The following is a 142,325-nucleotide window of genomic DNA, read 5'->3' as shown; positions in this document are numbered from 1 at the left end:
CCAGGGATGCCACACAGGGGGATCTTTTTCCTCCCTGCCCTGGTGCGGGTGTGTGTGTGTGTGTGTGTGTGTGTGTGTGTGTGTGTGTGCAGCTCAGAGGCACGGGTGGATATTTGGGGTCAGGAGCTTGAAGGCAAAAGTCACCCCCTGTAGCAGCTTCCAGGGAACAAGCGACTATCCTGACCCGACCCAGAAGGGCGGGGAAAGGACCAGCTCTCCGGCCGGGAGCACGGGGGGGAGGGGGGGGGGGGGAGCTCCCTGCTCTAGCTCTGGCTCAGCGGCTCCCTCAGGTGGGGTCCGCGGGCAGCGTGGCCAGCGGAGGTGCTGAGGTTCTTTCTGCGATGCGCATCCCGCTCTGTGTATCTCCGCACACCGGTCTCCAACGCCCCTTCCCTCCGTTGGGAGCAGATACACCTCTCAATGCCTTTCCCCTTGCCCTCAGAGACTCCAGGACCCTGTGTCCATTTTGCCTCCCTCCCTCCTGGAGCCCCCGCCCTGGGCTGCTGGGGTGTGAGGGGACAGTGGGCTCAGCCCGCACAGGCCAAGCCCTGTACCCACTTTCTCCTCCTGGTCCCCAGGGTGCTATGCCATCAGGAAATCATCAAAACGTCAATTAGCCCGGCCAGTGGGGCTCAGTGGTTGAGCATTGACTATGAACCAGGAGGTCACAGTTTGATTCCCAGTCAGGGCACATGCCCTGGTTTCAGGCTCCATCCCCAGTGGGGGGCGTGCAGGAGGCAGCTGATCAATGATTCTCTCTCCTCATTGATGTTTCTCTCTCTCTCTCTTCCTCTCTGAAACCAATAAAAATGTATTTTAAAACAACAGTTAAATGCATTTTGAACTCAGTCGGCCACGACTCCTGAATATATATTTCAATCCCCGCGGCCCCAGGGCCCCCTGGAGAAGGCTGGGGCTCCCTGCAATGAGCCCAGGCTGCATTTGGGGGGGCTCCCCTGGTGCCACCGCCTAAAGAGGTCCCTTTGGGCGCAGCGGGGTCTTTGGGGAAAGGGAGGGAGAGAGCCCCGCCCCCGCGCGGCTGCGGGATGTGGATCTTGGGGGCCAGAAGGAAAGGTCTGCGCTGCGGCAGTCCCGGCGCGAGGCGGTGGCCGCGCTGGAAACCAGGGCGCGGGCGGAGCCTCCAAAGCCGCCAGGGCGGTCACGCTCCGGTCCCGCCACACCCGGGTCCCCCCTGCAAGCCGCGCCCGCCAGCGCCCGCCTTCGCCCAAACGTGGCGGGGCCTTTTTTTTTTTTTTTACATTCCAAATAATTTTTTAAAATTAGGTCAAGATTACTCCAGGCAAACACGACGCGTCCAAAACTGAAGCTGGGGACGGTTCAATTCCAAAGCAAATGGCCGAGCAGAGGGTTTTGCAAAAACTTCCCCGAATTGCGCCAAGCGGTCCCACCCGGCCTCCTGGAACTGGATGCGAACGCCTCGCGGTCCTGCAGGGCATTTTTGCGAAGGGAGTGTGTGTGTGTGTGTGTGTGGGGGGGGGGGGCGGGGGGAGGGCACAGATCTCATCCGAGTTTCAAAGAGCGATCAGGAGCCCACCACCGCCGCGGGAAGGGTGAAAAGGTTACGAGTCGCCACGAAGGTAGGTTTTCAGGGGGAAAAAACAACCCCCCCCACACACACACCTCGGTCTGCCCACCTCTTATGTTCACCTCCCCTCCTCCCCTCCCGCCCCACCTCCTTTTCCCTTTTGCAACTTTTCTTTGACATTTCAAAGCCCCTCTCCTGGTTTCCATTTGAAGCTCCCGGATAAAATCGATCAATTTCAAAACGGGCAGGATTCCGGGTCTGGCATCCCTATCCTCCCCCTTGGACGAGGGCGGAGCCAGAGGCAGGAGGGCAGAAAAAACTTCGCTTCGGCACCTCATTTCCCCCGCTTCCCCCTTCCCTCGGCGTTCCCCCCCCCCCCCCCCAAAAAAAGGACGGGGATCAAAGAGAAAGGTTTAACGTTCTTGGCGCGCGCGCGCCCGAGCGCTCGGTCCCGGGGGCGCAGGGGCGGGGGCGCGCGGGCGGCCGGACCTGCCCGCCCACTCGCCGCAGGAAGCGCCCAAATGTTTTCTACCTGCTTCTGCGACCTCAGGTATTTGCAAAAGCCAGCCCGGCGGCTTGAAAGGGCTGCGAGGTGGCCAAGGCCATAAACGGGAAGGCAGAAGGCGACTCTTGGAGCCGAGAGCTAATTCCTGTTTTATTGATTAAGGAGAGGAGCCTAGATGCAGTTCAAAAACAAGACGGAAAGTTGGAAGGGCCCGCCGAGTCCTGTTTAACTCAAGCCTCTGTCTTCCAAGCAGCCTCTGTGCGGCTCACCCCGGCTCACCTCTGCGGGGAGGGGGGCGCAGGGCGGGGAGGAGGAAATTTATGGCTGGGCCCCCCCGCACAGGAAACGCAAGGGCTGAGGCCCAGGGTGGGAGCCCCACTGAGCCTCGCTCCATTACGTGTGGAGCTGCAGGTGAGGGGAGCCCTGGCCACCGACCCTGTCCTTATGTAACACGTTGGCATTGTGTTCCCCGTGGAATATTTTGTTTCTGCGTTCATTTTGATTCTTTAAATATGTTGCATTCACGTACTATTTACCTGGGTCACTGGGGGTTTGGCCCCCACCTTACCTGTAGCACCTGGAGCCTCACTGTGGCCTCGTCCTTGGTTGGAGAACATCAGGGGGTTGGGTCACCGCAGAGAGGCCTGGGCACTTAGAAACGGAAGGAAAGAAAGGGATGGGGGACGTTGGGAGGGTGCTGAGGTCGTCCCTGCCCTGGGCCATTGATCAAGTCAAGGCAAGCGAGAGCTCTCCTTCCCCTGCCCGGGGAGGGGGCACTGCTCCTGTGACACCGGGGGCTGGGATGGAGAGCAGGGAGCCTGACCATCTGACGGAGGGTCAGCAGCCTGGATTGTGTTCTTAGGCGCTCCAGTCAAGCTTACTGTGTGGTCCCGGGGAGGGCTGGGCTGCGCTGAGCCTGTGGCCTCCTTGGGGGGAAAAAAAATTTTTTTTTCATGGAAAAGACCAGCCAGATCCATCGAGAACATGTTAAATAAAACCGTTTCCCAAAATGCCTTTTTGGCTCATTAGTGTTTTTCTTCTTCTTCTCTCTCTTTTTTTAATCCCCAGAAAGCCTCTATTTTATGAAAAGGCTTATAATAATGGTGAAGATTTATGGCGCGTTCACCCCGGGTCAGACACTTTGCCAAGCGCTCTCAAAGCATTATCTCTTTTCATCCTCCCCACAAGTCCCGGAGAGAGGGGCCATCTTTTATCCCCATTCTACACATGAAGAAACCGAGGCACAGGAGGGAAGTCACTTGTTTAAGGTGACACAGCAGCCCAAAGGTGGGTTCCTCCAGGTGGGTTCCTCCAGGTGGGTTCCTCCAGGTGGGTTCCTCCAGGTGGGTTCCTCCAGGTGGGTTCCTCCAGGTGGGTTCCTCCAGGCGGGTTCCTCCAGGTGGGTTCCTCCAAAGATCCAGTTCTTAAGGGACCGCGTTTGTGTAATTGTGCTGCATTTACCCGGAAGGACATTGAAAAACAACAGGAGTGGGCAGGTTCAGAGAGGGGAGGCCACTTCCTTGAAGTCACACAGCCCTGGAAGGCTGTAGACGGAGCCTGCGGATCTGCATTTCTGGGCCATCTGCTTGCAGACTGGCCTTCCTTGCCCTGCCCATGTCCCCCAGCATGAACTAAACCGCCATCCAAAAACAGCTGTTTTGTAGCCAGTAACAACCGAGCCTGTACTCTGTGTGCTGGAGGTGTTTCAGTGAGCCACAGATCCTCAGGCGGAGAGCGCGGGCTCTGCAGCCAGGGATGGGGAGGGAGCAGACAGAAAACATAAGAGGAGAGCCGGGGAGCAGACCGTGTCCTGGTCCTGCCTAAAATTCCAGGAAAAGGGGACGCAGTGACGGGAGGAACCGTTAGAGCTAGAGCGGCGTGCGTACCAGAGAGAGAGACCTCGGCTAGTTGGTCCCCATCCGTGGCCATTCACGTCTCTAGGGGATTTGTTGTTGAAGGAGAAACAGCTGTGGACTCACACACGTCCCGCAGAAGCCGGGCCATCTGATGTTTGTGTGATGCCTTAACACTAGATTGCCCAAGGAAGTCATTTTGACTGCTTTTTAATTTCAATTAGAAAAACAATTATGCATATAAGGACACAATGTCTTAGAATTTTGTGACTTTTTGTACAACATATAAATGTGTTTATTAATAATTGTAGTTACCTCCCCCTCCTTCATTTCTGGTATATATATATATATATATATATATATATATATATATATATTATACCTATATTGCCCAAAAGCAGTCATTTTGACTGCTTGGGGAAATTTTAACTCTTATTATTGAATTGAGTCAATTTCTTATATGACCAGGTCGGCTCTGTATTGAAATAACAGTTTTCTTTTTTTTTTCGATTACCGTCACATGATAACATACAAGTACATGATAAATTGTCGATACTTGATAAGTTGCAGTTGCTCAATAAGCTAAACTAATACTTGTTATTCGAATCTTTATGCAGTGATACTCGTTCTAATAAGTTGTTTATTGTATTTCTTTTGCGCCCTAAATTCATGAGAGAAATGCCGAATAGAAGTGAGTTATTGGAAAAGCTAAGGAACATAAGTGAAGAGTGCGCCGATATCATTCTTTCACAATGCAGTCATTTTGACTGCTTTGGGGCAATATAGGTATATACTAAATTTCAGTCTTTCTAGTGTTAAATGTAGATGTAAACACAATGAGGCTTTTAGCTTTTCTAACAACCATTCAGGAAAGATTATTTTTGGAGGTCAGCGAAATTCGGGTTTCTAATTTTCGGTTCACAGAGCAAGGTGGGCCGCTGGGAATGAATGACCCGTGGAAAAACCTGAACTGTTTCTCCCTGCGGTGAAGGATGATAATAAATAACATTGATGCTCTTGAGTTAAATTAAATGCTTTAAGCACATTTGCTCCTTCCGTCTCCACTCCACACGTCGGTGCGACAGAGAGCTTAAGTCTTTCTTTTCACCTGTGGAGACACGGAAGCACAGCAAGGTTAAGTGGCCCCCCCAAGGTCACACAGCGAGCACCTGGAAAAGCCAGGATGCAAACCCGGTTTTGGTTGAACTCCAGACCCATTCTAGGCACCTCGTGGCCAGGGGCAGAGCTGATGGGACATTACTGGACGTTTCTCAAGGCTCGTTGGGGAGCCTCCGAGATGCAAAGCATCAAAGAAATGCCAGACGGAGGTTCAGGTGCAAGGCTCACAGATTCTTTCCCTCTCTTCTGCTGGCCAGGAGGAGCCTCCGAGAGCCGGAAGCTGCTGTCCAGGACAACCCGAGACCTGGCACATGGAAGCTTGAGGGGAGGGGGTGCTGAGAGATGGGGGGGATGCCTGGGAGGCACCATCCCCCAAGGCAGATGCCGGGTGGGGTTTCCCGTTGACTAGTAAGTGGCCGGAGAGACACTGCTACCCAACTTGTTTGAGCCAACAGAGCAGCCAAGACTTGCCGAGGACCCGTGAGCCATGCCCACCGCAGTGGCAAATAAACACTTGGCAAGCAATAGCACGTTTTCTACCCCCCAACAATCCCGGGGTGGGGGGGTGCGGGGGAAGGAATGACGGGGCAACCATGTACAGCCGTGCAGGTCACGCCCTGCGCTAAGGGACGCTTCCCAGCCTGGCCTTTGCTCACCGTGTGTGTGTTACGGCAGCATTCCAGCAGATGGCAGTAGAGTGTCTTGTTTTCCTGACAGCATATCAGGACACATTTCCAACATGGAAGTGAGGTGAGTTTTTCTAATTTTGCAGAGGCACAGTTTGGGCCAGCCGCCACCCTGGCCGTGACCAAGCCTCCCACTTGCAGCGGGGCAGGCTGAGGTTCAGAGAGGTGGATGGAGTCCCCGGTTAGAGAGGAAGTCAGCTTTCAGACCTGGTCTAACTGTAGCCTGGGCTTCCAGCTAGTCCCTGGCTTAGGGCGCTGAGAGATGTGTGGCCCAACAAGACCAGGACGAGGCACGAGAGAGGCCCCGTGTGAGGCTCTGTCGGTGCTCCTGGAGAGACACGGAGACCTCATCAAAGTGGAAACTCTGCTTCGGTCTCCACGCCTGACCACAGACACACAGCACCAGCTTCTGACAACGGATGCTCCCAGTCGGCACTGAGATGCCTGTTTGGGCTAAATTCGGGTTTGACTTCCCTCTTCTCCTGCTTCCAGCTGTTGGGACCTGGAGCAAGGGATCTACGCCTCAGAGCCTCAGCTGCCACATCTGTAAAATGGGACAACAGCAGTCCCTACTGCAGGAGAGGGGAGAGGACTAGAGCGACATGTTTGGCATAACGCCTGGCATGTGAACGTGGCCGGCGAGGTTGTGACGTGTGTCTGATTGGCACGCAGTCGAATCCACAGCTTTCATCTGTATTGTGGACGGACCTCAGCCCAGCCCAGCGGGCAGCTTGGGTATTTGGGGATGTTTTTACATGCTTTCTAGTCACCAGGGCTTCCTGGAAGGCTCTCTTATTTGGGGACACGCTGTCATCCTTTTTTTGCAGCATTATTTGTCTTCTGCCTGCAGCTGGAGATGGGGAGGTTGTGGGGAGTGGGGGATCGAAATGATTTGTGCAGCTGTGGCTGCCTTGGGTTCCCTTATGGAGAGAGAAAATGAGAGAGAGAGAAAGGGGGGAGGAGGGTGAGATGGTCAATCTAGAAACTTTCACGAAGTCCTGAATTTATTTTGCAAACGACGACTTTAATAATTCAAGCCCCGCAAACTCGGCCGAGAAAGTCCAAGTGCCACCTCATTCGGCACCTCGGTGACATTTGGGATTTAAAAGCCTGTCCTCTTACTTCGGCCAGATGATGTCACCAGAAGCCAGCGATGGAATTTCCACATCCCCCCCCCCCCCACAGCCCCCCGCCCCAACCACCACCAAAATAAAGTTATTAAGGACGCTGGGGAACTTACAATTTTTAACATTTATTATATAATTGTTATGATTATTACCACTCTAATTTATTTCCCTACTTAAAAATGTTCTGGCAACTGTAACTCATTTTAGGCCAATCCGTGCAAACCAGGAGACCTGGGGTTATTTAGAGAGAGAGGGAGAGCATTTAGCCAGGTGTGTGCGTCTCAGATTTCCTCAAAATTGCTGCAGGCCCCACTCAATATAGAAATAAGCAAAGAACAGTGTGTGCATTATATCAATATTATGATAATGTTCACCGAATGTGGATCATAAGTGATTAATTCGGTCGTTTTCCAAATTTATCCCCGGGGGTTCCGGTCCTAAGCAGCCAGTGAATGGCCGCATGCACGCACATAATCCCATCTTCCGAAGGCTCCATGGAAAAACACCGCGGCTGACGCAAAATGAGGGGCCAGAAAGGGGGTCCGTGCAGTGGGCAAAGCAGCTTATTCATTGTGGGCTGAGTCTTGTCTCTCACCTGCGAGAGGGAAGGGGGAGGAGAGGGAGGGACTCAGGAGGCAGAAAGCCAATGGAATTGGCCGGAGCCTATCACTGTGGAATATTTCGCCAGTATTTTAATATTAGACAGATGAAAAGCTCTTGTAATGAGAAGTTTGCCTCTGAGGTAAGTTAAACTGAGGATTTGGACAGTTAAAATACCAGTCGATTGGTAATAGTCGGGCAATCTGATGCTTTAGGTGTAGGAAGGGTGCCGCTTGGTGTAACGTTGATGATCGGAAGGAGAGTTTATTGAGCACTTACTATGTTCCGGGCATTATGGGAAGGCAGTGGTCTCAATACAGGAGGAGATCGTGCCCCTGAGGGGACGTTTGACAGTATCTGGAGACTTGACTGTTCCAACTGGCAGGACAGGGGCGTGCTGCTGACCTCCAGGAGAGAGAGCAGGGTGCTGCCTGGCACCCACAATGCCCAGGACCGCCCCACCTCTGGAGAATTATCTAGCCCCAATGTCAACAGTGTCCACGCAAGAGACCCTTTGCTCAAGGCTTCAAACGCATCGACGCGTTTAACATTTGCGACAGTTCTTCAGGTCAACTATTATTATTACTTTCTCCATCTCACAGACGAGAAAATGAAGTTGGAAGATGCTAAGAGGACCGTCCAAGGTCACCCGAGGACTTGGCGCCAGGATGCCAAGCCAGGTGTGCGGGATGTGGAGGGTCCTACCTCCAGCCCTATGACCAGCCGCCTCTCTGTGGACGTCCCACGAAGCCCGGCGTGTTGCTTACGCGCCCAGGACCTGCCGAGTGCACCTCCATCCATCACGGTCTATCTCGGGCCAGATCATGGCACCTCATTCACCCATGGGACTCGTATCAGTTCCATCATCAGCAGAAAACAGGGGTGTTTGAAAACACGAGGCACACAGCCTGTGCAGCAGCGCAGGGAGCCGTGCTGCGTATGGTGAGAAATGGGACGAACGGAAGGCGAAGTGCATCTGCCGCGGCTGCTCCTGACTTTGGGAGAAGAGAAGCCATGACGTCAGCGGGGCCACGGGCGGCGGAAACGCCGGGGAGCGAACCTGCCTCCCTGGTCTGAGGTGGGAAGTGAACGCTCACCCTCCGTTTTACACGCCGTCTGTTAAATTACTTTTACTGTACACTCATATAGCATTTTTATTATTTTTCCTTTTCCATAAATTAAAATGATTACAATAATAACATAAAATGCCTGTGTGGGTTCACCCTAAAAGCATCTATAACTCGTTTTTATGTAAAAGAGGGCAAACATTTTATGTCTATTTTTTGAGGGGTCTCTCATGGCTTTTTATAGGTTCGCAAAGAGGTGCAGGTGATCCCCCAAATAATCGCTGACATCGGCGTGTATGAAGCACTGACTTGTTCCCAAGAATCAGGCGAAGGCCTGTGCAGGTATCGCCTGTCTCAGTAGGCCTCTGAGGCCGAGACCACTCGCACCCCTTGGATGGAGGGGAGATGGCGGCGCAGAGAGGTTCAGCCACTTGTCTAAAGACCCACAGCAGCAGAGCCAGAATTTGAGCCCAGAGCCATCAGACTCAGAGCTTCAATCACTTACCTCCTAAAAAGAGGTAAGAGGCATGGGGTTCAGGCATTCCTTCCCAGTGTGACATTTGATTCTTCTCCCAGAGGGTTTTAGGAACATGCAGAATAGAATCCTGTGCACCCAACAGGGACCTGGGGCCTGCGAGCTAGGAAACATAGCCTGTGTGGCCGCTGGAAACGGGCAGAGAATCAATCCAGGGCATCCATGAGGTGCCCCCGGGGATGGGGATGAGGCAGGAGAAGGTAGCTTCCACCAGGTTAGAAGGGGGTGGACATCAGGATCCACAGAGTAAAGTGAGGGGTCAGGCACTGGGAATGGCTATGGGTATTTTATAAACTATTGTTTTGTAAAAAAATATATCTTGTTATTGATTTCAGAGGGGAAGGGAGAGGGAGAGAGAGATAGAAACATCAGTGATGAGAGGGAATCATTGCTGGGCTGCCTCCTGCACGCCCCCTTCTGGGGCTCGAGCCTGCAACCCGGGCATGTGCCCTGACCGAGAATCAAACCACGACCTTCTGGTTCATAGGTCGACACTCAACCACTGAGCCACACCAGCCGGGCGGCTATGGGTATTTTAAAGCTGCTCTAAGAACACGAGCAAAACTCGAGGCAGCCTGGGCGGGTGGACCTGCCCCTGGAGGCAGGGCCTGTAAATAGTGTGTTGGCCAGACTCCTAATTAACCACAGGCCACCGTGTCCCACGGGGACTGTCTTCCCTCGAGGCTCTGCGGAGGGTGGAAGCGGGTGTTACATACTTGGGTGCGGCGAGCGGGGACGGTGGTGAACCCTTCAGTGGGTTATTACCTGGGCAACAGTGACCGACCCTGGTTACCCCCGGACGGGGCAAGCCCAGCGCCCGGAGGAAGGCCACTGGGGTCCGACGTAGTGCCAGGCGGTGCCTTCGCTCCCACAGAACTTATGGGGGTGCCAACAAGCGCAGTCAGCAAGATAAACGGCTTTTTTAAAACATCAAAATGGATGCAAAATGATCTGTGATTTTAAATTTTACTTAAATTTTCAATACACACAAGATCTGGCAGGGCCGGGATTAAGGGGAGGCCAAGTAAGACCCCATTTTTATTTAAAATCGTTGCTGAAGAATTTTAAAAGAAATCCCATCCATCGCACGATGTCATCCTTACACATTTCTGTCGGCTTCTCCAAATAGCCTGGCCTCTTTTTGTGTTGTTCATCCTCACCCGAGGATATTTTTCCACTGATTTTGGAGAGAGTGGAAGGGAGGGAGGGGGAGAGACAGAGAGAGAAACATCGACGTGAGAGAGACACATGGATTGGTTGCCTCCCACATGCACCCCAACCAGGGCCAGGGATCAAGCCTGCCACCGAGGTACATGCCTTTGACCGGAATCAAACCCGGGACCCTTCGGTCCATGGGCCGACACTCTAGCCCAGTGGTTCTCAGCCTGTGGGTCGCGACCCTTTGGCGGTCGAGCGACCCTTTCACAGGGGTCGCCTAAGACCATCCTGCGTATCAGATATTTACATGACGATTCATAACAGTAGCAACATGACAGTTATGAAGTAGCAACGAAAATAATTTTACGGTTGGGTCACAACATGAGGAACTGTATTTAAAGGGCCAGAAGGTTGAGAACCACTGCTCTAGCCACTGAGCCAACAGTCCAGGGCTTATGTCTTTTTACCGTTTATTTTAATGACAGCTGACATAAATATTATATTCGTTTCAGGCGTACCACATGGTGATTCAACATTTATGTGCCGTAGGAAGTGATCCCCGTGACACGTCCAGTAGCCAGTTGTCACCGTAAAGTTATGATGGTGTTCTCGACTCCCTTCCCTCGGCTGCACATTAAGTCCGTGACTTATTTCATTCCTGGAAGTTTGTTCTTTTTAATCCAACGCCCCCGTTCCTGCCCACCCCATCAGTGTGTTCTCTGTACTTAGGAATTCGTTTCTGTTTCATGTTGCTGGCTCATTTGCTCTGTTTTACGTCCCGCATATAAGTGAGATCAGGCTGCCTGTGTCTCCCTCCGTCTGACTGACTTCACTTCGCATGATACTCTCTAGGCCAGCCGTGGGCAAACTACGGCCCGCGGGCCGGATCCGGCCCGTTTGAAATGAATAAAACTAAAAAAAAAAAAAAAGACCGTACCCTTTTATGTAATGATGTTTACTTTGAATTTATATTAGTTCACACAAACACTCCATCCATGCTTTTGTTCCGGCCCTCCGGTCCAGTTTAAGAACCCATTGTGGCCCTCGAGTCAAAACGTTTGCCCGCCCCTGCCCTAGACAAACCTTTTGAGCTCGGCGTGTCAGCATTTTGAAAAACCCTAACTGAACTCTGGTGCCGTGTCACGTATAGAAATTTTTTTGATCTTTGCCACCATAGTAAAACAAAGACTTATATTTTTGATATTTATTTTATATATTTAAATGCCATTTAACAAAGAAAACTCAACCAAAAAAATGAGTTCGCGTGTCACCTCTGACACGCGTGTCCTAGGTTCGCCATCACCGCTCTAGACCCTCCGTGCTGTCTCGCTTGGCAAGATTTCGTTCTTTCTTCATGGCCGTCTACTCACTAGTGTTTAATCTTAGGATCCAGCGGCTACTGGGCTCCTGCTTTCAAACGCGAAACACCTGAGACAGTTGTTCCCAAACGACGACTGCGCGTCTGATGCCCCCGGTCAGGCGACCAGAGACGGCGAGCTGTGCCCGGCGGTGCCCGCTGCTGTGTGCACGCCGCACCCCCCTGACCCCGGCAGCTCGGGCTCCTTCGGACAGAGAAGCCTGGGACCATCTGCAAGGCTCCCTCTCCGCCGGCTCCTCCGCCCGCAGCGCACGGGAGCGCCCGTGCATGGAGGGAAGTTAACTGGAACCGAGGGAGGGAGAGGAAGCGTTGGTTTGGTTTTAGACTTCAATTTCAAACCAGTTGGGAGCAGGTGGTGGGACAGGCCGACTTCAAAGGCGAGGCTGCCCTGGGCTGAGGGAGCGCCAGGTGTGCGGAAGGAAGGGAGGCATCTGGGGGCCTGATGTGCGGGGTGGCCCCGGCTCCTGGAAGCGTTGTGCTGCGGTGAGAACTTCTGGCTGGTGACCCCGAGCGCGGTTCCCAAAGCCACTGCCTTTGGCAGAGGAGTCGGAGGCCCCGGGGGCTGAAGAGCCGTCTGCATGGACGGAACCCGTGTGTCTACCGTGCGCCAGGCATTCGGCACAGGCCATCCTCGCACGTTCATTCATGGACTCCCCCTAGCGACCCCGTGAGCCAGGCAGAATTCTTCTCCCCATTTTACAGATGAGGCAGCTGAGGCTCAGAGGGAAGGTCACGCAGCCAGGAAGTAGCAGAGCCCCTGTTGAAACCCAGGGTGCCTTCCCCTCACCCCTCTATTGCCTGCCGGCCGAGCCCTAGGGGTGAATGGGGAAGCCGAAGCAGTGCTCACCAAGCAGGCGTCACTTCGTCCACAGGAAGCCCAAGGTCAGATGGGTTGCAGGGCTGTGGACCCAGCGGTCCAGGGGGCATCCAAGGCCCGGACTCCTTCCTCCTCTTCGCTCCGCTGTCCTCAGGGCGTGGAGCTCACCTTCAGCAACTGGGTCGCGTGTGCTCCCAAGCTGGCTGCATCCAGGAGATCTGACGTGTCCAGGAAAGAGCTGGAGGGAGCACTTTCTCTGCATCTTTCTCAGAAGCAAGGACTGTTTTCCCAGAGGCTCAGCGTCCATGGTCTCTGCCTGGGCTCGGCTGGGCAGTTCTCACTTAGGGTCTCTCACAAGGCTGCAGTCAGAGGGCAGCTGGGGCCACCGCCACTTGAGCCTCCACTGAGCTCAGCATCCAACAGGAGCTTCATCTGGGAGGACTGGATGGAGGGAGGGTGGCCAGGCGCCTCTCTCGCCCCAGGCAGCCTCGCCCCGTGGCCAGGAAGAGCTCTGGTTGGGAGCTGCAAGGCTTCCGAGGACGTAGCCTCAGAATCACACAGCATCCAGTAACCATTTCCTCAGAGTCCAAGGTCAGCCCCGGGGCCAGCCCATGTTCAAGGGGAGGAGACACCACAAGGGCAGCAGCACCGGGAGACGCATCACCACAGGCCCTTCCTCCCAGCACACTTGTCCGAGGGCATTGGGATTAGCGGGACTGGCCGTCCCTTTGGGAATGTACCACAATAAGGCCTCCACATCGTAGTTTTCTGAGAAGTCACCGGGGCAGGCTGACCCTTGCCTCCCCGACACAGCTGTGAGTTTATCGTGGTTGATTCTTACCCTGAGCCCTTCCCCCAACATCCAGGCACCTCCTTATCTCTCCAGAGACAGACCAGAGAATCAAGCGCTGAAGACGTGGCCTGTCTCTAAACCGTTGCCAATCCCCTGCTGTAAAATACATGAAGGCTAGCACAAGGCTCTCTTAGATGTTTTCAAAGTTCAAGTTGATTTCCCAGTGGCACAGACCAGCGTGCTGTCGGGGACTGTCCCGGCACCGGGTTCAGGTTCTGGACTCTGATGGAGCTCTCCTGCGTCCACAGTTACCTCTCCATGAGCTGAGGGGGAGGGACCAGAAGTTAAGGGACCTACCTGCCAGTGCGCCTCAGACAAATGGCTTAGCCTCCAAGAGTTCTGGACGCTTCACCCACCCGTGATCACGATCATACCGATAAAAACAGTTGTTGCGATGTTTGAATGAGGTTTTTTTTCTTTTGTTTTTCTTTTTAAATATATTTTTATTAATTTCAAAAAGGAAGGGAGAGGGAGAGAGAGATAGAAACATCAGTGATGAGAGAGAATCATCTATTAGCTGCCTCCTGCATGCCCCCCACTGGAGACTGAGCCTGCAACCCGGGCATGTGCCCTGACCAGGAATGGAGTCGTGACCTCCTGATTCATAGGTCAATGCTCAACCACTGAGCCATGCTGACCAGGCGGAACGAGATTTTTATACAGAACAAAATGCACAGTGATATATAAATGGGGCATCGTTGACCTCAACAGCCTCATCCATCAACTGATGAAATCAACAACAGTGACACACACATTCTTGGAACAATTTCTAAGACAGACCCCCGTCTGGCCATAAAACACACTTGACCACATATAAAAGCATAGAGACCATACAATATATACCCTTAGATCACGACGGAATTAAACTAGAAAGAAGGGTAGAAAATCCCAGAATATGTGGAGACGATACAACACTTTCTAAACACATGAATAAATTAATCCAGAAATAGATTAGTCACCGTTCTTACGAGAGAAGGGAAAGGTGGCATCATATGATGGACCAACGGTGAGGGTAGGATCAGAAGCCAGGACTTGGGCTCTGCCCTCTCCTGGCCGTGTGTGTTCTCGGAAATTCTCAGCTTCCTTATCTGAAAAGGTTAGGAGCGGGGCCTGCACGTCTGTCTCCCAGGATGGAGGGAGTTCAGTTGAGATAAGAGACGTGAATGTGATTTGAAGCCCATCAAATGCTCTGTTGATTGTTGTGAAAGAGGAGACAAAGGAGAGAAGAAAGAGGAAATAAAAGAGAGAAGCAGGTTTTTTTTAAAGGACGTGGTGCCAGTAGGTGCCTGGTTCCCCAGGAGCAGGTGCTGAGACAAGGCCGCTGTCCAGGAAAACAAGGGGAGAGGGGAAGTGGGGCAGGAGGGAGGGAGTCAGTGCAGGGTCCGTAGTCAAGCCAGCTACCCCGGGGGGCTTAGTTCACCGGGGAATTGTGGGAATCGGTGTAGACCAAACACCCCAAAGTAATCTATCCACGTCGCAAGAAAGCTGTAGCATTTACCCACCGCCTTCCATCGGCCATGGATCGAGGGCTGACCTGGGCAGAGGTGGGAATTCCAATTGCCCATGAGCAAGCTGGAGCAGGTGCTGCGGTGAAGAGTTTCAGGGCCTCCCATCGGGAGGTCCACCCTCTTGCTGAAAATGAGAATATGAACAGATATGGGCGGGCACAGCTGTAACAGATGACCTCAGCCAGCTCCCAGATTCAACCTGCTAACAAGACAGGATGCAGCCACGGTCGGTGGCGAGGGCTGCCTATGCTCAAGGCGTGTCTCTCGTTAATCCTCACGACCTTGGAGGTGGAGCCAGGTGATGCACAGAGAGTGCGGTGCTCTGGGTCTGACGTGGAGTCAGCGCTTTGATTGCAATTAGACATCGCCCTCGTCATTATCGTCACAGTAACGCCAAGGACTCTCACCAAGAAGGGAGACTCGGGATCACTTCCTGGGTGACTTTTTAAAAATATATATTTTTATTGATTTCAGAGAGGAAGGGAGGGAGAGAGAGAGAGACAGACACATCGATGATGAGAGAGAAACATTGATCGGCTGCCTCCTGCTCACCCGCTACTGCGGATGGAGCCTGCAACCCGGGCACGTGCCCTGACAGGGAATTGAACCATGAATTCCTGCATCATAGATCAAAGCTCAACCACTGAGCCATGCCCCTCGGGCCCCAGGTGACGTTTGAGGGGCCTCCTTCAACATCTGACTTTCTTCAACCTTGAAAGGGGATGCTGACTGCATCCCCCTCCCCATTTTCCAACGGGGCAATCACCCGGGGTCTCTTAGCAGGAAGGCCTGGGCAGCCGCAAGCCTTGAAAGTGCACCTCTCTCCATCCTGGGACAGAACCCTCTCCCTTCTCTCAAATCTTGGCTTTCATGCATCTGGCAGTCCTTATCCCACCCAATTACCCATAAATCTCTTTTTATTAGGCTTTTCCCACCACCCCAGTCACTTGACACATATTAAGGAATCCATGTTATGGAGGGTGAAGAAGGAAAGTCATTTTCTTCCTTCCTTTCTTATTGATCTACAAAAGAACTCTTTTTATGTGCGTTTCATAAATATCAGAAAATGTGGGCAAGCAGAAGAGGAAAAGTATAAAAATATTGACCGACCGAGGCACCCAGAGATAACCAGCTCCACGTATGTCTTGTTACACATTCTCCTATGCACAGACCCACAGCTGTCCTTGGACTAGTTATACTTTCATTCATTTTAATAGGAAAGCATTCAGGCGGTGCCCATTTCCAGAGCTGCACAAGCAGAAGGAGTGAAAAATCTGCCCCCCACCTTTGCACCCTCCGCTGTGCCCCAGCCCCGTCCAGCCACTGCCATGTCCTTGGGTCTCTTTCCTCTTTTGTCCACACGTGGCCTCATACTGACCCACCGTGACTGGTGTTAGCTTTTTCTTTAGCAATCAGTGTCTCTCAGAGCTGGTTCTCCTTCGGCTCCTTTTCAGGGCCGTACAGTATTCCCCTGTAGGGATGAAGTCATGGTTTCACTAACCAGACGCCCCCTGCTGGGCATTTAAGGCGTTTCCAATCTTAGGTTCTCCCAAACACTGTTGCAATGACCACCCTTGTCGGCGGACGCACCATTGCGCACATTGGCAAGTTCGTCCGGAGATGGAATTGCTGGGTCAGAGAGCGTGTGCACTTGTTATTTTGATAGGACCTTTGGTATTTTGAAGAAAATACAACCAAACTACTTTGTAGCCTGGTTGCATGTTTTAAAATGTTTCTTGAGGAGGAGAGAGCCAAGATGACGGCGAAGGTAAATGCCTGTCCTCGCCACCTCCCACAGCCACATCAAAATTACAACTAAAATGCAGAACCACCACAGCCAGAACCGCCGGAAGCTGGCTGAATGGAACTCCTGCAACTAGAGACGTAAAGAAAGAAGCACATCGAGACCCTAGGGGCAGCGGAGGCACCGACGGGCTGGTCCTGCACCCATGTGTGCTGTTTTTTCAATCAGGAGGGATCTCCACTGGGGAGGCCTCCCAGGAGAAGTAGGGGGTCCCAGCTGCACACCAGACCCCCTGCCCAGGTTCCAGAGAAGTTCCCGGTAACCTCGGGCTGTAAAAGCCAGCAAGGTGTGGCTGAGTGACACAGAAGCTGCTGGAAACCCAGGAGTTCCTCTTAAAGGACCAACCCGAGAACTTACACGATCCCACTTCCTCTGAGCTCCAGTGAGGGGCTGTGGCCTTGGGGGAGTCCAGGGACATACAGGGAGGAACTGGACTGTCTGACATCGGGGCAGGATCTCAGGGGCGGCTGTCTCCCAGACAGGGGTGCTCACAGGGGTCGTTGTTCCTCCCCCATCGCAGAGCTGACTGGCAGCCAAATCTGAGCCACACTGCTAGCTCCACCCTGGTGATTCCCTGAGATCCCGCCCCATCCAATTTGCAGTCCCACCCAACTTGTTTGCAGCAGATTTTGCATATGAATGGCCTGTCCCAGCTCAGGCGTCAGACTTTGCTGAAATCTTTAAATAAGCAGCAGCTGGAGCAGCGTGCCCCAACCATCAATAAGAGGCCCAAGACCCAGCACTAGCACCAGCCTGCCTTGTTCAGAGCTGGGCCTCACCTGGGCACCTCCAAGCCCATACAAATAGGAGGAATCTGCAGATCTCTCTGTAGCTCCTGCCTGGAGGCCTCAGGCAGTGGCTGACTTTGCACCTCCCTGGAGGCCCCAGAGTCAGTGCACCTGGTGGACAGCTTCAGACCCCAGCAGATTACTCTACACACCCACCAGCGACACACCCAAGGGGCAGACTCAGTGAGCACCAAGCCCCACTGAAGCAAGTCCTGCTCCATAGGGGCGTCTCCTGCACAGCAGCTCTCCCACTGTAGTCACAGCTGGTCCTCACAGTCAACTCCTCCCAGTGACACCAACAGCAATCAAGGCTCAACAACCAGACTATGCACACAGCCCACACAGGGGAACACCTAGAGCGCCCAGCTCAGGTGACTGGGAAGACTGAGCCACAATAAAGATTAAAAAAAAAAAAAAAGTCTTGCCAGGCCGGTTTGGCCCAGTGGTTGAGCATCAACCTATGAACCAGGAGGTCCCGGTTTGATTCCCGGTCAGGGCACATGCCCGGGTTGGGGGTTCGATCCCCAGTGCCCAGTGTGGGGTGTAAAGGAGGCAGCCAATCAATGATTCTCTCTCATCACTGATGTTTCTCTCTCTCTCCCTCCCTCTTCTTCTCTGAAACCAGTAAAAACATATTTTTAAAAATGTCCTTAGTGATGAGAAGGAGATAGAGTTTGCGTGTGAGAGAGATGCGGGAATTCTAGAATGTCGCATTTTGCTGATGCCTCCTCGCTCGTTTCACCTGTCCCCAGGCTGGGAATGGTTAGACTGTTTCTCCCTTTGCAGAATTAACCGCCACTGCAGAATTCAAACTGCTTGTGGCAAAGGAGAACGTATTTCCAACCATGAGATTCAATGAGGAATGTTAGGAAAATGAAAAAAGGCCGCTCGTGCATTAAGGAGACTGAAAAGGATGAATAAACCCAGGGAGTGCCTGGCCGGGCGGCTCCCGGGCTGGAGCAGCGCCCCGTACACCAGGAGGTTTGAGTCCCAGTCAGAGCACAGACCTAGGTGGAGGGTTGATCCCCCAGTCAGGTGTGTATGGGAGGCAGCCGGTCAATGTTTCTCCCCCTTTCTCTCTCTCTCTAAAAATCAGTAAACATATACTCGGATGAGGATTCATAAAGAAACCCCTAGGTATAAAGAGTCAGGTTTTCTTTTAAATCAATAAACTGAGATCCTTTTAAATTATGTTTTCTTCAATGAGAATTCAACGTCTGAGCAAATAAATTATTTATAAATGACATTCCTCTCTTTTAAAATAAACACCACTGCGCCAGAAATTCAGATAAATAAAATGACATCTATTTATCAAACGGACTCTTCGTGCCTAATAACCCGCAGCCTAGCTAACGGAATTGTTATCTAACAGCCGGGTCAAAAGTGCAAGAGTCCAGACTTATTAATTCTAAGCCTCGCCAGGCCATTGATTAGCTCCGTGGAGGGAAGCGTGGGAGGGAATGGCCGGTGGACCCCTCCGTCCCCTGGGTCTTCTCCCCTCCACGATGATACGGTTTGCCCTGGCCTCGGCTTGTGTGTTTAGCAATGTTTGCGTAGCACTCAGATAAAAGGCGCAGGGTGAGACTTAAGTGGTTGTTAAAATTGTCAGCCCCAAAGTCATCAGAATTCCAATTGATAACCCGCACTTACAGTGAGAGGAGAATTTGTTTGCTTAGGGGGGCTGGCTTTCCCTTTTTAATGACTGGGAAACCTCCCCACGTCTACGTTCATTCGGGGGCATTTTTATCCCCAGAACCTTACACTTTATTTATTTATTAATTATTATTATGATTCCTATAAACTCTGAGCTGAGCGCTCAAGAAGGCCTCAGAGTGAGCTTGATGGGAGCTCAGGAAGGACAGGGTCCAGGGACAGAGGGTCTCAGAGTGATGGGACCGCATGGGACTGTGTCCCCGGGGGAGGGGGCCGCCTTGCTCAGGCACATGATAAGTTGGGTGCCTCTGCGTTCAAGTCCTGGGTTTCTTCACAGTTGATCCATTTCTTTTCTTTTCTTTTTTTTAATTTCAGAGAGGACGGGAGAGGGAGAGAGATAGAAACATCCATGAGGAGAGAGAATCATTGATCGGCTGCCTCCTGCACGCCCCACACTGGGGATGGAGCCTGCAACCGGGCATGTGCCCTAATAGGGAATCGAACCATGACCCCCGGGTTCATAGGTCGATGCTCAACCACTGGGCCACGCCAGCTGGGCAGTTGCTCTTTTTCTTAATGGTTCCTTGCTGGAACCCTCTCAGGGGCCCATCTCCCCATTTAACAGGTAGATAAACTGAGGCAGAGATCACCCCACAGAAATGCAAGGCTAAGAACTAGAATGCCTGATTTTTGTTCTACAAGATCCCTGCTCCTCGGAAGCTGTGGAGCCCATTCCCATATTCTACTAGAGTCTAAATGCTGGCCTCCGGGTCACCAATATCTGCCATGTAAGGGGATGGTCAGAGAGTGCTGGCTGTCACTAAAAAAGCAGTTCTTAGGATTGAATCCCGCCATCACTGCTCTGTGACCATGGGAAGTCAATCTGCACAGGCCTCGGTTTTCTCGTCTATAAAATGGGGATAGAAATGGGACTTACCTTAAAAAGCTGTGAAAATGCAGTCAAACAATCCATGTAAAGTGAAGTTTCATGGATTAAACAAGAATTGTTACAAATCGAGGTGTTAGCACAGTGCCTGGCTCCCAAGATACCTCAACACCTGTTACTGTTGTTTTTGCTGCCACTGTCATTTCTGTTGCAAGGTCACGAGTCTGGGAGGTCGCGTTGCCTCACGATGTAACAGTTCCTCTGGGAGCCAGGCGGGCTGTTTGCTTGAAGGAGTTGTTGGAGGATGCAGTGAGATCACAGACACACAATTCTTTGTCATAGAATAAATCTGAAATAAACGGTAAGCATAAGAGTTACCTGTGGTACTTATCTCCAATAAACCCGACATAAATGGTGGGAATATGTGTGATCACGTGACTCTTCACAGCTTATTTCCTTCTCTGTGCCTCCGGATCTGCTTCTAGGAGTGACAGTGATGCCTGCAGCAGTACTCAGATTGCGGGGGCATAAGGAGACCCTGGGCTGTGCAATGGAGTCTGATAAAATCGCTGACGCAGCCCAGACAGTGTGGCTCAGTGGTTGAGCATCAACCCATGCACCAGGAGGTCACTGGTTCAATTCCCTGTCAGGGCACATGCCTGGGTTGCAGGCTCGATCCCCAGCAGGGGGCATGCAGGAGGCAGCCAATCGATGCTGATGCTTCTCTCTCATTGATGTTTCTCTCTCTTTCTCTCTCTCTCTCTCTCTCCTCCTTCCTGTCTCTCTAAAATCAATAAAAACATATTTTAAAAAATCACTGATGCTGCAGATCATAGATTCTGATTCATGAGGTTGGGGTGATGCCTAGAAGCTGGGGCTGATGATCCACCCACCCCGTGATAGGGTAGCAGGTGGTCTAGACATACCCCGTGAGCAACACTGCAATCAAGCCCTTTTGCATGAAGCCACAACATATCAATGAACTGGTCCCTGTGCTCATAGAGCAACTAGTTCCTGGTGCTCACCGTGCTCCAGGCGCTGCGGACAGGCTGGCCACCCGGAGCCAGCGGCAGGCCCTGCCAGGAGCTCACAGGCGGCCATTCTGTGGCCGAGCTGACAGGTTCTGTTCCCAGCTGTGAAATATTTCCACTTCCTCCCCATTTTCTCCAACGCCAGCAGGCAGGGTCTCTGCAGGCCGGTGGCTCAGAACATCGACTTCTGGTGGTTCCTTGAAGGGTTTTGGCCAAGGAGGGCGATCACTAACCTTCGCCAACGTGGCTGGTGCCTAGAACCTCAGCCCCTTTGGAAGGGGCCTCTGCCCCACTCCCCCTGCCCCGGGGCTCGGTGGCCCCACTGTCAGGCGTTTCAAAGGCCATTTGGAATTATTTAGCCCCAGGGTCACTGGGCCTCCCTCCAGCCCAAGGCGATGCCCAACTTTGCCATTTTCTTCTTTCCGTTTCGCTGGGTTTGTTCATTCATAATAGCAACCAAATGTCCCCCAGGCCTAAAAGGCCCTCCTTCTCGCTCCCCTTGGCAACATCAAGCCTCTGTGTTAACTCCCAGCCTCTCGGAATAGCCTCTTACTGGGAACCCACCTAACTGAATCCACCCCTTTCCGGTCCTCACTGGGCCGGCCTGGCCGCTCTCCATCCGAGGGGAGTGGATGTACGGGAGGCAGCACCCCCTTATCCTGGGCCCTGCTCCGGTTAGCAGGGCAGAATCCGGGTTTGCGAACCCCCAGGATCCGAAACCTGTTCCCAAGCAGAGGAAGCTTCGGGAAAGCTCCCAAACCAAAGCCCCCGGGGGAAATGAACGTGACCTCTGTCTGTTGCACACTGGGGAAGGGGCTGTGCATCACTGGAGACACTGATAGTATCTTATGGTTGAAGAGTTTCCAACATACATGGAAAGGACCCTCTACTGACCCACCAGCATGTCACCACCCAGCTTCAAACACAGGCACGGGCGAGGGAGGTACAAACCCTCCAAAATTCTGTAACCTTTTTAAAAAATAGGTTTTTAAATTGATTTTAGAGAGAGAGAGGAAGGGAAAGGGAGAAAGAGAGAGGAACACTGATGAGAGAGAAAACTATCAATTGGTTGCCTCCTGCACGCCCCCTACTGGGGATCGAGCTGGAAGCCTGGGCATTGCCCTGACCTGGAATCCAACTGCCAACCTTTTGGTGCTCAACCCACTGAGCCATACCAGCCACGACCAGAATGCTGCAATCTTGCTGCCCAGTGTTCACATCTTGCTGTATACACACCGTCTTTTTAACATGTATGTAATACGCACACAGAGACACACACCTATGAGGAATACGGAATCATAAAAATGCATACTACTGTCAATCTGCTTTTCTCACTTAAAATTGGACTGTTACTGGCTACATTGTATTCCATCCACAGATAAAGCACAATGTTACCGATCTCCTGTTGCTGACTTTTCTGTTATTATATATTCCACGGCTGTGGGCATGCTCATAGATAGAGGTGTGGCCCCATTTCTGGTTATTTCTTTAGAAAACTTTTCTAGAAGGAAAACAGGCATGCCTGCCCCTTTCAAATGAACTGCAAACTGCCAAGATGCCTTCAGCCAAGATGTTTCCATTCACGGTCCCCCTGTTCCTGTAGAAGAGACTTGCTGTTTCAGGTAGGATCAGTCCCCAAAGCCCTAGGCTGGAAGGCCCCAGACACTTGGCATGTATTTCTCATTGTAATTCTCCGTCCCCAAATAAGAGAGGCCTGAGGAGAGAGAGAGGGGGCGGTGAGAAAGGGGAAGAAGTGACTGTAGTGGGAAGAGGGAATGACAGGTGGGCGGCAGAAGAAAGGAAGGAAGGGAGAGAGGAGAAAGGCAGAAGGAGTGATGGGAGAACGGATGGGTGCATGAGTGGATGGATGGATGGATGGATGGACGGGCAAAGGGGGATGATGGGAGGGAGGTTGAATACACGAGGGGCGGAAGGAAGGGAAAGAGTGAGGGAGGATCACACAGGGGCAGAAAAGAGAGAACAGGAGTGAGAGTGGGTGGAAAGGGAAGAGATCAAGAGAGAAAGGATGGGTTGTTATCTTTTGCTAGAAAGCTGGAACCAGTGGGACCAGGAGACAGAGAGGCAGACAAACCCACTGGTCATTGTTATTCTAAACAAGGAACAAGATACTGTGGGACCAAGAGCTCTTCCCAAGGGGGTTCACGTAGCCTTGACTTCTGGCCACCCCACCTCCCCTGAGCCAAGGCCATAGGCACTGGTGGGCCTTCCTACCCCCCCTTCCCCCCCATCCCCCTACCCCCACCCCCTGGCCGCACCTGGGAACCAGCCTTCCCTCCGAGCTTCCCAGGTTTCTCAAGAACCCGCTCTGTGTTTAAAAACCATGTGAACAAACACACAAATACCATTTGGGAAAACCCCTTTGCCTACGTGATTCGAGCCAAAATGTATAAAAGGGAAATTTATAAAAATTAAGTGGTGACTGTGGCGGGGAGCGGGGGGGTGGGGGTTGAGGGATGCATGGACAGGACGATGCCTTACACTTCCCTGCGCCCTGGCAGGGGAGACCACATGGACAGCCAAGACCAAAATAGGCCAGCCTCACCCCCCTCCCAGACCAGCAGGGCCCTCCGCCCTGAAAGCCTGCCCCTCGCACAGAACAGAGTGGCCAGGGCCCGCCCGGTCCCTGAGAGACCATTTAAGGCTTTGAAAACCTCCTGCTCTGAGATGCAAGTCTAGCGACACCCCCGTGCCAAGAGCGGATGAGCATGTTTTGTGCCTGGGACATCTGCTATCTCTGAGTGGAATGTAAGAGATGTCTGTGCCTCCCATCTCCTCTCCCCTCACTCCCCCCCTCCCTTCCTCTCCTCCCCAGCCCTCCCCATTCTGTCCCTAAGCAGCTCAAATGACCCTGAGCAGGACTTGATCCCTCGGGATCCCCAGAAAACCAGTCCCACCAAGTCCTGGTCGGTCGGTCGGTTGGTTGATTTGGCAACATCTCCTTCGACCTCCAGCGAACAGGGATGAAAAGGCCACACTTTCAAATCGCACCAGCAACGAGCCCAATAGTGAAAACGCCAAGTGCAGAGCAATTTCGATTGTGAGCTGCATTCACAGAATAGAAAACGATTTACAAAGCACAGACGTGGATACCTGTGTCGAGGAGGGGGGCGGGGAAACCAGAGAGGCAATGGCTAGGGCCATTGCTTATACGTTTCTCTGTCAGAAAATTTTTTATCATGTGTATTTATTATTTTTTAAAAATCTATGATTGTGGTGGTGGTGGTTGTTACTATTATTTAAAGCTCGCCAGGTCTGATTCAAATCCCGCCTCACCACCTACTCGCTGTGGGGTGTGGGCACGTGACTTCAATAGTCCTGGGCTGTAAAATGGGGCAATTGTATTGCCTGCCTCGTAGGGTTGCTGCAAAGAACAGATGAGTGGGAGCTTGCAAAGCTCTGAGCACCCGCCTGGCACGTGTGCTCGAGAGGCCCCTCATCATCATCATCATCATCATCACCACCACCATCATCATCATCATCCCTGGTGCTGGTCTCTGTGCTGTAACTCTGCCCCCAGAGAACCAGGCTGATGGTTTGTTTCCTGAGAGCCAGGAAACTCCCGTAATATCGCCAACCGGCTGTCCTTTGAAGTAGGGCTGCCCGGCCCGGGGAGGGCGGGAGCCATGTGTTACGGTCCTGAAGCGTATAGATCTTCCCCCGCAGATCATTAGGCCCACGTTTGTCACATTTATTTTAAGGAAACTGGTAGGGAGCGGGAGGGGGAGGTTAATTGCCCTGTGGATCCTGGGCGGCCCTGTTCTCCAGATGGGGGAGGGTCAGCAAAGCCCGGACTGACCCCTGCGGAGTGGCGGCGGCCCCGGCCAGGCCATCCGGAGGCCCGATGAACAGAGAAACTAGACTGTCCGCCTGGAGGAGGCTGGCGGGGCCTAAGCTTTCAGCCCTGGATGCTGGGCCAGCGGGAACCCCCAGCGGCTGGTTGTGATTCTTCCCAAAGCTCGGGGAGGCACTGGCCTTCGTCCTGTCGTGTGAGTCAAGCTGGACTCCCTGAGCCTCACTCCCAGGGCCAGCCAAGGGCCATTCTGTTTGAAACTCAGAGGCATGAATCATTTGGGGGGCCTTGTCCTTGGGGGTAGACTGCGCCCCAGGCCGAGCCAGCGAGGGCACCCTTCCCCTCCATCATCAGGCTTCTGACTTCCCACAAACCTGGAGGCGGCAGACAGAGGGCCATGGGGGCTGGTCTCCCTGCCGCTGTGAGCCTCCGGGACACCAGCTCACCTTTCCCAGCCTCCGGTGATTCATCTGAAAAATGGGGAAAGTATCATTATCACTTCCTAGACTTTTTTGAAGGATTCAAACACATAAGGGCGCAATCAATGGCAGCTACTCTGTGATTATTCCTATTTTGACTGCCTAGGAGCCAAGATTAGCTTTCTCCTGAGAATCCTTTCCTATCCCTAAACCTTCCATCTTCCGAAGGAGAAAACACATCCGTACAGTCAACGGGATGCCTCAGCCCCGACCAGAAAACATTCAGGAACACACAGAGGCCCCGGATAAACTGGTAGAAAATGAACTCCCAGTGGCTAGGAGAAGGAGGCCGTCTCTCTACTCCACATTGATTCTCTGACCACCAAAAATACCCCTTTTTACAGACCCGCAGGAACTCTACAGATCAGCAACTTGGCCCTCGCTCAGGCACTGAGCGCCCACCCCCCAGAGCTCCCCAGGCCGGGCAGAAGGTGTGACTTCAGACATAATGGTAAGGATGGGGGGGGGGGGGAGGATGCAGGCCTGTGTGTGAGGTGATTGTAACCAGAAACACCTCGGCAGGCATCTCGCTGCTGTCCTGAGCGCTGCTGGCAGGCAGCCGGGCCGGAGCCGGGAGCCGGCCGAGGTGCCCTGGCTGGCCGCTGACCGCCCCTGCTGGCCGGCGGGCCGATAGCTTATCGGACCCACTCCGGGCACCCAGTGCCACAACCGGAAACGCGGCTGGAGGCCAGTGCATCCCCCATGGAGCGGGGTGCGTCCCGGTGCGCGCAGGTCCGCGCATAGGTCCCAGGGCCGGCTTCCTCCACCCCCCCGCGACCAGGTAAGGCTTCAGGTGGATGGAGAGCGAAGGCCGTGCCTCCACCGTCAGGGCACTGTTCGCGCGCGGGGCTGGGAGAAGGCCGGTATTGTGTGGGCAGGAGGGTGGGGACAGGGTGCGGAGATGGGGGCCACAGCAGAGATGCTGGGGCGTCAGTGCAAGCTCGCAGCACGAGGGCTTCAGGGAGGGCATGACAGGAGGGTAAGCGAGGGCAGGAGGTGCTGGGGCGCAGGGCTGCGCACCCCGACTTTGTCCGCAAAGGTGTGGTCGCAAGGTGTGTCTGACCTCCCCCAGCTGGGCCCCGGCCTCCCGGGCTCCGCGCCTGCGCGGCACTCGTCTGTTTACACCGCGAGCCCGTGCGCGTAGTGGGGTCCCTGCGTGGGGTCCCTGCGTGGGGCAGGAGGACCTGTCCTAGCAGCTTGTTGTGGCGCATCAGAGAACGACAGGGCTCGGGAGCCTGGAGCCCCAGGCTGAGCCCAGGCTCGCCTCCACTGTTCGCTGTGCTCCCCTGGGCTGGCGGCTCACCCTCTCTGGGCCCAGCCTCCACCTCTCTCGGGGAGAAACGCCAACAAGGAAGCGAGTCGTTGGGGTTGAATAAGATGCTGGTTGGAAGACCTTGCGCGATGGAAAGAGCTTTAGTTTTAGGGTCTATTATTACTGGAAAAGTGCGCCCTGTCTCGGGAGAGTGCACGGGCAGCCCAGTTGACTGCGATGCGCGTTCCCCAGAAGGGGGTCCAGGTCCAACAGGTGGAACCACGGCCCGCTCTGCCCTGAGCAGGTGGCAGCCTCGGGAAAGACGCTGGGAAGAGCGGCAGCGGGACTCTGTGATCCTCCAAGGGTAGCGGGCATCAGCCCAGGGCGACTCCCAGGCCTTTAATTCAGGGGCACCGGTGGGGGGGGGGGGGCTGGGAGACCGCGGTCAGAGCAGGGACCCAGCGCCTCCTCTCCAGCGCGCGCCCCGCTCACCGCTCGCCCGGTGCGCAAGGAGTTCACTGGGGACAGCCCGGACCCGCGGGCAGACTCGCAGACAGACAGACGCCGCGGTGCCGGGCGGTCTCCGGTTGCGCCTGGGTCTGTGAATCAAAGGAGGGGCGTACTCCTCCTCTCACCCTCTCACCCTTCTCATAGCCCGCGCCCAAGTGGGGAGCACTGAAAGGGGTCTCTGACCAGCGGGCTTCCTGGGGCCCTTCCCTGCTCGCGGACCTCCCCGGCAAGTTGTATGCAAAATGGCCTATTTCCGCGCTTTTTGTTTCTCTTCTGGTGTGGCGTAGGTTGGCTTTCTAATCGGCTCACCAGTAGTGTCCACATTCCCCCAAAGGTTAAGACCCACCGTCCCCACCAGGAGCTCAAGGCCTGGTCCTTGGTGCCCAGTGGAACATTCCAGATTGTGTGTTCTTCTCTGACATGCACGCTCAAGGCAGTTGGCTGCTAGAGAAAAAACCATATGTGCGCGCCCGCGCACACACCTCAGAAATGTCCCTTCCAAAAGCTTAAAGGGAAACTGAGGCCCAGAGAGGAGTTACCATCGGCTCAAGGTCAGGCAGCGACCAAAAGGAACACACACAGGCCCCCTGGACCTGAACCGAATGCTCCTAAGAATCCTAAGTGTCATGAGTCCAAAATGTGGCCAAAATCAGCCCCCAGAATGGCCCGGATTAAAGTGCAGCTTCTGGCCATTGTCACTGGCTACCGGCTCACCCTAAACTGGCTTGAAGGACAAACCCTCGGTGCACGGGGAGGAGGAAGGCCCCCGTGCGGCTCTTTCCTTAATGAGTGGGTTTTTAACCTTTTGGGTGACAAAGTGTCCCGGGAGAAGCTGGTGAAAACTGAATTTTTCTCTAGAAAAATACACCAAAGCACACGATTCTGCTCTGCAGACCATCGAGGGCCATCCATGTAGTCATGGTAAAGGCCGGTTTGGGGGAGCCCCTCTGGTCACCGTGTCTTTTAAGAAGCTGTCCCGGGGAGTGTGTGGGATCCTCATTCACACACGGGCGGGCACACACACATACACACACACACACACACACACACACACTCTCCATCCGCAGACCCACCCAGGCACACTGGTCTGCAGACCCCTGGCTGGGCATCCACGGCTGCGCCAGGAGAAAAGTTCAAGTCGCCAGCCCACTCCCCGCTGACGTGGTCTTCAACACCCGGCCCCTTCAGCTCATTGTTTATCCATCCGCACGACTCCCCTTCCCCAGCCCGCTCCCACCCCCACTTTTCCGAGGTCGACTATAAAAATAAACTATTTTTCCTTGTTAATAAATCTCCGCCCGGCGCCCTCTTTTAAAGAACTCAAAAAAAAAAAAAAAAAAATCCCTGCGCCCAGCGCGAGCGAGCAGAAAGATTAATCTCGAAGCAGGATTTATGTGGCGCGGGCATCCTCAAACAATTGGAGCCATAAAGTGAAATGAGATTCGGAGGCGGGTGGGGGAGGGGGAGGACCTCGGGAACCACAAACACGTTTGTGTAGCTAAACAATGTGGAAACTCTTAAAGGCCCGTTTCTGCAGACATCTTGCAGCCCCGGCGCGTCCCTGTCAGCCCGCGGGAAAGGGAGAGAGATATATTAACTGAAGACACGATCTGAAATTACTTAGGGGTTTTAAACATGCGGGCAATGGGGGCGGGGGCGCGGATAAACTGTTGTCCATATTTCCTTCTCTCCGCGTATTATTTCCAAGATCCTTCACCCCCTTCCCAATGCTGCCTCTCTCCCGCCCCTTCTCTTCTCTCTCCATTCATTATGTTGACTGGTGTGCGGTGGCCAAAGCCGGGAGGGACCGGAGGCCGGCGGGCAGGGTCCCGATTTGCGCACCGAGGCGCGGGCACGGTTGCTCCTGCGCGTAAAGACGCGGGTGGGGCGGAGCGTCCCCCGCAGGACCGCGCAGGGGCTTCCATCGGTCACAGCCGCCCCTGCGGTGACCTTTCTCAGGACCCTTTCTGCCACAACCTGGGGACACTCTAGGTTCTTAGGGGCTTCAGGGACTCCCATCAGTGTTTTTAAGCGTGGCCCCGGGCAGGCTCTCTTCTCGCCTGGAGAGTAAGGGCGTGTGAACACGGGTACCCAAGCAGTTACGGGTCCCAGCCTGTTCTGTAAGTTTAGAGCTGGCTACAGCCGCCTCCCAGGGTCCCGGCTTCCCCAGCTAGACTGCTGGGCTCCGGATATGCAGTTAGGGGAGACGCAGACCGACCCTCAGTGCTTGGGGGAGGACTTGTGTGGAATTGTTGTAAGTCTGGAGAAGTTGGGGGCCACGGACGCAGCACGCGTGAGCGACCTTGGCATTCAGAGCACAGGACTCACGCGGTCCTCAAATCCCCGATGAACCAGGTGTCCCGAGTTAATGAGCTGTTTGGAGCTCCGGGCTGCTCATCTGTAAAATGGGGCCATCGCGGTGCCGACCCCTAATAGTTCGTGGGGAATTAGAGGTAAACCTTGGTGAAAAGCGTAGGTGGTCAATGAGTGTCAGATGTTGTTGCGGTTATCACTTATTATGGCTGAGTGTGAGCGCCTGGCAGGCCCTGCTGTCTACACAGGGGACCCGGGCCAGGGAGCCACAGGGGGCCCGGGCCAGGGAGTCCCAGAGGGGAGTGTGGTAAAGTGAGGACTGAAAGCCTGATTTCTGGATTCAGTCATTAATTCAATAAATATTCCACGGGTTTCAGGCTCCGTTCTGGGCCTGGGGGACTCCGCTGTGGCCAGGACGTTCCTCTGCCCCGCGCAGCCCCCATCACAGGGAGAGACCGGTTTTGGAAACCAAGGGTGCCTCCTTCGGCACCCAACCCTTGCCCGTGCCCTTCCTTAGCGTCTTCCAGGTCACAGCCGGGAAGCAGCAGACAGAGCCCTGCCCCCAAGGGGGCCGCAAACGTGGAGGGCGCACGAACACGCAGAGGCTCCACCGAGGACGCCACCGCGGCCGCTCGGCGCCGGCCTGGGACCAGCCGCGCAGCTCCGCGCAGGCCGGGCGGCCGCGGTGGCCCTCGCGGGCAGGCGTCCAGCGGAGCTTTCCTCACCGCGCCTGGGCCCGAGGCGGGGTGCGAGGCGACCCCTCCGGCCCCCGCCGCCGCCGACCCTGGATTGAAGCGCGTTTCGAGCCGGGCTGCGCTCATCAGCGCCACTTATGTAATCGCGGCCGGGTGCGCGCCCGGCGACCCTGCCCTCCGAGGGGCCCCGCTTCGGCCCCGGCGACCCAGGGGCTCGCTCCAGGGGGGCTTGGCCGCGGATGAAAGTGTCCCCGGCGCTGTCGCTCGCGGTGCCTCGGGAGTGTGGCGGAGGCGGAAATTCTCGCCCAAACCGCGCATTTTGAATTAAAACACAACGAAAAACTCGACTCAACTTTTTACCTTGGCTCCGAATCGCCGCCTCGTTACAAACTCCCCCATCGCACGCCCCTGGAGTGATCCGAACGGAACGGCCAGTTATCCAGATGTTATACCGACTCCCCACAATGTCCTGGCGTTTGCCAGGCGGCCACATCTGCTCTGGTGGGGACGTTTGTCCAGAGTGTAGAGCAGGAGGGACCCGCTCTCCCTCCCGCGACTCCGAGGGGTGCACCGTCTCCCGCGTCTTCCGCACGCTCTGCAGGCGTTTCCTTTGCCGGAGCCCGATGCCCGCGGCTGGGGTGGGAAACGGTGTGGGGGTGCGGGTGGTGGGGACTGGCCTCCCGTCGGTCTTTCCTCAGACTTTGTGGGTTTCGGGCGGTTTCCCCGCTTAGGCAAAAGCCTCAGAGCCGGCTCCCTCCAGCACACTCCCCCCCAGAACTCGGAAATTAAAGCACTTCTGACCCCCGGGACACCGCGTCTCAAAACTGTCCCCAAATGTCCAGGTTGTTAAGTGTATCTGGGAGAGGGGATGCTAGTGCCAAAATTTCCGGGAAACTTTCTAATTTTCTTTCATTTCCATTCTCTCGAGGAAGGTGAAGATAACACACGTTTTATCATGAAAGGCAAACAAAACAAAACAAAAGGCCGCCCAGTATTTGCTTTAAACAACTTCCCGTTGCCCTTGGCAACTGGGACCCCTGAAACCAGCGGGTTCCCTGGCAGCGGGGTGCGGCCAGGGCCTGGACCGTTTGTGGACGCTCGCAGCCTGGGGTCTGGCCGTCATCTCCCCGAGCGGATGTGGATTTGCCGGAGGCGCCCATTCCGGCCGCGCCGCTTCCTGGAGAGCCGGGCGGGAGGGGCTCCTCCGGCCTCCCGCGCCCTGACTGAGCCCTAAAACAGGGGCAGGCTCCAGTAGCAGCACGCGAGGGCTCCCCAAGAATTGGGATCTTCGGAAAGGAACCGCGTGGCCGCTTGGGCGGGTGGAATAACCCTGATGGGCCGGTCTCACCTCCTTCCCTCCCCCAGGCCGATCTTGGCTTGGGGGCGAGGAAGTCCAGAACCTGGAGAAATCCCCTCCCCCGGGGCGAAGGGGTGGGTGACTGTCCTCTGGTTGCGGGGGCATTTTTGAGGGCACCGGGGCCCCTTGGTATTTACCCCTGGAGAGGGGGTGGATGTGTCCTGTGTCGGTGTCGGTGTGCGCCCGCTGCTGCCCCTCCAGCTGCGTGGAGAGGAGAAGGTGGGGTCGGAGAAGGGCCCCTCCTCTGCCCTCCCGTCCCGACCCAGGCTGCGTGGCTCCGGCCCAGTCACAGGCCAGGCCCTGGGCCACACTGTGGCTCCAAAGGCTTGAAGCCGGGTTCTGCATCGCCCCCCCACGAAAGGAGAGCTGGGTGGTTTCTCGCATCCCCTGGGATGTTCCTGCCACTAGACCTGGCCCCCACCCTCGGCCCCACCTGCCTTCAGACTTCCACGGAACCCCACTCCTCGGTGGGGCTGGGAAGGCAGTTATCTGGAGCCCCGGTGCCTGAACGTATCACTTGCTGAGTGTCACTGGGCGAGCGATTTAACCTCTCTGGACCCCGGTGTCACGGCGAACCAGGCTGATAACAGTGCTTCCCTCAGAGGCTGTTCGCTGAAAGGGGCTGGGAGGAGGCCCTGGCCTCCGATGGGGACTGGTCTTTGCAGGGGGAGCTGCGGGCCTATCCCCCGAGTCCTCAGCCAGAGCGCAGGCTGGCAGCGGCCCACTCCGCCAGAGGGTGCGAGCTTAATAAAATAGATTGCTGAGCTATTCCAGAAACAGCAGCGTGTGGCTTAAGGCCGCTCTACCTGAATTGTGCGGGTCGTGTGTTTCTGCCTTTACTGCCGGCCCCGCGCTGTGGGTTCCAATCCCAGCCCTGCCTCCTCGGCGCTGGGTAACTCTGGGCGAGTGTCTTTCCTTCTCTGTGCCTGCCCCGAGCACTGGCAGAACCGGTCCTGCCTCCAGGGTCACTGCGCGGGTCAAGCCGGCGAGTAGGCGCCTGGCGCCTGGAGTGAGACTGAGAGATACAGTATCGCCGCACATCGTAACAAACACATAAGCACAGCCCCGTACAATATACACATCCTAATGGAAGGTAAACGCGGCATCGGATCCGGTATTACGATGTGTTATATTGTATTATAATTCTGGGCACACGTGTGAGCGCTGGAAGGGACCGGCTGCCTTCGCCAGGACAGGCTTGGCCGCTGCAGCGCCTGTGGGGGACACAGGGGCTTGCTGCCCGGTCCCAGCGGTTGGTCGTCCTTTGGGGAGTCGCAGCGCAAGCCAGCGTTTGGTTGAAAAGCAAGAACGTTTTCTTTCTCTGCGTGGCGCTGGTCTGAGTCGGTTGCCCGTGGCTCGGGCCAGTTTCGGAGGCTCCGGGCACTGGGAGGCCTTGGCTGGTCCCGGACTCTGTGGCGGCAGCGAGGAGATGGTGCCTCGGAGGCCACACACACACACACACACACACACACACACACACACAGGACGCTGGAGGGGAGCACAGAGGGGACCCCGCAACACCTCTCCCTTCTTCCACCCTCTGCTTGCCCTTGGGCGCGGGGCGCAGGCAGAGCCTGCAAGGCGCTGGCTCGGGGAGTGCGGGGGTGGGGGGTGGGGGGTGGAGGGGGAGCGAGACCACTTTTCTTTTACCCGCTGCTGCTCGGACGAGCTAGCCCTGACCAACCATGGAGACCCGATTTGGGGAGCCCTTTCTTCGGCTCTGCACAGGCACCCGACAGCCGCCCAATGCTTGCAGCGGTGGGAACATTGGTGCGAACACCGAATCGCTTGCACGCGGAACAGTTTGCCCCAAGAATGATATGCACACAGAGGCGCGCGCGCGCCCCAAATCGCCCGGCACGTGGGCTCGGAATTACTCGCACATCCATAATCGTTCACATATGTTGTTTGCATTTTCCGAGCCACGAAAATCTACGCGTAATTATCCGCAGGCAGATCATCTGCGCGCACACACCGTTCTTTGCACGCGCATCAGCGCACACACGCTCCATGGCACACACGCACAGGAGGGCGCCCCGCGGCCTGGGCGACGCGCTTGGCTCCCGCCCACAGGCGAGGACCGAAGGCCGCGGGGAGGGAGGGCCAGGTCTCTATCTTCTCAAAAAGTCCCTCGGAGAAAACCCTCTGCAGCCGCCTCGGTTCTTTGTTGTCGCTGCTCTTTGTCGGACAGAGGTGGGAAGCCAGGCCAGGGTCCCGCTAGGAGAGACCGCGGGGACAAAGGGCAGCCAGCCGGTCGCCGGTTTTAAACAGAGGCCGCGGAGCGGTTCTAGGGGAACCCGCGGCGCAACCCCGCACGGAGCTGGCCGCGCGGCCTCCCCGCCTCCCCCGGCCGAAACCAGGTGGGGCCGGAGGGACTCAGGGCCGGCGCTCCGAGGGCCCCGAGCTGTGTTTATTTTCTAGTTATTCTTGGCTGCCGTCCACACGATTATTTGTAGCGGCGAAGGGAACTTCTGGGAGAGCTGGGGCCTTGGGGGTGGGGTGGGGGTCCCTTTGCCGGGCCCCACGAGTTTTATGGCATCGGAGCTCGGAGGGCAAAATTACAGGCGGAATCAAAATGTGTAAATTATAGGTTTGTGTTGTAAAGAGGCCTAAGCGCGGCGGCTCGGGGACAGCGGGTTGTGGGTTCTAACGCGATGGGAGCCCTAGCGGCGCGCGCCGTGCGTCCTGGCGGGCTGCGGCTCCATCCCCGCGCCCGCGCTCCGGGGCGCTACGCGCTGGGAAACACCGGGGCCCCACCCCCGGGGGCCTCCCCAGCCGGCGGGAAAGGGACCAGGCCCAAGTCCCGGCCTCCTGAGCGCCAGGCCCCATGTCCTCGCGGCCCGGGTCACGGGAGTTGGGGCCCAGCTTCCCCCCTCCAGCTCCCGCCGGGACGCCTTCAGTTCAGCTTGCTAATTAGGTTTAATCGAAAATGCCTTTTTATGCCTCACCATGAGCCAGGGCCTGTTTGAGAGGTTAGCGTTAGACGAATGTGCTGCCGCCAAAGTGAGTCGCGGGAGTTTCCGAAACATTGCCAATCGGAAGCTGCTGACCATTTCCCATCCTCCAGCTCCCTTCCTCCCCCAGGTCTTAACCCGCCCCCCCCCCACCTCTTCATCTTCTTTCCTTCTTCCGTCTTCCTTCCCCTCCTCCCTCCCTTCTTCCTTCTTTTCTCTCCTTCCCTCCTGGATCCCTCTTGCCCGTTATAGACTCAATTTTCTTTCTTGTGTCCTTCTTCTCACATTTGCAGTATTTCACACACACACACACACACACACACACACACCCCATTCTCTCTGGTGTCTTTTCTGTATTTACACTATTTTGCATTTCCCCTCTCCTCCTACCCCCTCCTCTTCTTTTATTTCCCCTCCTTCCTTTTCCGATGGACTTCACTTTCCCACTTCTTGGCTTAGAAGGGGCAGCCGTTGAATGTCCATTTTCTTGATGATGGGAAATCCAACCCAAACAGGTCACACGGCCTGTGGACAGCCAGGCAGGGTAGGGGAGCATTGCGCCAGCAGCAAACCTCCTCCTGGGCTGAGCGCTGGGGAGAGCCGCAGGGGCTGGGAGACTGGTGGCTGTCCTGTGCACAGGGTGAAATTCCCAGCTACCAGCAGCCTGCCCTGTGCACCATCACCTGCATGTGCATTCCAGGCCTGTGCGTGTCTGCTGCCCACTCCATCCCCATCTTTGTCCTGAGCGCCCAGGAGAGAACCTTGCCAAGAGTTAGCGAGAATTTGGAGAAGAGAGCAAACCACCCAAAGTTACCGCCTGCGGAGCCAAGCCGAGAGCACCTTGCTCCCTTGGATGACGGATTTCTCCCCCTCCCCCCCAGCCCAGGTCTCCCCCTTCTCAGCAGCTGTTTCCCCATTGTTGTATTTATTGGGTAAATATAAACCACATAAATATACCTGAATGAACAGCGTCATGTTCCCTAATACACCATCCAGAGCCGCCGACATCCATCTTCCCACCGGCTCACCTCTGCGCTTTGACAAAGAGGGTAGGAATGCTCCACCCTTGCCCCCTTTCCTAAGTGATGAGAATATTAACATCTGACCACTCTGCTCCCAGAGTAGCCTCCACCCCCAGCCACCTTCCCCAGCTTCCTTATTAATCAGAGGTCATTTCCTCCCAGGCCCCAAACCTCGGCCTGCAATCAGAGCAGACAGGCAGAAATCGCTGACATCTCTGAGCCGGGGCAACACCAGGGTGATCCTGGCCTCCAGCAGGGACAGGCTCCCCGGGGGACCCGTGCTGGGGGACTCCTGCTTCTAGCAATGGAGGAGGGTCAGGCGCTCCGTGTGGAGATCAAGGAGGTGACTTCAGGAGAGAAATGCTGGTAGCGGAGTCACACTTCATTTTCCTGACCACAGGCTCTTTGCGCCTGGCTTTTCTGGAATGACCCCAGTAGCTGCCTTGTTTTTTAAGCCATTGATCGCCCAGCTCTCCGAAGCTTAGAGACCAGTAAGAAGACTGGTAATGATGAAAATAGTTCATTAACCCTGGTGAGGGTGTGGGAGAGTGAAGCCCTCTTGAACATGGATTGGGAGAGGGTGAGTGGTTCCAACCAGTATGGGGGCAACTTGGTGCATCCCCCCAAAATATAAGGCTCAGCAATTTTTGCCCAAGATGTTGATCCTACAGCCCAGCTGGCGTGGCTCAGTGGTTGAGCATCAACCTATGAACCAGGAGGTCCTGCTTGGATTCCCAGTCAGGGCACATGCTCAGTGGGGGGCATGCAGGAGGCAGCTGATCAGTGATTCTCTCTCATCATGGATGTTTCTATATATCTCTCTTCTTTTCCTTCCTCTCTGAAATCAATACAAAAATTATAAAAAAAGATGCTGCTTTTACACATGCAAAAATGTCCTATGCACAAGGATAGCCAACACAGCAGTGTTGTAATAGCAAATGTTGGACGATGACTTGATGGAGATAATAATGGGGACCTGGAGAAACGAACTCTGGTAAAAGGAGCCGTGAAATATTACGCAGCAATGAAAAGGATGGGTGCCTTTCTGTGTGTACAGGTAAGAGAAGACCTCTGGGATGCAAGTGAAAATGATACAATTAAAAGCACGAGGCGGACCGGTTTTCCCCATGTATAGAAGGGTGTACAAAAAAACAATCACCCGTCGATTAACTAACATCCGACAGTTACTGCCAGATGCTAACGGAATAGTTGGAGAAAATTTTACTCTTCATGGTACACTCTTTTGTTCTGTTGGCTGAGCTATGCCACAGGAAAGTTGTAAATGGTGACACAAGAATAGAAAATGGTTGTCTCCGCGGTCCTTCTCAGCAGCCCCCAGATTGCCCACGTCTGTCTTCTCTGCCTTCCGGAGAACACCCAGCATCCGATGAGCCCTCACCGTGTGCCAACTGTTTAAAAAACATGCCATTCCATCCTCACATCCGTTCGGCCAAGAGGCATCCGGAGCCCCATGTTACAGGTGTATAAACAGACTCTTAGAGGCTAAGCTCTTGCCCACGGTCACATACCCTCAGGAAGATGCTTCTGAACCAGATAGTCTGTTTCCCTAAACTGAACAACTACAACCTCACCGACCCCTGTTTCAGCAGCCGCCTCCTTTTCCACATGCTTTTCTTTTTCCGAATCCTCCAGCCCCTCTCCCACCCCTTGGTTTCCACCCCGTCTCCCACCACTCACAGCTGAATATGTGAAAATAAAATGCTTGAAAGCAAACAGCTGAGTCCAGACCAAGGCAGGTCCGCTGGTCGTAAGTAAGTGCAAAGGCACTCTGTCACAGACGCGGCCGCAGAAGGCACTGAGCGGTGGGCTTGGGGTCGGAGACAGAAGTAAGTCAGGCACGTCTCAGCTGCTCACAGGAGACCCACCGTGGACTCGTGGACTCGGTGCTTCAAGAAGCTTTGGTCCCCAGGCCTGTCCTTTTCTCTGTCTCCTACCACGGTTGCCATAAATCCTAGCAGGTCATTCCCAGAGCCGGCTCTAAGCCCTGAGAGCTAATGGGGTGTGAGAACAAGGCTTTGGAAAATTTCTCCGTTAACATCCGATGTGGCGCTCAGATTCCTGTGGGAGCCCTTCACCGTGGGAGCTGGGGGTTACCCGATTTCCTCTTATCTGAGGACGGTGCTTCTGCGTATGCCGCCTGCAAAATTCAAATGCATTCCTCTCCTCCCAGGAAGATGCTGGGACCCTACTTGTTGGAAGATGGGACTAACTCTGGCCAAGTCAGCAAATAGCCCTCGAGGGTCTAGGATGTCCTGGCCACTACGCATCCAAGATGCTAAAATGTGTGTTAGTCTCACATCTGCATGTGTTGTGTAAAAGTTAAATTCTAACGGTTTTAAAATTACTCGGGCAAAATGGCTCCATCTGGGCCTTTTCAGCAACCTTTCCATTTTCTCCTTTCTAGGCCATTTCCACTCTGGCCCCCTTTCTTGTATATTTTTGGGATAGAATCTTTGCATGGCTATTTGCTTCTTATTTGAGGGGTAACCTTTGAGACACAACATATAGCCCAGTGTGTGAGAGCTCAGGTGCCGGGATCCATCTACTGGGCCGTGACTTTTTAGCTCTGTGACCTTGGGCAAGTCCCTCAACTTCTCTGCCTTGGTTTTCTCATCTGTAAAATGGGGTGATCCCAGCACCTGCCTCAACTGTTTCCTGTGAAGCTTAAATGGGACAAAATATGCAGAGCATCTAGGATTGTGCCTGGCTATTAATATTAGACTGAATAGTACATCCTCGTGCTCCGTTCTCTCTGTCTTGCCCCATTCATTCTCCTTCACGGGGCTCCTTCCTGACCCTGGTCATGGCGTCTAAGGCCCACAGAAGAAAGATCTGAGGAATTAAGTCTCTACCATCAGAGAAAGTACCTTAAAACTTATGACATTTGAAAAAGGGCAAAAATGGTAAAATTCCCTAAGCCCGGCTTCTTCCAAATAGATGAGTGAGGGTTTTACAAAGTAGAATCGATCTTTCTGTTACGTGTGTGTGTGTGTGTGTGTGTGTGTGTGTGTGTGTGATAGGAAGCAAATGCCTAAACCCAGAATCAGGCTACTTGGAGTGTGGGTAGACCTCAATAAGGAAGGAAATTTGTGTTAAATTTGAAAATGTCTGTGGTCGTATTGAAAAGCAGGCCGGTGTTTGCAAATTTCAGGCGGCTGCGCACACTGTAAACTATCTGTTGACTTTTGAAATGAATTCCTCTGGATGGAACGCGTGCCCTGTGATGGGGGGACGTGCTCCAGCATTGTTCGCAGACACTGGCTGCTGTGTTGGCATGCAATGTCCCGCCCTGGACACAAGGGGCTCCCTGCCTGCGCGGTCGGTGTGGGGGACTCACAGGCTGGGGCTGCGGTGCGGGCGGGAGGCTGAAGTCTCTGTACTTTATGGAGAGGGTGAATGCTGGGTTCTTCCTTGGAGATGCGTTTGGAAACGAGTTCATAGTTCTCTGCAAAGATCATCGTACAGTTGGATGGTAAATGATGCTTTTTTGTTCGTTTGTTTGGTTACGAGTAAATAAAATCTGTCCCCTTTCCCTGCCAGGAAAGAAGCCAAAAAATAAAAAAGGAGAATAGCGAGATCAAGAATATGCTGGTGTGAGCCTCTCAGCCACACAAACAAAACTTGTGTGGTTTTTTCTTTATAGTTGGAAAATCTTCTTTAAGTACAGACAAGCACATAGAGTGACATCTCGAATTCTGTGCACTTTTCCCCAGGAAAACCACCTATGTCGTCATAGCCACTTCAATTTGTTTAAATCACAGAAGTAAAATATCATAAAGTTGAAGTATCTTTCCCTTTTCTGACTTAACCCCCCTCATCTCTTCCTCTCCGTAGGGTAACCACTCCCATAATTTTGGTAAATACCGAAGTCCACACTGTTATGCTTTTATGGAAATATGCACTTCTCCATCAGTGATACCAAGTGGGGTTTGTATTTTTTGATTTGCACGTGTATATCATTCTACAATTGCTTTTTTTTCCCACTCAACATTATATTTCTGAGTTTAATTTGTCTTGGTAAATAGACATAATATGTCATCACACATATCATATAACTATATTTCATTCATTTTAATTGCTACATAGCTATTTTTTAAAGATTTTAAAATTGATTTTGAGAGAGAGAGAGAGAGAGAGAGAGAGAGAGAGACAACATCCATGTGAGAGAGAAACATTGATTAGCTGCCTCCTGAAGGCCCCCTACCGGGGATGGAGCCTGCAACCCGAGTATGTGCCCCAACTAGAATCAAACCGGCAACCCTTAGGTGCACAGGACGATGCTCAACCATCTGAGCCACACCGGCCAGAGCAAGCTAGCAATTTATGACATAATAGTAATGGTAGCTAACACACCCATATGCTAGTCACTGTTCTACGCAGTTTATATGACAAATTCGCTTACGTCTCAAACTTATGAGAAAGTTCTATTGTTTTCCTCATTATCTAGAGAAGGAAACGGAGGCAGACAGAGTTCAGTAACTACCCAAAACCACATTGTCTCTGGATGGACATTTAGATGGTATCATTTTCCCACCACTATAAGCAATAATATATGGAGCATCTTTGCTCCTGCCCCTTCATATAGGCCAGTTAAAACTCAATGGGCAAGAGTTCCTATCGGGTCAATGCCCAAAGGAATTTCTGGGACTCTGAGTGTATACGCTGCGGACTTTACCGACCATTTTCAAGGTCACAACGGCACGTGGAACCTTGGGCAGGCTTCCCCTTGCTGATCCTCGGCTTCTTCCTTTGTAACGTGGAGACATAAAGGCTGGCTTGTAAAGGCTGAGGTGGAGATTAAAGGAGCTCTACGTGGCAAACACTCAATAACCAGGGGCTGTTATGGTGCGCAATAAGAACATTACTGTTGCATTGCACCGTGGCCATGCCGGCCAGGCTCTTATCAAGGATACACATTCCAAAGTTGAAAAAAAAAAAAAAGATCTTTAGGGCTGAACTAACGATGCTTCTTAGTTGTTATTATTTTACAGGCTCGAAAATAAGCAACAGGGACTTCTGTTAAATTTTTATATCAAAACCACATCAAACAAGCCCGAGTGAGCAAAGTGAAGCAGACACTTCAAATGCGATGGGCCATTCCGGGCCAGGGGTTGACTGCTGTGTGACTCTAGGCAGCTCGCTCCCCCTTTCTGGGTGCCTAGATCTCCAGGTATCATGGGAAAATGATCATATCTTCTTGCCTTGCAATATGAGGCTGCTCTGAAGAAACATGATTTATGTAAAGATATTATTTTTTGTTAATCCTCACTGGAGGATATTTTACCATTGATTTTTAGAAAGGGGTGGGGGAGATAGAGAGAGAAACATCGATGTGAGAGAGACACATCGATTGCTTGGGGCATGTGCCCCAACCAAGGCCAGGGATCAAGCCTGCAACTTCGATGTGTGCCCTTGACCGGAATCGAACCCGGGACCCTTCAGTCCCCAGGCCGAAGCTCTATCCACTGAGCCAAGCCAGCTAGGGCAAGATATTATTTTCTGCACCTTACTTTGGCCGGACATTCAGAAACCATTTTCCTGTTGCATACATGTCCCCAAAAGTTCAGAAAAGTTTCTTTTGACTTTTGAAATTGGGACATACAGGGAACACGTTATATGAATGTGTTACGAACATTTCTCACTACTCTGCCAAGTCCCGGTGCATGGACATATGAAGGCTCTGTTATCCTACATAAACCCACTTAGGTAGTAGAAAGATGGGAGGGAGAGGAAGGCGCACAGCTACAACTCAATCAAACAGCTGTTTGGCAAACAATTGGTGACTTGATGTAATTCAATTAGTTGTTTTCAAAACATCTTGCCGGACCAAATTCACTCTCTTTCCTTTGTCTCTTTGCCATCCCTGCCAAGACGTTAAACCCCCTCACTGCGCCGCTGTGTTTAAAATTTCTTCAATCAGTTATCAGCTACATTCAGCTTCTTTTTATGTCAAAAATAGCTCGCTGGTAGCTTGAGTGAAGCCAACTGGCTTCCCTTCAAACTGGTTCGTCTGAGGCTCGGGGCCACCGGAAATGCTCGGTCCTGCTTGGAGCTGAGACCCCATTGATGTTGGTTGGAGTTGGGCCATTTTCATTTGCTAATAAAGCTGCAGAGTCCACGGTGAAGAACTGATGAAAGACGCTGGCTGCTGCGCGTTGCAGAGAAACAGCAAACGCACCATGTCCTGGGGGAGCGGGTCGGGGAGGGAGGAAATCAGACAGTGGTCCCAACCCGCTGTTTCAGCCAAGTCCTGGGGGTACAATGGCCGGCTTCGTTTTCCAACAGCTGATGATGTGGGAATAATGGGGCTGGAGAGAAAGAGAGAGAGTAGGAGAGGGAGAGATGGAAGATGGATAATGAAATGGATTTTTTATTTGTATAAATCAGCTGGGAGAAGAATCGAGAGTGGACAGCACTCAAAGACAACAAAGACAGTGTGTAGCCTCCGGTGGGGAAAGGCTTAGCTGATCAGCTGAATCCCAGGATGCACGGTGGTTGTATCCTGTTAGGCAGAAATACGACTTTGTTATTGTCATTAGCTGGGGGTATAATACGGTTTCAGGAGATGTGTATGGGTGTCAGGCTGATGATGAGTGGGCCATGGTGGCTTTATAATGTGTTTGTGTGAATTTGTGTATTACGGAATTCATCGCTTCCCACAATTCAGTCATCGTTGGATTCCTGTCAGCATTTCCCCCATATTAAAAAACTATCTCCTCTATTTTCCTTTTTAGTCACAGTTCTAAACCTAAATATCCTCTATGGGCTCATCCTAAGCAGCCATGAGTGGGTGGGTTGGTCTTTATAAATACGATATACATTAGAGTGAATATGTACATTTCATTCTTTTCCTAATGTCCATCTGGTTGTACCTAACCATCATCTCAAGAATGGCCAGGGTATATGGGACGCTTCAGGGTGGTGGCTAAGAGGATAGGGGTTGGTGTCAGTCAGATCTGAGTTAAATCTCAGCTCCAGTTTTTGGCAACTGTGTCACTTTGTTCGAGTCCCTTCCCCACTTCGAGCCTCGTTTCTCCATCAGTAAAATGGGGATGACAATGCCACCTTTGTGGCATTACGGGGGGGATGAAGTAGATCAGGGCACATCAAGTGTTTGCACGATGCCTGGGACCTAGGGAGTTCTTTGACAAAGAAGTAAAGGCATGTGATGGGCTGAATTGTGTCCTCCAAAATGTCTACGTTGAATTTCTAACCCCTGGTCCCTCGGAATATCACTGGTTTTGGAGGTAAGTCTTGTAAAGAGATAATTAAGGTAAAAGAAGGACATGCAGGTGGACCCTAATTCACTCTGACTAGTTTCCTCATAGAAGGAGAGACTAGGACACAAACAAACCCAGACAGAGGAAAGGCCGTGTGACGACAAAGGGGAAAGCCATCCACAAGCCAAGGAGAGAGGACGCAGAAGAAACCAGCCCGGCCAACACCTTGATCTTGGACTTCTAGCCCCCAGAATCACGAGGAAACACACTTCTATTGTTTAAGCCACCCAGCCTGCCGTGCTGTGTTATGGCAGCTCTAACGAATGAATAGAAAGCATATTGAGTGTGTATTCATGGGAGGCCCAAGTTTATAGTCCTGGTGATTAGCCATATGCAGACACGGACTTGGGCTCTACTTGGATCCAAGATGATGACACAAACCACACACACAAAAAATAAATACATAAAAATAGTGGAAACTGGATTGAGGCAGTGCCTCCCTTCTTGTTGGCTTCTTGGCAAATTCCCTGCAATGTTGTCATCCAGGAACGTGGTTATCACGCAAGCAGGGTGACTAATCCCCAGGGATTCCAACCCATCGTAAGTTTTAGGTAAAGCTCCTCGGATTCGGTGAAAGGCAGTCGTTTGTAATCAGGCCGAAGTGTTCTAAAGAGCGCCTGGCCCACAGTCAGGTTCGTGGTGCAGTTCTTGTTGTCAGATGTCTCTGATGGGCTCCAAGGCCTGAGGGATTAATGTTCCCTAAGAATCTGTTTTCAGCTACTCTCCTTGGCAAACGTCATTAACCCCCCTACCTCACAGCCACATGCTCTTCCAATCACCCACTTGGCTATTTATATGATTTAATGAATTCCAAAAACATTTCTTAATTATTATTACATACCAGGCTCTGTGCATTTCATTCCCCACCAGCTGTGGGTGCAGTTGGCAAGCTAGGGTATGCAGTGTCATGTACCGTCTCCACATAAGTGGATGTTTGATGGTCGGTCCCTGTGGCAACCATGGTCAATGAAGGCTCATAAAGGAGGGTGAACTTGGGCTGGCCCCTCCAGGCCAGAAGGAAATGAGCATTTGGAAAGGTGGGGGTCGGGGGGGAAAGGAGAGGCTATTTCAAGCAAGGAGAGGTTGAGAAAAATCGGGTGGCATTGCACTGTAATAGTTTGTTGTATGTCCATCTCCTTATTAGACCATGGGCAGATCACTGAGAGTAGGGACGGGTCTCAGTCATCTTTGTGCACCTGTTGGCTAGCACGGTGCCTCCAGTAGAATGGCCCTATAATATAGCATTGTGATAATCAGTGGCCCATGCAATTCTCAACTTCCTTTACTCAACTGACAGGAATGCAACCCTAACTGGCTTGAGCAGAAACAATTTAAAGAGGGAGGAGTTTATTTGCTCATTAAAGTGGGAAATCTGAGGGCATGTTGGCTTCAGGCATATTTGGATCAAGGATCTCAACAAAGACTCTTCTTCTTTTGGCTCCATTTCCCTCTCTGCTGGATTCCTCATCAGATAAGATGTTTCCAGATAGTAGTCACTAGATGCTCTGGGCTTAGAGCCGATCAGGCTTATAGTGCACTCACCCTTCTCTCTGTGTGTATGTGTGTGTGTACATACATCTATACATACACAATATACATACATATATACACATGTACATATATATACATGTATACACACAGATATACACACAGATATACACACACAAATAATTTTTAGCGAACCCTCTGAGTGAGTTAGAAACATGGTCCACGTTCACTCTAAACAAAAGGGTGTTCTCTTATGTAATCACAGCATGATGATCAAATAAAAAAATGCAATGTCGAGTCCATACTATTACCACATACTACATCCCCATTTCATTTCCATCGATTGCTCCAATAATGGCCTTCTAGGTTTTCCCGCCCTCCGGCCCCCACCCATTCAGAATCCAACCCAGGATCCGGAATTCCGTTTAGTGAACACATGGTTCTCCTTTAACCTGGAAGCATTTCTTAGCTTTTCTCTGTCTTCCTCGACCGGGACATTTTTGAAGTGTACGGAGCGGTTATTTTGGAAAAGGTCCCTCTCTTTGGGTTTGTCTGATGTGTCCACGTGCTCTTTTGCGAGCAGAATTGTAATCCTTGGGAAGGTGATGGCTTTTTCATTAGACACCTCATATAACATTGCTCCCAGCCTTCGGTTTCTGTGAACTCATGGAAGTGGGCTTTGAAGGAAGCCCGTCCAAGTTTCCTGTGCTCCTGGCTCGTGGTTTCATGATGCTCGTTGGCCAAGCTTTTATGGGTGCTGGTTTTCAAAGGCCGTGTGACTTTGTAGAGCTACCTTAAGCCCACGGGCCATTTTAGGTCATCTTCGGCTCCGAGCGCTTCCATAAATCTGCTGCCAGGTTTGGGTCCCTCTTAAGATTTGTTCAGGAAGGCAGCCTTCCTGTAAAAACATAAAAGTCTTTGGTCCCCTTTATTTAACCATTTACACTCGAACCATGACCACTGCTCCATATTCCGACCTGTCTGAATACACTTCACACCCTCGGATCCATTCCAGTCATTGAGGTTTTACTCACGGGCTGCACTGACACAGATGACAGTGAAGCTATGAAGCAATTCTTCGTTAAATCAGATCGCTCTTATTCTCTGAGCCCCGAGTGTTCTCATCCATAAATAGGAGGCGATAACATTACCTATTTCCTAGGTTGTTGGAGAATTAAATTTGCATGAAAGTCACAAAAGGCTCCAATCATGTTCTGTATCGCCAATGTATTTGTATGTGTCCATGTGTCTCTATTTACCTCTCTCTATGGGGAGAGTTCATGCGTCACTGTGCAAATAAAGACCTGCCTGATTCTTCCTAAAACAGCATTTGAGAGAAAGCTGGGGACGAAGCAGCTAACGTTGAGTTGGGCGAGCCCCTTTCTCTTTTGTGGTTGACCAGCAAGACAGTAGAATGTGAGCTTCTTGAGGACAAAGATGTTTATTGATTTTGTGACGTCAGCACCGAGGTACATTATGGGCACACAGTAGCCACTCTGCCAATATTTATTTAAATTAAAAGCCCCTGCTTGGTAGCCCTGGAGGTTGATTTCAGAATAAGGGGGGGTTAGAGCGTGAGATGGAGTCCAGGTCCGATAGCTCAGATCCCTGCCTGTTGAGCCTTTCCGTCCGTCCAGAGAAAGGGTGGAAAGGACGCTCTGGGCCCCAGAGCAGCGGGGCAGTAATGAAGCGCCACTATTGGAGCTGAAAGGGGCGCAGGGGAACAGCAGTGAACCGAGGCGGAGTAAATTAAGGCCAACGGGCTCTTGATCCGATTCACCCCTTATGATTCTAATTATACGCCATCTCCAGCTAGTGTGTTTCTCCCTGTGCCAGGCACCCCGCAAGCCTTATCTGTCATCCTGTCCATAATCCTACAAGGTGGGTGTTCGCAGCTTCATCTTCTCAGATAAAGTCATCGCGGCTGAGGAACAACCTCTTCAGGACTGACTTTCCTTCCCATTAAAAGGCCTGAACGCTTTGTTGTGGGTTAAGAGGAGCAAGTTTTCTCAGCTTTACACATGGACCACAGAGAGGAAGAGCGGCGATTTCCCGACATCTGGTGGCCCTCTGTCAGTGTGCGTTAAGTGTTCGACATGAATATCTTATTTAATCCTTTAATCCTCTCAGCAATCCTGGACGGGAGGCTCCAGGATGTCCATTTTGCAGAAGAGGAAACTGAGGCTCAGAAAACGGAGTGACTTCCCCGTGGCCACCCACGCCTGCCTGTCTAGGCTTGGAACCGTGACGGCCAAATGCCCTTCACCAGGGTCCAGCCACTGAGCCGCAGTGAAAATGTGCTTTGCCGTTGAGAATCCTCGCACCTCCCACAAGCCTCAGTATCGGGTTGTTTTTACACCAAGAGCCCCTCAAAGCATCACGGTCCCTTTTTCTCCATGCCAATGCAATGAGACGTCAGGTAGTGCCTGGGCCAGGAGGTGTTGCAATATCGGCATCTACAGAAATGTTCACTGATGAACAAAATAGATCCAGAGACATGGAAGCGTGGAACAGACGGAGGAATCTCAGAGAGAAGGTGTGGCTAGGAGGGGTGGGAAGAGATCAACCAAAGAACTTGTAAGCATATATGCATAACCCATATGGACACAGACAATAGGGTGGTGAAGGCCTGGGGCAGGAGATGTGGGCGGGCTAGAAGGGGGTCAATGGAGGGAAAAGGAGGGCATATGTAATACTTTCAACAATAAAGATTTAATTAAAAAAAAAATAAAGACAAGTTCATTGAGTGGCCGCGGGAATGCATTCTTCCAGGTAACTGTCCAGGGCCACTGAGATGCAGAAGGTGGGCTGTGGCTGGTGTGCATGCCCACCAGTCTGACGCCCTGGCCACCCACCTCCAAGCAGATGGTAATGACTTTCTCAGCCAGAATGTGGCCACAGAGATGAAAGGCTCTATTTAAGATTTCCCAACCCTTAAGCAAGCCACCTCGACACTCGGGCCACCCTTTGAACTGCCTTCATAATCTAGCGGGAGAGGAACTATAAGTCAGCTCCGAGTCAGACTGCCCCCCATTAATGCTTAATCACCTCCCGGGGCCCTCTCGATATATTGCATCCCCTCATGGTGCGCTTTCTTTTCAGGGGTGTGAAAAGGGAAATAAGGCTTTGATATAAATAGAGACTAATATTCCTGGGAAGAGAGGATGTTGTGACCGCGATCCACGCGGGCTGTGCAAATATCTCCCCTCATTGGAACATGAATGGTTGCAGGTAAATGACAGAGGTCTCATAGGACATGATGGGTCGACACACTTCCCCTCATTGTCTCTTCATATAAATCGAGGCATGGCTACTTTATGAGCGAGGGGGGCGGGGGCTGGTGGGAAGCTGAGCCGGGACAGCCTACAGCTGCATTGTCATAAAACGGTGCCTAGATATCGCCAGGTGTTCCAACCGACACCCTTGCTTGTGGGCTTTGAGCTGCTGAAGACCTTTTACAATCTCCGCTTCGTTCCTGTCCCTTTCCAGACACTTCCTCGGGAATACAGCGGGAGTGGGCGTCTCTTTCCAAAGAGACGGGTCCAACCTCTCCCCAGAGACGTGAACGGGGTGATCTGCAGCCGAGCTTTTGGGGGTTTGTCTCACTCAAGTCTCAGGTTAAAGGATGCACACTGCATGTGTGTGTGTGTGTGTGTGTAGGTAACTATTAGTTATGGAGCCCTCACTAGGCCGCAGCGGCCTGGCACTTCCTGTGGCCACTTAACCATCTCCGAGTCCACTGAGGTGAGTCCTGAAGTTATCTTGATTTTAGCTGTGAAGAAACTGAGGCTCAGGGAGTGGGCCAGCCTACCAAGGCCACACAGTCTGAGACTGTCAGTGCGGGGACTGGGGCCCAGGTCTGTGGCCTGGGAACCGCAGGACGCTGCTCATCGGTGCCGTGCCAGTCGCCTTCCTGTGCCATGGGCCACTTCCTGTAATTCGTATCACACCTTTCCTCTCCCATCGGGCCCATGTGACAGCTGAGGAAGTGGAGACTCAGAGGGAGTAAGTAATTCATTAGGGGCAGCGACAGGCATCAGGTCCTTTGCTGTTTTTTTCTTCTTCCCAGAATGCCTGTCACGTAGGCCTTGCCCTCGGGATGTCCCTCTGACCCATGGCCGTGGATTTCAGTTACCCGGATGCTGGAAACGTGCTCTGTGGGTGAGCACAGAGGGTACAATCCCCTTGCTATGGGTTGAACTGTGTCTCCCCCCAACCCCCTCAAATTCACACATGGAAGTCCTAACTCCTGAGACTTAAGAATGTGACTTTATCTGGAGACAGGCCTTTGCGGTGACAATGACGTTAGAATGAGGTCATTCGGGTGGCCCCAATTCAATAGGACTGGTGTCTTTATAACAGGGAGGAATTTGGATACGGATATGCCACAGGGAGAACTCCATGATGACAGAGATCAGGGCGCGGTGTCTCCAAGGCGAAGAACGCCCAAGAGTGCCAGCAAGCTTCTAGAAGCTGGAGAGGGGCATGGGACCAACCTTGGAAGGAGCCAACCCTGCCCACACCTTGACTCCAGATCAGCCTCTCAAACTGTGAGATCATGAACTTCTGCTGTTTGAGCCACTCGGCGCATGCAGATGGTCACAGCAGCGCAAGGATAATAACACAGCCTGGGAGGGAAGGGAGGCTGAGGATGGCCCTGAGGAGACACGTATTCCACACGCGACTGGTCCTCACTGCAAGTGGTACCTTCTGCAGCGGCCACATCTGTGCCTCTGGTGGCCACGGGCAGTTCAGAGTGGCTCCTTTCAAACGGCCCCTCCCTGGAGTAAGCCGGAGGACATGCCTGATTAGAGTCAGGATTCTCTCCACTTGAAAAGAGCGGCTTGAATTTTTACTAGCGCATCTGGGAGCAGACGCCGTGCAAGATGCTTACCAGCAGCCATGTGCACATGGAAAGGATCACGGAGGCGCGCATATATATCTGCTCATTTCTAGTCACAGGTTAAATATCAATTACAGATCTCGGCCAGCGGCTGCACCAAATGAATCACAATAGCTAACATTTATGGGTCACTCGCCTGGTGCTTTCCCAGTATTATCTCATTCAAACCCTCGCAACAATTCTACGAGGGACACAATTATGATCCCCTTTTTACACGTGGGAAAACGCACTCCTAGGGATATCAGGCACTTGCCTGTTTGGGCAGGCTCTTCCTGGTGTAGTGAGACGGTGGCCGGCAACATGAGGCTTTCCATTCTTAAAACTATGGCTTTCTTACTTATCTAAGGCCAGAGGTCCTCTCTCCCCGTTGTGTCTGGCCAAAGTCCCACAATAACTTCTGATTGGATAGAATTTGAACACATGACTACTGTTGAACCAATCGTGGTGGCAGGGGATGGACTATGCTAATTGGCCATCTACTGGGTAATGAGAGTGAGGAGGGGTTGATTCCCAGGGAAAATTGGGGTGCTGTAACTGGAGGAGAAAATGGACACTGTCCACTGTGACAACTTGCGCTATGGAAAAAGCCCCCTCGTGTTTCTCAGAAGGACCGCTCATCCTGCTTCACTAAACCCAGGCCCGTGTGTATTTAGATTAACCAGGACATTGTTTCAGTCTAGACCAGGCCTTACAGGAATCTCCCTCACTTCTTGTCCTCTCCAGTTTCCATGGTTGGAAGTTGGAAGCACCCATCTATTTCTGATGCTTTAAAGAACCAACCTTTGAAATTAAAGCCAGGGCCTGAACTTTTGCAACTAAAGCCTTAAAACTCCTTCCCTTGGCCAAACCTGGAAGGTGGGGATAGTCGGGGCTGGATTCAGCTCAAGGCTCTGTATCAGTTATCAACTGCCACAATCATGCTGCGTAACAAATACCCACCAACAACATTTATTTTTGCTAATGAGACTATGGGTTAGCTGTCTGCATCTGCCAATTGGGGCTTACTTAGGTGCTTGTGATCACCTGCAGGCCAGCTGCAGCCATCTGGCGGCTTTTCTAATCTTGGCTGGGCTTTCTTACTTATCTAAGCCTTTGGCTGGGCCAACAGGGCCGACTCAGCTCTGTCACCCTCCAGCAGGCCAGCCCAGCTGTAAACGGAGAAAAGGAAGAATGAGAGCGTAGAAATGCACACTGTGTCAGGTTGGTTACTGTCCCATGGCCAAAGCAAGACACAGGGGCCAAGTTCAGAGTCACATGGGAGGGGCTCCTCCAGGACGTGGGCATAAGGTAAAATGACGTACATGATATCGTTTCTTTTGTTTATTTGTTAATCCTCCCCCGGGGATATTTTTCCATTGATTTTCAGAGAGTGTGGAAGAGAGAGGGAAAGATAGAGAGAAATATCGATGTGAGAGAAACACATTGATTGGTTGCCCGCTGCACGCACCCCAACCAGGGCACGGGCCGGGGAGGAGCTTGCAACTGGGGTATGTGCCCTTGACTGGAATCGAACCCCAGATCCTTAGGTCCACAGGCCGACACTCTGTCCACTGAGCCAAACCGACTAGGGCATGATATCATTTTTATTTCCCCTCACACCACCACCTGAGGCTGGTATTCCTCTGAGACCCACTGTACAGATTGAGACACTAAGGCTGAGATGGGTGAAGAGACTTGCTCAGTTTCCACTACCAGGAAGTGACAAGGTCTGGATTTTAACTCGTGGCAATGTCTGCGGGCTGCACCCCGCCCCCGCGCCCCCCCCCCCCCCCGCTTCCTCCCTAAGCCATTTCCACCCCAGTTCTTTGCTCTCTGCATAACTCCTGGCCACAGGTTGGGTCTAGACCTGCTCTAAACATAATATAATACAAGTAATAGAATACAAGAAAGTCCTTCTCTACACGCCCCCGAGAGAGAAGCAGGGAGGCTCCTGCGAGGGCTCCTTTAAGCTGACTTTCCTCCGAGCTCCAGAAACCGCCCCTCCCGCTGGAGCCCAGGTGCCCTCCTTGCCCCTGGGAGCCTCGGCCCAGGGGAGCCGGGAGGCCAGGGGCCGGGCGGCAGGCCAGTGAGATCAGCTAGAAACAGCTCTTTCTTTTCTGCCGGTGACGGGTCCACACCCTGGGTGCATACATTCTTTCTTTTATTTTTATTATTATTACAGCTCAGGGTCTAGCTTGGGCCATAAATGGATTTAAGAGGCTGCTAGAGTATAGAATTTAATATAGTTGGCACCATTAAATAGTGGCATAGCGAACTCACTTGGGGAAATCCGGACCCCTCCCTCCCCACCACCCCTCTTCCTCACCCCTCTCACCTCCCTCCTGATCCCAAGGCTTCCTGGAAAAGGTCTGGTGGGCCCATCCTCACTGAGGGGGGGTGGGGGTGGGGGGGGCGGGGGAGAGGGCTCTAGAGCAGAAGGAAGAAGGCCAGGGAGGACACACCTTTTCCGGGGTGTCTGCAGCCCTGGGGGAGAGGGCACTGGGCAAATGGCCAATTAGGGACACTTGGGAGGTGGGACAGACCTTTCTAGATAAGCGTGGTTTTTATCAGCCTATAAAAATACCGCTTTCACTTATCTGCCCGCTCCTTCTCCAGGCTCCTGGGAACAGATGGAGGGGGACGAAAGCATGGCCCAGAGGGCAAGGGAGGGATGGCCGGGGCGGGGGCACCTGGGCAGGGACCGAGGAGGCAGCTCAGGCTTCGAGGCTCCCAAAGTCCAAAACCTGCCGCAGGGCTTCGTTCTCTCCAAACCCATCACCATTCAGACGTTTGCTCTGAGGTCTTTGGCGTCGCGCCTTTCATTGGCTCCTGATATATGTTTTGACTGTGTCTCCACCTCTTGGGCTCTGAGTCCATCTGTTATCATACCTTTATGTTTTACTCAATAAATATTTATCTATGCTGACTATGTGAAAGGGACGAACGCCATGTGTGGCTCAGTGGATAGAGCATCGGCCCATAGGTGGACTGAAAGCTCCCAGGTTCCATTCCGGTCAAGGGCATGAACCTCGGTTGCAGGCTCGACCCTGGCCCTTGTCGGGGCATGTGCAGGAGGCAACCAATCGATGTGTCTCTTTCACATCGGTGTTCCTCTGTCACTCCACCTCCCTTCCATTCTCTCTAAAGGTCAATGGAAAAAGCATTTGGGGGCTGGACTTGGCCAGTGGGCGGGAGGGTGGTGAAGGCTGTGGAGGGGTGGGGGGTGTCCAGCAATCGTGCGGTGTGGTCTGCATGGGGCAGAAGATAGGGTTCCAGACCCAGTTCTGTTCTAAAGTCTTAGGGGACTTGGACAGTTCCCTTCCCTGACTATCTCTGTGCGTCTAGACCTCCGTTTCCCCGTGTGTGGAATTAAAGAGTTGGACTAGTTGAACTAGTTGTTGAGGCTCACTCGGGTCCTGCCCTCTGGGATGGGCCTGTGTCAAAGTCCAGGCGTGACAGTTGGCGAGGGGACGGGCTCTGGAGACGGGCTTCTCCCTCGCCAACTGCAAAAACCCACAGGTCCTTCTACCTCCTGAACCAGCGACTCCCAGCCTGGGTGGGGCTGTTGAATCGAGGGGCTCTCTCCAGGGGAACCTCACCACGCCATTGGTGAATAATTTCCAGCCGAGTGCGTCCGTGGGCCAGGCTGCAGGAGAGGAGCTGTGAGGGTCCAAGGGGCCTGTGGACCCCCTGACTGAATGCAGATCACCCAGGAGCGCTTGTGAACGTGACCGTGCAGAGGAGCATGTGTGTGCGTGCAGGCACACATGGCTCGTGCGTGTGACTCACGGTGAGTGAGGCTTTCTGTGCGTGACTGTGGGCAGCGTGGCTGCTTGTGATGGCGTGTGACTGAGTGAATGCCTGCATATGGGCAGGCGTGAGCCTGTGGGCGGCTGTGTGACCGCGGGGTGTGTGTGTCTGACTCCGTGTGGCAGGTGGGTGTGTGTCTGTGTGACGAGGAGTATGGGAGTGTGCGTGTGTGTGTGAGACAGTGAGTGTGTGTCTGTGCATGTGTGGTGATGAGTATGGCCAGCGCCGTGTGCCACAAAATGAGCACACTTACATATGTGGGGGGTGGCCCTGATTGTGTGTGAGACAGGATCGTGCATGGCTGTGCATGGCTGTGTGTGCCAAGAGTGACTCCCTAGTGGTTGGGTCTGGGACACCTTGCTGCTTGACCCCTGGGGGACAGAGGCTGTGACAGTGGTGTCAGCAAGGGCCCAGGACACAGGGCGCAGGCTAGCCAGCTGCCTCCCAGCTACCAGGGCACAGGAGGCAGGAATCAGAGCCCAGCTGCTCCCAGGCGGGGCTGGTGGGGGATGGACTCAGTGGCCCAGTGAGAGCTGCTCCCCCTGGCCTCCCCCTGGTGTTTACACAGCCCACCAGGCCCATGGACTTGGGGACAAGGCCAGAGGCTGTCTGAGGGTGAGGACTGCAGCACCTGATTGCTTGGGACCCGGAGTCCACCTGTCCTGGGGCAGGTGCGTACGCACAGGGCGCTGGGCAGTGGCTGGGTGTGCCTGCGCATTCACCCCTCGGCCCTCCCCCCCCCCCCCCCCCGCACTCTGCCTCCTGTCAAGTGTGGCCGGGGCCCTTTTGTTTTTCTCAATTGTATTTTGCACGGGTTTCGGGTGTACAGCTTAGTGGTGAGACAGTCATACATGTTGCACAGTGATCCCCTGATATTTCCAGTCCCCACCTGGCACCCGCCGTACACGGCTATGGCCATATTATTGACCACACGCCCCCGCTTTACTGATGCTTCCAGACTGTCAGGGTGTGAGGGCTTCCCCCGAGGGTTGGGGATGGGGAAGGAGGGGGTTTCTTTTATGACACTGTCTCCTCCACTCCCAGGCACCTTTTGCCCAGTTCCCAGGAAGTGACTGTGGAATTTGTTTCCAAATATAGCGCCCGGTGGCCTGGGAGCCTGTAGACAGCCCCCGTGGCCTCCCGTCTGCGCAGCACGACTCTGGCTGCCTTCCTGGAGGCCGGGCCGCGGGTGCCCGCGTGGCGCTGTCGGTGAAATAATAATCATAAAAGCGGCTAATAAAAGCGGAGGGGAGTTGAACACAGGGTTAGGAGCCCAGGGCACCGTCTGACCTGTGGTGATGCTTGGGTGGTGGCTGCCCTGACGCACACGGGCATTCCACAGCCCGACACGGACCCACTCAGGCCCGAGCCACACACGCGGACTGGTATGTACAGCGCAGACTCGCAGATGTTTTTGCACAAGGAGGCGCACGGGGAAATCCATAGCTATTTTAAATGCCCACTTTCCAGGAAGGACACACAATGATATGCACACAAACTCCCAGACAGCAGCGGGGCACCCCAAGTCAGAGGACACACTGGCACCATAGAGACTGGAGGACAGTGTGAACTTAAAAATTATGTTTTATTCATTTCAGAGAGGAAGGGAGATGGGGATGGAAACATCAATGATGAGAGAGAATCATTGATCAGCTGCTTCCTACACGCCCCACACTGGGTATCAAGCCCGAAACCTGGACATGTGCCCTGTCCGGGAATTGATCCGTGACCTCCTGGTTCATAGGTGGATGCTCAACCACTGAGCCACGCCCACCGGGCGACAGGGTCATATTGAGCCACATAGAAGGAGTCACACAGCCACCTCTGCCTCTCGCGGTGCTGAGCAGGACCTGGAGCTGAGTCTCAGGGTGGAGACTGGGGGTGGGGGTGGGGATTGCGTGGTCCTGAGCGTGGGTTGGGTGCTGTGGGTCAGGCACCACTGCTGGGCCTCACACTCACCAGGGCGCACGAGGAAATCAATTGGCCCTTGGCAGAGCTATTGTTGGCGAGCTGGAGCCAGAAGAAAGCCCCAAAACAGAATCTGGTGTCCTGGCCTTCTGCCTTCGTCCTGGAGGAGGAGGTGTGGAGGCCCCTGGTGAGCCTGGAGGTGGGGCAGCCTCAGAGGAAGCACGTTCTGCATGGGGTGGGGGTGGGGGTGGAGGTGGTAGTCGGGAAGAATCAACCCCTGGAAGACCAGCGCTGGCTGGTCCCTGGTAGAGGAAACGGAAGAGAGGAAGTTAAAGAGCGGGGACCCCGGGAGCCTCCCTTTGGGACCCTACTCCCAGGTTTGGATCTCAGAGTCCCCCACCTTCCCTTCTCAACCTGGACGGTGGCAGTCAGCGCCGCACCAGGAGCCAGCGTGGGAGGGGTGTGCCCTGCTGCTGTGACAAACAAGCAACAGGAAGAAGAATCTGGAAGAGGGACAACAAGAGAACGTGACTGTGAGTCTTCAGGCCCGGCGCCAGGCACAGGTCCCTCTGGGTCCCAAGCCTGGAGCCCCTACGGGCTCTGGGACCGCCCTGAGGCCCACCCCTGGGACCTGGAGGCAGTGGGACTGCACCGGCTCAGAAAGCGCATCACATGGCCTGCTCCCTCCACCCTGAGAACCCTGAGTCTGGGAACTGCGCCCAGGACCCTGCAGGCCATCCATCCCAGTGAGGCCGCTACACCTCCCAGCGCTGACCTTTGCAGGCTGAGCCCACAGCCACCTGCCCACCCCACTGGGAAGCGCCAGGCTCCCTTTCAGCCTCTACCTGAAGACACAAAGCCTAGGCCCTAGGGGGTGGGGAGAAGCTGGGAGCACTTCCGGCAGAGGCTGTGCGACTAGTCAAGTCCTCGCCCTCTCTGAGCCTAATTCACCCAGAGCCACACGAGTGAGCGGCACCTGCTGCAACAGCTGCGGCCGCCAGGACGGTAGCTGTTATTGCACCTCCAATGCCAACTGGTTTTTGAGCCTCAAATGCTCACATTTCCCTTTGTGGCTGTGTAGACACAGACAGGGCTCTTCTGAGAATAGTCATGCAAGGTGCTGGGGAGGGAAGGAGACAGGGGTCTTGAGTTGAGGTGGAGGGAACCTCTGTAAGCTGTGGGCAGGGGCAGGGGCAGCACAGGCCAGCCCAGGGCTTTGGGGGACATGAGAGGGCCCACTGGAAGCAGAGGGAAGGAGGTTGAGTGTTGTCTTTCCTGGCCAGTCTGCAGATGAATGGGGTACAGAGTGAAACTCAGGGTAGGACCCCAAAAGAGGAGTCACTCCCATCCCATGGCCAAAGGCCTCTGCAGCACCCAGGCCGGGACCCCTTCTTTCTCTGCCCCCTCACTGGCACCCTCAATCCCTGCCACGCTGGTCAGCCCGAGCTGGTCAGCACCCTGGTCTTTCTCAGAGCTCTCTGCCTCCAAAATGCCAACTACATTGTCCACTGTCAGTCCCCCTGTCCCCCTGCGGGTTCAAGAAGAAAGAAGTGCACCCCCCAAATATCCTTTCACTGCTGTTTCTAGTGCATCCTCACGCGGACAGGTTTTCTCTAGAAGGAAATGGAGTGCAATTTATTCTTTCCCGCAATAGACTTCGCAGACATGGATGCCGCCAGCTTCCTTGACCTTCCTTGTTCCCTTTAGGAGAGGTTATCCCAGGCAAGGTCGGACAGACACAGAAGGGGGAGTCTGGGGGCGGATGGGGGTGGGCAGCCATGTGAAGAGATGCAGGGACTCCTGCGTCCCAGGTGCCCAGCCCAGGCCCATGCAGCCCCCCCCCCCCCCCGCCCCCGCTACCCAGGTCAGCGCTCTGAACTCTAGGCAGGGCTTTCTCTCAGGATCTGAACTTCTCTCAGAGATTGAACTAAATCTCGATTTTCTCCTCTGTTGAAAAAAGAGGGAATTTTTCTGCCCCCGCCTGTGGAACCTACTTCGGGGCCTCCGAACAGCCCGCAGCCCCAGGGTCAGTGCCTTGCAGGCCTCAGGACATGCCGCATAAGTGCTAGCTGGTCCCCGGGGCGCGTGGTTGTTGTTCGACAGGGCTCTGAGGTTGCCATGGTGACCAGCAAACCCAGGGTCCTCCCAGAAACATCCCCAGGAGCTTTTCCACCGGGAACCTGTCCGTTGCACCCAGTGTTTTCCCGGTGTGACTGTGGCCGGGATGCGCGTGTCTGGGGTCCCCCTGTTCCGGTCCCTTCTGTCGCAGCTGCCCCCCCGCAGGCCGGAAACCCCGGCTGAAAGGGAAGAAAAATTAGAGGTCTCGACCAAGCAATCGTTTTGGTGACGGATCCCTCCAGTTTGGGGTTTGGCTGCCCTCCGCACCCGCACCCCCACCCGCCTCCCTTCACCTCCTTAACGTCATTACTAGAGTTTTCACTCGCAGCTCCAGGAGGGCTGGCGGCCTCCATCCGCCCCCTTCCCAGTGCGCTGGGCCTGTAACCTCCTAACCAGCAAGTTTCTCCCCAAAGAGAGGGGTGCGGGTGGGTGTCAGCCGGCAGGTTAAGCTGGCCATCCCAGCGTCAATAAAACAGCTTGTTAGACTCTCTCGACCCAGGGCGGCCCAAGTCCGAAAAGCCCCGGGCAGATGGTGTGAATTTCCAAAACCACTGGTCTGGCTCGTTTTGGCCATGAATGTCCCCGCGGCCGCGGGTTCCTGGGGAGACAGGGAGCTGCGCTTTCTTACGGGGCAATGAGCCTCACCATCGGACCGCCTTTGTTTGCTTTGCCGCTCTGAGTTCTGACTCTGCGGTGTAGACAGAAAGGAACCATGGCCCCCAACCCCCTTACACAAAGCGCTTTATGAAACTTCGGATCGAATTCTCCCCGGTGGGGACGCCTTGCTCGCTGGCTGGGGCTGGCTGGAAAGAGGCCGGCGAGCAGCCAGAACTGGAGGCGCAGTTTCATCTCTGGTTTTGAATCCGGCCCTTTGAGCAAGCTTAACACGTGTGGATTTAATTTCCCTCTCTTTCTTGCTCTCTTTTCTCCCCCCCCCCTTATGAGGGAACAAGAAAAATAGTCTGCCGTGTCGACAGCGCGACACCGTTCCCTTTGCCAAAGAAAATTTGTCTTTCCAGAGCCCCGAGAGCAGCGGGCTCCCAAGTTTCCATTGCGCCCTCCTGTTGAGGGCGGGGGTCTCTAGACAGGCCCCCCGCCTGCACCCCAGACCTGGAGTCTCTATCTTCCCGGGTCACAGCCTGGAATTCTGTGTATTTCCCCCCTCATCTCGGAGGCCGAGGGGATGTGCTGGCCACGCAGACGTGGTGGCTACACCCTGAGATCCTTCTAGTTTCGGGGCGGCAGATGTGGCCGGAGTTCTCAGGCTCAGCTCAGCACACGGGAAGGGCGGCTCCACGCTCTCTTAGCTCAAGACCCGCACCCTTCTCCCCGCTGGGGACGCCCAGATTGGAGGGGCAAGAAGAGCGCTCCGTTGCACCCCCAGCTCAGCTCGTTCGCGCCGGCTATCCCAGTTGGGCCCCCGGAACCATGTTCCGTTTCCATTTCTCATTTTATGAACTAGATCGAGGGACAAAAACCTCACCCGCCAAACTTGGGGAGCGGGAGGCACATTTCCAAAGCACAGGCAACAACACCAACGGGCACGATGTTATGTGAAGTAAGTAGCAGTAATAATTGCGGAAATATTGGAGAAATGTGGGTATTAAAATAACACCACAGCCCGTCTCCTTCTCAAATACATCCGGTCAGAAGGGGGGAAGCGAGGCACAGAAGGAGGCGCTGGGAAGTCAGAGACTGCAGCCCTGGAAGAAATGTAATGGAGCCAGATTTAACTAGGCAGGAGGGAAAGGGAGCCCCCTGAGAAACCAGGGACATTCCCACCCTCCGTCTGACCCTCTCTTTCGAAAAATGAGTTGGTCAAAGTTTAGTTTTGTCATCATTTCTATTGTTGTTATTCGGATTAATTTTCCCAGCCCCGAGCGCACTTCTCCCTACTTCTCTCCTTCCGTGGAGACCTGAGTCAGGCAGGGACCGCAGGGAGAGCCGCAGAGATGGGGCGGATTCTTAATCGAGTTCTCTTTGGAGAGAAGATGGTGACTTTCTCAAAAAAACAAAACAAAAGAAATAACTAGGCAAGACTAAAGGGAAAAAAAAGGTCAACAGCAGCCGGTCCTCGCTTTTGTTTTGGTTTTGACTTTGCAAGTAGGAGCCCCGTTCTCCTGCCCACAGCAGTATCGGGACCAGGGCAGGAACGCTGTGAAACGAGGAAGACAGTTTTGGGGAGCAGACGGCGCTGGCGGGTCAGGGTTGGGAACACAGTCCTGGCCGGAGGAGGGGATGTGAGCTGGCAGCCTTTTCCCAGTTACTGCCCCGTGACTGGGGGAAGAAGCAATAGTCTCCCATCTCGCCCGTCTTCTTTTCCCTCTCCCGGCGCGGCCTCCAGCGCCCGAGGGAAAGGGGCCTGGGCCGAGCTGGTGGGATCCTTTGTGAGCGTGCGCGGGGCGCTTGTGGGCCTCGCACCAGGGAGTGGGGAGAAGGGAGTGGAATGGAAAGGGACTCGCCTCGCTCCGGGTTTCGCCTTCCCATCGCAGCCCCGGCGGGACCCAGGCCTCGGCTTCTGGCCCACCTCGGCCCAGAGGTCAAATAGCAACTCATTTCCAGGCTTCGGGTCTAGGGCCTCAGGTTGCGCCCTTGGCCTCTGGGAGCCTACGCTGCGCCCATGGGCCTCGGATTGGGGGAAAGATCGTGACGAATACGTTGGGGAACGAAAGCGAAGCTCACGGCAGCCACTGCGGCCTGGCCGGAGCGCGGCCCGGGCTCTGCCTGCTGGAAGCGGCGGAGTGTGCGGCCCGCTGGCCCCGGCGCCCGCATCCGCCGCTGGAACCGACCGCGCGCTCTCCCCGCGGGCCTGACCTCATTAGCTCCTTAGGGGGTTCAGGGACCGCGTTCCTGCACTTTTTGCCGCCGCTCCAGCCCCTGAAGAACCAGGCCTGGAGCCAGGCCAGGCTTCGGAAAGCCCTAGGGACTGGGGGCGCGCGAAAGCCGGGGTCGAACCCCGAAGCTGGGGGCAAGTCCAGCTTGCAGAGTCCGGCTCCCTCGGGGCACTTGGCGGGGAACTTACCCTCCGGAAGGCCGGCGCTGGCTCGCGGCTCCGTGCAGGGCAGGCCTCCTCTCCTCTCCCGCTGCCGCCGGGGCGTCTACGCACCGCGATTCCCAACGGACCCAGCGCGTTCCCAGCGGCGTGCAAAAAGCTCGCGCGCACCCTCCACGGGGCTGCGTGGAAGTTATGCCCACCGATGAGGACAGAAACAATAATAAACGTTATTACAAAACAAAGTAGGGCTCCTCGTCCCTCGGCAAGTCCCGGAGCTATCATTTTTCTCTGCAGAAATCGCCTCTCTCCATGCCCACCGCATCACCCCCTCGCACCCTGCCCCGCCCGCAGCGCTGGGCGCAGGAGCACCCCACAACTTAGCTGAAGGACCCTTCGCAGAATGGACTTTTTCTCCGCAAGGAACACTCAGGCCCCGACTTTCCGTCTCCCTCCCAACGCTTCTGTGTCATTTCCCTCCGCGATAGCCCAGTCATTACTTCTGAGCTGGCCTGCGCGGGACCCTGAGCTAGCCCGTCCCATACAGAACCGGCTAGAGACGCCCAACATTCCCTTGCCCAGAGCTCCTCCTCAAAAAAATAATTTTTAAATAATAAGGGGACGCTCCTCGTCCCCCCTGAAACCGCCAGATTGCTTCCCAAGCGTGGGCTGCAGTGGGCTCCCACCTCCCTTCGCGAAAGGGCCCCCTCCCCTCCCTAAGAAAATCGATCTTGGCTCAATTTGTGTCTGAAGTTTGCCACCCCCATTTCCCCAGAGGGCGCGGGGGTTGTTTATTTCTTTATTTATTCCCGTGGCCCAGGCGTCCGGGACTTGTGGCTGCGCAGACCCGGGACTGATAGGCGAAGATGGAGAGAAATTAACCTCCCGCCACTGCCCCCCAGTCGAGCGTGACAGCGCGGACGGGTTGCGTGACTCGTGACGTCTCCAAGTCCTATAGGTGCAGCGGCTGGTGAGATAGCCGGTATCGCCCGGTTGCCTCTTTATTTTATTGGGGTATGCCTGGTAATAAACAGTAATATTTAATTTGTCGAAGACCACAAACCAACTTCGAGCTGGGAGGTACATGCTACTCTTGACAGAAGCTGGAAGAAGGTTTGGCCTAAAAGGAATCTCTTTTGGGGGCCTGTTCCCGAACTCTTCACCTGAGCCCCCCACCCCAGTGAGGCGTCACTCCTGGCTTTTGCACCGGATAGAAGAGGTGGGATTTTTGGAGGTGAGTGTCGCCCTGGAAAGCTCTGGGGAGGAGGGGGGGAATAGGTTTCTCTCGACTCTTTGCCTGCCCCCAACCCCCTAAACTCCCCGCCCCAACGCGGCTCTGCGAATCCCCCCTCTCAGGTACTGGCTCTCAGGGCCACAGGAGGGTGCACACTCCTGCACTTTGCCTTCGGGTGTCACCTGGCAGGAACAGATTCCCCCTGGGGGCTTCAGAATCCCCATTTTGCTTGGTGGCCCGCACCATCTCCGCTCCACACACTTCCGCGACTCTGGCCAGGCGATGGCTTGGGGGAGTCCGGATTTTCCCTCTCAGAGGGGCCGGCGGGTTATTTATGGGAATTTATTTTATCCGCAAATCTCTGAGAATTTACAGGGATTGAAGAGGTCTTTCTGGATTTCCCTTTCCTTTTGCCAGAGATGCAGACACTCAGCCTCAGCCTGAAGCCATGTTTGTTTCCCGTCCTTGGCCCGGGGTCTCCTCCTTAGCAAGCCCCAGGTCCTGGGAGCTGACACTGTGGAAGGGCGAGGGTGTTTTCACAAATAAATAAACAGCCTCGGCGAAAGGCCGTGTGCAAACAAACCTGGAAGGTGGAATGGGGACGGGAGCAAGTGCTCCGGCTGCCGTTCTCCGAGGCCGCCCGCAGTTAGGGCTGGACAACTCACTTTGGAATTCTGCAGCGATGTGTCAGGCCTGCCTTCCGTCTAGTCCCAGCGGCCACAGAGGATCACCCCGAGGCGGCTGCTGGTCTCCGGGACATTTCCCCTTCCTTAATCCCGATACCCAGACCTGGGCCTGCGGGTCCACGTCGCTAATCAGAGCCCCACAAAAGCACAGGGTGAGGGGGTACGGGAGATGAGACCGGGAACCCTGACATTTACCCCAAGCCCTCGGGGCTCTAATCTGGGTCTGCTCAGACTAAGATCCTGACTGTTTACGCCTGTATTGACCTCTTCAACTCGACCCTCAAAATAATACATTGGGGGGGGGGGTAGGGAGAGGAGCCAGGGTAGATGAAAACCCCAGCCAGTCCCCAATGACTGTTTGATTATTTTAATAAAACTGGGCATTGCCTGTGTACACATCCAGCCAGGGAGGTCTGGTGGCCCTGGGGGTGGGGGCCAATGGTGATTTCTTGGCATCTTTGATCTCGACCCCCATCCCAACACACCTTCACCCTGCCTTCACCCCAGAGTCACTGAGAGTCTGGGTGATGAGTGGGGAGGGGGAGAGATGTCAGGGCGGCTAGCTGCCGGCTGGGCCAGGCGGGGTCACGCCGCTCTCCCTCTTGAGGTCAGCGTTGGAAAGAGAACGCGGGTGAGGCTGCAGAGGAGGCGCCGGCGTGTGTGCACGCGTCTTGCATTTAGACTCCGCTCTCTGCACGGCCCGGCCCGCGGCACGGAGATGACTTCCCGGGCAGAAGCCGGCTGGTTTGCGATGATTTGTGCAGGAATTTTTGCAGCCACCGAGCCGCACTCAGAGCAGCAGAGATGGATGGACGCTGGGAAGGGGGTGGAGAGGAGGGGGTGATCTCCAGGTCTGGGTTTGAGAGTCGTGTTGTGATGTGAGTGTTCGGGAAATCTAATGGAAAATGTGGTTGGGGGAGGGAGTGGGAAGGGATAGGGAGGGAGGAAGGAGGGAGGCAGAGGGGGAGAGAGAGAGAGAGAGGGAGAGAGAGGAGCTAGTTGGATAGGCAATTCCAGTACTTTGTAAGCATCAAGGCAGCCCAACGTCACTGAGCTCAGCTGAGTCGGCTTGTATTTCTGAGAGAGAGAGAGAGAGAGAGAGAGAGAGAGAGAGAGAGAGGAGAGAGAAATATCTTACCTCGGATTCCGGAACTTTAACCCTGAAAGCGGCGCTCAGAGAGGACTTGGACCATTCCCACGGCTTCCTCGGGTCTCCCCACTTTCCCTCCTGGGGCTTCCCGGGAGGAGCAGGCCACCGGGCTTATCCTATTGAGCCCCCCCACCCCCCTGCTGTTTTGCGTTGTTTGGAGCCCTTCTGGCGCCTGACAGCTTGGAAGTCTTTAGGGAGAGAGCGGCGCAGAGCGGAGGTGTGCGCTGGCCGTGGGCCGGCTGCCGGGCTGCCGCGCTGGGTGCCCCTTCGCAGGCAGCACAGCCTCTGGTCCGCGCGCAGCCCCCCGCGTAAACCCGGAGCCACCATGCCGGCGCCCCCGCCTCCGCGCGGCCGGCTGCCCTGCTAGGAGCACCAGGGAGGTGGTGAATGCACCGGCTTCACCGAGCGAGGTAACCTGGCCGGCGGCTGGCCCGGGAGGGAGCCCCCGGCGAGTGGGCCCAGGGAGGCGCGCCAGGCAGTACTGCCGCCCCGCACTGGGCTCCGCGGAGTCCGTCTCGCAGATTTCCCGGGACCGGCGGCGGCGGCCGGGGGAGCGGGGTGGTTTCCAGGACGCGCGGCCTGGTTCTGTCAAACCGTATCTTGTTCGCCTCCGCCAGCCCCGAGCTCCCGGGATCCCGGCAAGGGCGCGGGGGTGGGATTGTCCCCGCGGCCGGTGGTGCTGGGAGTGCACGTGGGTGACGCCAGCCCCGCTATCTTTTGTTGGGAGCGGATGGCGGGGCTCCCCTCGCTGCCTCCCGAAAACCCCAGGGCGCGGCGAGGGAAGCTCTGGGGAGTGGGGCCTGGGCAGCTGGGTCTCCGGTCGCTGCGGACTGGGATGGGATTCGGCTTTTGGTTCCAGAGGCTGCTGCGAGCGGAGGGGCCATGCCTTGCGCCGCCTTCAGTCTTCCCGGGTTTCGAGGGAGGAAATTCCTACTTGGGAGCTCGGAAGGCGCTGGGAGCAGGAGGCTGGCTCCCCGCGGCTGCAACAGCGCTGCAGCTGCTGTTCTGTGCGTTCCAGCCTCCGGTGCCTGCAAACCCGGGCCCCTCTGCGCGTTGCGTGGGGCCGAGGCGGCCCGAGTCCACGCCCGAAGCCCGGGGCCGTTGTGTCCTCGCCAGGGCCGAGCTTGGGCCTGCGCTTCCCGAGACCAGGCCCGGCTGAAGCTCGGAGGAGCTCCCTTCGGCCTGGCGGCCCCACAAAATGCCCGACCCCGGGCTGGAGGGCGGAGGAAGCCGGCGAACGCGCGCCCCGGGCGGCGGCAGAGCGCGGGCCGCCCGCACCCGGGAGCGCGGCTCTCTCGGAACGGCGGCGGCGGCGCTTCCCTGCCCGGCTGGCTTTTTGTTCTTAAGGGTACTGAAGGTGGAGGAAGACGGGAGGACTCTGACTGCTTAAAGGACCTTTAATTTTAAGGCCTGAACCAGATAAAAGATGAACGCGAATGCTCTCTCTGCAAATCTTTCCCCTCCGAAGTGGCTGGTTTTGCAAGAGGCGGGTTGCTCAGCCGCAGCCGTGCTGCCTGCGGAACCTGCGGGTTTTCAGAGACACAGCTCTGATGACCTCCTGTAATTCGACGGAGAGAAAAAAAAATTCTCCAAAGGACACTAGGTTTTTGTTTTGTTTCTGGTTCCTACCCAATGGCTTCCAAAAATACCCAGGCCTTATCTTTATTGGCTCTTCCAGAAGTCCAGACAAATTTGACGGGCAGCTGGCTTATCCAGGGGGGCCTGCGCAGGGCAGATGCGGGCTTGCCTCCTCCGGGTCTGACGCGAGGTGGTTGTGCGTGATCATAAAGTAATAGCAACAATACGAATAAGGGGACCTTTGCAGCCCCCTTCCGCTGGGAACCGAGGTGCTGGTAGCTGGAAAGTGGGGCTCCAGCTGCCCCTTGTCACTTGTACTGCACTCCCAACCTTCTCTCTTTCTCTCTCCCTCTTTCTCTTTCTCCGTCTCTGCTTCCTGTCCACAGCGCTGGACCCCGCGCGGTCACAGGGCCCCGGGCACACCATGGCCGACGCAGACGAGGGCTTTGGCCTGGCGCACACACCCCTGGAACCTGACTCAAAGGATCTCCCCTGTGACTCAAAGCCAGAGAGCACGCTAGGGGCCCCCAGCAAGTCCCCATCGTCCCCACAGGCCGCCTTCACCCAGCAGGTAAGGAGACCCAGCTTAGGGGCCTTCCGCCGGAACCAAAGCCCCTTTGGGGGGGAGCGGGGGTGGGTCGCCCCCTGCCCCTAATTGTGCTCTTTCCTTTCTATCCCCACTTAGTCACACCGTCCTCTGCCCGGCCTCCCCCGATACTAGTCTATTCCAATCCACGCTATTCTGAGGATTATCTTTGTGGCAGTAGGGTTTTTAAATACACTGAGTTGCTAGAGAAGCCTTGATTACCCAGCTATTTGGGGCCAACTAACAAGAACGCAGATCCTCTGCCTGATGCACTAGGTGTAGGCTGGGCCCTGAGCGCCTCATTAAGGGCCAGGTCAGCGGCCGCTTCAGGCCAGCGTGAGCGATGGCTTGACCCCTCCTCAGATCTTCCGTAGCCTTCGCCTCCGCCCGCCTCCTCGCGCCGCCGCCCCGAGCTGCCCAGAGCCCAGGGGCGCACCATTTGTCTTGCGCCCGGGGCCTGGCCGGCTGGCTGCGCAGGGCTGTGCCTGGAGGGCAGGAGGGCGCAGGGAGCCACGGACTCGCGGGGCTGGAAGCCGGCTGGGGCCCAGGTAGACCTCCATGATTTTAAACAAGCTGTCAGGGGGCGCGAAGCCGGGTGGCTTCACCAGAAAAGGTATTGGAGGGAGCGAAAGCCCTTCTTGGGGATGTTGTCGTCCTTCCTGACGAGCTCATCGCCTCTGTGCTTTGCCCTTCACGGGTCTCAGGGAAAATATGTCTGTTTGTAGAGAAGCAGCGAGAATGGACACGCAGTTTCGGGAACCTAGATCCCCCCTTTTTACAGAAAAGCAAATTCACTTACTTATGGATTATTGCAAAACGAAGACTTTGTATATAATTTTTTTGCGTCGCTTTTGTGAAGTAACTCTTAGTTGAAAGCGGAAATGTTAAGTGGCTTAAGCGGTGCTCATAATGAAAACAGCTTGCGGGAAGGAAGCTGGGCGTGCGGAGAGCCTAGAAGGTTTGTTACTCTAGACACTGGAGAAGGCATCTTTGTTTTGGACTGCGGGTACCTGTTACAATCTGTAAATGTTTTAAAATCTAGAGTCGCACCCGTGTCTGTATCGGCGCTGCGTGGTGAGAATACTCACGCGCCTACGGTGTTCGCGTGCTTGTAGGCTTGCCCGTGGGCTTCTGAGCCTCCGTGAGGACAGCCTGAGTGGTGTTTTGAGATGGAGTGGTTTCTTTAGTTGCATCCTCAGCCTGTCCCCCATGGGACATTCTGGAGCACCCCAAGGCTGGGTGTCCCCTCTAGGCTGGTGTAGGTGACATTAGAAGGACCCCCCCCCCATGGAGCACCTATGGGGGTTCCTGGGCCCGGGCTGCCTGGTGCTCCAGCCCAGGGACTACAGTGAGCGGGGACAGTTCTCAGCCTCTGAGCTGAAGGAGGAGAAGTGTCCGTGTTTGGGGCCAGTTTGGGGAGCGAAGGCCCACCATCCCGGGCTTGTCCATGTGACTTTTCTCTCCTTCCTCCAGGGCATGGAAGGGATCAAGGTGTTTCTCCACGAAAGAGAGCTGTGGCTGAAATTCCACGAAGTGGGCACGGAGATGATCATAACCAAGGCCGGCAGGTGAGCAGTTGCCTCTGCGAAGGGCAGCGGGGAAGCTGGGAGAGTGCAGGAAAGACGAAGGGAAGATGGCTGGGGGAGACGGGGAGAGACAGCGACAGAGAGGCCTGGAGAATGCCCCCAGGGCCTCCGTCAGTCAGCGGGGAATACCCGGAAGGGCCAGCTGCGGAAACAGGTATTTCTTGCAGCCCGGCATTTCCTCCACCTCTTATGTAAGGAGAACTGAGGCGGGGAGGCTGTGCTTTGTGGATGCAATAGTAACGAGAGGAGGAGAGGCGAGGGGAGCGAAGACTGGAAAACAGAGGTGCAGGGAGGACTCAGAGACGACCGGGTTTCAGACTGGCTCCCTCGCCTCCACCCTCCTTCCCACCGGCCCTGACCTTGGAGAGGTTCCAGAGTCCCCCGTGGCCGAGTCTGAATCGCTGGGTGTATTCGCTGCCTCTTTCATTGTTTATAGAACGCAGGCGAAGCCTTTGAAACTGAACCGGGGCTCGGCCGGGCTCTATATACAGACACCGATAAACATGGCAGTTTCGCCCGCCCGCCGGAGACTCGCCCTGCAGTTCCCTTTTAAAGCTCGTGGAGGTTTAGCTGGGAATGCTAGCCTCCGGGGGAGGGGTGGGAGAGTCGTGCAGGGTCTTATCTCCGTGCGTGAGAGTGCCGCGAGGGTGCCCAGGCCTGGGGACGGCTTGGTCGCATCGCTCCCCGTCCCGGACTGGCCCTCCGGGTCCCCAAGGGCAGAAAGGCCCGCGCTGCCCCAGAACCGGCGGCGTGTGAAGCCGGGGAGGCCGGTAGGCCCGAGCCGCCCAGTGTGTGAAGGGGGAGGGTGGAGCCGCCCCGCCAGACGCCCCGGGCTCTGCAGCCCGAAGCCTCCCGCAATAAACTGACAACAGTGACATTTATTATTATTTGAAATTAAACAATGTCTGCTCCCCCGCTCGGCCTGGGTGAACGAGGAGGCGCGTTCTGTTTATACCAAAGAACTAAGGTTTTCTTCCCATTCCGCCCGGGCAGGAAAGCCATGGCCAGAGCCCGGAGGATTTCACTATAAAAGGCCTGCGGGCCTCGCGCCCTCCGCCTCTGAGCGCACTCACTCGGCCAGATAAACACCCAGGCTTCCCCTCCACGGCTCCCCTGCCCGCCAGCCCTGAGCGGCCTGGGATCCGGCCACTGAGCCCTCACCCCGAGAGCCTTTAAAATGCTTCCTTTTCAGGGCGCACTCTCCCCGAGGCGGCCGGGAATTGGGGAGAGAGCACAGCGCCCACCGCTCTGGGACACAACCACCCAATCCTCTTTCTGAAACCAAATCTGGGTGGATTTTTAATTTCTTTGCTGAGGGCCCAGGGGTTTAGACTCTCCAAGGAAGAGTGCCCGGGAGGGGTTGTGGGGCGTTTAGGAATGCGTTCCTGCGAGGCTTGGTAGAGGTCCCCAACCGAGCTACTCTCTGGGGGCAGAGGACTGAAGCCGGGACAGGGCCTGTGTGGGCACCCACCTGTGCTCAGTCCCTAGGGCACACGCACCAGGGTGCCCACGTGACATGGGGCGCTGCCCAGATGGGCCAAAGCACCTGGCTGGGTGGAGGGGGAGGCCAGCTTTTTACCTAAGAAGCCTTCTCCTGCCCCCAATTTAAAAAATAGGTGTCTGGCTCTGGAAAGAGCCTGAAGCAGGCGTGGAAATGGGGGTCCCACGCAGGCCGCCTTCAAACCCCGCTCTCCAGGAGCCCTGCCTCCTGCTTTCTATTTTCTGCCTGGACCTAGTGGCCAGCCAGCGGCTTTCTTAGCCTCTCTCCTCCCCGTAACTGCAAGGGAAACCCGGGGTGGATCTCCAGAGAGGAGCCGGGGCCACTTTTGTCTTTCACGTTTCTAAAGGGGTCGTCCATCGAAATTTGTGGACATACTCTTCTTATTAGCTTTAATTCATATGCATTCTCTCTCCCTCCCCCCCCCCTCCTCTCTCCTCCCTCACTCTCTTCCGGGATTCTTCCTCCTTCCCCTCTCAGGCGGATGTTTCCCAGTTACAAAGTGAAGGTGACTGGCCTTAATCCCAAAACGAAGTACATTCTCCTCATGGACATCGTCCCCGCCGACGACCACAGATACAAGTTTGCAGATAATAAATGGTAGGCACCAGAGTGGCAGGTGGGGAGGGCGCTCCCCCCACGGACCCAGCCGCCTTGTCTGAGGTCCTACCTTGCACAGAGGCTTTTGCTGCCTTCCCATTGCATTTCCTTGACCTCATTCCCAAGGGCCAAAGAGCAGCGATTAGCCCCCATTTTAGAGATGAGAAAACTGAGGCTCAGAGGAAGTAACCGGCCTGTGTGCACCGCTGCACCCGCGGGTTGTCGATTTTTCAAAAGGGTATTGTTACCAAGCGCTGGAGGTATTTGGGGGCATAAAACCATTTACAGTTACTTTTTATGAGTTACCCGCTTTGAACATGCCTTTTTATGAAATTGCAAAATCGGCCCATGGTATTTGAGTAAAACAGGCAAGAGCAGAGAGCGAGGCCCATTCCGTGGGTAGATCTTTCCGCAGCTGCCAAGAGTGCAGAGGCCTGAAGAGGAAGCCCCCTTTGAAAGCCCTCAGGAGTTTTCCAAGACTTTTTCACCCGCCCAGGCTCCCAGAACCCGCGATGGTTGGTGGGCAGCGAGAAGTTGCCGCTGCTAGGCCCTCGCACCCCCGGTGCTGGGGGCGGCAGGATTCGGTGGAGGAAAAAGAGCCAGAGAGGGCAGCTTGTCTGGAGGGCAGCGCAGGGCCAGGGAGACCTGCGGGTCAGGCCATTCTCACGCTCAGCAGCCCGGGCCTGGCGTGAACCGCCTGCACCACGTGTGCTGAAGCTGGTTCCTTGGTTTAGGTCGGTGACTGGCAAAGCGGAGCCCGCCATGCCGGGCCGCCTGTACGTGCACCCGGACTCGCCGGCCACCGGGGCGCACTGGATGCGGCAGCTCGTCTCCTTCCAGAAGCTCAAGCTCACCAACAACCACCTGGACCCGTTTGGGCATGTAAGTACCGGGTGCAGCCCAGCCCAGCACATTCAGGTCCATCTCTCTCGTCGCCCCCTTTCCTTGGCTTCTAGAACCCACCCATCTCCTTTCCGGGCTTCGTTTATTTCACCCCTTGGTCTCTGCCCCCCTCCCCCCTTTCTGGATCTGATCTTCCTTTCTCTTCTTCCTGTCTCTCGTTTCTCTTGCCTTCTAGTTCTCGAGCCCCTCTCCGTGCCCACCGCTCTCCCCCCCCGCCCCCCGCCCACGGTTTGCCCTCTGCAGTCCTCCCTGTGGTCCTCTATCCCATGCTTTGGTCCGTTTTTCCTGGGTGGATGGAGGTGGGGCCTGGTTCTCACACAGCGTCCCTGCCACCAGCCCCGGCCTTGGCTTAAGACCGGGGATCTTGCTGTGACTGAAGCTGCACATTCCCGGCCTGGAGGCCTGGACGCCCCGGGGCTGGGAACCGGGCCTGTGCCCAGTCCCATCTGTGACTAGGGGTGGGGGTGGGGGTTTCAGTCCCACAGGAAAAAACAAACCATGGTCACACTCGCCCAGTGGGCACCCAGCTCAGAGGCCAGACCGCGGTGGGAGCCACACTCCTTTCCCACCCCCTCCCAAAGCCTGCCTTAGTGTTGGGGTGTTCCAGCCCAGAGGGTGCCCGACCACCTGCCCCCTCTCTCACAGCGGGCAGACCAACCCAGCGCGGCAGATGCTGCTGCCCCTGCTCCTGTTAGAGCGATGCTTTCTGGCAGACCTGTTTTTCCCCAACTTCCAGCTTTCCTCCTCCCCACAATGCCCACAGCGGGCAAACCTGGGCCTGTCCTAAACCTGGAGTCCCATGGGCCCTGAGAGCGAGGGGACTGGCCAGCCCCTGGCATTGCATACGGGATATTGAGCGTGCAGACCCCACCCTCCAGGAGATGTGCAGTTTGAGCAAATGCCCCAGAGGGCACCGCCCTGTCTTCCCCGAAGAAAAACAAATGGAGAACAAAACACTGATTTTTAGAAAAACGCCCCTAAAATGCGTTGTTGGAAAGAATTCATCACCAGGACAGAAAACGGCCTGTGAATTCAGTGTTTGCAACCCTCAGAGCTCCTTGGTCTTGGGGCATTTAATCCTCATAGCAGCCTAGGGAGGGGCCGAGGACAGAAGTCCACGCAGCCTCTGTGACTGGGAGTCCAGGAAGGGGAGGGGACTTGCCAAGGTCCTCCAGCTGGGATTTGGGGACAGGATGTGAGGCTGGGTCTCCAGTCCCCAAAGGGCTCCCTGTCCTGCTAGGTTTCTTTAGACACAGCGGCCAGAAACGTGGTCCCCGATTTGGGGACGTGAGGGGACTGGGTGGGAACGGATTTGAGCGGGAGGGAGGGTAGCTGGTGAAGGTACAAATGAGACCTCTCCCGTGGGCACAGGTGGGAAGGGGACAGCAGGCCCTTCATGGACGCGCTCAGAGCCGCTCTCTGCGTGGCTGGTGGCAGCCTGAACTGCGGGCCACTGGGGCAGGGACCAGGGAGGCCGGGCCCTCTCCGCGTGGTCGGGAGCGCTCGAAAGGGTGCAGACGGGCTTTGTCTCTAGCCTCTGGCAAGCCCGCTGCTGCCCGGGAGAGCAGGGCCAATCTGGAGCTTGGTGGGCAGCGTACCTGCGGGTACTGAGCCATTCATTGCGGGGAAGCGCTGGGGAGAGGCGGGCTATTTTGTGAAGGTCCCGCACGCACCTTGCGTCCCTCTGGAGCTGGGGCCCTAGTGTGGGGACCTGCGTGGGATCCTGGTGGCAGGAAGCGGGACTGTCCTGCGGCCCCAGTTGGGCTCCTAGCCTTCCCTCTGCGGCTCTGACGCGCCTTCGCAGTCGCGCTGGGGTGGGGGTGGGGGACCCCTGGGGAAGGCTCAGGGCCCCTCCCCCCAGCTCCGGGCATCGTGGGAGTCTCAGGGCCGTAGGAGCCGGTGGGAAGAGAGAGCGCGCTCCGAGCTGCTCCGGACTCCGCGCTGCCGCGCACTCCCACCGCGAACTCCGGCTCTGCGTCCAGAGCCGAGCCGAGCGCCCTGATGAAATTAGAGGCCATCAGATCGCCCGCGCGCTGATGTCTCCGCCGTCCCCGGCCGTCAAAGCAATTTGGCTAAGCCGGGCCGATGGCCGCGCCGCCGGGGCCGCGCGAGGCCCCCTTTGCGTCTCTCTGTCGCCAGGCCGCCCGGGCCGGCGTCGCTATCGGCCAGGCCGGCGGCCGGGCTGCGGAGGCCCGAGATTAGAGCCGCGCGGCCGGGAGCCGGGAGCCGCAGGGGCCCTCCCCCTCCTCCAGGCCGGTCTCTAGCGATGGCCCCAGAGCCCTGCCCCAGGGCCATCAGTGCAAATAATCAGACCCCCAGACCCCCGCGCCGCTCCGGCCTGCAGGCAGGATTCTCAGCCCGCGGCGCGCGGCCTCTCGGTGGGTGCAGGTGAGAACGCTTTTCAAAAGCATCAGCGTTCACGGCCTCTGGGAGCCCGCAAGCTAGTTCCTTAGGAAGGCGGCGCCTCTCGGTGAGTGGTCGTGCCGGCTGCCCCCTCCCAGCGGTGGGAATGGCAGCGCAGCCACATCCGCAGACCCCGCTGTTCCGGGAGCACCCCAAACGCGAAGCAGAAAGGACGGAGACAGAATAGGCCGAGGAAGCCGAGGCCGTAGCTCCGTCTGGGCCAGGTCTGGAGGTGGTTCCGGCTGTGGATCCTGAAATGCTGATAAAGCTGGAGAAGGAGAACCACGGGGCGGCCTTGTTTGATGGTGCATGGGGAGGGGCTCCCCTATCTCGCCGTCCTTAGGGTCCCCCACCCCATCCTCTTCTTTTTTCATTGACTCACAGGTTGTCGGTTCTCCAAAGAGCCAAGCCCATGATTCTCATCCCAGTTCTGCAAACGCTTCTTGCCTCTCTTCTGCATCTCTTAGAGTTGTGTTTGTGTGTGTGTGTTTTTTTTTTGAGGGGGGGGGCAGAGTTATTTGTATGTTTGATTGTTTCTTCTCCTCTTTAATTCCAAAAGTTGTCACCAGGCTTTGGGGGGGGGGCGCAGTTCTTGCTCCCGACTTGCTTCGCTCCCGTTGGGGCGAAAGTGCCTTACGTAGGGAGTTAATTTATTAAGCAAACTTTATTAAGAATTCTGATTTACTGCCCTGTGTGCTTTGGGTAGATTCCTGGAATATTACCCTGGCTTTTTCGGTTGGAAATTGTCATTTTTGAAATGTTTCTTTTTAATGAAATCACTGGACCCTTTTCAAAACAGGAGGGGAAAAATCGGACTATTTTTCGAGCGCCTATATGAGGAGGCTCATTTTGGGGGTAGAGTGCGGGGTTTTATCTGGAAACAAAGGGGTTTTCATTTTTCTTACGGTCTCATTTTCTTTATTATTTTTAGATTATTCTAAATTCCATGCACAAATACCAGCCCAGATTACACATCGTGAAAGCTGACGAAAATAATGGATTTGGCTCAAAAAATACTGCTTTCTGCACCCACGTCTTTCCTGAGACGGCGTTTATCGCGGTGACTTCCTACCAGAATCACAAGGTAAGTCCAGGGCCCGGGAACCCGTTGGGGGGGGAGGGGGGGCTGCTGGTCCCTGACTCTGCAGGGGTGTCGGGCTGGAGCTGCAGGCTCTGGGCCGCTCAGCACGGCAGGCACCGGCGTCTACTCCAGGGGTTGGGCCTGGGGCAGAGCCATGGCCTGAGGATTGTAGCTTTTTTGTACTATATCCATGGGTTTGGCAGACTCCTCTCTCTCTCTCTCTCTCTCTCTCTCTCTCTCTCTCTCTCTCTCTCTCTCTCTCTCTCTCACACACACACACCCCAGTTAGAAACAAACTTATCGCACTCAGCTACAACGAGGAGGCACCCACTACACCCCAGACATTCTCAGTGAGAAGAGAGGCCACTTCACCCATGGCCGATGCTCTTGGGTGGGGCCCGGCCGCCCTTCCTGGGGCCACGTTTCTGTGGAGACCAGACTCCTGCTCCCCTCCCTCCCTCTGCCTTTTGGATGCATTTCAACTCCAATCTGGGCAGGTGGCAAGGTTGCCGGAAACCTTGGGCTTGGATTTTCCAGATGCTTCTCTAATTGGTTTCAGCGATTTCTGATCCCCCCCTCCCCCCACCCCACATGCTAAAGCAAGGTTTGCATTGTTACAAAAACAAAAACACAAACTGAGCAAGCTCGGCCACCAGCAGCCTGGACCACACTCCCAGGACTTAGCTAGGATCCTGCAAAACCACAGCTTGGTGAGGTGGTCACGCTGGGCTCGCGGGCAATGGTCAGTGCGTTGTTTGGGAGAAGGTGGCTGTAGCTTGGGGCAGAGGTGGGATGGTGCCAGACCCCACGCTGTGCTGTTCGAAATCCAGCATCTGATGTGGGCATTTCAAAGCTTGGCAGTGACCTTGGAACAGGGCGCCTCATAACCACAGGTCGGGGGAGCATCATCTCTTCTTGCCCAGGAGTCAGGGCTGTCTTGACTTGTCATGGTTCATGTCTGTTCTTTAGAAACTCAAGGGGGCGATTCATTGTGTTGGGGGGGATTGAATGATTCCTAAGGCTTGTTATGGAAAGATCTGGAACCTGACAAGGCAAGATGTGGGTGCTCAGAGGGGCCTCAGCTGCTGTGCGGTGTGGACTGTTAAGAGTATTAAGCAGTGATTTGGGGTTAGAGGGCTGCTGTGGGGAAAGTAGAAGGTTCCATATGGGATCAGGGAGGGTGGGTCACGTGGACAACTTAAGGCGATGGACCTGGGAATGGGACGCCCCGCCCCCTCCACAGGTCCTATCCCCATCTACGAGGTAAGGAAGTTACAGGAGCTGTGGGGCCAGGCGAGGGTGGCCAGCAGGGCGAGAGCACCCTGCAACTCCCAGGCACCCCGTGGAGGTCATTGCTGTACTGGGTGTCAGGGGAGCCCCGGAAGCCGGGTAGTTAGAGAATGCTGTGGGTCAGCTCCACATTCAGAGTGTCCGCGACAGGCCGGCTGTGATGGATGAGCCCCTCCAGGCCACAAGGCCTGTCTGGGAACCCAGGCCTGGAGAGAGCTTCCCTCCCGAAGAAACCTCGCTCGCCTCCAAAATGCAATGACTTTTTAAAGGGAAAGAGGATTTGGCTGAGTTCTCCCATCGGTTGAACTGACAAGAGCCAGAACGTTAAGACTAAAAACCCTGAAAGCTGCACAACCATTTCGGGCAAATTGGAGTCTGGCCACTGGGAACTTGTCTCCCGGTCGCTGCTGCAAATCCCTTTAGCTTGTGGTGACAGGCACAGGGAGAAGCGTGGAAACAGTAGCAGCCAGGGTGCTCCCTGCCACATATATATATTCTCAAAGGCTGCTGGGCCGCCAAAGGGTCCAAAAATATATCGAATATACCCCCTCCCCCAAGAAAGCCCAGCTTCACACAGAAAGGAAGGAAGTGGTGGACACAGGACAGTGGCCTGCTAGAGACACGTGGATGGTCAGACCCGTTGGGGGAGACGCCTCAGCTGTGTGTAGTCACCACCACAAAGGTGCATCCAGGGGAAAGTTCTGTTTGCAGTTTTACTAAGGCATGATGGTCACACAATAAACTGGAATATTGCAAGTACACATTTGATTAGTTTGACACATGCATATACTCAGGAAACTAGCGCCATAACCACTTGTGACTATACCCACCCCCCACCCCCATTTTCTACTTTTTCTCATCTTTGAAAATTAAATTGGGGTAACATTGGTTACTAACATATAAATTTCAGATGTATGACGCTATAATTTGGTATCTGTGTGCCCTGTAGTATTTCTACTTAAAAAAAAAAAGTCTTCTCCAAAGAATATATTTATTGATCTGCCTGCATGAAGGAGCTTGTCCAGTGGGGGTGTGCGTGTGAGTTTCGAGCCGCGTCTAGGAGACGGTGTGTGTAAATGCTCACGGATCTACACACGTGCATCTCCAGATACGCGTGTGGGTATTTCGGAATTGGTGACCACACACAGGAACCGCCTGTTTTCTTTATTGGTTGGTCCAGGGAACCCCGTTGAGCTGGACATTTATTTAGGTCTTTTCAGCCAGCCTGGCAGAGGGATTTCGTGGGAGACAGCTTTCTGTCATGCTCCCTGCGGTGAGGTCTCCCCCACTTCAGTCGGGGGCACGCAAGGCCCCTATGTTCTTTGTGGGGAGGAAGTGCAAAGCAGTTCAGTTTTCCAGTTCAAGTCCAGGGCCGCTGCAGACGTGCCCGCATGGATGGGTGATGTGTGATTTCCGTCGGCGGGCCAGGCTGAGGGTGATCTGCGGACTCTGTCTGTGGCTTTATTGTGCCACCTGGGCCTCGCGTGGAGGCCCTGACTTCATGGGTAGAAGCCGCCTGAGCTTCACCGCTGCTTCGGGTTCAGGTGGGACTCGGGGGGGCAGACGGCCTGGGTTCAGAGTCATTTAACCCAGCACGTTGCTGAACTCAGCTCTCCCCGCCTGTAGAATGGGGACAGGAGAAGGTTTACTGGTTGTTCTCGTGAGGATTCCATGAGAATCCAGGGAAGGGTGTGGCGCAGACGCTGGCACAGGAGTGTTAGTGACAATCCCATTGACTGGCTCCGTCGCTGATGGATATATTCAGAGGGCAGCTCGCTCCATCCAAAAGGCCGGCTCTGGAAAACTCTTTCCTACCCCGACTTTCTTAGAATCTGAACGACTGAGATTTTCACTGAGTTCTTATTACTGTGGTTGCAAAACCACAAAAGGTTAGTTTTTGGGGCTTCGTTCGTTCACCGATCGTGTCATCAATTCCAGGACTGTCTGCCCAGCATGATGCTTTGGGTAAATGAGCAGGGAGAGAAAAGCAATCGGGTGGTTAATTTCCCAGGGCAATTCGGGAAAACAGGAGCCTCCGATTGCTTATTTATTTATTTAGTTTTGGCCAAAAGGGCTCAAGGGTGTCTGCGTGGGCCCAGGTACCAGGTGGAGGCAGGTATGTGACAGGACTCATTTCTCAGGCGGCAGTCACGCCCCGGGTGCCCACGGGCTGCTAGTGACACGACGTATTTCCTCAGCCCAGCTGCGATCCGAGCTGGATTTGGGAGTTATTTCCCCAGATGGTTGACAGCTTGAAAAAGATATTTAAAAAACTCGAATCTTCCCCAGCGACGTTCGCTCCGTGAAACACGTTTTTGTAAGGTTTTTGCTGGAGTTGTCAGCAGCTCCCGGAGCAATCCCTAGAAATATTTAGGTGTTAAAAAAAGGTCACGTGGGCATTTCATTTCCCTGCTGTTGCAACAATGGCTATGTATGCGAGCACGTCTGTCCCCCGATATTAACTTACTTTGCCATTAAAAGGCATTTTCCTCCTGCTTAAATCATTGTGCAAGGAGCCTGTATTTATGAGGTATGAGCTTTCTGGTTGGGACCAGGAAATGAACCCCTAATAGAGAGACATAATTAAGATTTTTGGCCCTCGTGAGGGTTTTTTCTTTTTTTTTTCAAAAGCAAGAATTCCCAACAATTATTCTCATTAATTTTTACAACCTCTGTCCCACTGCTTGGAGCTGGCATTTATATTTGTATTTCCCCCCGCCCCCCAGCCCGCCCCCGGATATCCGGTTTATGCTCAAGCAGAGGGAGCATGGAGTCAGTTGCAGGGGAGCCTTTGGGTAGAACTGGGACATCACGGTGCATCTGTCCGTGTGTCTGTGCACCCGCGAGTGAGCTAGCTGACAGGTAGCACATGCAAAGGCAAATTCAAGGACAGGTTATTGTATGGACGACATAAAGAAGACATTGTTCTTAGGAAATAAGGTGGACATATGGGAAATAAGACGGAATTCTCACCTGAGCTCAGCCTGGATGCTCACATTCCTCAGGGGTAGTTCTTATGTGCTATAGGACCTGTATTCAGTCTCCAAAGCAAGATGTACGCAAGATCAACACACCTTAGTGTCTGTGAACACATCGCGCTTACCCTATGCAGCCACATTGTTGGAAGCTGTGGTGATCGGCGCAAGAATTAGGTAGAAGTAAACTGTTTGAGGGGCAAGAAATGGGTTTGAGCAAAATACTTTGCCTGATAAAATATCCAAATCCACCCCTTTCTTCTTCTCTCAGGAGATAGTTTTGTCCCGAGCTCCCAGGAGAGAAGTGACATCACGGACTGGGCATTCGTTCAGACCTGAGGCCACAGCCCATGTGTCTTCGGTCCGCTCAGGGACTGGCTTCAGGGACTGCAGGGGAGGGGCGCAGGGCGTGGGGCAAGATCTCATTTTCTAAGTAGATCGTCAGTGATGGGATTTTTACTTGACTTTTTGAGAATCTCCCCACCCCCTCTTTAAAAAAGGAATTTATGGTCAAGTGGGTTGGATTTTATTGTGACAAAACCTGAGTGGGAAAGAAAGCCCCATTAGGCTTTTAGACTCGAAACAGAACTGGATTCAGGAGTGCACATTTTAAAGACCGTTTTTTTGTTTGGGTTTTTTAAAAATATGTTTTTATTGATTTCAGAGAGGAAGGGAGAGAGGGAAACATCAATGATGAGAGAGAATCATTGATTGGCTGCCTCCTATACACCCACTACTGGGGATCGAGCCCCCAACCCCGGCATGTGCCCTTGACCGGGAATAGAACCGTGACCTCCTGGTTCATAGGTCGATGCTCAGCCACTGAGCCACACTGGCCGGGCTTAAAGACCATTTTTTAAAAGGGATTTTGTAGACTCTGAAGAGTCAAGTCAAAATCAGAAAGCTGCAGGAATAGGTATAATTTTTTAAAAGATGAGGGAGGAGGTGATGTGTATACACATAAATAAGCATACATACATATTAAAACTTTTGTAATAGATTTTTTTAGAGCAGTTTTAGGTTCTCAGGAAAGTTGAGTGAAGGTACACAGGTTTGCTGCATTCCTCCTGCCCCCCCCCGCCTACACATACAGCCTGCTCACTATCGACATCCCCACCAGAGGGGACATTTGTTACAGTCAGTGAACTGACACTGACACATCATCACCCGAAGTCCAGTTCACCTGAGGGTTCACTCTTGGTGCTGTCCATTCTGTGGGTTTGGACAAGCGTTTAATGACACTGCCCGGCACCACAGTGTCATACAGAAGAGTTCCCCTGCCCTAAACATCCCGTGCTCTGCCTACTCACCCCTCCCTCCCCTCTAATACTGGCAGCCACACATCTTTTTACTGTTTCCATAGTTATGTCTTTTCCAAATGTCATATGACTGGAATCATATAGCATGTTTTTAAATATTCAATTTACATATGTTTTTATCATGAACACATGCGTATACATACATAGTAAGTTTATGCTCATTATAGAGCATTGGAGTTAGAAGACCTTACTAAGCTATCTCTTGTAGAAAACAGGACATACCAGACTGTCTGCCCTCAGATGCACTATTAGAAGGTGCCTTCATCTATCACCCCACACAGAGATTCTGAGCATCTGTAACTATACTGTGGGGGTAGATTGAGGTGATTTGGGGGTTACATGAATATGATGGAGTCACAGGAAGTTGTTCTCTTTCGATTATCTTTATTCAGCCATCAGGAAGACAGTCTTAGTTTAGTTGGGACTCTTTTGTGATTGAAAGGTGTCTAATCTTCCCTTGTAACGAAGAGAAAGCCCGCCTTCCGTTTAGAGCAGCGGTTCTCAACCTGTGGGTCGCAACCCCTTTGGGGGTCGAACGACCCTTTCACAGGGGTCGCCTAAGACCATCGGAAAACACATCTATAATTACATATTGTTTTTGTGATTCATCACTATGCTTTAATTATGTCCAATTTTTAACAATGAAAATGCATCCTGCATATCAGATATTTACATGACGATTCATAACAGTAGCAACATTATAGTCAGGAAGTAGCAACGAAAATAATTTTATGGTTGGGGGTCACCACAACATGAGGAACTGTATTAAAGGGGTCGCGGCCTTAGGTGGAGAACCACTGGTTTAGAGCTTTCTGTGGGTACCAGTAGAGAGAACTGAAAGCATTGCTTTCTTTCTGTGGAATAGCAAGTGATTCTGGTTGGACATAGAAGTGATATAATATTTTGTGCTAAATAAGTTGAAGTAAAGACTGATGAGCTTTAAGTGAAAATATTAAACGGACCAGTGTGCAGGTGTGATTTAGATGACAGTGACCGTGAAGGTCAAGCGTGAGTGACTGAACCTCGATGTCCACAGAGTGACTTGATACATATAAATTAATTCACACCCAGCTGTCAGGAAATACTTCCGGCAAATGCCAGGTAGAGGCGCCCTCGCATCCGGACCTGCTCCTGTTCACTCATCCTCATAGAATGTGTGTGACGGTTGACATGGAAGTTCTGGGCCTTGACCCAAAGGCCCTGTTCTAAGACTAAACTTCGTACATTGCAACAAAAGTATCCAAGAAGAGGGCTCTTTCTTCCTTACCTCAAAAGTGAAAGAGGTCTGGCAACTGCTCGATAGCCATTCTATGTGCTATAATTCTATCCGCTGGTGCTTATTTAATTAGACAGCGTTTTCCACCTGCGCTAGCAGAGTCTACCTGTGAAACAGAAATGAACAGGACTCGAGGCATTGCAGGACTTGGAAAGCAGGAAGCCAGCCCGCCCGGGTGGAGCCTGCCAGCTGCAGGATGTATGACACGGTCCAACACGCACACCTTTCCAAAGCGGAGGTGGATGCCGGGGAGGCCTAGTTGGTGTTTGGAACACAAAATGCTAAGAGTAAAATCAACAACAGCAACAGACTGGCCAGAATGATGCTGAGTATGACTTGAATTAATGGGCAAACCAAATCCCGGTTCTTTTCTCTGTTTAAAAGCAGTCTCATCTAGGATATTTTTTCAAAGCTTCCGCCTGAATATTTGGTTGCCAGAGGCTGCATTTATGCAGCACCATCTTAGCTCATGTCCCGAGGCTGTCTCATAGCAATCACACTCTCTCCTCTCTTCAGATCACCCAGTTAAAGATCGAGAACAATCCCTTCGCCAAAGGCTTCCGGGGCAGCGACGATATGGAACTGCATAGAATGTCAAGAATGCAAAGGTAAGAACGTGAGTTCCTGGGTTCCCTCCTCTCCACATACCCCCGCCCCCCAACAGCCCCCGCGAGCCATCAGCCACAAGGCGCCTCCCTCCAGCAGCCCCCCAGGAAGGAGAAATGGAGCCCTGAGAGCCAGCAAGCAGAAGGCAAAGGAGCCTCCTGGAGTCCCACTTGCTGATTGGCCTCACATGTGGTTTCCTCTGTCAGGCGACCTGGAGAGTGTATCCTGGAAGCATGGGGGTGGAATGTACCGAGGTCTTGGCATCCTTCATCTGCCCAGGGGGCTAAAGCTACCATTCGCTCCTCTTTCCTTGCCGTCTCTCCTCCTAGTGAAGTCCTCTCTCTCTTTTCCCCATAAGTCACGGCTGATGAATGATTTTCTTTCTGGCAACAGCTCTTGGTCAATGAAAGGGAAGTTAACGACTTGATTTCCTGGGGCTGAAATACAGACAAACTCGACACCACGTGGTGTCCAGGGCACCGGGGGATTGGGAGATGGTGATAAAAATCACTCCATACTTTTACATATCCTGTGGTCGCAGTCGCTGATATGATGAATAGATGAGGCTGTACAAATGCATATAGTGGGAATTTGGTCTGATTTGAAGGGATTGCCAATTTCGTCAAACACTCTCTCTGCCTCTTGATATGTTTCCAAAATAAGTTACCATATGGCAAGAGAATTAGAAATACATCTTGATCCCTGTGACCAAGAAAGTGTGTTTTTTTCCTTCCCCTGGTGGTGGGTTTCATGTTTCAAAATAAAATGAGGTCACGTAGGAAGCTTTTCCTTATCCTTTTCTGGGAGACACAGAAAGGGGGAGTCAGGCAGACAGACAGACATGCTCACTCAAAGGGAGACAAGAGACCTGAGAGAAAGGCGTAGCTATGTGGTGGTTTTAACGTTGGGTTTAGAAATACATGCCGTGGAAACTGTTCTCAGATAGCAGGCTTCCCAGATCTAATTTGCATACTTTAAAAAATAAAGGGCAGAAGGGTGAAGGGGAATGCAAGGTGCAGATTTCCAGTTATAAAAGAAAGAAGTCACGGGGATGTAATGTACAACAGGGAATATTGTCAATAACATTGTGATAACCTTCAATGATGGCTATTAGACTTAGTGCGGTGATCACTTCGTTAGGTGTATTAGTGTTGACTTTCTGTATACCTGACACTAATATGATATTGTATATTAACTGTATTCAGTAAACATAAAAATGTCATTATCTTCACGTGTACACGTGTACACTACTTTTGTAGCTAAACATTTGGCGTTAAGCCCATCTACATTTTGAAACTGGAGTTGGATTTAGTCTCTGGTCAGAAAAAAAGTTGACAACAAATATCACATAAGGCTGAGGGGGGCAGACTCTGTGGCCCTAGGCTCCGAGGTAGTTTTTATTCCTGCCACGTTCACACTCCGAGCCCAGTCCTTCAGGCCGACTAGCCATCCACAAAGGCTTGTCTCCAGCAGGTAAGGGTCCGGGTTGTGCCGTGGGGACCAGGTGGAGGGCACCCAGTTCCAGCTGAGATCTAAGGGTTTTCTCCAGTCCCTCCCTCCTCCCTTCCTCCTCCCCACTAAGTCAAGAGCACATGGGGTCATGGATTTACGATGTTTTGAATCAACCCCTCAAATTTCACCAGTTCCCAGGTCGTGTTGATTCTACCTTCTTAACATATCTCAGGATTCACCTCCCTTTCCCCGTCCAGCCCGTCTATTCTAACCACCACTGCGCCTGCCTACGCAAGCCTCCTAACTTATTTAGACCCGACTTCGGTCCTGTTCGCCTCCAGACATTCTCTGGGTCGCCCTGAAGACATCTTTGTAAAGCACAAGTCAGACTAGGTTACTCCACACCGAGCACATCTAGGCCTCCTATTGTTTTCAGTAGGAGGCCCAGACTTCCTCACTGATTGCCCAAGCCCTACACGCATGACCACCACCCCCCCCCGCCCCGGCCTGGCCGCGCCCCTTGCTTTGTCCCTCACAGGTGCCTCCTCTCTGCTTCAACCTAGTTCCAAACCCACTTCTTTTGGTGACGTTCGTCCCTCCGAACAACACATCCGGTCTGCCTCAGACTTGCCCGCTCCTCCTGCACTTGGCCGTTCCCTGCCCGTCACTAGTGTCACCTTGTAGCTGTCCCTTCCTCCAAGAAGCTTCCCCGGGCTGCAGGCTGTGTACTCCCATCTGCCCCCCGGACCCCTCACTGCTTTCCCGGTCAGGCCAGGCCCCTGCGCGTGGGGAGCTGATTGGACAGGTGGCGGCCGTGGAGGGAGAGACAGGTGGGAGGTACAGTTTAAGAGCTCAGATGTCAGCGATCCTGGGGCCTCTCCCTGAAGTTCTAGCCACGCTGTTAGATATTTAGGCAGCTGACTCTGTTTGGTCTGAATGGGCTGTCCTAACCAGCCCCTGGCTGTTGTGGACTGGGGAAGGTTTGGTTAGGTGACTTTCCTGGTAGGCAGGGCAGATGGGGGCCAGGAGGCGGGGCTGGTAATTGACGGCCTCAGTAATCGACAGGCAGGGTCCAACCTCTCAGCCTGAGAGCCATGGGGGTCTCTGTGGCTGTGTTAGGAGCTGTGTTGGGAACAAGAGGACACAGCAGTGACAGGTGGGGAGTGCACAGGCCATGTGCCCCGTTTTCCCTGGACGTGGCCTGTGGGAAGGACAGGGGACTAAGCAGAGTGGCTCTAACCAAAGGCGTTGGAGTCAGACACACCTGGGTGCATCCTCGCGCTGCATGTGACCGTGGGCAAGCGATTGACGCTCCCGGAGCCCCAGATCCCTCATCTGTGAAGACGGCGTAAATGAATGCAGTGCTCACTTTCTAGGGTCCTTGTAGGAGATATGAGAGACTGCGGAAAGGGGCGGGTGCCTAGTCCAGGCTCAGTAAAATGTGTCTGAGACTCCCCACTGCTCCCAGTTTCGCCCTTGTTCAGAGTTTATTCTGGGCTGTGGTCCCTACTCCCCCGTGGCCGCAGGTAGTGACAAGTGTCCCAGGAAGGTGACTGTCCCGAGTCGGCCGCGATAACAGCCAGGCTGCACGGGCAGGCTCCCTGTTAATCTTCTAATCCTGTTTCCTGTTCCACACACACCCCGTGACAGCTGCTGGGGAGAAAAGCAGGAGGGGCGAAATTTCCTCCAAGCCCAACAATTGGAAGGAGGGCTGAGCGTGAACTTGAAGTCAGCCCGCAGAAGTCACTCTTGGATTAGCTTGGCCAACGTCTGGGCACTCACCCCACTATCTCTCTACACCTAACTCTCCGTGTTTGGAAAAATGCAGACGGTGCCTTAGTGATTGTCCAACATTCATTTATAGTTTCTAGTTACAGAAGCAGCAACTGCTTCCTATAAAAATGGGAGAGCACAAAGAAGAAAGTAAAATCATTTAAAAATGCTGTCTCTAGCAGGCGGACTGAAATATGCGCCAAGGTTATTTTGAAAGGTTAGTCTGTGGCTTAAAAAGCATCTAATCCTGAAATCCAGTATTTCCCCAAACTGCAGTGCCCCTCCCCGGGGACAAAGCAGGTGATCGGAGAGGGTCCCCAGAGGACAGGAGCATCAGCCTGATCTCACAGACATTGCTTAGGACGAGAGGAAGGCAGGAAGGAAAGGAGAAGAGGAATTAACTTAAGGTTGATTATTTAAAGAAAAATATTAACTAAAAAGCAGTAGAGCTGGTATCAAGATTGGGTGAACGTTGTCAAGATGCTCTGAAAATGGCGGAAATTTGGGAAATGCACCTAAACGCTCATCTAATAAGAAAGTTGTTGGGGGCTTCGCCGCTCTTCGAAATGGCTAGACTCTAGACCAGCCGTGGGCAAACTAAGGCCCGCGGGCCGGATCCGGCCCATTTGAAATGAATAAAACTAAAAAAAAAAAAAAAAGACCATACCTTTTTATGTAATGATGTTTACTTTGAATTTATATTAGTTCACACAAACACTCCATCCATGCTTTTGTTCCGGCCCTCCGGTCCAGTTTAAGAACCCATTGTGGCCCTCGAGTCAAAAAGTTTGCCCACCCCTGCTCTAGACGGACCATTCTAGAACCACTCTAGACCAGTGGTTCTCAACCTTCTGGCTCTTTAAATACAGTTCCTCATGTTGTGACCCAACCATAAAATTATTTTCGTTGCTACTTCATAACTTTCATGTTGCTACTGTTATGAATCGTCATGTAAATATCTGATATGTAGGATGGTCTTAGGTGACCCCTGTGAAAGGGTCGCTCGATCGCCAAAGGGGTCGAGACCCACAGGTTGAGAACCGCTGGTCCAGACTGAGTGTTCATAGGACATGGCTTTCTTTCAACTTTGCTGCACTCGAAGGTGCTCTCAGACAAGTTCTGAATTGCTGAGGAGCCCACGATGCCGGGACCAGTGGGGTGGGGGTTGGGGGGGCGGACAGACAGACACCTTTATGAGAGATGGGCCTAGGCCTTGTAGGGAGAAGGGGATTGGAATCCGTTGGGGAAAAGAGTTGTCTGGTTCGAGCAGAGGAGAAGTGGGCCGGGGTCAAGAAGCCTTGGGGTGTGGAGTCGGGGTCAGAGTCTAAGACTCTAAGGTCTCTGAAAGCCACCTGAGAGGCGCTGTGACAGGGTGACACTGGGGTTCCAGAGGCAGAAGGGACCACAGGAGATAGCATCGCCCCCACCTTCCAAGCCCTCTTGCAGGAGGGGAAAATGAGGCCGGAGACTCATTCACTTATTCTGTTTTTGAGCTGCTGATTTCTTACTCAGCTGACATGCATTGTTAAGTGCCTACTGTATGCCAGGCACTGGGCTGCAAAGGGGAATCAACACGCAGGGGAACAGGTCCACAGCTCGAGAAGCAGGTTTTGGAGTTGGGTCCTGACTACCACATGGAGCAGCTCCAGGCTCCCCGACTCCCCTGGGCCTCTATGTCCTCATCTGTAAAACGGGGATAATGATGGAGCCGCCCGCAGGGCTGCTGCATGGGTGACAGGCGGTAACGCGTGTGTTCTGATTGCCATCCCTCTAGACAGAAGGAGAGTCAGAGTGCCCACGTGCTGTAACACGGCCCTGGCAGGCCCGGAACAAAGGTTAGGCGTGAGGGAGGGCGGTCCTGTGGAGCCAGAGGCCGGCTGGCTTGCCCAGGTCACACGGCTGGTCAGTGCAAAGGCCTGGCTTCCTCAGGTGGAGCCGATCCCCCTTCCGCCCCTCGTCCGCTCAGAACAAACCCAGAAGGGGAACAAGCCGCAGGTGCTCCTCGCTTTGCCTCGCACTGAGTCTGTCTGGCCCTTGTTTGTGGAGCATTTTCGGGGGCCTAGCAGATTGCGGCCGTGCCACACTTGCAGCGGTGGTGTCTTCAGAGCTCCTCACGGAAGGGCTGGGGTTGCCTGTACGTCCTCAGTCTTTTCCTGGGCAGCTGGTGCGCTGGGGAAGCGGCCTACAGAGTGGGGGGACCCTGAGGCTCTGCTGTGGCTGGAGTTTGAGCCCCCCAACCAGAGAGCGGCCAGGAACGCTTGGAGCCCACGATGGCCCCGCTAGACTGGTCCAGGGACATCTCTACACACCTGCACTGGAAATGGACCGTTCTCCCAGCCTCAGAGATGCTCGTGCCCTCCTCCTCCATCTTCTACCTCTAGGGTGGGGCTTCATCGGGTCTCAACCCCCCTTTGAAAATGCAATGAAAGCAAGGGAGTCTCTGAAAAACTCACAATTTCCTGGGCTTCATGGGACCCCTAAAAGGTGACGTCCTTCCGAGGGAGCCTTCCCACCGCCTCCAGCCCATCCTTCCTGATCTTAGTTCGTGTCCAGCTCCCCAGCTTGGACGGTTTTCAAAGGGAAGATGGTGCGCTTGTACCTCATGCTTGTGGTTAAAGGCAATCCCAACGCCCAGAACGAGGCCTGGCTTCCAAGTCAAGGTCCAGGAGAGGCGCTGCTCCCACTGCTCGCCGCGTTTCCGATGAGCCACACGGTTCCCAAGGGCAGTGTGGACTGATCTAAAATTGGAGGGGGCTTGTGTTTGGGACGCCGAGCCAGCCTCTGCAGTGAAATTGGGGTTTGTCCCGAGGGGTCCTGTGGCGAGGCGGCACGGCCGTGGCATGCTCAGCCCCAGGGCGCCTTAGGTGCCGCGCCAGCTCAACCTGGTTCAGTGACCCTGAGAGGGGGCAGGAAGGATTAAGACAGACAAGAGAATGAAAGCTGGGTCTGGGTGGGATGCCGCTCCCAGATGGAGAGACAGCGCCGGCGCCCACAAGCCGTGTCTTTATTTTATAGCAGATGCCACGAGGCAAAGTAAGGGCATGATCAAGATGTTTACAACATTCTCATGGGTTTCAATCCTACTCAACTACATGCACCTGAACTCTATCAAGCCCACATCACTCAGGCACGTGGGGCCACATGTTCGGACCATAGGTTCAAGCTTACAACCGTAGCTGTTGGCTATCATTGTGCTGGGAGGGCCCTGCCCTCCAAGCTGGGACCTGCACGTGGCCGTGAGAGGACTGTGCCCTCTCCTCAGTCCAAGGCTTGAACCTGTCCAAACGCTGTAGCTGCGCCCCCAGGGTCCCATGTTGGCTCATGGTTGTCCCGTTGAGGATGCCCAGAGCAGTCCTCCTCTCCTTTCCCATTTACGTATCTGCAACACTGTTACCACGCTCCTCCACCCCCTGCCCAAACACACCTGCTCTTCCCAAACATACGTGCTCTTCCCAAACATACCTGCTCATCCATTCATCAGTCCATCCATTTATCCATCATTCATCCACCATCCATTCATCCATCCTATTATTTTTTGATGCATCTCAAACCAAGTTGCAGACCTGCGTACATTCCATCCTATAGACTTCGGCGTGGACCTCACTCACTAGGGAGGATTCTATTGTTGTTTACAATTTTTTACTTCAGGTAAAATTTGCACACAGTGGACTGCACAAACCTCACGCGCACCATTCATGTTCCGACAAGTGCACATACTTGTAACTGTAAAACCCAAGCCTCCCTCATCAGATAGAACACCCCTCCACTCCCGGAACTTCCCTCAGGCCCCATCCCAGGGAATCCCGCCTTCCCCTCCCTGCAGAAGCAACCAGGGCTCTGGTTTCCTTTCATGGTGTAGGATTCAGTGTCACTTGCCTAAGGCTGCTTTCTCCTGGGCAGCTTTACACACTCCTGATGTCTAGGTTGCACTGCAGAAGGACAAAGGTCAGAGTCTCTGGGGGTGGGCTCAAGAGTTGGTATTTTAAAAAGAATCCCAGATTACAGTATGCAGTCAAGTTTGAAGCCCACTCCCCTAGAGAGATTTCCCCATCTCGGCCCCTCCCCACTCTAAGCCCTGAGCCCTGTTTCTCAACGACTCCATCCCAGTAATTAATGTTTCGTTAGAAATGATTTCCTTAGAGACCATTCCCCTGTAAGTGTTCTCCCCACACCCCCCGAGGACAGGCAGGCTTTTAGACCAGCCCACGGAACAGCTAGCATTCCTACCAGGGCTGTTGCTTTGGGGTAACTTTGCAACGGTCCCATTTGCACTGAAGGTCAGCAAACGGTCCTTGACTGACTTCTGCATGACCAGGGGGCCCCACCTGATTCCCATCAGAACAAAGGAGGCCTCGGCACAGTCCTGTTGAGCCCAGGAAGCTGTCTGGTTGAGCTCAGCTGGACTTGGCCTCTCCGGCCTCCCGGCTCCCAGAAGGACAAGGCTTGGCCTTTGACCACGTCTCTTCACCTTCCCACCAACCCACTAAAGCAAAGACATGCTTCAGTTCGTTAAAAGGGTCCCAAATGTATGCCAAGCTTTTCTTTATTTTTCTTCCTTGGCTAAGGATATGTTTTGTTTTGTTTTATTTTAGAGAGAGGAAGGAAAAGAGAGAGGGGGTGAGAGAGAGAGAGAGAGAGAGAGAGAGAGAGAGAGAGAGAGAGAGAGAGAGAGAGAGAAACATTGATGTGAGAGAGAAACATTGATCCATTGCCTCTGGTATGCACCCCAACTGGGGACTGAATCCCAAACCTAGTGTGGTGTGAACCAAGTAATAGAACAAACGTAGATGGGAAGGAGAGCGTGATTATTATTGCACTGAGCAAAGTCCCACCTGGGTGAAGCACCCCATTCCTCGCATGTCCACACATGACATCAGAATAACTTCCCCAAGCACAGTAGAGAGTCAATCATCGCAACAGCTGTGGCGGGCTTGTGGGCCCTTCGTGAGTTTTAATCGCAGACCCAGTGCTGGCCCGAGGAATCCGCCCCCCCGCCCCGCCACCCCAGAACAGGAATGCCACAGTCCCTGGCCTTGCCCGCTGCCCTGCTTGTTTGAGAAAGGCTGCCAGACACTGAGTAAGCAGCGGAGGGCACAACAACAACACCAGCTCCGCGCTCGCCAGCAGCGGCCACCTGCTCCAGTGAAAGGGCCAATTCAGACGCCGCGGTGGAAAAAGGTTCTCAGGGGCGTTCGTTAGCTGGCGGCACGCTGTGGGTGCAGTTTGGCCCTGGATCTCAATATTCCCTTGTAACGTTTTACAACCCAGACCTGGCAACAATGGCGTCATTCATTGCACTCACTCACGTGGAACAGAATGTGAGGGCCCGGGAGAGGCTGGTCTGCGGGCTCCGACACCCAGAGTGAAACGAGGTGCTCAGGACTCTCGGCGGGTGTCCTGGGAGCCCAGGTTCAGCAGAGCGAGCTGGCAGGATGTAGGCACAGCTGTTGATCCAGCGAGAGCGGTGGGATTTGATGGCAAACTAAGTTCCTCAAACAGCAGGATCAGCAGATTGGCCGGCAGAACTTGGTATTGCCCGGGGGTAGCCAATACCCAACTCTGTTATGTTATCACCAGGAAGCTGTTATCACAGGACGGTTGTGTTGCCCATGCAGTCGGTGTGAAGGCAGCAATATCCTATTACCAAGTGTTCGTTGGCAAGATCTTTGGAATAGCTGACCCGGGCTGGAGCGCAGCTTTACCTCTTCTTAGCTGTGTGATCTGGGGCAAGTTGCTTAACATCTCTGCAACTTCATTTCTTTACCTCTAAAGCAAGCATGTCAAACTCAAAGGCTAACACAGACAAAATACACAAGGTTTAAGTTGATGTGGGCCGCAAAAAAAGCAAAAGCTTCAATTTTCATAGAAACAGGTTTATTTCGATAGAGACATGCTGAATACAAAGGGCTGAAATAAATGAGTCGTTAACATAAAATAGAACATTTTGATAAAAATTAATTTTTTCTTGAACATTAACTTACCAGACATTGAGTAACTGCACAAATTAATAAGCATAATGCAGATAAACCTATTTTTCTTGTTCTCCGAAAGTGAAATATTTCCTATTGTGCACACCAAACAAGTCAGTCCAAGACTAATGACGTGGCCATCAGCTGCTAAAATATTCTCTGCTAGTATTAGTGGAGAGAAATGGTGCGCCTGCGCATAAGGCGTGTAAGGGAAATGAATGCAACATGATTATATAATCAGTCATTAGTGAATGCTGTAGTTCGTTATTAATAATTATGTATAACAGGATATTGTAAAAATTAAGTTACAAAATTATTAAAATGTTTCTTACATACCATTATATTGGTTGGGCCACAAAAATATTTGTTGTGGGCCGCATGTAGCCCATGGGTCGTGAGTTTGACATGCTTGCTCTAAAGTAAATCTAATACTGATGAAATGGAGTTCTTGCCAGGATCAAATGAGGGAAAGTATATAAGTCAACCAGTACAGTGGCTGGGATATTAGAAGACACAGAACAACATGGACGAGGAGGAGGAAGATGAGGAGGAGGATGGTGACGATGATGATGGTGGTAGTGGTGATGATGGTGATGGTGGTGGTGATGGTGGTAGTGGTGATGGTGATGTGATGGTGGTGATGATAATGGTGATGGTGATGATGATAATGGTGATGGTGATGATGATGGTGATGTGATGGTGATGGTGATGTGATGGTGATGATAACGGTGATGGTGATGATGATGGTATGGCGATGAAACACCAGCCCTCTGTTGCTGCCCTCCTTTCCAGAAACGCAAGGCTTTTCAACTTTCACTTGAATCCTCTGTGCCCTGGATTCTTTAATGATGCTCTCAAGCTGTGGAGGAATGTAATTTCTCTCTTCATCACAAGCACTTTAGAGATTTCACTGGTTGGTACTCATCATGTTCCTTTGATGGGTCCATTGAGGAGCCCAGTGGAAACTGCCCGCATGCTGTTGGTGGTAGCATTTCGTCCCTTCGCCTCTATCGGCATGAGCCGATGGAGATGTCACTTCACCTTGCCGTGCCTCTGTTTTGACACCTGTCAGATGGGCTTGCAGCCCTTGTGTTTCAGGCACCGAGAGATGTGAGTGATGGATGGTGGGGATGACGTCTCAAGCTCCTTGGCGAGAAGGAATCTGTGAGGGACAAGAGGTTACTGGGGTAAAATGGCTTTCCCATTTCTGTGCATGGTAGTAATCAAAGGCAGGATTTGCCCTTCCCAGACAGTAATTTTGCAATTTGGCAATGCCAGAATGTAGAATTCCTCGGAGCCCATTGATGCCTTCTCTTGTAAACTCCCTCCGCCAACATTTTTGGGGGTTAGTTTCTTTAACTAAGAAAAAGCCATCTCCATTAAGAATATAAAACTAAGAGAGATTCCCCTCCTCTCGGGGAGCTCCGACAGCCCAGCCCTTCTACTAAGCAGACCCAAACGGAATTGCCAGCAAGATCTGACAGCTTTTATGTTTTATTATTATTACAATTCTTCGTCTTCATTTTCCATGACGTAGCTGGAGCCGCAAAGCGAGAACTATAAAGCTAATTTCATTCCTTTCAGCCTGTGGGCCCCAGGGAGAGATTCTGAGTGGTGTGGCTGTGCAGGATGGCTCCAGCTTTGGTTTTGAGATGGCACATGCCACGGGAAAACTGGGCGAGGAGACCCCTGGGTGTCCTGAGGGTGTCTGGAGCCTCATGGAAACTTGGCAGACACTTTATGTCCCTGCCTGGCCACTCTGACGTGCTTTCACATGACAAACAAAGGCAGGGGCCCAGAGTGGGGCTGTTACACCCCTGGGGGTGGGAGTGGTGAACTCCACACCCCTGCCCCCCTAAAAGCACATTGTGTTTTAAATATTGACAGGAGTAATTAGGAGATTGTCTAGAAATCATTAAGGGGACTGTTGGATTAGGTGTCGGGTGCTCTCTTTATAGCTCTGTGACCATGGGCAAGTTGCTTACTCTCTCCGGGCCTCAGTTTCCTAATCTGTAAAACGGGGACAAGAACAGCACCCACTTCCTACGGTCATGGAGAGGATAAAATGGGTTAATGAAGCATCCTTCAGAAATGTGTTAGGTGTGGTGTTTTCTTCCGTGGGATGATTTCAGCTGTACTCTTCGATTTCAATAGGAAAAGATTTCTTTTAACAGCATTACAGGAAACATAATTAGCATTGCAAGCCCATAATTTCATGGATATTGCTCAGAGTGAGGCTAAACTTATTTGGATACAAACTTAATTTTAAAAAATGCACTCAGTTAAAGAAGAGTTGGTGCGGGGTCATGATAAAAAGCACGACGACTTTGGGGTTTACTAATGCATATTTCTTCTGGGGAAGGGACTCTGAACCTGTGTAGCGCCATGGCCCTCCCTGCCATGGTGACCACTGTGGATTACTCCTCAGAATAATATGATTAAATGCATACAATAAAATGCATATATTGCCAAGGAAACCAATTCTATTAACAATGACAATAACAGTGATGGTTGTCATTTGTTGAGCACTCATATGTGCCCATTATTGTTCAGTTTCTCACTGTATTAAGTCATTTCTTCTCTCCACACCCCTCTGAACTGGGGATCTGCATTATATCCATTGGAAAATGAAGGCATGGAGAAGTGAAATATTAAGTCAGTGGTGATAAGTACTGCAGCTCAAAAGGAAATTCTAAGGCACAAAGCAGCAAGCTATTCAGATCAGGGTAATTTAGGGTCATCCCTGACTAGCCTAGTGATCAGCCACCATTCCTGACCCATTTACCTGTCTGTATACATTAGAACTATTCATAGACCTACTTGCCTACTGTATAAGGCATGAAAAGTTAGTGCCCAAATATGTATATTCAAGACACATGATGTACTTGAGTATAATTGGATCACTTTGCTCATCAAAGACCCCTTTGTTTCTTATTCTGTGATTTTTCTGGTGGATTCGATGGCTCCTGGTTCAGCCAGTGGGGGGATCTGTACCAGAGCACTGATCGATGTTATTTCCCATCTTCTCTCTTTCAGTAAAGAATATCCCGTGGTTCCCAGGAGCACAGTGAGACAGAAAGTGGCCTCCAACCACAGCCCTTTCAGCAGTGAGCCTCGAGCTCTCTCCACCTCATCCAACTTGGGGTCCCAGTACCAGTGCGAGAATGGTGTGTCAGGACCCTCCCAGGACCTTCTGCCCCCACCTAATCCATACCCACTGCCCCAGGAGCACAGCCAAATATACCATTGCACCAAAAGGAAAGGTAAGTGTGGCATCCCCTGCCCGATGTGCCTTTCTCTACTTCTTTCCTTTCGTTGGGGAAAAAAAGTAGACACAACATTTATTTCTTTAGAAAATGCAAACAATACAAACATACATAGAGATTGTAAGAAATTAAAACCATACCAGCAAAACATTTCCACCCCTAATTCTAGCCCCTTCCTCGGGGAACACGTATTCAAAAGGTCCAGACCTATTTTCCTCATTTACAGACACGCACACACAGAACTGAAAACAGTTTTGTGCTTACGTTTAGCAGTTGATATCAAACTGTATTTCGCAAGTTGCATTTTTGGAAACTGCAGAGTATGCTGTGGCTGTCTGAAGCTGGAGCTGCCTCATTTTTTTTAAGTGATGAAGAAGAAGTACTGCAGCTCAAAAGGAAATTCTAAGGCACAAAGCAGCAAGCTATTCAGATCAGGGTGATTTAAGATCAGGGGTTCAAACCTGCAACTGAGGTACATGCCCTTAACTGGGAATCTGTGGCCACTCCCACGAGTGGACAGGCAGGCTGCTGCCAGCATTCCCGGTGCATCACAGGCCATGCTGCTGGGATGGTCCTAATTGGATGTGTCTCGTTAGTGCATGCGCCAGGCTTTCTCCCAGGGGGATCCTGAGCTCTCCTTTCCTCTCCAGATCAAAATCAGCACAAAAGGAAAAAAAGAAAGGCACAACTGATTTTTCTTCCTCTTTGCATCCCTTTTTCCAATCTACTGGGCTGGCGTCTGAGACATCATAATTTCCTTTGCCAAATAAGAAATGGATGACTTTTCCTCAGCCATTTGAGTCCAAAGGTACTAGATTAAGGCAGGGAATTTCGGGTGGCCTGTTTTGTTGGAGCCAGAACCGAAGCAGGTGCCATGGCGGTGTGGTTGAGCTCAGCGTACTGGAACCATCGCTTGGTGTGAACTGTAGACGGGACGGTGAGGACAGGGCAGGCAATGGGGCCACGGAAACGCAGGCTCGAGTCTCACCTCTCCCACCAGCTTCCTGTGTGGCCCCAGGCAGGTGTCCCAGTTTCCTGCTTTGTAAATGGCGCTGTTTCCTGCAGCACCTGACCCTGTGAGCACCCAGGAAGTGGTGGCTGTGATCGCGTAAGTGGCAGGTATCCCTCCAGAAAGCGTGTGCCGGGGGGAACGAGAGAAGGCCGCTCACCTAGGCGGAGGCTTGAGAAAACAAGACGCAGGGACGGGGCCATCTAGCCTTGTGCTTATGCCCGGGGTCTGCAGAATCAGACAACTGGGGAGGAATCTTACCTTTGCCAGGTGCAAATTTTCATGATTAGGAGCCTGTTACTTAATTCCTCTAGGCCTCATTTATTTATTTTTTTTAATCCTCACCCAAGGATATTTTTCTCATTGATATCTAGAGAGAGAGTGAAAGAGAGGTGGCGGGGGAGAGAGAGAAACATCGACTCATTGCCTCCCGCACCCGCCTGGGCCAGGGCCAGGGCCAGGGCCAGGGCCAGGGTTTGAACCTGCAACTGAGGTACATGCCCTTAACTGGGAATCGAACCCATGACCCTTCAGTCCACAGGCCGACGCTCCAACCATGGGCCAAACTGGCCAGGGCTCCTCTATGCCTCCTTTAAAAAAAGATCTGACCATAAGGGCTTATGATTGAACCTATCTCGTAGGCTTGGTGTGACAATGGGGTGCTATTAAGCTGGTGTTAGCGCAGGGTTGACTCAATAGCACAGGGTTGAGTCACTGTTTCGCTCGGGCAGGCCCAGACCCTAGCCTTAGCCTCAGCAGCCAGCACGATGCCTTTGGAGGTCCAGTGCCCAGTGTTTGGCCCTTTAAAAAACACACAACTCAGGAATTAGAACCAATGGAAACGATGCTTTGGTGGCTTTCTCTGGAGCCGGGGTTACATGAGGAAACTGATTGGGGTCGCCGGGTTTGGCGATGTGACATTTACTCATCTTGCACTTTGAAGGAGGGAAGAGCTGTGTTTGGTCCAAGCCCGGGCTGGGGAGCTGACCTGGGTGAGGCCGAGGGCTCCGGATTTACCTGAAACCCATCCAAGCTCCTTGGATCTCAAAGGCCTGAACAGTATCACCCCACCAGGCCCCTGGCCCGACTCCCAGCAGGTCCGCTGCCGGATGGGCTGCAGACCAGATGCCTGCAAACATGTCTGCATCTTCAGGCGCGAGCAGGGTGAGGAGCGTCTCACGGAGCAGGTCCCTGCCCGGACACCTATTTCCTGTTACACCTAAGGGTGCCCTGCCTAGGTTCCAGACCGCAACCTTTTCCTCAACGCTAGTAAGTGGGTGCTTCCATGAACCAGTGTTACAGGTGGGGAAACCGAGGCTCAGAAAGGTAAAATCACAGGCTGGCAGTTCTCGAAGGGGGGATTTGAACCCACGCCAGGTCTGCAGACTCTGCCTAGGCCCCAACCACTGCGCATAGTGCTACCTTCTCTTATCAGCTACAACCTCAAAATGGCATCCTCCGCTGCAGACTTGCTCGTGCGACTGGGTCAAGCGTGCTGATTAAGAGCTCAGCAGGTTTGAATTAGGGAGCTCTGCCTATGAAATTAAGGCCAGACGAAAGAAGAGGAGGGAGAAGTTGAAAAGAATCAAGGCGCTTTTTCGGTCCAGTATTTATAGCAGCGTCCTTATAAGTGCATTCCTGGCCGGTGACCCGCTTTCGATCACGGGAGCCGTGGACTTTCACGGGGGATTTGGCGGGATCCCCGCGTGAACACATGGTCAACTTCAGGTGGAGGCTGGCGTTGGTGGCTGGTCCATTGCAAGACAGCGCCATAGCTGACGCTTTCCTGCTGTGTGGCCCTGGGCACGATGCTTTGACTTTCTGAGCCTCAACTACCTTTTCTGCAAAATGGGGATAATAACAGTTCCCACCCTGTGGGCTTGTTAGGGGATGGAATGAGATCATCCACATAAAGCACCCAAGACAGGACCGGACATAGTAAGTGCTCAATGAGCGTGAGCCGCCACCGCCCCGCCCTGATGCAGCTCATCGTCCCAGCAGATCAGACACTATGGTGACATAATTACATGATTGTTTGGGGGAAATGGCGATCGGATGCCATAAAGAAGATACACAAAGTGCTTATGAACATGAAGGGGTATCAGCCTAGGGGGGTCGGGGGAGAATTTTAGCTCTGAGTCATTGGATAGGAGAAGAGGGTGTTACTGAGCGTCAGGCACAAAGATGGGCCCACCCCCTCAGGGAGTGACTGACAGGCTGGAACTGGGTGAGGGGAGGGCAGGAACCAGCCCTTGTGAGCCATTTGAGGGACTTTAGCTTTTATCCGAACACCAGCGGGCAGCCATTGGAGGGGTTTAAACTGAGCGTGACAGGACTCGGTTTGTTTGGGGTGTCACTCGGCTGTGATAGGCAGGGCTAGAATTAGTACCAGAGCTCGGTTGAGAGGCGGTCAGGGGCTCAGGAGTGAGCTGATGGTGGCTCAGACCAGGATGTGGGGAGAAGGGTGGGAGATGTGGGTGGAATCAGGCTGCAGTGACGGGCTGGCGATAAGGAGGTGAAGAATTACCCTTTTCACAGATGCAGAAACTGAGGCTCAGAGAGGTTGAGTAACCTGCCCAGCGTCACCCAGCTGGCAAGTGGCCCCGCCCCCAATCCATCCACACTGTGATCTATGCACTGGGGGTGCATGGGACACACCCTGCAGGGCTCCCTTCACCTTTCCAGAAACCTCTGCCCTTCTCACCTCCCTCTGCCCCCAAAGGAAAGCTCCCAGGGACAGGCAACATTCCAGCCAGGCTCTGTCTGTCCTCCTGCCTCAAGACGACAAAAAGCAATTCATCATCAGCCTCCATTGTAAAGTGATAAGGAATCAGTGGAGGTTTCCTTCCAGTTTGGGATTCCCGTTAAGTGATAACTCCATGGGTGGCTTTCCCCTGGCCCCTGCCTGCCCCGCTCCCTATCTGACTTCCCCTCATTGTCTGTCTCCCTTCCAACAAGCCCAGGAGGCCGGTGCCATGAAATGTCAAAGGGCCAGGCAGGCCAGAGGGCTCCTTGTGTTTGGGCCCAGCTGTCTCCAAACTATCTACCCCGATGGATGGAGCCGGGAAGGTCTTTTATCAACGCCACTCAACCACAGCCAGGACCCCGGGGCCTGGGAGAGCACTTGTCCGCCTTCCTCCCCCTCCTACCCTGACAGCCCCCACCCCACTAGAAACCCAAGGCAACCCAAATACAGATTTCAGGCCAGCCACTTACTGCACTGGATATTCAAAGGGAAGCCAGAGGAGCAAGGGGAAGGGGCATTGCATATAGTGATTTTGCAGGATGCGTTTTCTCAGTGTGATGTGCCTTTAAGAGCGATTTCATGTGGCTTTTTTCACTGGATCCTCCCTGCGCTCCTCGAGCCAGAGGACATGTCCTTCCTGCCCATTCTGCAGGGCAAGCAGAGCACTAGGAGGTGGCCTAGACGGCTGAGGTGAGTGGCGGTGAGGGCAGACCTGGGGTGCATCATCAGGCTTATATTGACTGGGCACTTACTGGGCACTGGGCACTGGGCACGGTGCTTGGGAGAAGGGCAGGATGGCAGAGCCCCACCCCCATGAAACTGGTGTTCCACTGGGCGAGGCAGGTCAGCAAGTAAGTAAACCAGTGGCTTCACATAAGGGCTGAGTGAGGTATGAGCTGGAGTCTTTTGATTCCTAATCAAGGGTAGTCCCACAACAGCATTCCAGTCCTTTCTACTGTAAGCCAAGATCTAAAGTCCACCCATCCGTCCACCCACTCACCCACCACCCTCCCTCCTTCCCTCCCTTCCACCCATCCATCCATCTGAACAGGAGTTTCATGAAAGCTGAAAGGCTGGGCTGTCCAGCTGAAAGAGCACTGTTAGGTGAGTCAGGCCTGGATACAGCCCCACCTTAGAGTTGCCGAAGGTCACTCAGCCCGGCAGGGGCTGCTCACCACTCTACCTCTGGGGGCTCGGGCTGAGCGAACTGTCGCCAAGGGAAATGACCCATGTGGGATGGTGGCAGTATCGGCTCAACGGGATTAGTGCTGTGAACGCAGCCCAGTGTTTCCCAGCTCTGGGATCCACCCACATTCCTTCAGGTATTGGATGACCTTCACCGAGCCGTCTGCCCAACCTTCCAAGTGGGGAAAGCCAGATAAGACTTAAACACTTCCTTTATGTGCAGGAAAGCTAGACAGACTGCTTATTAACAACTCCATTCCTGACGGAGTTTCTGCATTATTGTCATGGACAGTCAAGAACTGAGATCCAAATGGTCCCAGTGGTTCGTCCAAGGTCACATAGCCAGCAAGAGCCAGAGACATAACTCTGTGCCCTAAAAATCCGTGTTCTGGATTCATCATTAAAGCCACTTTTTCCAGAATCAGTAGTGTCCAGAAAAATGCAAGGGACCAGGCTTGTCCTGGTGCTGTGCCCTGAGCGGTGGGCAGGATCCGGAAGAGCTTTACTGCTCTCCGGGCACTCGGCTGGGTGCAGGACCACTCTTCCCACACACCTTTCTGAAACCAAGCTGTGGACTCATCTCAAACGGGACTTGACCCGAGACTACGGCCCCTCATCCCTTGGCAGGGAGAGAGATCTTTTGCTGTTGATCATTTATGGTGGTTCCCAGTAAAAAGGCAGAAACCAAACCAAAACAAAAAAACAGATGACATCCAAAGCATTTATCACAACCTGAAGTTGGACGCTTGCTTCGGAATGTCTTTACAATGCGGTGAGGTTCGAGAGGAATTTGAGAATGCTCGGACCTGCTTTCATCAATGAGCCAGTATCGAGTCTTCTTCGGACTCTGCAGCGGATCGTTGGGGTATTAGAGACTGGAATGTGTAATTTTACGATTTTCCAAAATGGGCTCCAGCCTTTTTCATATTCTTCTTCCTTTTTTGACTTGTAACAAACCTGGAAGCGGATCAGAAACTTGGGAATGGTTAGTTTGCCTTTTTTCCCCCCTCTTGCCAAGGGTACCCTGCAGCTGTACTTGCTATTATTAAAAAGGGGAACGCCCTGGTTAAATGGAAAACCCGAAGGTTCTGATTCCAGCAACAATGGAAACATCCAGAATTATGGATCTGGGGGCGGAAGGAAGAATGGAGGGAAGAAATCGAGGGAGGAAGTGACCAGGACAAAAAAGTGGAGTGTGGCCATGTCTTTAAGACGCCAAAGAACTCCCAGCTGAAAGGTGGACAGTATGGTCACCCTCTTATGATGTCTTCGACATCTGGCTTGATGTAGACAGACACCTGGAAGAGTGTCCCAGAAGGAGTGTCGCTGAACATAAATTTGCTGGCTGCTCAATGGGTACAGCCCTAGCTATGTTTGGTTTGGGAGATTTTTTACTTACCTATGGGTGTCACTGGGAGAATGATGCAAATGGAGGTGTTGGGTGGAACCCAGGCTCCCCTACCCTGGCCAGAGAGCTGTTTTGTAATGCAGACCAAGGTCAAAGGATTTGCAGTGGGACGAGTGACTGACTTAGAGCTTCCTATCTGAGGACCATCTCCTCATCACAGGTCAGCATCCGTCCTTACTGCTCAGGGGAGAATGGACAGGGGCCAAGGACGTGTACCAAGAGTAGGGCTCTGACTACCTGTTGACCACTCTATCTCTAGCAGCTGGCACAGCACCTGGCACTTGGTAGGGTCTCATGTACACCTGTTGACTGACTAGGTGAGTAGCGTTGGATATTGGAAATCTAGAGAGCCAGAAGCGAGTGTGGTAGACAGAGTCAGCCAGCCCTGGCTTTGATTCCAGCCTCTGTCCTTCCCAGCTGCATGACCTTGGCTGGGTCACTTCCCCAAGCAGGAGCCACATGGAGGAATCACTCTGAGATTAGAGTAAGGTGCTCAATCAGTAAAAGCTATTTTCTCCCATCATTAAATCTGCGTCCTGCCCTCACGTCATCCACCAGTCCCAGTGTTTCATTTTTCTTCACCAACCCCCTGAAAGACAGAAATATATATATAAATTGATTTTTTTACAGAGAGGAAGGGAGAGGGATAGTTAGAAACATTGATGAGAGAGAAACATCGATCAGCTGCCTCCTGTACACCCCCCACTGGGGATGTGCCCGCAACCAAGGTACATACCCTTGACTGGAATTGAACCTGGGACCCTTCAGTCCACAGGCTGCTCTATCCACTGAGCCAAACCGGTTAGGGCCATACAGAAATATTTCTTAACATTTATTGATTAGAAAGCAATTGGAAGACAAAAAAGGACAATCTCCAGTTTGAGGGTAGAATTCCAGCTAAAGGATGAATCTGAGTTGAGGTTTACACTTGGGGAGAAATTCCCCAGTTTTGCTTCCCCTGAAGGGCGCACCCAGAGGTGTGTTGTTATAGATGGGGTCTGCCACGGGATTGACTGGTGCCCTTGAAGATGTCTCATCTCATTTAATTCTTCGCCATCCAGTGCAGTAAGTATTCCTAACTCTGACTCAGAGATGGTGAAAATTAGTCTCTGAAATGCTGGCGTGGCACAGATATGAAATAGAAGAGCCAGATTCAAACCCAGACACATCTAGACTTCTTAGCTTGGAGCCTGGAGTTAGGGAGTCTTTGAGGCCCTGGAAGTTGTGTGTGTACTCCATCCTCCAAGCGTTGTGTTTGTGTATTTTTCTAGGAGAGAGGTCAGCACTTTCGTTAGTTTCCAGAGGGGTCCGTGACCTTGAAGTGGTCAGAACTATCTCCCTTCCCACACTAGGGAACACAGGTGAACAAAGTGGTTTGATCAGCAGCAAAACAGTCACACGTTAATTTGTACCGACTCAGCAGATATTAACTAGGCACTTGCTTGCATAAGGCGTCAGGAAAGGATTTGGAAATTAATTCATTTGCGCTCCCATCCATTTGTCCACTTGCCCATCCCCCTTCCACCCATTGCACAAATGTTTATTGCGTGCCTTCTCCGTACTGCATGGTATTAGCAGAGATTTCGGAGGTAGATTACTTGGATTCTGATCCTAGTTCCCCTGCTTCTCAGCCATATGAGCCCTTGGCAAGTTGACCAACCTCTCGGTGTCTCCTTTCTCTCCTCTGGAGAAGGGGGATATGAGAGGACCCATCTCGTAGGGCTGTCGTGAAGATTAAATGTGTTATCTCATGGAGGGAACCCAAAACACTCCACGTGCTGTTTCTACTGTGAGTGTTGACTTTATTATTATTTTTGTTACTAGGTGTGAACTGGAGCTGGAAATGCCCTGCCTTCGTGGAATTTACAAGCCGGGGAGGGAAGATAATAAATAACAATAATTCTTACTTATTGAGTGTGTCCTTGTACCAAGTTCTGGACTAATACACATTCTCCCATTTCATTCTCAACAATTCCCTGTGTAGAAAAATGCCATTAGTAACCTTTATGGTTTGCAGACGAAGAAACTGAGTTCAGAAAGGTCAGACTTTGCTTAGAACACCGCAGCCCAAGGTCCTCCCCGTGACAGTCCACCCCTTTGTATCAGAATGGAGGCCTGGGCTTACAGTCTTAAGAGACTTGATTCTTCAGGCCTTCAGCCAAATGGCTGTCTCTGCCTTTAGTTGTGGGGTGGCTGGTCCTGGCCTCATGGGTCTCTCTCCTCCTGTCTTAGCAGATGAAGAATGCTCCACCGCAGACCATCCCTACAAGAAGCCCTACATGGAGACATCGCCCAGCGAAGAAGACCCATTCTATCGCCCCAGCTACCCCCAGCAGCAGGGCCTGAGTGCCTCCTACAGGACAGAGTCAGCCCAGCGCCAGGCCTGCATGTATGCCAGCTCCGCACCGCCCAGCGAGCCTGTGCCCAGCCTGGAGGACATCAGCTGCAACACGTGGCCCAGCATGCCTTCCTACAGCAGCTGCACGGTCACCACCGTGCAGCCCATGGACAGGCTACCCTACCAACACTTCTCGGCTCACTTCACCTCGGGGCCTCTGGTCCCCCGGCTGGCTGGCATCGCCAACCACGGCTCCCCCCAGCTCGGGGAGGGGATGTTCCAGCACCAGACCTCCGTGGCCCACCAGCCTGTGGTCAGGCAGTGTGGGCCTCAGACTGGCCTGCAGTCCCCTGGCGGCCTGCAACCATCTGAGTTCCTCTACTCCCATGGCGTGCCAAGGACCCTGTCCCCACACCAGTACCACTCGGTGCATGGGGTTGGCATGGTGCCAGAGTGGAGCGAGAATAGCTAAAGCGAAGCCTGCTTCCTTAACAGACATTTGCTAGAGAGAGAGGAGAGAGAGAAAGAGAGAGAGAGAGAGCAGGAGAGAGACAGTAGCCGAGAGAACCCCACAGACAAGGTATTTCATTTCACCCCAGATTCACGCCTGCACTTGAGACCCCCAGACACTGATCTAATCAGTAGCCTGAAACCACAGTTCAAAAAATGTGACTTTGTCATTTCGTCTCAAAACTAAAAAAAAAAAAAAAAAAAAAAAAAAAAAAAAGAACAACAAAATTGAGTCCCATTCCCACCACAACCACCACAGTCATCCATGGGCCACATTCACACCACCTCCGGAGGGCCTCCCGGATTCCTTCTTTTGGTCTCCAGCAAGTCTTGCCTCATCGAGTGTGTTATCCTAATGCAGTTGGAGTCTTTTCCTGTCTTGCTGTTAATGTTGACATTGTTATATAATAAATAATAATATATTTTTTTCTTTCAATTTTTCTTAACGGGACCCTGTCCCTTATTTTGGGGGAGGTCTGAGGCAAGTTCAAAGTATGTATTTGTGGAGTTCCCTTCCTCTAAGCCACCCCTAAAACCAAAATTCGTCACCCTCCCCTTGACTGAGAAATGACCTACCTCTGCCATGGGATGTTTTTGAAAAGGTCCCCTATGTCCCCAGCTTTTTCTGATTGTGTCCTGCCTTCCCCGTCACCACGGAGCCCAGTCTGCCTCCCTGGGGAGTCAGGATAACCTTGGGCTCCACCTGGCATCATATCTGACTCAGCGCTCCCGTCTTCCCAGCTCCGGGTCTTCCCAGCCATCTGTCGCTAAAACATGGCCTATAGCTTCCCAGCCGGAAAGCTTGCTTTGAAAAACTTAAAGAGCCCTGGGTTACACGCGGGCAGAACTGTGATAAGCAAAGGGCAAGCTCCGTGCTGACAAGAGTGGTGAAAAAGCCAAAGTCAATATTCATCCTGCTACAAAACAAAGCCAGCGCCCAGCCTGCAAATCTCCCGACGGTCCAACGGGATGCCAAAGCCAAAGCCACAACGTCTAAAGAGGAGGCAAACCGTGCTCATCCATCATGCTCTCCGAGGGAATCACACCCAATGCCGACACCAAACTGTGGTTACGGAAAGCAGAAAACAGTGTTAAAAAAAGTGTGTAAGTAAAACGTTATTGCAGGGTTCTTCAGATGTAATATTTTACTGGTACTATTTATTTATAAATAGGAGTTCTAATTAAGTAATAACATGAAATCCAGCATGGGAGCTGGTCAAGAGCTTTTAATTTTATTGATACTCAAAAACCAAGTTTGCATTCTTTTTTTTTCCCTCTTTCGAAAGTGCTTTGCTTTCTTGATTAAAAAAAATTCTTTTTTTTTTTTTAACTGACCCTAATAAAAAGAACAGGGTAATATGCGAGGCTGAGTATGTCCAAGTCCGTGCGAGTGTGTGAGTATGTTTGTACGTGAGTGTCTTCAAGCGATTTTGTCCTTTTATGTTGCTAAGGGGGGGAGGGGGAGAATTAAGTACTCGTTTCGTATATTTGTGTGCCAATTAATGCCTAATAAATACCATGTGCTTAAAAAAGTACAAGGGACTTGAACACCCATTTTTTTTTCTGTTCTTTCTACTGACGGGATAGAAGGGAACGAGGTAGAGGAAGGAAGGAGTGGTCTTACAGTGGCTTTTTGGCCCCATCTGCTCTCTCTTGCTCATTTCACACTATTTAGAACCCTTGTGCTTGAGTGTGATAGAGCCGAATATGTCTATCCACTGGCCTGCAGCCCTGGAGGGGAGGCATTTAACTTCGCTGAATGTGTGTCAGCATTGCAAAAGGAAAACCGCCAGGAATTCCAACTGACCAAGGAATGAACCGGGCATGCTATAGGTAACACCCAGACCTGGTCTTCTGAAGGGTCTCTTTCTTTGAATTAATTTCCGGAATCAAGTATTTGGGAGGTCCCAAAGCACGCAACTTTATGGACCATCAATGGATATTTACTTAAAACCCACAAATTTAGGATTAGTGAGTTGGTCCTATGTAACACATATGGGGCAGAACAGAGCAGCGAATTGGTGAGTAAATTAGTTATGCAAATTTTTTTAAAAATCCCAATGATCAAGAATGTCACATCCCCTTAAAACAGGAATAACTGGCATGTTGATTACAAATTATTCATTGAATCAGATCCCCTGGGACTTTTCTGAGTGGAAGAATCCCCAAGAAGTGTGAATTTATTATAAAGAATTGACAGTTCGGCTTTTTTCCAAGTAAATGGAGAAACTAGGTCAATGGCCTTTGTGTCCCCACAGAGCACTAGAGTGTGGCACTCTAAGTGATGGGGCAGTAGGGTCACCAGAACTTCCAGAGATTCAGGTTATTAGTCTTCTTGAGCTCAGAGAGGTGAGGACACCCCAAGATCACACAGCTGGTGTGTTGCACAGCTCAGCATGCAACCTATGCTCATTCAAGCCTTAGCTTCCTCATTCACTAAAAGGCAATATTCCACCAGCTTCAAAGGACTGTTGAGGGGGTTAAGGGACATAATATGTGTGGAAATGTCCGGTTAAGTAACTTAACACAGTAGATGCTCAGTAAATGCTTGAAAGACTTGCATCGATGGAATGCAAGTTAAACATAGTTTTTATTCACTGGCTTAGCAAATGTATATATTAAAAACAATGATACCGATTGCTAAGGAGGAAGTAGGATATCTTGTAGACTGCTGGTTGGAATAAAAATAGATAAGCCTTTTGGGAGGAGAACTTGGCAAAATATATGAAAAGCCTTAAAATTGTGCCAATCATTTAATTTGATAATTGCACGTTGGAGAATTGGTCCTATGGAAATAATCAGGACTGTCCACAGTATTTCTTTTCCGAGAAGTTCCTCAAGGTTTTTTAATCATAAAAACTGGGGACAGCTTTAGTATCTAATTAATATGGGGTTGGTTAAATAGATCAGCGTACGCCTGTACGGTGGCATACCACATGGCTATTGAAAATCCATTTGTGAAGAGATATAAGAAGATACTAAAGATACATTGTAAGTAAAGAAGCCAGTTACAAGTAGCTTCTCACTTATATTAAATGCACCTGCATTCTTCACTCTTCTGGGGGGAGCACCCAGTTAGAATGTACAACCAATAATAATAGCGGCGGTGGGACTGTAAGTTTTTAAGTTTCTTTGTTTTATTGGGTAATCTCATTTTTTTGTGTGATGATGAAGGTGAATTATCCTTGCGATTAGGAATAGAAGTAGTAAGACAAACTCTAGTTCATTTTTTGGTTATTGATCAAATGGGGTCTCTGAGGAAGGCGGATACCTGTTCTACTTTGAGGATGAAGGGATGGCCGTCATTAGGGGTGACAGCAGCCTGGTCAGTGACAGAGCTGGGTACCAGGACCAGTCAGCTGAGTACTGAGGACGAATGTTCCACCTCAACCTCAGGAGATGCCTGATGCTGCTCTGTTTCCACGGGGGGCGGGGGGAGGGGGCGGGGTTAGGCGATAGTCCTGGGGTGAACCATTATTCTCGTTAACCACAACACACACACACACACACACACACACACACACACACACACACACACGCGCTGAGCCAGGCAATTGTAAGAATCTCATCTTTGCTCTCTAACTGGCCTGGTTTATACGATTCACTTTGCCATTTGCTGCTTCTGTGACCATGGGTAAGTCACTCAACTTCTTTAACCCTCCACTGAGTCATCAAAATGAGGGTAGTAGGAGCACTTGCCCCTGAGAGCTGCTCTGTGAGGCTCCATGAGACGATGAGTATAAAGCACTCAGCCCATTGTCTGGTGAGAAGGAATGCTTGCTAGCTGTTAGTTAATAAAAGGGTGAATTAGTATTAATTATTATTGTTATTACTTTCATTATCATTATTTCTTCTCTTTTTCCTTCTCTCCCGCGTCGTGTGTGGTCTTGGTGGACCACAGCAGACACTGTGAATGCCCAGCCCTGTCTCCTGGGCCCATCCTCCAGGTCACTTACAGCGACTTCCCACTTCAGCTTTTGTGTCCCTCCGCCTGAAGTCCTTCTCTGGCCTCAGGGGTGTGCTGGCCAGAGAATGAAACAGGAGGGACAGAGGCTGGTTTGTAAATACCCCTGGTTCCTGTTGCCTGGGTGGGACAAGTTTGAGTAGGTTTTACACAGATTCCTAGAGGGGCTCGTGGAGTCTCACAAAGCAGCTATCTGGGCAAGCGCTCTTATTACTCAGCTGCTCACAGAGGTGACCTGTCACTACCACACCCTTCACTGCCTGCTTCCCGTCCTCATCTCATTTCTTACCCGCTCACCCAAATAAAACGCTGCATCCAGACCCCTGTTTTAGGGTCTGCTTTGAGGAAAACCTAAACTAAGAGAGGAAAGCTGTTACTCCAAGAGCTCTTCCCCTTAGACAAGAGGGTAGGAATGCTTGATATAAGAGAGGGTTATAGTCTCTCTCTCTCTCTCTCTCTCTCTCTCTCTCTCTCTCTCTCTCTCTCTCTATCCATCTCTATCTATCTATCTATCTATCTATCTATCTATCTATCTATCTATCATCTATCTATCCATCCATCCATCTATCTCTACATCACCATCTCATCTCCATCACCATCTCCATCTCCTTCTCATCTCTATCACCATTTAATCTCCATCTCCATCTCTATCACCATCTCATCTCCATCTCCATCACCATCTCCTTCTCATCTCTATCACCATTTAATCTCCATCTCCATCTCTATCACCATCTCATTTCCATCTCCATCTCCATCTCTTTGCTCTGTCCCAGAGGCAGAGTCCTGAGTGGAGAAATAGACTGCAGCTGCTAGTACACATGAGTCTAGTCTTCAACTAAACTTATTTTAGTTCCTTCCACCTAGATCGCCAATATTGTCCCTTTATTATAATTACGGCTCTCCAATCTTTCCTTCACCCCATGAGTTCCCTTCCAAAGCTGCCACCTGCAGTTGTACAGGTGGAGCGTGGCCCAACCCTCAGAGCACATCATTTCCACGGAGGGTCTATCTGAATGGAGTTGGGGATGACCTGCCCAACCGTCCCTGGCAGCCCTGCACCACTGCTTCTTTCCTTTAAGGTTGGACCGCAGCTGATGAAAACCTCGATATGGAAATGACCTGAAGATCTTCTGCCTTCAGAGAAGTGAAGGTCTAAACCAGGGGTCCTCAAACTTTTTAAACAGGGGGCCAGTTCACTGTCCCTCAGACCGTTGGAGGGCCGGACTATAGTTTTAAAAAAAACCTACGAACAAATTCCTATGCACACAGCGGCGGCAAAAACACCCGGCGGGCTGGATAAATGTTTCCGGTGGGCCGCATGTGGCCTGCGGGCCGTAGTGTGAGGACCCCTGGTCTAAACCATGGGCCGGAGGTTGTGTCAGTCTAGTTGGATCCTGCTGGGACACAATGCAGGTGTTCTTTAGGTTCAAGTTTGCCCCTAAACAAAGGTCCAGCCTTTCCCCACTCCATCTGCTACCTACTTTCTTTTCTGGAGAAAAATACAATTGAAGGACAAGAAGCAGGAGAAGAAGGAGATGGAGGAGAAGAAAGAGAGAGAAAGAGCCAAGAACAGCTTTTGCATTGCTCTAGTTTCTGAAACATAAAAGCTATTCTTTTAGAGTAAATCCATTTTTCCCCGTGGCACTGAGGATAGAGAAATTCCTAGGAAAATAATTTGTCAAGTCTCGACTGATCAAAGATACATATGAAAGGACCCCACTTTTTTTTTCTTCCCAAGGCAAAAACCAGCCCCCATCTAAGCTCAGAATGAATCGGCAATTCATTTACCGACTGTCAGATAGAGTAGCACAATCCCCATCACATCTTTAACCGGGACGGGGCCAGAAGGAAGCAATTCTGTGCCCACCGAGTGTACAAGCTGGGGGTATGTTAGTGATTAGAGGGATTCTGGCCTGGGGGAGGCACAGAGATATGACTCAGATTCGCAAATGCACCATAAATCTCTCTTTTATTCAAAATGTGTGTTTTATAGTCGTTTCCTGGCCAATTGCTGCCTTGAATAAATATATAACATATCTGGGCTTAGCTTTCAGGCCGGGAGCTGGGGTTTGTCTTGAGGGCCAAGTATTCTTGCTATTTCCAAGAGCAAATAATGCAAATCGCCTTCTCCCCAACTCACCAGCCACGTCCTATCTCGAACACAGAAACAGAGGTTGGTGCTAATTGGGCCACGAGAGAGAACGCCACGCCTGGCCTGCTGAGCTAATTTCTCATATTCTTCTAACAGGCTGCCCACCTCTAAGCAACACCCCTCCACTCGGCACCCGCAGATGAAGTGGCTACCTCTGAGGGTCATTGACTGCACTTGGTTAGATCCACTAACTCAGACATTTAGCCAAAAACCTTGGTTTGGAAGATAAAGGGTTTACAAAAAAAGGTTTTTTAAAGGAGATTTCCACTTGTTCTTGAAACACCAACCCCCCTCACCCCCCAATTCCATCCCATTACATCAAGGTGCCTCCTCCGGAGGTGGGAAGGACCAATGACTTTTTCCATTCTTTCCCTCTCCCTTGCCATCAATTTCAGTTGAACTTGGAGTGCGAGACCCAGCGGGCTTTTATAGCCCTGTTCATTGAAGGCTGATTAGCTAAGCATTTGACTTGTTATTCTGCATAGGCCCCAACCTTGACTTGGAGCTTTTTAAAAGTCAGTGCAAAAATGGAGACCTTCTCAGTTGCAAGATCCCCCGTCCAGCCCTGTGAAGTGTGCAAGAAATATCTTATCCCCATTTTACAGGTGAGCAAATAGAGGCTTAGAGGGGTTGTCACTCGCCCAAGGTCTCCTTGCTGCAATAGATAAGCCATCCCACTTTTTCCGTTCACGACACTGGGCACTAACAGTGTGCCCAACTACAGAGCCAAAACGGCAGCGTCTCTGCCTCAAATAGATCTCAGTCCCATGTGACAGTCACTGTCTTGTGTCTGGATTCCTGAGAGCTAGCGCAGGACCTGGCAGGAAGTGGGTGCTCGGAGACTTCCTGCCAAACTCCCAAATTCCTGGCAGGCTGGCTGATCTCAGCTAGAGAGAATGTTAACTTTGATATATACAGAGAGGTCCATGGATACTCCTGGGCAGAGGAGATGTCTGGGCAGAGGAGATGTTTGGGGAGAGGAGAGGGCTACGTCTCCTTCAAGTCAGGATCTGGGTGTGGAGAGAGGCGCAAAGGACGAGAATGGAGGTGTGTGGGGTGATGCTACCTGCGGCCGAGCTGAGTCAGGCTGCCCTGAGTGGAACCCCACCTCTGACGCGTCTCCGCTCTGCCAAATCTGGTCAATTTCTTCCACTCCCAATGGTTTCTCTCCCTATAAAATGGTGCCAAGAGGGACACTTGTGCATTAAACTGGTGGAGGCATAGGAAGGACCCGCACAGCACCACGTGTGTGACAAGCACGCAGAACACAGCATTGAATACAGATAGTGTCCATCTCCTGCCTTGTTCCAGAAAGAATCTTCGGCTGCAAAAAATACGTGTAATCCACGGACAATTAATAACGCAAAACGGCCGAAGGTGATGCGCACATACCAGTGAAGTTCACTTGGTCTGTGTGGCACACGGTTGGTCCCAGAGTGGCCACAGCAATTTCTTGTCCTGTATTGTGTTCCAGGCCATGATGCTTCTCCCATTAAGAGGGGGGGGGGGGGGGTCTGTGCCCTGGCCGGTTTGGCTCACTGGATATAGCATCGGCCTGGGGACTGAAGAGTCCCAGGTTCGATTCCGGTCAAGGGCATGTACCTTGGTTGCAGGCACATCCCCAGTAGAGGGTGTGCAGGAGGCAGCTGATCGATGCTTCTCTCTCATCGATGTTTCTAACTCTCTATCCCTCTTCCTTCCTCTCTGTAAAAAATCAATAAAATATATTTTTTTAAAAAAGAGGGGGAGTCTGATTCCCACCCTTGATTAAGGGCTGTCCCTGTGGCTTCCTCTGGCAAACAGAATGTGAGTGTGTGTTTGTGTGTGGGGGGGGTGGTGGTAAGGCTCCCAGCACCAAGGCTGAGCTAAAAACGGGCCAGGTCCAGGGTTAGGCACAGCTGGTGACTTCTTCAGCCAGAAACCTCTCAAGGTAAGGTCATCAAGGTGCTACCATATCCACCTAACCTGTCCCTCACTGGGATGTTCACCCTTTTATTTTTTTAAATACATTTTTATTGATTTCAGAGAGGAAGGGAGAGGGAGAGAGAGATAGAAACATCAATGATGAGAGAGAATCGTTGATCAGCTGCCTCCTGCACACCCCACAACTGGGGATTGAGCCCACAACCCGGGCATGTGCCCTTGACTGGAATCGAACCCGGGACGCTTCAGACCACAGGCTGACACTCTATCCACTGAGCCAAACCTGCCAGGACTGGGACGCTCACTCTTGAAACGCAGCGCTATGCTGTGAGGGAGCCCGAGGGAGAGCCCACGAGGACAGCGGCTGAGGCCCCTACAGCCAGCACCCATCCCGTCCTGGGAGTGAAGAGCCTGCAGGCCACCCTGCCCCCAGCTCCTGACACTGTGGACAGAGGCCGATCGCCCCACGGGCCCTGTCCCAATCCCTGCCCCACAGAATCCAGGAGCATAAGGAAGGGTTTTAGGATATTTTGCTTCTCGGCCTGGGGAACTGGAACATCCTGTGTAGTTAATAGAAATGTATTTGGCTCTGAGCTTGCTTGCTGCCAAAACAAGGGGAGAATTATAGTTACTTACAAGAGCCCAAAGAATTCGCAAGACAAACAAGGGGGGTGTTTGCTAAACACCCGGAGGGCACTTCTCCTGAGGCTCCGGGAAAGATGGTATCGTGCTGTGTCATTTTGTGGTGATGCTCTTAAGGAGACCGTCACAGTAAGCCCAACAGCACCTCGTACAGGACTATTGATCCTGGGTGTTCTCCATGTGCTACCAAACCCTGCATCACAAATGGGCAGAATCGGGAGGTCTAGAAACCCAAATGGTAGCGTCTAGTTACTGAGGTCTGTGCAGGTCTGGCTTAATCTAGGGAGCTATTTTCTAGAAATCGGTAAGCAGCCGAGGCCAGGCCCTCATCACTAGCACCTAGAGCAGATCCTGGCGCAGAAGCCATGCTCTGAAGGTATGTGGTGAATGAATAAAAAATGACCCAGCCAGTGTTGCTCAGTGGTTGAGCATCGACCCAAGTCATGGTTCGATTCCCGATCAGGGCACATGCCCACGTTGCAGGCTCAATCCCTAGTGTGGGGCGTGCAAGAGGCAGCTGATCATTGATTCTCCCTCATCATTGATGTTTCTATCTCTCTCTCTCCCTCTCCCTTCCTCTTTGAAATCAATAAAAACATATTTTTTAAAAAAGAATAAATGGCTGTACATCAGCTCAGATGATCCTTCATTGACATGATTTCTCATAACAGAGGAGGAGAAACAAGAGAGATGCAGACTCAAATGCTATCGAGACCCTGGTGAGCTGTGTGACCTTAGGGGTCATTTAACGTGCCCGGGTCTGGTATTAAGACCTCCAGGACCGAGAGAATGACAGCCCCATTCCACAGTCGAGGAAGAGCCACGTGGGCTTTGAAAGGCCCGGGCAGCGGCTGCAGCAGGCCTTTCCCTTTTGCCCACTCTCTCTTTCCCGACTTCACACTCTCCCCTGGCCACTTGAGAAGGACAAGTTTTGGTTTCAAGTGGTTCCCCTGGGAACGGGGCCCCAGGTAGGGAGCCAGGGCGGTACCATCTCGCCAGCACTCAGGGCTGAGCTAAAAACAGGCCCGGCTCCGGGTGGGGGTAGGGTGGGGGTCACCCTCACTCTGCAAATCGCCTCCTGCTCTCTGGGGAAGCGGGCCGCCAGGGTGCCCTGTCCTGAACGCCTCCCTCCCCCGCCCCTCCCCCAGCGCCCATGGCAGGCCTTCTCTTGAGGAGGAACTGTAAGTACTTTAGACAACAGGCCGATAGTGTCAAAGAGATGGATGGGACAGGCCGCTTATCTTGCTTAAAGAGACATGACTGGCTGGGCATGTTGCTTCTCCCCCTCCTCTTCCTTCCCAGCCTGTGAATTTAACTCTCTCTCTCTCTCTCTCTCTCTCTCTCTCTCTCTCTCTCTCACACACACACACACACACACACACACACACACACACACACGTAAGCACACAGGCCCTGGGTGCCTCTCTCTGTTTCTCAGGAAAGCTTACCTGTCTCCCTCCCTCTTATCCACTATCCTCACCACTTACAAACCTCAGAGAGCAACCGGGACACAAGGCTGTGGCCTCAGACAGGCCCAGAGTAGATTCTGGAACTTGGAGGTGGGGACAGGATGAGAGAAGGATCTTCCCCCTCCCCTCAGCAGAATTACTTTTTTTAAAAAAAAGAAAAGATAAGGAAAAGAGAGAGAAATGGCCTCCTGCTTATCCTTATTTGATAGACCCTGTGCTCCAGACCTCGGTGCGCACAGTCTATCAGTGAGGGCGCACCTTTTGAGCTCGGCGTGTCAGCATTTTGAAAAACCCTAACTTAACTCTGGTGCCGTGTCACATATAGAAATTTTTTGATCTTTGCAACCATAGTAAAACAAAGACTTACATTTTTGATATTTATTTTATATATTTAAATGCCATTTAACAAAGAAAAATCAACCAAAAAAATGAGTTCGCGTGTCAGAGGTTCGCCATCACTGGTCTAGATGCTAGTATTGTAGTCCCGAGCGTGGTAGGGTTTCTGCGTGCGGGGCTGCGGGAGGCGACGTGGAAGTGAAGGTGTGCAGGATTCAACCCCAATTCTAAATTCAGACCAAGGGAAGGAATGTCTGCCAGCAGGATCGTCCCAGACAATGAGAGGGTGTGAATCAGGGCAGGCACGTTGGAGCCCCGGTGACTCCAAGACAGAGCAGGGTGACTGGGCTCCCTGGACACGTAACCATGACTGGAGACATTCTTTATTGTCATGATGTGTTGGGGGACACCGTTTAGCATCACACAGTGCGCGGGACACCCCGAACAACAAAGACTGTCAGGCCCGTGTGTGAGTGGTGCCCTGGTGGGGACACCCTGCCCCGGAGACGCACCGGCACAGAGGTGCAGGGAAGCATGTGCCACACGCAGCCGGCAGGGCTTTTTTTCTTTTAATAGCTAAGATTTGGAAACAGCTTCAAAACGCACGAATAGGGGGCTGGTTAGACGAGTGTCTTGCCTGGGGCTACAAGTTAGAAATCACGGAATGAAAACATTCTGGTAATCAGGCCCTGCCGCCAGGGTTCTCCCTCAGTTCGTCTGGAGAGGAGCTCAGGCATCCCATGTTATGAGGGACCACCTCCCCAACACACGTGAGGCTTTAATATGCAGCCAGAGTCGAATACACCAGGTTCTGGTTCTCCTCAGAAATACTACACAGCAGTGAACAAGAATGGGGTTGATCTGTCTACACCTGGATGGCAAGATTCCCAGACACATGAAAGAAGCCAGTTACAGAAGCATATGTTCAAGGTGGGACCATTCAGAAAACCAACCAACCAACCAACCAACCCCACTGGAAGTCAACTCCACAGAAGTCTTTAAACCCATAGTATATCCACATGCAGAATAAGACGACCTATTATATGATGTATTAGAGGCCTGGTGCATGAAATGTGTGCACGGGTAGGGTCCCTAGGCCTGGCCAGCGATTAGAGCCCATCAGGTTCCCCGCCTCCCCACCTCCTCCTTCCCTCACTCCCTCAGCGCCCCGCTGCTGCAACCGCTGGTCACCTGCCGTGTTCCGTGCCGCCCCCTGGTGGTCAGTGCCCGTCATAGTGAGCCATCAAACTCCCGTTCTCCCAGTCGAACTCCCGAGGGGACACTTTGCATATTAGCGATAGATAGATAGATAGATAGGGGGTGTCAAGCATAAAATGGGTTCTGAAAAGATACATACGCCCTGAAATGCTGCCAATGGTTACTTCCTGGGAGGCGTTGAGGGGACCAAGATGGGGTGGGGTTTCTGTGGCCTTCTCTATGAAGTTAACTTTTTTAGGCAAGGGGAATGTCTTCTTGAGTGAGTAAAACTGAATAGGAAACAATAGGAAAGCCGAGGAGAAAAGTGGGGATAGAGGCACTTAAAGCCGTCAGAATCCGCTGAGGCCAGATGCTCAGGCCACCGGCCTTTGGAGCGGAGGCCTGGCTTATTTATGTGGCCATATCTGGAGGCAGCCACTCCTGCTGGCCCCCCCTCCCCACCCCCAGCTCTGTGCTGCCCAAGCCTCCCTCCACCTAAGCAGTGGACACCTGATTGGAGCAGAGGTTGACAACTGCTCATTTTATTAGTAAGTGTCATGTCCAGGGAGCTCAAATGGCCAGTTTTCTCTCTTTCTTCCACGAAGGCTCCTGTCAGTGATCAAAGCTGCCCTGTGTCCCTGGGCGGGGGTGGGGGAGAATGGGAGGGGAAGGGGTGGCTGTCCTATCACAGGGCGCTGAGGATCCCCACCTGGGTGTGAGAAGGGAGACAGGAAAGGCTCAAAGCAGGCAGGGAGGCTGGGAGGGAGTCGAGGAGGCTCCAGCGGGTGGAACTTTCTAAGGAGGCATTCCCACCTGCACACACTCAGCCATTCTCCACTTACTGCACATCTACTAGTGCCAGGTCCTGTGCCAAGGAAGGAAGATAAAGAAATGAAAAGGCATATAATTATCTCTGCCTTCAGTGAGACAAACATTCATTTACCAAGTCAAGAAGTATTTGTTGTGCACGTATGTGCCAGCACTTGTTATGTAAAGAGAATGTGAATGAACAATAACTGTGTATTATCACCATTACTATATGAAATACTTACATATACATTCTATGTATATAATAAACACTATTAAGTATGTAGTAAGTACATACTATGCAGGCACTGCGCTAAGCTTTTTAAGATACATTAACTCATTTAATCTTTAAAACAATCTTATACGTATATGTTATTCTTATCCTTATACAGAGGAAGAAATTGAGGCACAGAGAGGTTAAGAAACTTGCTCAAGGTCACCCAGCTGGTATGTGGAATAGCTGAGATTTAAACCCTTGCAGCTAGCTTAGCTCTAAAACCTCTGCTTTGACGTACTCCACTGTGCTTTTGGTGAGAAACATGGACATTATCCTTGCCCCTCTTGGAGCTGAAAGGCAAGTATATGTGTTTCGGGAAGTGGGGAAGTTAGACTTAGATTAAACACCTGTAAATAAGGCTGATTTATGTCATCGTGTGGGGGCACTGTGAAAGCTGCCCAGAGGAAGTTGCCATTTGAAAGATAAGTAGGAGTTAGTTAGCAAAAGTGGGGGGCAACAGTTCTCCAGGCAGAGGAAACAGTATGTGCAAAGGTCCTGAGGTGGGACTGAGTTGAACCAGTTCTTGGAACAAGAAGAAAATGTCAGTGTGGCTGGAGCACAGGAAACCTGGGGCAGGGGGTGGAGAAGGGCCGAGGGATTGGCAGGGGCCAGGCCACATGGGGCCATGGACGTGAGGTAAGGCGTTTGTTCTTCACTCTTCAGAGCATGAAAAAACCAAGGCAGGGCTTTCAGCCAGGGAGCAGTACCAAGCTCACTCTGGCTGCAGCGAGAAGGGGGTACGGAGGATTTGGGTAGAGTAAGTGCAAAGGTGGGGACTCTTAACCCAGCCAGGGAGAGCAAGAGGTCAGAGGCTATTTTCTCCTCATGCTTATTCCCTTCTAGTTGACACCCCTGGTTTCTCCCTGCTACACCCCCTACCACGGCCATAAGATCCACACCCCTCAGAACATGGAAAAAGAGAATATACTATCTCCCTCCCAGTGACTAGGACCTACTCAAGCCATCAACCTCACAAGGGATCCTGGGAAATACAAGATGGAAATGGAATGTTATGAGCACATAGCATGATCTCTGCCACACCCACCAGTGAGTCCAAAAGGGGGGCAGATGATGTGGAATGTAATTCTCTAAAACTCACTACTATCTACAAGTGGCATTGGAAGACCCAATACTTTCCCCTCAAGCCCCATAGGTCGGCACTCAACCACTGAGGCACGCAGGCCGGGCTGACTACATTTCTTTGGTCCTCACTTGGCTTGTCTGCAAAATAAGAAATTGGTATCTTGCTTGCAGGATGTTTTAAGGATCAAATGAGAACAGAACACACAGTAGATGCCCCATAACTGCCAGCTGCCATTACTGTTATTATTACACCCCCAAAGATGTTTGGCTGATTTCTGTCACTAAACTGGACTCCATGTTTATGATTTTTTCCTCCTTTCATTGCAAAGCAGTGTAGGGCATTCATCTTATGGCGACCCCTCCCCCAAATCCATCCCCAATTGGAATATTCTCCTGGGGTTTCCCCAGAGCCATGCTACCACCTGGAATTATCCCAGTGGTCCCCACAGGAGGCAGTAAGATCTTTCTTTATGCAAAAGACAGCTCTGGGGCGGGGGTGGGGGGGGGCAGTGCACGTGTTCTGGGCGAGCCCTCTTGGTCCACCCAGAACAACATCCCCTCTATTGAGTCTGCATCATAAATATCTGACTTGCTTGTCCTCGCCTAGGAAGTTGTTTCCAGGGCCAAGAGATTGCTTTCTTCCTATTTATTTATGGGAAGACTTGTTAAAAATTCCATTGCTCGGATCTGTAAAGCCCATTACTGACGTGGAAGATGGCATGGTCTGACTAAAGCAAGTTACCTCCTGGCTCAGAGCCTTCCTCCTTCTCCCAATACAGGGCGGCTCAGAGGGGCCGCTGAGTTCCAGCATCCCTGCAGGGTTAGCTTGGCCTGGTTGCAACTACAAGTACATCACAGCGCAGGGTCTCCTACTGCCCAACACTGCTTCCTCCCGTCTCTTCCCACAGCTGTTGTTCTCAAAGGCCAAAAACGTCCTGTACGTACCCTGGTCTCCATCTCAGAGTCAGCCTCGCAGTGAACTCAACCTGCAACCCCACGGTATCTTTAATGCCAACCATGTACATGTAGGCGGACTCAATATCTGCACAGCAAATGGTGTGGCGTGTTGTGTGTGTGTGTGTTTTGTTTGTTTTTTTATAATCACTGTGATTGCAAACAATAGAAACTCAGCTCAAAGCCGCTTAAGCACCACAGAAGTGCAACTCAAGAACCAAAAGCCTGGAGCATGTGATGCCTTCAGAACTTCACCTCTTTTTCTCAGCTCTGGTCTCTTCCCTGTTAGCTCTGTTCCTAGTGCAAACCTTCTTCCCATGGCGGCCTCCTGGCTTCTATTCACTGAACTTCAAGACCTGCAGAAAGAGAGAGACTCTCTTCCCAACAGTATCAGCAAAAGTTCCAAGGCTGAGTCTCATTGGCCTGGTTTAAAGTCACATAATCATCCCTAAGCCAATCCCTGTGAATTCCACTAGGAAATGGAATTCTCTGATTGACGGGTTCCAGACCCTGGAAGCCAGAGAGAACTACAGTCAACTCTACCTTAACCACAATAGGAGTAGAAAATAGGTGGATCACGAGAGGAAAACTGAGGCGGTTTTGCCTGATAAAGGGGAAATGAATGTGGGATAGTAAAACCACATGAGGACCGCCACAGAAGGTCTGTGCAAAGAAAGGCTATCTCGTAACTTTAGGTCTCCCACCTTCTTTCTCTCACCCCACCTCCCAGCACCTAGGTCTTTCTGGAGTCCTCGCAGCAGTCTTCCCTGAAGGTGTAAATGACGCTGCCAGCCAAGAATCTCATAGGCAGTCCACCCATCCACCGACAGAAACGTTTCAATAAGCAGGGGCCTTCAAAAGTGCCTGCCCAACTCCTGTTATCCCTGCAACGCCAGGTCTAGGGTCACAACCGCCTTCCCCAGGTCAGTCCAGAAAATGATTTTCTAATCACGCTTTTCAGGGTTACTTCGTCCCCAACTGTACTGATTCCATCAGGCGCCCTTATCAGACTGTAGTTTCTTCTTTTATTTTAATTTAAATGTCTCCTCTACTGACCCGCGAAGATATACACAGGGAGCTCTCCAGAAGAATAGTCTCTAGACAATAGAAACGAAATGTGCATTTATTTATTCAGGCTCCGTTCTCCAACTGGTTGATGGGCGTTTGGCCAAGATGTACGAAACCTGCCAAAGGAAGTGTTACAGCGGCTTGTAGGAATTCTAGAGTTTCTCTCTTGGACAGAGCTGGGTGTGATCTTTTGGGTCTGCAATCAATGGTAACCATGGCTCGTGTTCATAAACACTTTCTTGTGCTTGCCCTTTATCCATCCTTAATATTAGCATTATCGGTAGTTATTATTTTATGTCTCATTTGTTGAGTTCACGCTGTGCAGCAGCCCCTGAGGGAATCCCCATACCTAAATCATCATTTTCATTCTCTATGACATTAAGGGGTAGCTATCACTTATTTTGTCATTGAGTAATTTGAGACTCGCTCAGAGAGGGGAAGTGACTTGCTCAAGGATGCACAGGTAGTTGGGAGTGAAGCCAGGACTCAAACCCATGCGTACGTGGCTCTAAGACCCTTGAGCGCAAGCATTAAATGAGCAACATGCTTGCCTTCTTACAGATGGGAACTTGAGGTTTAGGCAATTAACCCGAAATTCACAAGAAGTCACCACGGTGTCTAAAAGGGCCCAAGGATCGGCTAAGCTCCTGGAAGAGGATGTTCTTATGAATTCGGGAACAGAAAGCGAGGCTCAGAGAGCAGCGAGCGGGAGGAGCACTCGGCCTCCCAAAGGCGTCTGCCTGCAGACACGTGTGTGAATTAAGCACTTGGCACCAAGCGGAGGCTGGATGGACTCGAGCTGAAGCCGAAGCGATGGACGCCAGCGCACGCGGAGGGCCCTGACAGATGGGATATTTCACGTGGGATTATTCATCCACATGATGGATGCGAGGCAGCAGGGCTGAGCCCTGGGTCCCACTGGAACCAGCGTCCATGGGCGAAGCGCTCCGCAGCCCCCAGCCCCCTCCGCACTTGGGTTTGGAGCCAGCTCCCCCAGCACTGGCTGTCTGGCTCTCCCCCTCCTCCCTCAGCAATGAGCTCCACTGTGGAACCTTATCAAGTGTTTCCTGACCAGCAGTAAGTACCTAACATCGCCTATACTCACCCTGCCCACCCCCCGGCCCCGCGCACCTTGGCTACAATATCTCCTCCTCATAAATCACGCAGCCATATTAACTGTCTCTCAATCAATCTCTTCCAGGTGTGGGCTCAGACTGTGTCTTAAGACAAGTGTCTCTCCCCTCGAGGCTTAGGCGCTAAGAGCCCCCTCGTCTGGGAGCAGTTTAAACCCAGATCGCTTCTCTCCCTTCTCAGGGTCTTGGTTCAGACCCGAGACCCCCAGGAACCACAGAGTGCAGGGAGCCTCGAGAAACCCGGGCGAGGGCCAAACAGACCCAGGAGGCAGGAGGCGATGGTGTTTACCGATGCCCCAAGGCTTTGTGAATATTGAAAAAAAAGGAAGTCATTCTCCATTGAGCCCGGATTCCAATTCAAGCCCAGCCAGTGGCTATCAAATTGCCAAGCCAAAGACAAAGAAAGCACGGCATGGAGATCTACACCCCAAAACAGGAGGCCTGGCCTTGAGGAGTGGAGGGGTGGTGTGTGCTGGACTCACTCTGATGCACTGGTCTCCCTCTAGCTGGAGACATTCGGGCCTGTGCAATCGCCATCCTTCCCCCTCCTCCTACCACCCACACACCCACGAGTCACTTCCAAGGGTGGGGAAGCCTTTGAAGTCAGCGGTGACGCCAACGCCCTAGCAGGGAAGGCGTCAGGGACTGTGGAAGGGGTGGCCACAGGGCCAGCAGATAAGCAACGCAAACAACCGCGAGCGCCCTCCCAGTCACAGAATGAGGCATTTCCGACAGTGGGTTGTCGCCTGGGTTTGCTGCCTTAGTCTGGTTTGCAGAGCAATGAAGGATGAGGTTCCCAAACGCAGCTAAGCCAGGGAGTGTGAGTGGGGCAGCTGTACAGGAGTTTCCCCAGAGTTAGAGCTCAGGGCTGTCTGGGCCTGAGGCTGACTTACCCAAGGCTTCCTCTTGTGTCTCCACTGAAAACCCGCCTGGGCCCACGGCGTCCTGCGCGTGCAGTTCGTGTGAGCAGGCATTCTTCTGGTGAGAGGGCCCACAGCTTGCATCAGGGCTTCTGTGACTCCCTCCCTTAAAAAGGTATAAAACACTTTGCAATAAATGAATGGAAAAATAAAGCAAGCAACTATCAAATAGGTAGAGAACGCCAACTCTATTTTTGTTAATAATGCTCATCTGTTAGGTAGAGTTCCCCCCAGTAGACCCCGAGTCGAGGATCTGAACGGCAGTAATTTTGGTTTGGTTTGGTTTCGCTTTTGGAGGTGATCCCAGGAAGCACCAGTGAGGGCGGAGAGAAATTTGAAGGAGGAGCAGCCAACAGAGCCTGGGTTAGTGAGGTCGCTGCGTGGGAAACTGCGGCGCAGCCCTGCGGGGACGTGAGACACAATACGGAACGGGCCCCCGAGCTGTCCCACCTGGGGGACAAGAAGCTGGAGCACCCATCCTCCCACCTGTTTGTCACTGTCTGAGGGCTACTCCTGGGGCTGTCAGCTCCCAAGACTGCTGGTCTACCTTGTGAGCTGAGGCCAGGGGGGCTGTCAGGTGGTGGGTGTGCACACTCCTACGAGGAAGCCGTCAGCATGCACGGGAAGGGTGTGTGCTGGGAGCATATGGGTGAACTCCCCGTGGGACCTACTACATCCATAAATTCACGTTTACTCGTTTCATCGCTGAGCGCAATTCCCACGTGCAAGAAGGAGGCACCGCTGTAAAGATGACAGCCTTGGATTTCACAGTAAATTCGGAACAGGGCTCATGTAATATTAATAACCTAAGTATTTACATAAATGCCGTGGGCTTATAAGTGAGCTTCAGGGTTAAAGCATCATAAAACATTTCCTTATAGTGGAAATAAATATGCTCAAGTGTCCCAGAAGAACTAAAAGAAATGCGAAACTAAGGAACATGGAAGTCCAGTGAGATTGCTATAGCTGAAGGGATTCAGATAGTTCAAGTCCTAGGTCTTGACACCTAGGATTGTGTGCCCTCCAAGAAGTTACTTAACCTCTGAACTTCAGATTTTTTTTTTACCTGCCGAATGATATGACAGCCTATCACATCCAGCTGTCATGAGGATTAAAGAGGTAATGCATATTGACAACGGTGTGGGTTGTATTATTTGTTTAGATTTCTTTTTCCTCTCCACCCTTGCCACGGTTTAATATGTCAGGGGTATACTTCCTTAACCTGCTGATGTAAGGCATGGCCACGTGGCTTACTTTGGCCAATGGACATGAGCAGATGTAGCATGTGTCCCATCTGAGCCGAGACTGTAAATGTCCTCTTTTGTAGTCCTGCACTGAACCATGAGGAGAGCATGCCTTGGGCAGTTGATGAAGCTTTGCTCGGGTCCCAGAGTTGCAGACACATAGGGTAGAACTGCACCCAATCCACAGCCTGAAGCAGAGGCACACCAGCTAATCACCGGCCAATGAGTGAGAAAGAATATTATTGATCTGAGCCATTGGGATATGAGCTTATTTGTTATGCAATAGTATCACAATAATAGCTGACTATTACACAATGTAAAACATCTGGCACAAGGTCTAACATATTGTAGGTACTTGATAAATAGTTATTACTGGTATTGATATTATTATTACTATTGGAAAAAAAAGGGGGAAAGGGGTTGTTAGGCAAATATGTTGGGGCACACTGTATGTGATACCCTATGGAAGATTTAGAAATATCATTAGCATATTAAAGGCTTTGAGAAGTTCTATAGTTAAAAAAAATACTGGAAACTTTTTCTGTAATAAACACATCCTTACGTTCTTTAGAGAATTTTGGGAAATAGCAACATGAGGGCCTTGCACTTAGGATGGGAAGTATTCCAAGTAGAAAATTGGTTTCTTCCCATCACTTCTCTGATGGGGTGTGAGAGGAGCATAGAGATAGATGCGGAAGCCTCACACCCACTGGCAGGGCCAGCTGCTCACTTTTCAGCGCCCCATTAGCCAATGTGCAATTCCCTTCCCTCTGCTTGCTGTTCGCAGGCTGAGACCTGGCCAGCCACACATATGCTCAGTGGGGAGGACGGATGCCCTACAACACTCAGAGCTGTCATTTCAAGTATGCCTTGGCACTTATGAGGATTTCACACGCACAATCTCATTTCATTCTCTCCACAACTCCATGAAGCGAGTGCTTTTGTTACCCCCCACTTTCCAGGGGAGGAAACTGAGGTTCAGAGAAACTGATAGGATTTGCCAGAGGCTAACAAGGATGGCATGGCACCAGCACTTCAGCACACCCATCTGATGCTCACTGGCTGTACGCCTTCAACTGTATTGCCAAAGGACACAGAGAAGAGACTGGAAGGTGAACAATTTATTTCCCTCTTTTTTACCCCTGCCACACCAAAGGAAATGGACAGCTGTAGAACTAAACTTTTCAGGCATGTGCTAGCACCTAGGAGTCAGGCGGGAGGAAGATCAGCATGAGGAAGGAAGCCAGCATGGGAACCATAGAATCAAGTTTACCTGAGATGAACAGTGTCTGGCCTAAGGTCACCTCACTAGGTACAGTCAAAGCGGAGACTAGAACCTAGGTGCTCTGACTCCCAACACAGTACTTATTTGAGGCAGAGCCAATAACTATTCTTATTTCTTCAATAAAAGTCCCCTGTGCTGTTGGAAGCAGCATGATGCCACATTGAAAGAAATGATAGTATGAAGCACCCTTGCAGATAAGAGCGGTAAATGAGATAGATGTAGCGGAAGTTGTTGGGTGGAGCCTCCAGAGAGCTCTTGCCCTTCTCTCTTTTCTTCCTCTTCCTAACATGATGGCTGGAGCTCCAGCAGCCATCAATGACCATGAGGCCACCTTGACCACGAAGGCCAGTGCTAAGGATGGTAGAGTTGAAAGACACAAGCAACCTGAGCTACTGATGGCATCATATGGTCACCCAATGGGCCCATCCACCCCAATCCACCCTGGCTGTGTAACTCCAGGGGGCACCATTCACTGTTTCTGTACAGCTATGTACAGTCATCCCTGGAGTTGTGCAACATGGTAGTCCTCGCTACCTTTACACATTTTTTTACAGAAGAGAAGACACATCTCTATCTCACTTATTTTATGTCTCACTGACTAGCAGCTGAATGCAATCCGGACAGGTACATTATTCCACTAGGGTTATGTGCCTGTTGTCTTTCTGGCTTCCTCTAGATCTAGTCTCTACTCATCTCCAACCATGTGGCCGACCTGTATGAATCCCTTCAATGGACTCCTTGTCTGTGGCTTCCAACTGGATTCAAATGACAGAGGTACCAGCAGGAGATGCGAGGAATGGAGGACAGTAAATTGGGTCTTTATTTCCTGGCTCCTTCCTTTCAGGTCGTCTAGGGCTGGCAGTGTCTTGATCACAAATCTCAGCTTCTATCAGGAGCCTTCTCCTTCTCTCTCCTTCTTTCTGGGTTCAATGACATTCTTTTCCTTGCTCCTTCAGTACTGGTGATAGTGACAGCTCCCCGATGTCACTGGCCCCTGTGTGCTGTCCATGCCTTGCTGGTGTCCTTAATCTGCCCCCACCATTATAAATATCAGCTTTATTAAACTTACCTTTTCTCTCCAGCACACCTTTTCTCTCCAGAAAGATGTCCTTGAGTCTCTCCCTTTTCCTCCCCTATTATCCTAGAACTTTTACTCCTATTCACTGCCTAGCTTTATTAGTAGCATTTATTATATTCCAGGTCCATATACAGTACCTTATGTACATTACCATGAACCCCCACAACAACCCAGTGAAGTAGGTCTTCTGCCCATTCTACAGATGAGGAAAGCAAGTCCCTCGGCCACACAGCTCAGAAAGTGGTACAGCTGGGATCTGAACCTGGGTTGTCCAACTCTGCTGGTGTTCCTGCTAAGCATGAGCCTATCATGTCTCTGGCTTGAATGCAACTATAACCATGGTTAGCTCTGTCTGCCTTGATTGGGACATGCCCAGAAGAGGGTGTCTGATGTTCAAGTGTGCAGAGAAGACCGGTGGCATCTCCTAAGTGTGCCTAGAACATTTGGCAGCTGTTACCCCAAATTAGGGGGTGGAGTACACACTGAAGTTGGAGAGCCAGTGGTCTCAGGAACATAATTGGGAGAAACCCCTCAATTTTTGGCATCCCTATCCATCTTGTGCCTTCTCCTTATTACCTGAGGTTGAATGAGTTCCTCTTATGTCTTCAATTTGACCAGCATGTGGGCAATTCACCGACCCCCGTGGCACTGCCCAAACGTCTGTAAACCTGTCTCGGAATAGACTGTCCCCAGCCAAGCTTGCTGAATGCATTTCATTTAGCCTATACCCAGTGGTGCCAGCCAATTTGGACACATCCCCAAAGAAGGGCTCTTGGTCTCCATAGTCTGAAACATGACTGCCTAGCAATTCCATAAATCTGTGTCCGAAAGGCCCAGCAATTTTTTTGGAGGTAAAAAAGCTAACAAAACTAATCCCTCGCTGTTCCTTGAAGTGGACTCAGATGGAAATAAAATCTTTCCACAAAGTGAGCTTTGGCCCCACTTCCTCCATTTGGGTCCAAGAGTGACTTTCAGAGAGCATGTTAGTGAGAGACCTGCCTGGGAGCGGGCAGGCAGCTGCTGCACTGAGGTGGGGGGCTCCGTCACCAGGGCAGCATGCTAATGAGCCGGGCTGCACAAACATTCGTTTCTCATTCTGAGGGAGAAGCAACTGGTAGAGAATTCATCAAGCTCCAGACAGGAAAAGGGCTTGGTTCCTGCCCCTGGCACTGCTAGGAGCTCGGAGTGGAGTGGAGTCGCCTGCAGTTATTTGGAGGCACAGCCAACGCCAGGTCTTGATTACCAGCAGACCCAGTTGACTCGTTGGGAGTGGGAAGGGGAGCAGGGCCAAGCCATTGATCTAGACTGAAGAATGGAAGGCACCACACACAGGCTCTTGGGGGGAGGGCATGTGCCTGTTTCTTTCTCCATCTGAGTTTGCCCTTTTGGCCACCATGTTGGAAGCCAAGAAGGCTAGGAAGAGAGGCAGATCATAGAGAGGGATCTCTCATGCCTGTTCTCTCAAATCCATTTCTTGCCCTTCTGTATAGCAGATGGCTGAGTACTGCAAACTACAATTCCCAGTGTCCTTTGCTTCCAGTTAGGTTCATCCACTAGGAACCTCCAGTGGGGGGAGGTGGGTTTGGCAGATTGAAAGATGATGAGAAAGGCGAAGGTCATTCTCCCAAACTCCATTCTTTCGTATTTGTGGGGCCTCTTGGGCATGGTGGTGACTCCAGCAGTGGCTGTATTTCCTATGAACTTCCTGCTTTCTCTCTGTCCTTTCATGGCCGCAACTCCCACTGGGAAGCCCCAGCTCCTGGTTCTAGTAACACAGCCTCCTCCCCTGGTCTCTCCTGTCCCAGGATCACAGTGGCTTCCTGCTCTAGCTAATCTCTGAGTTGCCCCCGATGCCCTGTTTGCCCTTTCAGCTCTTCCAATATCTCTGTCACTAGTGACCTACATTCAATTCTTTCATTTGAACTTCCTGGTTGGGTGGCTTTGTCTTCTAAACTAAAGATGGACCAATAAATGTTAAGACTCTGCAGCAACAACTTGAATGACATCAAATGAAAAGGTATTTATAGAGACTCCATCAACCGATGGCTCATGGTTCATTTCTCAGCAGACAGAGGCTCTCATGGCCACTGGTTGACCAGAAAGCACAGGGCATCTTGACTGACAGTCCCACCAACACTGAAAACAACTAGGAGATGAACTTGTATTAGTTAGGGGGCAGTCTAATTTGTGTGTGTGTGTGTGTGTGTGTGTACACACATACAAACAGTCCATAGCAGTTCTCTTACTCAAACCCATAGTACTTGCCCATAGTAGGTGCTTTCAAGTGTACTGTGTTGACTTGAATGTCTATCATCTCCTTCAGAGATTCCTTTGAATAATATCTATGGTTAGATGGCCGATTTACCTCCAACACCTTCTCTCCTTCTATAGTAAAGAAAAAAACAGTCCATAAGAATTCAGTAGTTATAGAAGATAGAAAAGAGCAGGGTAGGAAAGTAGGGAATGACAAGGTACAGTAAAAGCAGTCTCTCTAAGGTGGATTTGAGCACACACCTGAGTTAAGTGAATGAGCCATGCAGATATCTGCAGCAGAGTATATCAGGTAGAGCAAACAGCAAGTGCCAAGGCCCTGGGGCAGGAGCATGATTTGCATGCTGGAGGAACAACAGAGGCCAGCTTGCCTGGAGTAGAATGGAAAAGTGCGAGAATGGTGGGAGCCAAGCTGGAGAGATCAGCATGAAGCAATTCCTGCAGAGGCTGAGGACTGGTTAGGACTCTGGATTTTACTCTGAGTTGGGAGCAATTGGAGGTTTTCAGTAGAAGAAGGATGGAATTGCATGCATTTTAGGTCAGATCACTGACTGCTGTATGGAGAAGAGACTGGTGGGGAGCAAGATCATTATTCTGTACAGTCTATTACCCACATGTCAGCTAGAGAAAGAGTGAATGTTAGAAAGTAAAAGAACAAATGGATATTGAAAGTTAAAGGTTTAAGTATGAGTTCAAGACAAAACTGGAAGGGCTGCTATAGGCCCATGAATGATTGATTCATTGCCAAATGCGGGGAACAGACAGGATTTACTCTGGGAAATCCGAGGTGGGAACCAATACTTCAAGCTGGGGAGAGAAGGAAGGGTGTTACAAAGAACACGGGGTTTGAGCTAGGCTTGAAGGATGATGTGGACACACTCAAATCCATGCCATTGCAGGATTTCATAAACAGAGGAAAAGCTTGGGCCAGACAGGTCTACCAGTTAGTCTCAGGCCAACCAGGATTATTAATACACCCAGCTGTGGGGGAGTGATGGATGGCTCTTGACTCTATTAGCACTGGCTAGGTCTCTGTATCTTCCTGCAAAGACTGAATTCTAGCTTATCTTGCTGGTAGAGCCTGGGCTTTTCAAAGGAAGGCTAGTGGGTGAGGTAGAGGGGTCTACGGTGATGAATAAAACACACAAGCCCACCCCCTGAGGGGCTTATAGACAAATGAGAAACAGAGATATTAAGTAAAAAAGGAGAAATACATCATTACAAATATTGGTGAATGTTATGATGGAAAACATCAGAGTTGGGGAAGACAAGGGGAGGGAAGTCCTCCCAGGGGAAGTGACATTTGGGTGGAGACCTGCTGGAGTCTCAGGTTTTGGCAAAATTGGAGGGAAAAGCAGTGGAGGCAGAGGGAACAGTAGATGCTAAGAGTTCAGGACAAGAAGGCACTTCCTGGATTCAAGAAAGGATGGCGAGAACAGAGTGTGCAAAAAGCTTTATGCACAGTGGAGATTCCCGAGGTACTCTTTCCCCCCACTTATTTGGAGGAAAGGCATAGCAGGGTGCACAGGCAGGAGCATGGAGTTGCTGGGTATTTTATTGCAAAAAAATATTTCTTGTATGTGGAATAATGTGTGTGTGTGGTGGTGGTGGGGGGGGGGGTGAGTGGTCGAGCATCGATAACACTGGTCACTGTACTGAGTTTTAATACAGCAGGTCCTCAAATCAATTTATTCTGTTCAACATAATTTCTTTGCAATGTTGATGAGATGCGTAGGAACCTAACTCTTGTTTCTATCAATTAGCCTGTGGTAGAACTGGTTTCATCGTACGTCAGTTCCAAGAACCTATCAACGACGTTAAGTGAGAGCTTACTGTATTCTCATCAAGAAGCAATAATTTCCCAGCCTGACAAACTCATGAAAACTCACTTTAAAACGTTATTTTGCAAGCACTGAGTTCTGCCTTCCCGGCTCAATGGTCTGACTTGTCTACTTTGGGGAGTGTTTTGTCCCCAAGGCTTTGGTGGTCTGGACTGTTTGCTGAATCGCTACTGTGCCCGGAGATGTCAGTTAGCAAGGAGTCATTTTCAGATGCAAAGGGGCTGCTCCTACAGCCCATTCCAGGTTGCCAAGAAACCAATCCCAACTGCTCAGGAAAATCAGAAAAAAGCCTGCTGTCCGGGCAGGCCCAGGCGCTGGGTGAGCTCAGGGACTCTCCTGAAAGTCGTTTAAGAAACCATTTATTTTGAGGACCCGGAAAATATTCCAGCTGAGCCTTATTTCATTCCAAAGCCATTTCGTGTTGCAGAGGATTTTAATTCCTGTGATCCAGATTCATTTGCACCCAACTCATCAAAAGGGATTTGTGTGGTTTCCAAATCCACACGGCATCATTTGATACCCAAGAAGCCTCGCAGTCCATGCAGCTTCGCCGGTTCTGACCAGGATCCAGAGGACTCGGAGCCCAGCAGGCAGAAGCCTCCGTCACTCGTTGGCAGCCGCCTTCTTTATTTTTCATTTTGTTTCCAATTCGAGAAAAGGATTGGTCCCTGGACAGTATTTTAAAGAGGTTCTTCCCAACCTCTCCATTCTCTGTGACAAGGATGATCACTCATTCATTCAACATGCGTTCAGCGAGTACTTACTGCATTCCAGGCCCTGAGCTAGAACTGGGGACTCATGCTCTGCCCTAAATGGCATTTGCAGTCTAGCGAGGGAGACAGACGGGAGACCATAATGCCACATAAAGTAACTGAATTGCAAATGCAATTTTTCAACAATCAACAATTGTCTGTTGAGCATCTATACACGCTAGACTTCATCTAGGCATTGGAGGCACAGCAGTGAACAAAACAGATACAGCCGAGGTGGGGTTATTAATGGTACTGAGGTTGAAATGAGATAAAACACAAAACCCTTAGCTCAGGCTCAGGGACTGTTATTACGCGTTTAGCTGGCTTGCTCTAAATTGTCAATGGCTCCCCAATGCATTTGTAACTCAATGTCCCATCTCTTTGGGTTACAAATAGCTGGGCTTTTCTTCTTTATCAAAGGAGTCCAGTCCTGATCTTACCACTTACCAACTGTGCAACTGTGGGGAAACTGAGGCTCAGAGAGGTGAAGCAACTTGCCCCTGATCATACAGCTTGCAAGGCGGCATCGGGATTCCAAGTCAGCTCTGCATGAGTCCAGAATCCAGGCTTTTGGCTATAAATTTTTAATTATTTCTCCTTTATAGAAAACCAGGCCTCAACTCCATCTTTCTTAAAGAAGAAAGTGGGAATAAACTGGTATGCCCCAGGACCCCTGGGCCTGTTTCTATATAGGCTCCCCCACCAGCCATGTGCCTTGGGTAAATGACCCATCACTCTGCCTTCCCATCTCAATTAGAGTAGGTTGGGGTGAAGAGACCACCCCAGATCACAGGGCATAATCGTGTATGTTCTTCTGCAGGGCTTGACTGTGATGGGTGAGGGCTCTAGTTGTGGTCAGGCATCTCAGCTTTGCCCCTTACATCTGTGTGGCCTTGGGCAAGTTATTTTACCTCTCTGAACTTCATCTGTAAAATGAGGAAGATAATGAGAACATCTATTTCAGTGGGTTGCTAGAAGGATTAAATGAGCCTATAGCAAGCACCCAAGGCATAATGGTTATCATCATTGTTATCCTGGAGGTGCAGGTTCAAGGTTAACCAAATGGAGGAGGTGCTACCTCTAGACCTGCTTCTAAAGTTACAGAAGGTGTAACAGAATTCCTTTGCGTTTTAGGTGTCCTCTTGATCTCCTTGTTCCTCCCAATGTTCCCTGCCCGTTCCCTCCTGTGATTTGAGCCTCCGAACTCAGTGATTTTGGCCAGGGAATGAGAAGCCTGGTAGCACTTTGGAACTATAAGAGTTAAGCATTGGGCCAGCTCACAAATGCAGAAAAACTCCACCAAGACACAGGGGAAATCGTTCCATCTCTGATAAGGAGTAAAAAGGGAGCAACTCATTCCATATGGCTGGCAAGAGGAGCGGGCGGGGTCGGCAGCATGCATGGTCTTGCCGGGCTGATGAATGACCCGCTGGCGGGGGACAGGCAGACTGGCCTCCCCTTCGTAGGGATCAGGAGACGGGGAGGAGAGAGGGAGGATCCGAACTGGGAGGGGAGGGGGTACCACAGGAGCCCACCGAATTTTACTTCTGGGTGGCAGAAAGAATATGTGTCAACATCTGTTGTCTTGAAAGAAATTGCAGCTTTAACCAGAGAGGGATGCGGGAAGGACAGCGTTCACTGTTTTTCAGCTTTCAGTCGATCTGGGTAAAATCTGGGTGGATTGTAGAGAAAAATCACACAGTGCATATTGGTGGGCCGTTGGGCAAGACTGAAGAATGTGATTTTTCTTAAAACTGGTGCCTGAAAAAGAAATGAGATACCTCTTGGGTTGAATTGGACTGACCAGCTGTTTGGCTGAACTCAGCCCACTGCTGTGGGCTCGGTGCCCTGGCCTGTCCTCCAGGCTGGTACCCAGGCTGTGCCCTCTGCCTGCAGCATCATTTCTCTTAATTTTCTCAGAGCTTTCTGAAACATCAACTGCCAACCTGTCCAATCTCTCCCACTCGGCTGGTGGGTAGCAGGGTTGGGATCTGGACCCACACGGCCCACCTTCAAGGCCGATGCACTTGATCGCCATCCCATGCACTTCTCCTTAAGGAGCGGCCATTCTCTACTCATTTTCCTGTCAGAGATGCTATTCCGGCTTTAGAAGCCAGATAAATTGGTCATCTTCTGGTCTCTTTAGTGCCATTTAACTGTCCTCCGTAGGGTGTGAGAGTCATTGGTGCCTGCTCAGACTTCCCTTTGACAAAGAGCTTCCTGTTCAGATGCCCACAGCCCACAGCGGTGGAAGTGTCCAGGTCCACCTTGGTTTCCTGCTGAGGCCACATTCTTGAAAGCATTGGGCGTGGCCATTTGTGTCTGTGGTCTTGGCTTGGGAGCGCCCCATGGGTTGACCCAGACTCTCGGGTTTGTCTTCCTTCTCGCTTTTTCCCGCCTCAGAGAGAGCAGCCTTGTCCACAGGCCTGCAGTGTTTCTAGCCCCGGGCTCTGTGCCTGGGAGATGCTGCATAATTGTGGTGGATCCTATCTTTAAAACGCTAAGTGACAATGTCTTGGTATTTTGATACTTACTGTTATGCTTCAGACAGTGGCTGCTCCGTTTCGCCACCCCTGCCTCCATTTGAGCAAGGTTCTTTGCTTTGGGAAAAGCAGAGACAGTAGAAAGCAAAGGAAAATGGAGTATTACCCTGGCTTTTGAAATTCTAAATCCTATCCTTTTTCATGGGGAACTTGGGACATAGATAGTATATTTGGTTTTTATTATGAATAAGAGTGAGCTTTCATCCCCCGAATTAGAAAGGGACACCCAAGCTAGGAGGGAGGGGTAAAGATGAAGAGGATTTGAGAAGAAGAGAGAAGGGGCTGAGGGGAGAGGACCCAGTGGAAGAGGCTGAGCAGACATGAGGGCGCATCTACAAGCCAGGTAGGATCTGAGCAGCGTGGCATTGTCTAGTGTCCGCTCCAATGAGTGCTGGGGACCACTCTGGCTGTCCTTCTTGTTGGTGTTCAGCTAGGACCTCCTTTCAACCACAGACAACATGCCACATGTTGGACATCCTGTGCAACTCTTCCTCTCATTGTCCCGGACACTCGTCACTTGGAGAGGGACAGAGATGGAGGGTGGGGCCCTGAACATTTCTAAGATGGGGGTTGTGCACGGCTGAGCTGGGCAGTTGTAGAAACTCTGGTCTCTGGGCTTCCAGCTTTGTTTGGGTCTTGGCTCAAATGTCACTCTTTGGAAAGGCCTTCCCTGGCTTTGGATGAAAGTCCCAGTTATATGCCGACTTACAAGTCCATTTCCTCCCTTTATCACCATCAGAAATTGTCTTCCATGTTTATTAACTGGTTTAGCACCTCTGTCCTGCCTTGAAGGGGCACCCACAACTGCAGGACCAGGTGGGCTGCTCTGGCCATGCCCAGCGCTGGGTCCAGGGCAGGCCTATTCCCATCCTGGAGGAGGAATTCAATACTCTGGAAGGAATAAATGAACTTAGAACACGATCCAAACAGGCAGTGTATTACCGCAGACCTCTTATGGGCAAATGGATGAATGGGTCTACTTAGAGGGGCGTGAAAGGGGAGGGTAGGAATAACTGATGAAATATTGGTTGGGGTCAAACCAGTTATGGGAACAGGGAGAAGACCATCTCAGTGGGAACCAGGGGCCAGGCCGATGAGCTCAAGAAATGGAAATGGTCCCGGTGGACATCTCTTGTTTGGTGAGCAGTAGGACGCCCATCTGCCTGACATCCCCCCACCCCCTACGCCGCGACTATGTGGTGGACCCTGGCCAAGTTGGAAGGTATAGCCTCATCTCCGCCGACTTCCATTTCAATCAGATAAAATTCCTGATGACTTAACTCCCTCTATGGTCTTTAAGAGCATCTCTGCCAGGACCACAAATCATTCAAGGGCCATCCCGGATGGGGAACGCCATCGGCCTGCTTTCTGCGTGGGTCCTTCGTGGTCAGTAAATCAGTCCCCTCAGCTTACTCTGCCCTTGGAGCCAGAGCTGGGAGCTGCTTGCCAGAGTTAGTCAACAGGTCCAGCGCTGTTTGGAGAGGTGGGTCTTCCCAGCGTGAAGTGGAGGGCTGGGGTGGGGGGGGGGGTGCCTGGGGCACAGTGCGGGAGACCGTATTTTCCACTGGGTTCTAGGACCTAGGGGTACCCTCAGTCCCAGTGGTTGGTCAAGGGGAGGGAAGAGAGGCCAGTCAGAGGTGGGGGCTGGTCTCCCTGGCAGGATAGGGAAGGACAAACAGCCTAAGAACAGTAGAGACGGCATTTAACTAATGAGTATTCTGGGGCCTTAATGAAAATATAGTTGGAACTCTATTCCTGAAGTAATCCATATTTTTAAAATAAAAATGAAAGAACACAGACAAGCCAAAAGAAACAAAATGCATACATGCATAATCCCTCTACCCAGACATAACATTATTAACATGTGGTTTAGCTTTCCAATAATTTTATTCATAAATATATATTCTTTTTATTAAAATGGAGTTATACAGTATGTTCTGTTGATGACTTGTCTTTCTCACTTAGCATTATGTCAGGACATATTTCCTTGGAAATAAGTGGAGAGCTACCTCATCATTTTTGATCATTACATAAGATTCCAGTGTATGGATGGCTTGTCATTAAATAGTAATTTAACCAAGTTACTATTGTTGACATTTAGACTATTTCCAATTTTTTTTTGCACTCATGAATAACAGTGCTGTGAGCACCCTTTTACATCCCTGTTTTCATATATTTCTGCATATTTCTTTATAATAAATTAATGTAAGTGGAATTGCTGGGTCAATGGATAGGCATGTTGTTATGATTTCTTGATATATGTTGCCAAGAAGCCGTTCTAGAAAGGTATAATCAATTAAATTCTCGCAAGACATATTTATGAGAAGATGCCTTGGTAGAAATTACCTTAAGAGGAATAGATGCACAGAAAAAGGTAACCAAACAGGATAGAAATAGAAAGAGGAAACTGTTGCTTTAATTTTTTTCCTAGAGAGATATTTTTACTGCACTGATATCAGATTCCAATTTTCATCTAATCTCGATCTTGCCACCTAACTTCATCCTTTAGAAGGCTTGTTTTTGGCCTCTGAACTCTGAGATGGCAGAGGTGATATTTGCTTTGCTCAGTTTTGCATGCTGGTGCCTATTTCAGGGCCTGGTGTACAATGGATACCAGTTGTGTGACAAATTATCCCCAAATTTAGCAGTTTAAGACAATAAACATTTATTATCTCACACAGTTTCTGGGTGGGGCTGGCTCAGGATCTGGTTGCAGTCAGGTTGTTGGCAGGGGCTGTGGTCTTATTTGAAAGCTTGACTGGGGCTGGAGGACCCACTCCAAGATGTTTTACTCCCATGGCTGGCAAGTCATGCCTGCTGCTGGCGGGAGGGCTCAGTTCCTTGCCACATGGGATTTACACAGGGCTGCTTGAGAGCCCTCACAACATGGTGGCTGGCTTCCCCTGAGAAATGATCCAAAAAAGGGGGCAAGGCGGAAGCCACAGTATCTTTTATAAAAATATATTATTTTTTAAAAAATTCTTTTCAATTATAGTTTACATTCGATAGTATTTTGTGGCAGTTTCAGGTGTACAGGATAGTGGTTCGGCAATCATATACTTTACAAAGTGGTCCCTCAGGTATTTCCAGTCCCCACCTGGCCCCAGACTTAGTTATTACAATATTATTGACTGTATTTCCTAGGCTGTTCTTACATCCCTGTGACTATTTTGTAACTAGCAATCTGTATTTCTCAATCCCTTCACCTTTTTTACCCAGTCTCCCCTCCCCTCTGACAACCATCAGTTTGTTCTCTGCTTCTATGAATCTGTTTCAATTTTGTTTGTTCATTAATTTTTTTCTTTAGATTCCACATATAAGTGAAATCACATGGCGTTTGTCCTCTGACTGACTTATTTCACTGAGCATAATACCCTCTAGGTCAATACATTCTGCTGCAAGTGGTAATATTTCCTTCTTTTTTATAGCTGAGTAGCATTCCATGGCATATATGTACCACAGCTTTTTTATTCACTCATGGAAGCGGTAGTGTCTTTTATGACCTCGCCTCAAAGTCATATTTCACTGGTGACCTTTCTCAGCTCATTCAGTGTGTGAGGGTCCTACATAAGGAATCTGTTTCAGGTGGCAGGGGTCATTGGGGACCATCTTGGAGGCTGGCCACCACATTTATTAAAATGAGCTAAATAAATGATTGAGTAACATAAAATAGAACTGGAAGAGGCCAATAGGGTTCTCCATGCCTTCCCAACTATTCTGTGGGAATAATAACATAGAGATGGGATAACTGCCTGAGAACTGAGTTTGGACGAAGCTGTGTATTTACTGTACAAGCTGCCAATTTGAACTATTCCTGCTGTGAGTCAGGATGGGCCAGCAACAGCTTAAGACTCCCAAAGGCATGTGGGAAATTCCCAGGGGGCTGGGTCTTGTGGTTCAAACCACAGGCCTAGGAAAAGCTGCTTCTTGCCACTGGAAGGAATGCCAGGCCTACATGTCAATCAAGACAGGGTGGGTCATTTGGCCAAGGGAGGTCACTCTCATCACTGAAATCCTCAGTAGTTTATGACCTCTATAAAGCTATTAGCCCCGAGAGATGAGGGGAAAGTGGCTAACAGCACCCTCTCCTTCCCTGGGTCCATTAGCATTAAGGTTGTAAACCCCATTCTGGCCATGGGTGACTGGTTTTATTATCAATCAATTACTCGTGCTTGTCAGCAAGTCCCAAGCATCCCACAAGCATGACTCTGGCCAGATAACCATGGGCACTTTGGGCAGTTTGGCTCTATCTACCTCAGTTTCCCCATATGTGTAATAAGAGGTTGTACTAGGTCAGAGGTTCCCACACGTCTCACTACCATAGTTTATTTCCTTTATTTTACTTCTGTTGTGTTTATTTCATGCTTTGAAATTATTTCTCTAGCAATCAGAATTCCTTAAAAGTCTCTTTCTCTTCTCCATTATTACTTAACATTATTAAAGACAATTATCTTTATATAAAAAAAGAATACACAGCTGGCAATAAAAAAATTCTGACCACCCTGGGCAGGGCTGCACCCAGAACATACGGGGTCTTGGCCAAGTACCTTTTGCAGGGCTCTCTGTCAACGACCTGAGTTACCTAAAATCAGCGTGGCAGGGCCATTCTGGTGGTGCGATTCCATGAGGGATGCCAGGCAGGCCTGTGGGCGTGATTTGTACCCCAAGCTGCCCTCCTGGAACTGAGGTCAGTCTTAGGCACTGTGACAACCCTAGAGACACAAGTCCTGGAGCTTCTCAAGGCATTTGGTTGACTTCATGCAAAAGGGAGCAAGATCAGCGCTCTGCTCAGACAGCAGAGCCGCTGGGCCCCAGGCTTCAGAGGGATGGGATCTAGACTATTTCAAGGAAGGTAGTCCCAAGTGTGGGGCCTGGCTCAGGGTTCCCTTTCTCAGCTCTAAGGGCCATACTGACCATGGCATAGCCAACATGTCCATGATGAGTTGTAAACATTCTGGCCCAAGGGGAAATCAACACATTTTTGTTAATCTGAGAAGCCGAATCATTGGCAAATGAACAATTCTGTCCATCCATTGGAAATATAGAATGAAAGCTGAGTCTCAATCTTGGTATCTTCTCAGACTTCCAGCGGACCAAAGACCCCAGTCATTATACTCACTACACTTTACTGAGCAGCTATTTTGCCCAAGACCCTTTACATATAGTATTTCTTATCCTTTATAAGAATCCTGCCAAAACCGGTTTGGCTCAGTGGATAGAGTGTCAGCCTGTGGACTGAAAGGTCCCAGGTTCGATTCCGGTCAAGGGCATGTACCTGGGTTGTGGGCACATCCCCAGTAGGAGATGTGCAGGAAGCAACTGATCGATGTTTCTCTCTCATCGATGTTTCTATCTCTCTATCTCTCTTGGTTCCTCCCTGTAAAAAAAAAAAAAAAAAAAAAAAAAAAAAAAAGAATCCTGTAAGGAGTCCCTCTTTACAGACACATAAACATAAACTGAAAAGCACACCTTCTTCAGGCTGAGAACTGAAGGAACAGACAAGAAGGAACAGAAGAAGTTTCTTGGAAACTTCCAAGAATTATTCTCTAATAATTGCACCCAACATTTATTGAAGGTTCTCTATATACCAGGTATTGCTTGAGCACTTTCTATGAACTAAGTACCTAATCCTCCCAGCAATTCTTTGAGAGAGGAACTATCATCACCCCCATTTTATAGAAGAGTAGACTGAGGTTTGGAGAAGGTAGATCATAGGTATTGTCACAGAGCTTGTATGTGATGGACAAGGGATCTGAACTCAGGCTGTCTAGCACCAATGCTGAGTTCTTAGCCCCTAAACCACACTGCCTTTCTTTGAGCTCGCTTTCCCAAGATTCTATCCCAAGAAGACCTGTTCAGGGAGTCTTCCAGAATAAATGTGCTTGAGTGGCCAAGCTACTCAGCTTAGTCTCTGGAAGTAGAAAACTAGACTTGAAATCCTTGACGGTAACTCACTCCACCACTCTGGGCCCTGTTTCTTCCTCTGTATAATGGGGATAATCTCATCTTGTTGGAGGCTGCTGTGGAGGTGAAGTGACACAGGGTGTACAAGGTGCTGGGTTCATAGGGACTTGCTAGCATTTCTATTCTTAGCCCAAACTTCCCAAGGAAGTGGTGGTGACTTATGGCAAAAGCAATCTTGATTGCTCATGCAAAATGGAATTAAGCTCCCAGGTAAACAGGTTGGGGATGCATGCTAACGTCACAAGAAATACTGGTCCTCTTTTGGCAAGAGTTGGAGTAGGCAGAAGTGGAGCAGGTTGGAGATTGAAAGCGCGTATGCGCTTGTGTCTCGGGCTGGGTTTTCTAGAAACAGACACTGAGTTATCTGCATTGGGCCAAACTGGCCAGGCATCTACAACTTCCGTATTTGTTTCTGGAAGGGCATGACCTTGGGTGAGGCAGCTCTCTGCAGCTGAGAGAGACCTGAAGGGGCTGGCTGCTGGGGGTCATCTGCTGACCACACCCCCTGCAACTGGACAGCAAGTTCTTCCTTGAAGAAGGAACTGGAAGGCGCATTTTTGTATCTACCAAGACTTCTAGGCTGATGGGGCCAAGGATGCTGGGAAAGGAGCGATGAGGTCATTGGGCTGAGCAGACAAACCACATGTTTAGTCTACTTTCTGCCCCCGCCCCCCCTTCCCTCTGCCCAAGGCTGGATACATTGTGTCTCAATGTCCAAGTCCTGCCTGGCCATCAAGCGTGCCCTACAACACCTCCCACCTGCAGCAGCCGCTGGCCCTTGTCTCTGCAGAACCCTCGTGCTGGGCGAGGAGTCCTCTATTCCTACCGGAAATGCCCTGAGTTCTCTGCTAAGCTGCTCATGACCAAAAGGCTCAGCATGGAAGCATCTGAGGCTGTTTGCCCTCCAGTCCTCAATATCTGAGTACACAAGAGGCCAACCCATGGCCAAATACGGCTCCCACAGGCAGGCTGCTCCTGGGGAGCCGGAGAGCAGGAATGAGCAGACCATGCCCTTCAGGGAAACCTCAGGGAGCTCAGCTGTGGGCCGATGGAAAAGTCAGGTTGAAGGCCTGCTAAGCTCTGCCTTTCTGTTTCCTGAGATGTTGAAAGATGTCGGCGCACTCAATGGATTTCTGGAACGTCTCAAGAAGAACAACTCAGCATTGGAAACCAAAAAGGAAGCCAGTGACAGAGGCAGAGTGAAAACAGAACGGCAGGAACTGTGGGGACAACCATATGTGAGCTAGAATTTGGTGACTCAAAATAAAAGTATGACTGATAACTATAGTGTACCCATATACAGAATAATTAGCTATTTGTTATAGCAGTAAAATATGTCTATAATTAAAGTTGTGTAAATGTATATAGCAATTTATTATTACTATAGATCATATTTATTGAACCCCGCTGGGTTGCCTGTATTATCTCATTTCATCTCCCAATAACCCAATAAGGGAGAGACTATTATTGTCCCCATTGTTTACAGATGGGGAAATTTAGTCTCAGAGAAATTAACTCACTTGCCCAGTTCAATAATAAATTGTGAAGCCAGTTGGAGCAAGTAGCAGGCCTACTCAGAGTAGGAGTTGGCTTTTAGGGGCCTGAACTTAGAGCCAGATCATTTGGGTTTGACTCCTAGCTGTACCATCTTTCAGCTGTGAGACCCTGGACAAGTGACTTAGCCTCTCTGTTTCTCATCTGTAAAATGGGGTTGGTAATAAGGATGTACTACAGACAGGTGCTGAGAGGATTAAAGAAGTTAGCACATGTGGCATTCTTAGTACCTGGCACACAGTAGGTATTTCATCACCAATGACCTTTACTACTATTTTGTACCAATATGTTCATATAGCTGACCCCAGAGTTCCCACCTTTTGGAATCCACCACGATGGTGAGAAGCATGGTATCCTTTGACCTCTGAACACAGAACAGAAGGGTCCGTATGAATGTTATAGTGGCTCAAAGGTAGCAACACCGTTGGGTCACTTAGAGGCCGAGAAGCCATTTGCTGAGGCCATGATTCTGCACGCGGGTACCCTGTGCTCCGCTGGGTGCTTCCGGTGGGGCTGGAGAACAGGCTTCGGCTTTTCGTGGGAGGAGCTGAAAGGTCACATTGCAAAGCAGGGGATAAAAGCACCGATGCTGGCGAAGAATCGGCCAGTTACTATATAACCTAAACTTGGGGCTGGTCCCAGTTTCAAATATTCTGCCCCATGTCACCATAAACCAGTGCCATGTTCTAGAAATACCAACCCTTTGGCATTCAACTTTACCCACCAGTCTCTTGTACTCCACAGTGAAAGAGAAAACTTTTTTTTTTCTTAATTTCACTATAGTTAGAAATGCAGAGCTGTTGGTCAAGTGTTTAACTTGCAACTTCGGATTCAAATCCAGACTCTGCCAGTTACTTGCTGTGTGACTGTGAGCAACCTACTTCCCCTCTCTGACCCTCAGCTCCCTCATCTGTAAAATGGGAGTCGCAATGGTTCTATGTCACAGGGCTGGTGGGAGGATTAAATGAGACAACAGGTGCCAAGCGCCTGGCACAGGGCCTGGCCCGGGCTCCATGAGTGCTGGCTTCAGTTCTGCTATTAGTGTTATTATTACTCGCTGATCACTGACAGCGGAACTATTTTTTCCCTTCCCTGCTTGCACATTTGAGAGGCCAGGAGTGTGAGTGACGCATTGCGACCTGGAATACATGTGATGAGCTCCGACAGCCGTTGCCAATCCCATTCCCCGCTGCTGTGAGGATAACTGAGACACCTTCCCCAGGCCAGAAAAACAAGACTAAATAAATAACAACCGAGCGCAGCATTTAACCTCGCAGTGCCCCTGAGAGGAGACCCGCGGGATTAGAAAGCAGTCGGAAATGTGAAGTGGAGTGTCTACAATCTCTTCTTTCCTCTTTCCTTCAACCACGCAGATCTCAACAGTGACCAGGGAGGGGTCTTAAAGTACCACAAGCCACATCTGAGGGTTTGCTCAGGATGAAAGGAAGGGTGATCTGGCCAGAGAAGCTTGAGCCTGGAGGCCTTCCAGCCGGGCCTGCGGCTCTGGCCCGTGGGGTATAGCTCTGATCACGCCGCGGCCTGGAGCCATGCACGCCAGCTCGGAAGCAGGGGCTGCTAATGGGGCCGGACAGGTGCTTGAGCTGGAGGAGACCGGACGCAGGTTTCCAAAGCCAAGACTCTAGCTCAGCTTGGAAAATGTGCCAACTCTGAAGATCCTGCCCGAAATTCCTTCCTCCCCAATTTGTACTTTGCTTGTCTTCAGCCGGGAGCTCAGCACAAGCCTCTCCCTTGGACAGCACCGAGGCTGGCACCTGTGGGGCTGGGGAACGGATGAGAGTTTGGCGTTCAGAGTTGGAGGCGCAGATGCTGTGACAGCTGGCTGTGTGCTCCGACCTTTCCGAACCCCACTTGCTCCTCTCCGCTCTGACAGGTGGGTGGACGGGCAGTATTTCCTTTTGTCCGATGTGGGGACCCAGATCACGATGACGACGCAGGTGATCGCTGTTTTGTGGGCATTTCCTAGGCGCCGGGCAACAGGGTAAGCGCTTCTGATGCTCTGGCTCATTCCAGCCCATTCATTGTTTCCATCTTACTGGCGAGTTCACGAAAGCCCGGCAAGTGAAGCCACATGCTCAGGGCCACGCAGCTGGTAAGCAGCACCACGGATGCGCTGGGTGCATTCACCATCAGAAGCTCTCTCTAAACAGGGGTCCTCAAACTACGGCCCACGGGCCACATGCAAATACAGATATTGTATTTGTTCCCATTTTGTTTTTTTACTTCAAAATAAGACATGTGCAGTGTGCATAGGAATTTGTTCATAGTTTTTTTTTAAACTATAGTCCGGCCCTCCAATGGTCTGAGGGACAGTGAACTGGCCCCCTGTTTAAAAAGTTTGAGGACCCCTGCTCTAAACCGTCTGCACAGAGATTCTGACTAGCGAACACCACCCTCCCTGCAATGACACACCACATGCCTTAGAACAGTGGTTCTCAACCTATGGGTCGCGACCCCTTTGGCGGTCGAACGACCCTTTCACAGGGGTCGCCTAAGACCATCCTGCATATCAGAGATTTACATGACGATTCATAACAGTAGCAACATGACAGTTATGAAGTAGCAACGAAAATAATTTTATGGTTGGGTCACAACATGAGGAGCTGTATTTAAAGGGCCAGAAGGTTGAGAACCACTGCCTTAGAGGAACAAGGTCTTCCAACATTGTTTCCTTTACATAAACAGATCCAGTTATCTACTGTTGCATTAAAAACTACCCCCAAGCTCAGTCAAGTCAAAGGAAATTTGGTCCTGGCAGAGGAAGGCGCTCGCTCGTGCTCCGCAATGACTGTGGTCTCGGCTGAAGTGGCTCACGTGGCTCCAGTGGCTGGGAGGGCTGCCTGGAGCCATGTCTGGGGCCTTGGTTCTAGCTGTCAGCTGGGTTCCTTGTTTCTTCTCCACACGGTTCTATGGGGGCTGGGAAATGTGAGATGACTTCTTCTCATCAGGTGTCTAGGCTAGGCTGCCTGGAACAGTTGGGGCTGCCCATGCATCTCTCTCCCCATGCGCCCCTCCACATGGCTAACTTGGGCTTCCTCACAGCATGGCCGTCTCAGGGTAGCTAGACTTCTTACATGGAGGTTTAAGCCTCTGAGAGCCTGTGTTCCAAGAGGCCCAGGCAAAAGCTACAAGGATTCTGATAATCTCACCTTGGAAATCCCACTATCAGCCAAGGTCCTCAGCATAGCAGCTATGGAGGTGCCACGTTAAATCCCTTCAGGAAAGAATTCGTCATTCATCTGGGAGCAGTGTTTCCAACTGTCCAGCCCTTAGGAGCCACCGCAGCATTGAATGGAAAGAGCTTCTAGCCAAGGACTGTGCAGGGTGGGGGTCCTAGGCCTGGGCATTTCTCCCCAGTGCCAGCCCCTCTGCTGAGAGAGCTTTGCTCTGGAGCACCACGTTGAGGGGCCTCTGCCTTGCATTCATCCAGCAAGTATTTACTGTGCGCCTATTATGTGTCAGGCACAGTTCTAGGCACCGGGAAGGCAGCAGAGACCTGCAAAATCACAGAACAGAGGGCACAGCTGCAGTCATCCCAATCCTGGGAGAGAGAGGAGAACCAGGGTGTTTGGTAATTCTTGGAAAACCCTGTGTTGGAGGCAGACGGCATGGAGCCA

General features: G+C 52.0%; 1 protein-coding gene across 7 annotated transcripts; it reads left to right on the top strand.

Moving 5' to 3' along the window:
• Positions 1-25,827: 25,827 nt before the first annotated feature.
• On the top strand, positions 25,828-102,669 carry TBX5 (T-box transcription factor 5). Of its 7 annotated transcripts, none has more exons than XM_036354045.1 (9): positions 25,828-25,985; positions 64,841-65,025; positions 66,514-66,608; positions 68,605-68,724; positions 69,459-69,606; positions 72,962-73,114; positions 80,488-80,579; positions 92,808-93,034; positions 101,618-102,669. In XM_036354045.1, the coding sequence occupies exons 2-9, from the start codon at positions 64,879-64,881 to the stop codon at positions 102,193-102,195; spliced, it is 1,560 nt and encodes a 519-aa protein (XP_036209938.1). In that variant the 5' UTR covers positions 25,828-25,985; positions 64,841-64,878; the 3' UTR covers positions 102,196-102,669. The 7 variants fall into 7 exon arrangements, with proteins under 7 accessions (XP_036209938.1, XP_036209936.1, XP_036209937.1 ...); XM_036354043.1 differs by lacking the exon at positions 25,828-25,985 and adding an exon at positions 60,324-61,040; XM_036354044.1 differs by lacking the exon at positions 25,828-25,985 and adding an exon at positions 62,274-62,604.
• Positions 102,670-142,325: the final 39,656 nt, after the last annotated feature.

This window comes from Myotis myotis, unplaced genomic scaffold (assembly GCF_014108235.1).
Source record: "Myotis myotis isolate mMyoMyo1 unplaced genomic scaffold, mMyoMyo1.p scaffold_m19_p_20, whole genome shotgun sequence".
In the NCBI taxonomy this organism is placed as follows: domain Eukaryota; kingdom Metazoa; phylum Chordata; class Mammalia; order Chiroptera; family Vespertilionidae; genus Myotis; species Myotis myotis.
Note: the sequence above shows the minus strand (reverse complement) of the source record. Positions and strands in the feature narration are given on the sequence as shown.

What these genes read in the sequence shown, in the direction of transcription:
- TBX5 (XM_036354045.1), top strand. Translation starts at nt 64,879, where the DNA reads ATGGCCGACGCAGACGAGGGCTTTGGCCTGGCGCACACACCCCTGGAA. An exon ending in AGGCCGCCTTCACCCAGCAG is followed by an intron (nt 65,026 to 66,513) that starts GTAAGGAGACCC and finishes TCCTTCCTCCAG; the next exon opens with GGCATGGAAGGGATCAAGGT. An exon ending in CTTCCTACCAGAATCACAAG is followed by an intron (nt 73,115 to 80,487) that starts GTAAGTCCAGGG and finishes TCCTCTCTTCAG; the next exon opens with ATCACCCAGTTAAAGATCGA.